Source organism: Pelophylax lessonae, assembly GCF_965119305.1.
Source record: "Pelophylax lessonae genome assembly, chromosome: 9".
In the NCBI taxonomy this organism is placed as follows: domain Eukaryota; kingdom Metazoa; phylum Chordata; class Amphibia; order Anura; family Ranidae; genus Pelophylax; species Pelophylax lessonae.
In genome coordinates, this window is record NC_138776.1 from 192,467,351 (window position 1) to 192,608,862 (window position 141,512).

Genomic DNA, 141,512 nt, shown 5'->3' on the forward strand with positions numbered 1-141,512 from the left:
CTTGTGCAATTTGTCCTGTGACTTAGGACCTCAAAGTCGCATGACAAGTTGTACCCCATGATTTCCAATGAGTTATGTTCACATTTTTGTGACTTCAAGTTGCAGCGACTTCAAAAGTAGTCCCTGTGCTACTGTGGCCCAACTTTGATGCGACTTGATATCCATAGACCTCAAGATTACACAGGCATTGCTGCAAGTTAAGTCAAAGTTGTGTCAAAATCCACTCTCCCCCATACCTCTGTGTTGTTGAAATGGGCCAGAGAGTAGCATCTCTTTTTAACCATTTTTCAATCTGTGCAAAAAGCCATTTCCCGACAAACTGCTTTTCTTTAACAATGTCTTTATTACATTTGTAAGAGGGGTTACAATATAGTTGCATACAGTTGGTTTACAGACAGGTGATTTCATGGAAGCTGACATTTGAGCTATTTACTGTTCATCCATTGCAGGCACATGCAGGGGGGCGGAGGTTGCTTGAGCATGAGCACCTGCCCATTTGCCCCTTGATGCCCAAAGTGCCTTTTTGTCAAGACAGACATTCCAAGTCTCCCGCGAGGTGTGGTACTCTCCCGCATTTGGGCTGCGGCTCCCTGACACCCAAATGTGCCGTGCGATGTCCCGGCTGCCCGTCTGCCCGGCTGTCAGCGTATCCCTGAGTCAGAATGGAGCAGATGCTTCCTGTATAGTTCCGGCTCTGTCCTGTCCTGCTATTAAAGCAGAGTTCCGGCCTCAAATACCTTTTTTAACTAAAAATACCCCAATAATACTAATCCATAGCCCTTTACAGAACCGCTATTCTCATACTTACAAGGTGTACAGTATTGGATTTTAGTCAAAATTTTACTTTTAAAAACGCTGTAACGCGTTAACATCGCGCAAACAACGCATGACGCCCCAAAGAAGCTCTTGTACCTTTTTTGGGCGTCATGCGTTGTTTGCGCGATGTTACCGCGATTCGGCAGGTAGAAATCGCGGCAACATCGCACAGCATTTGGGGTGCTATTGCAAATCACGGGCAACGCACAGGCGTCCCACGATTTGCGATGATTTCCGGATCGCGGGCAGAATCGCAGTGATTCTGCCCGCGATCGCTACGCTCACATGTGAACGTAGCCTTATGGGTGGCAATTTCTGGGCACTGATGAGGTGACTGTTGGGTGACAGGTGCAATTGGGGGGGGGGCTGAGGACTGTGTGGGGACGTTTATTTTTGTGCTTTTACATTGACAGGTATACAGAGCAGTAACTCACTGTTTCTGGCTCTGCTCTCCTCACACTGGAAACTGTGTGAGGGGAGAAGAGCTAGTAACAGTGAGTTACTGCTCTGTATTTACATTTTGTGATTGGCTGTGAATGGATTCACAGCCGATCACATAGTAAACAGCCACTGTCAGTGTCAACCTCTTTTTTATTTTAGAAAAAAAAGACACCAGAGCCTTTGGTATCACTTTAATTAATACATAAATGGATTAAATGGGGGGGGGGGGGGTTAAATCTGCCTATACACCTAAGGGAAATGACACATACTCATTTGCCTCATGCATCTATTGTCAGTTCAGTTCAGACAGCAGTTCACTTTTAACATTTGTTGTCTTTTTAGCACAAACTGCAAAATATAATCAACATTATATATAAAAGTACCAGCAACTATACAAAAAGTATCAGGTTTCTATGCCATGGTTATTTAAAAGCATGCAGAATTGTGTAATTTGTTTAACTTCTTCAACTGATGTTTACTTGACTGAACAAGTGTTTCTAAGAAGTTTTCTGAAATTGATGTTGCAATTTCTCCACTAAGACCAGAACACATTTATGTAATTTAACTTCCACAAATGACATTTTCTTGGCTGAACAAGTGTTTTTAAGAGGTTTTCCTAAATTAATGTTGCAATTGCTTTACTAATCTAAAACAAACTGACTATCATGAAGACGATATGAATACATCAGAATATGCTAAATGTTTCAAAAATCCTAGGAAACTGAGTGTTTGGACATTGCATCCCTTGCTGTAAGATATGATAAGGCTGATAAGATAAGAATGTTTGTTGTACTAGTACAGTATGGTAACCCCTTTCTAATCAAAGGGGAAAAAAACGACTCTGACATTCTTTTTTTCAGAACGCTAGCATTCTTTTATCTTGTTGACTTTTGGGAAAAACTATTCTAATTCAAATTATGTCAAACATCAAAGACCATTTCATAACAGATTTTTAGTATCTTGTAAAAATGAATAACCACTAATAGCTTACCTTTCCAGATGTTGTCAGGACAGATACATGTAGTGCTACTCTCGTAGGAGCAGCAGGAATTACTTGTCCAGGTCTTCCCAACTTCAGTCTCGCTGCCACGCATCCAGACACACAGCAGGCTCATTCACACTTTCCCCAAAGACAAGTCTAAAGCCCCGTACACACGTACCGATGGTCGGCATACAAATGTTCCTCTTTTCTCCCCGGGATGTCGGTGCCTGTTGAAAAGTGCAAAGACAGCACAAGGACAGCACAAGAATTTTGTCTGCAGACTTCAGCTGACTGCAGAAGTGATGTCATGTAATGGTTAACTTTCCCTGTGTTTTTAATTTTCTGAGCATGCCCAGTCTTGCAAATCTGCGGTCTGTCGGCCGAATTGTGTACTGACAGGCGAACAATCGTCCGTTCTGGTGTCGGCATACAAAAATTTTCATGTTTGCAAGAAAGACTTTTGTCCGCGGATTGTGCGCAGACATCTGTCGGAGGCACCATACTAACACGCGTACAATCGGCAGATCCTTCGTCCACCGACGTTTGTATGCCGACGATCGGTACGTGTGTACGGGCCTTAAGGGATGTCGTTTTTGTTGTTTTTATTTTTGGAGAACTGGGATAAAGGTGAGAAAAGTGGTGGGAAACTAAAGATAAGAACTATATACAACCGAGGACTTAATCTTCTATTCTGCATAAGTAGTAGTAGAACCAATAGAGCAAAGTCCTTTTTCTTTAATGGACAAATATTCATGCGAATGGTAATTCTCTGTCCATAGGTTTGGCTAATAGGTTTTCTCCATCTGTGGATTTGGCTAACAGAAATTCTCTGGCTGCACATAAATATATGAGCTGTACAACATTTTCTTGTGGACGATCTATTACCCAACCTCAGATAGGTGAATTTCATTCTAGAGGCCACTGAGTTTTTTTCACACACAATTATTTTGAATTATATGGGGAGTACTACTTACAGATCCAAGGCACAGCTATAGGGGCAAATGATTTCTTCCCCAGTTATGCTAATCTGGCTATGGGCCTCTAGGATCTGGCAGAACAACCCCTATGCAGCTCACATAATTTTCTATGGGCATTACATACAGTAGATAATATTGTAGTCATTTGGAATGGCCCACAACCTCTGGTGGAGTCCTTTGCATCACATTGTAACATCAATGATGTGGGGCTGTCCTTTACTTCTGTATATGATACTGAGAGGTTGGTCTTCCTAGATTTAGAATTATGCCATGACAGTAACACCATATATGCTAACAACTATACCAAGCCTACGGAAAGGAATTCCTACCTACAATTCCAAAGCTGTCACTACCCCAGATGGGTACAGAATATACCGAAAAGTCAATTTTGTAATTTAAGACATAAGTGCTCACGTGTCAGTTAGTATATTTCCCATAGTGGCCTTCTCAAGGACACGTTTCTGGAAAGGGAAATCCTAGCATGCTTGTGGATGAGGCCTTTTCCTTTTATTTGGCTTATGGGGCCATAGGGGATAGGAGAAAATCTTCCACACACACTTAGGTTTAATTAGGTTCAACCCCTTATGTTCACTGCCCAATTTCACACACAGTTTAGAAATATAGGTTTAGGTTTACGTATATTGCTAGAGGACCCACACCTAAAATCCTCCCTCACAAATAAATCCAAGGAGTCCTACAGAGGGGCCCATAATATAGAAAGCAAGATAGCTCATAGCAAGGTCAAACCTGCTCATGCTAAGAAAAGCTTCTTCCTAACAATCTTTTATCCATCAAAGGCATGTACCAGTGCTGCAAGTCCTCATGTCTCACATTCAAGCATGTTCAACATAGACAGAAAGAGTTCACCACCAAGGCTAAAACTCACCTCCTACAAGAATTCTGCAATTGTTCTTTGGAATTTGCAGTTTATTGTGTCTCATGTCCATGTGGCTTGCTATATGTGAGCAGAACCACCAGGAAGAGCTTTGGGGAGCACTGTTGCTTTGAGGAACATGGTGCGGACAAACATAGTGTCCTCAAACACTTCCTTAAAATCCATCAAAAATCCTCTTCAGGCATGCTGGTCTAGGTGGTTGAGTTTATATCCCGGGGTCTCCCGTTTGCAGAGAGAAACGTCTCTGCGAAAGGGAGACTTTATAGATCTACACCCGGAGGCCTAAATGAAGAACTGGATGTCATCACAGTTTTGTAAACATTATATCATCTACATAGCATACTGTGTTGGCCTGTTTCTCTAGCCTTACTCGTCTAGATTGATTTATTATTATTATTTATTATCAATACCTACAACATTGATACTAATGATGAGCCGAACACCCAGCTGTTCGGTTCGCACCAGAACACAGCAAACAGGGGAAAAGTTTGTTCGAACAAACAATATTCATTGAAGTCTATGGGACTCAAACATCAAAAATCAAAAGTGCTCATTTTGAAGGCTTAAATGCAAGTTATTGCCCAACTAAAGTGTATGGGGGTCTGGGTACTGACCTGGGGAACATATAGCAATGCAAAAATTAAAAAAAAGCAGTTAAAGGAGCAGCAATTTACTGATTTTAATGAGGCTTAAAGTGAAACTATAAAAATGAAAAACTCCTTTAAATATTGTGCATGGGGAGTCCCCTTAATGTGTCTGTAAAGTAGCGCATCTGTACGATGTATGTAGGCTGCTGCAGCAATAATGACATTTCTAAAGGAAAAAATGTCATATACAAATATACATCCAAAATTTAAAATCACATGTACTTGTCATACAGGTGCAGATAATTGGGCCTTTGCTGTTGGTGGTGCCTGAACACTGTAACCCCTTGCAGTTACTCTTGCTGGATGCAGAAATGGGCCCTGCGGGTAAAAATTTCCTACAAATTTGAAATCGCATGTACTTGTCATACAGGTGTAGAAAAAATTGAGCCTTGGTTGTTGGTGGTGCCTAAACACCGCAACCCCTCGCAGTTACTCTTGCTGGGTGCAGGAATGGGCCCTGCTGGTAAAAATTTCATGCAAATTTTAAATTGGCTAAGATCAAGTGTTGTAGGTGTTCTTATCAGTGATCTAGTGGGGGCGTTGTGCTGCCATCTGACCTTGCCAAGGTTGGGTGGCGGCTATGCAAACCTGCTGGAGTGATGGGGACCTGGAAGGTTAGTATCGGCAGGAACTGAAATTGGGCCTTTGGTGTTGGTGGTGCCTGAACAGCGTAACCCCTCACAGTTACTCTTGCTGGGCACAGGAACGGGACCTGCTGGTAAGAATTCCATACAAATTTGAAATTGCATGTACTTGTCATACAGGTGCAGAAAATTGGGTCTTTGGTGTTGGTGGTGCCTGAACACCGTAACGCCTCACAGTTACTTTTGCTGGGCGCAGGGCACAGGGACAGGGCCTGCTGTTAAAAATTACATCAGAAATTTAAATTGTATGCACCTGTCATACAAGTGCAGAAAAAGTAGGCCATTGTTGGAAGCAAGCAGAATCAAGGTTGATCCAGGACTGATTCATTTTGATAAAAGTCAGCTGGTCAACAGAGTCTGTGGACAGACGCACTCTTTTGTCTGCCACAAAAGCTCCAGCAGCACTGAATGTCCATTCGGAAAGCACGCTGGAAGCAGGACAGACCAGTAGCTTCATTTCATATTGAGAAAGTTCTGGACAGTGGTCCATCCTCAAGACTCAGTAAGCCAGTGAATGCTCAGTTGGAAAGGTCTCCAAGTCTGCTCTTGCCCCTAGATAATCATGCACCATATGATAAAGACGCTACCGATGGTTGCTTAAACCTAACAGCCCTGGGTGCTGCTGAGGACGAAAGAACTGTTTTAAAGGCCGCCTTCTCCACCGCTCCTCCTTTGGCTGAGCGATGCCCCAGAAACATGTTCCGAGAATGTTAACCTACTGTGTCTGGAAAGGTGTTACACAATTTTTTTTCAAGGCCTCGTCAAGATGTTTTATCCTCTGCTCCCTCTGCGAAGGCAGGATGAGCTCTGCAACTTTACCTTTGCAACGTGGATCAAGAAGGGTTGCCAACCAGTAATTATCCATCTCCTTGATATGAATCCTCGGGTCCTTTTGCAGGCTTTGCAAAATCAGGGAGCCCAAGCAACGTAAGTTGGAGGAGGCATGAGCTTCTGAGTCCTCTAGGTCACTAAGGATGACATTGTCAGGAGCAACCTCTCCCCAACCATGTACAACTCCTGGAGTTTCTGGGGAATGAAAGCCATCCCTTAAAGACTGCTGTATGCTATCCTCTACATCCATGCTGCCACAATCCTCCTTCATCTCTTCCTCTTCCTCCTGTGTGTTTTGTGTCCCTGCAGGCATGATATCTGCATAAAGGGGGCCTTGTGAGCAAAGGAAGTCCTCCTCTTCCTCCCGCTGTTCTGCCTCAAGTGCCCTGTCCATGATTCCATGAAACGTGTGCTCCAGCAGGTAGACTAAAGGGATAGTGTCACTAAAGCATGCATTGTCCCGGCTCACCATCCTTGTGGCCTCCTCAAATGGTGACAGGATGGTGCATGCATCCTTAATCAAAAACCACTGGCGTGGCAAAAAAAAGCCAAGCTCCTCTGAGCCTGTCCTTGTGCCATACTCACACAGGTACTCATTGATGGCCCTCTGCTGTGTGTGCAGGAGCTGCAGCATTGCCAGTGTTGAGTTTCACCTGGTGGGCATGTCACAAATGAGGCGGTTGGTGGGCAGGTTGAATTCCCGTTGAATGTCAGATAGCCATGCACTGGCATTGTATGAACACCGGAAATGCCCACAGACTTTTCTGGCCTGCCTCAGGAGATCTCGGAAGCCTGGGTATCTGTTCAAGAAACACTGCACCAGCAGATTCAGGACATGTGCCAAGTATGGAACATGTGTCAAATGTCCCTGTCGGAGAGAAGGTTGGTGCCATTGTCGCATACAACCATTCCTGGCTCAAGCTGTTGTGGTATCAACCATCTCTGAGCCTGCCCCTGCAGAGCTGACAGAATCTCTGCCCCGGTGTGACTCCTGTCCCCTAGACAGACCAACTGAAGCACTGCATGGCATCTTTTAGCCTGACTGCTTGCATAACCCCTTGAACACTTAGGGAGCACTGCTGCGTCAGAGGACAATTCAGCAGAAGAGGAAATGGAGGAAGAAGAGGAGGTGGTGGAGTAGCCAGATTTGTCAGAACCAGCTCCAGTGGTTGGTGGTGTGGTGGCAAAACAAGCTGCAGCACTGAACCCTGTCCTGCATCCTTCCAAGCTGCCAGCAGAGTTACCCAGTGTGCCTTGAAGGAAATGTAATGTCCCTGTCCATGCCTGCTGGACTAAGAGTCAGCAGTAATGTGAACCTTTCTGCTGACTGCTCTGTCCAACTAGGCCAAAACACTACCTTACACATGACAGTAGAGAGCCGGAATGGCCTTACACGAAAATAAATGTCTTTTTGGAACCTACCACTGTGGTACAGTATATTCCACAAATTCTCAAAAGGAAGCAGAGTCTTCTAGATCAAAAGGCAGCAATTGTAGTACTAGCAATTTTGCCAAGCTAGCATTAAGATGCTGAGCATGTGCATGACTGGGACAGTATTTCTTTCTACGGTTCAGCAACCTGGGTAGTGAAATTTGCCTGCTGCTCAAATCAAGCAGTGGTGTACTGCTAGCAGATTGGGTGCAAGTATCTGTGGCAATCATTGCTATACAATCATCCCTCTCAATGCAGGTTTTTGAGAAGACATGAGGTATAGTAGGGTTAGAGATCCCAGATGAGGAGAAAGGTGAAGTATGCTTGTTTTCATCTTGTGGCTCTTTCAGGTGCTGTTGCCAATGGACTGCATGGCAGGTCGTCATATGTCTTGTCAAGCATGTGGTGCCCAAGCGGCTTGTGTTCTGGCCACACTTGATCCGCTTCAGACAGATGTTGCAAACAGCAAGGCTGCAGTCTACTGCACATGTGTTGAAAAAAGCCCACACTAATGACATTTTGAAAGTCCACGGGGAGTTTGCAGCACCCTGCACCTTTGGAGCTCTGTGGTACAATGCAATAGGTTGGCTACTCCTATGGTGGCCCCTGGAGCACATTCTGCCTCGTTGGAGTTGTGCCTCCTCCCCCCTCACTTTCCTCCTCTACCCTGTCAGGCACCCAAGTACAGTCAGTGACCTCATCATCCCCTCCCTCCTTATCACTGGAGCAAACTTGGCAGTATGCTGCAGCTGTGGGAACATGACTGCTAGTTTCTTGTCCGTTATTGTCACCCCCTCTCTTTAGGCTCACGTTACTCCCTTCATCAACCTGGGAACCAACATCACAGCATTCAAATTGCTGCGCATCCTCCAGCAGCATGTCACTGACACTATGATCGAATAGTTCAGATGACTCCTCCTGTGCATGATGGTGGGGCAACAGAAGGAGTAGCTGTGGAGAAGAAGCCTGTGGATCGGGCTGCTTTGGCAGCTGTGGTGGAAGGCAAACTAGTATGAGCCTGGGTGACAGAGGATGAGGAGGATCAGGACGGCTTTGTTATCCACTCCACCAACTCTTCTGCATCTTGTGGCTGAATAACACAGCCAGCACAGGAAAAAAAGGACAGGCATGCCCAGCCTGCAGAGGATGCACCAATGTCTGTGACCACCATTTTTCACTGTGAACACAGAGGCTGCTTGCCCTTTTTTCGTGGCCTGTGAGCGTCTGTTTCTCCTTGTCGGCCTTTCGGACATGATGTGGATTTTGGGGGGGGGGGGTTTATTACTGGTTGATCAATATATATAATATATATATATATGCTGTATATATAATGCACTGCTGATATATACTGCAATGCTGATATGTACTGAACTGACCGATAGATACTGAATGGCCTGATATATACTCAAGTGGCCTACATATCTATAGATATGTCAATGTATGGTCTATACAGAACCGACCGATAGATACTGAATGGCCTAATATATACTCAATTTCCGTATATCTATATATACATATGAATGCATGGTCTATACTATGGTATATGGTCTATGGTATATACTGCACTGCTGAATATACTTCGCTATCTGATCTCTTAAATTGTGAAGCACAAATCTCTCTCCCTGCCTAACTGACTGCAACTAGCAATGTCTTAATTAGATTACACTGATAACTAAACTGTCTGATAAACTGCAAATCACTTTCCTCCCCCTGCCTCAATCACGTTCCTCTCTCTTCCTAACTCACTGCTAGCAATGTCTTAACAAGACTACTCTGCTGACTACACTGCACTGTCTGACAAACAGCAAATCACTTTCCCCTCCTTGTTTCAATCATGATCCTCTCCCTGCCTCAACCACCATCTTGCCCGTACAGTCACACACTACACGCCGCTGCTGTGTGAGCAGCCTTTATATAGTGTGGGGTGTGTACTTAGCCCCTGAGCCATGATTGGCTAAAGGCAGCCTGCCTTTGTCCAATCATGGCAGTGATGATTTAATTGGCCAAAGCATGGAGGTTAGGGTGCATGCTTTGCCCAATCACATAATGCACTGTAAGCGTGCAGTGGATTTTGGATGCGGGCACTCGAATTGCCCGCGAAGAAGCACATTTGTTTGTCATTCGATGAACGGGCGAACAGCCAATGTTCCAAACTCGAAGCTCTTCCCTTATTGATACCTTAATATCCATGTAAGAGATATCCACCATCTCTACTATGTACCTTCCACCAAAGTATAATATCCACTTCTAATGATAACACACATATAGGATGGTATGTAACATCAATATTGTTAAGACCTATCGGGATGTCCCCATTATCCCAGCTGTACACTTTATCTTTTGGTAAGTGTAGAGTCCTCTATTGAGGTTCCGTATTATGGTTTAATATTTATACGGGACATCTATCTCCACATGTTAGTTTGTCTTCCCCTCTATATTTATATATTTATTTTATTTATTTCTTATTTATATTTATATATCTCTCAATAATAGATATTTTGTCACTGGCAGATTTATCCATAATCCATTATGATGCTAATTATTTTAATGTGCTTTAATAAGACCTTCTAAGTAGCAATCTGTTATGGAAATTCTTATACTTACCTGTGTTATTTTAGGGTACTGATTGTACTATTGGGGTTAGTGACATCAGAACTCATATTTTAAAACAGTATTTCTGTTTTTCTTGTTTTGATATTGTATTTTAACATTTGTACCAATAAAATAAATAATTGTTTTACATTTTTGGTGTAATTGCTTAAAGTGATTGTAAAGTCTATTTTTTTTTTAAAAATAACAAACATGTTATACTAACCTGCTCTGTGCAGTTTTGCATATAGGGGCCTGCATTCTCATTTTCTTGGGTCCCTCTTCTGTGCTCCTGGCCCATTCCTCCTGTTTAGTGTCCCCATAGCAAGCAGCTTGCTATGGGGCACCCGAGCCAAGTCACAGCTCCCTGTGTCTATTCAGACACAGAGCTGCTACCTGGCCCCGCCCCCTCTCTCCGCTGGTTGGCTGACTTACTTTGACAGCAGTGGGAGCCAATCGCACCACAATGCTGTCTTAGCCAATGAGAAGGGGGGGTCCCGGGCAGCTAAGCAACTCCTGCAACATCGTTGGGTAAAGATGGACTCAGGCAAGTATTTGGGGGGCTGAGGGGGGCTTCTTCCTAACAATCTTTTATCCATCAAAGGCATGTACCAGTGCTGCAAGTCCTCATGTCTCACATTCAAGCATGTTCAACATAGACAGAAAGAGTTCACCACCAAGGCTAAAACTCACCTCCTACAAGAATTCTGCAATTGTTCTTTGGAATTTGCAGTTTATTGTGTCTCATGTCCATGTGGCTTGCTATATGTGAGCAGAACCACCAGGAAGAGCTTTGGGGAGCACTGTTGCTTTGAGGAACATGGTGCGGACAAACATAGTGTCCTCAAACACTTCCTTAAAATCCATCAAAAATCCTCTTCAGGCATGCTGGTCTAGGTGGTTGAGTTTATATCCCGGGGTCTCCCGTTTGCAGAGAGAAACGTCTCTGCGAAAGGGAGACTTTATAGATCTACACCCGGAGGCCTAAATGAAGAACTGGATGTCATCACAGTTTTGTAAACATTATATCATCTACATAGCATACTGTGTTGGCCTGTTTCTCTAGCCTTACTCGTCTAGATTGATTTATTATTATTATTTATTATCAATACCTACAACATTGATACTAATGATGAGCCGAACACCCAGCTGTTCGGTTCGCACCAGAACACAGCAAACAGGGGAAAAGTTTGTTCGAACAAACAATATTCATTGAAGTCTATGGGACTCAAACATCAAAAATCAAAAGTGCTCATTTTGAAGGCTTAAATGCAAGTTATTGCCCAACTAAAGTGTATGGGGGTCTGGGTACTGACCTGGGGAACATATAGCAATGCAAAAATTAAAAAAAAGCAGTTAAAGGAGCAGCAATTTACTGATTTTAATGAGGCTTAAAGTGAAACTATAAAAATGAAAAACTCCTTTAAATATTGTGCATGGGGAGTCCCCTTAATGTGTCTGTAAAGTAGCGCATCTGTACGATGTATGTAGGCTGCTGCAGCAATAATGACATTTCTAAAGGAAAAAATGTCATATACAAATATACATCCAAAATTTAAAATCACATGTACTTGTCATACAGGTGCAGATAATTGGGCCTTTGCTGTTGGTGGTGCCTGAACACTGTAACCCCTTGCAGTTACTCTTGCTGGATGCAGAAATGGGCCCTGCGGGTAAAAATTTCCTACAAATTTGAAATCGCATGTACTTGTCATACAGGTGTAGAAAAAATTGAGCCTTGGTTGTTGGTGGTGCCTAAACACCGCAACCCCTCGCAGTTACTCTTGCTGGGTGCAGGAATGGGCCCTGCTGGTAAAAATTTCATGCAAATTTTAAATTGGCTAAGATCAAGTGTTGTAGGTGTTCTTATCAGTGATCTAGTGGGGGCGTTGTGCTGCCATCTGACCTTGCCAAGGTTGGGTGGCGGCTATGCAAACCTGCTGGAGTGATGGGGACCTGGAAGGTTAGTATCGGCAGGAACTGAAATTGGGCCTTTGGTGTTGGTGGTGCCTGAACAGCGTAACCCCTCACAGTTACTCTTGCTGGGCACAGGAACGGGACCTGCTGGTAAGAATTCCATACAAATTTGAAATTGCATGTACTTGTCATACAGGTGCAGAAAATTGGGTCTTTGGTGTTGGTGGTGCCTGAACACCGTAACGCCTCACAGTTACTTTTGCTGGGCGCAGGGCACAGGGACAGGGCCTGCTGTTAAAAATTACATCAGAAATTTAAATTGTATGCACCTGTCATACAAGTGCAGAAAAAGTAGGCCATTGTTGGAAGCAAGCAGAATCAAGGTTGATCCAGGACTGATTCATTTTGATAAAAGTCAGCTGGTCAACAGAGTCTGTGGACAGACGCACTCTTTTGTCTGCCACAAAAGCTCCAGCAGCACTGAATGTCCATTCGGAAAGCACGCTGGAAGCAGGACAGACCAGTAGCTTCATTTCATATTGAGAAAGTTCTGGACAGTGGTCCATCCTCAAGACTCAGTAAGCCAGTGAATGCTCAGTTGGAAAGGTCTCCAAGTCTGCTCTTGCCCCTAGATAATCATGCACCATATGATAAAGACGCTACCGATGGTTGCTTAAACCTAACAGCCCTGGGTGCTGCTGAGGACGAAAGAACTGTTTTAAAGGCCGCCTTCTCCACCGCTCCTCCTTTGGCTGAGCGATGCCCCAGAAACATGTTCCGAGAATGTTAACCTACTGTGTCTGGAAAGGTGTTACACAATTTTTTTTCAAGGCCTCGTCAAGATGTTTTATCCTCTGCTCCCTCTGCGAAGGCAGGATGAGCTCTGCAACTTTACCTTTGCAACGTGGATCAAGAAGGGTTGCCAACCAGTAATTATCCATCTCCTTGATATGAATCCTCGGGTCCTTTTGCAGGCTTTGCAAAATCAGGGAGCCCAAGCAACGTAAGTTGGAGGAGGCATGAGCTTCTGAGTCCTCTGGGTCACTAAGGATGACATTGTCAGGAGCAACCTCTCCCCAACCATGTACAACTCCTGGAGTTTCTGGGGAATGAAAGCCATCCCTTAAAGACTGCTGTATGCTATCCTCTACATCCATGCTGCCACAATCCTCCTCCATCTCTTCCTCTTCCTCCTGTGTGTTTTGTGTCCCTGCAGGCATGATATCTGCATAAAGGGGGCCTTGTGAGCAAAGGAAGTCCTCCTCTTCCTCCCGCTGTTCTGCCTCAAGTGCCCTGTCCATGATTCCATGAAACGTGTGCTCCAGCAGGTAGACTAAAGGGATAGTGTCACTAAAGCATGCATTGTCCCAGCTCACCATCCTTGTGGCCTCCTCAAATGGTGACAGGATGGTGCATGCATCCTTAATCAAAAACCACTGGCGTGGCAAAAAAAAGCCAAGCTCCTCTGAGCCTGTCCTTGTGCCATACTCACACAGGTACTCATTGATGGCCCTCTGCTGTGTGTGCAGGAGCTGCAGCATTGCCAGTGTTGAGTTTCACCTGGTGGGCATGTCACAAATGAGGCGGTTGGTGGGCAGGTTGAATTCCCGTTGAATGTCAGATAGCCATGCACTGGCATTGTATGAACACCGGAAATGCCCACAGACTTTTCTGGCCTGCCTCAGGAGATCTCGGAAGCCTGGGTATCTGTTCAAGAAACACTGCACCAGCAGATTCAGGACATGTGCCAAGTATGGAACATGTGTCAAATGTCCCTGTCGGAGAGAAGGTTGGTGCCATTGTCGCATACAACCATTCCTGGCTCAAGCTGTTGTGGTATCAACCATCTCTGAGCCTGCCCCTGCAGAGCTGACAGAATCTCTGCCCCGGTGTGACTCCTGTCCCCTAGACAGACCAACTGAAGCACTGCATGGCATCTTTTAGCCTGACTGCTTGCATAACCCCTTGAACACTTAGGGAGCACTGCTGCGTCAGAGGACAATTCAGCAGAAGAGGAAATGGAGGAAGAAGAGGAGGTGGTGGAGTAGCCAGATTTGTCAGAACCAGCTCCAGTGGTTGGTGGTGTGGTGGCAAAACAAGCTGCAGCACTGAACCCTGTCCTGCATCCTTCCAAGCTGCCAGCAGAGTTACCCAGTGTGCCTTGAAGGAAATGTAATGTCCCTGTCCATGCCTGCTGGACTAAGAGTCAGCAGTAATGTGAACCTTTCTGCTGACTGCTCTGTCCAACTAGGCCAAAACACTACCTTACACATGACAGTAGAGAGCCGGAATGGCCTTACACGAAAATAAATGTCTTTTTGGAACCTACCACTGTGGTACAGTATATTCCACAAATTCTCAAAAGGAAGCAGAGTCTTCTAGATCAAAAGGCAGCAATTGTAGTACTAGCAATTTTGCCAAGCTAGCATTAAGATGCTGAGCATGTGCATGACTGGGACAGTATTTCTTTCTACGGTTCAGCAACCTGGGTAGTGAAATTTGCCTGCTGCTCAAATCAAGCAGTGGTGTACTGCTAGCAGATTGGGTGCAAGTATCTGTGGCAATCATTGCTATACAATCATCCCTCTCAATGCAGGTTTTTGAGAAGACATGAGGTATAGTAGGGTTAGAGATCCCAGATGAGGAGAAAGGTGAAGTATGCTTGTTTTCATCTTGTGGCTCTTTCAGGTGCTGTTGCCAATGGACTGCATGGCAGGTCGTCATATGTCTTGTCAAGCATGTGGTGCCCAAGCGGCTTGTGTTCTGGCCACACTTGATCCGCTTCAGACAGATGTTGCAAACAGCAAGGCTGCAGTCTACTGCACATGTGTTGAAAAAAGCCCACACTAATGACATTTTGAAAGTCCACGGGGAGTTTGCAGCACCCTGCACCTTTGGAGCTCTGTGGTACAATGCAATAGGTTGGCTACTCCTATGGTGGCCCCTGGAGCACATTCTGCCTCGTTGGAGTTGTGCCTCCTCCCCCCTCACTTTCCTCCTCTACCCTGTCAGGCACCCAAGTACAGTCAGTGACCTCATCATCCCCTCCCTCCTTATCACTGGAGCAAACTTGGCAGTATGCTGCAGCTGTGGGAACATGACTGCTAGTTTCTTGTCCGTTATTGTCACCCCCTCTCTTTAGGCTCACGTTACTCCCTTCATCAACCTGGGAACCAACATCACAGCATTCAAATTGCTGCGCATCCTCCAGCAGCATGTCACTGACACTATGATCGAATAGTTCAGATGACTCCTCCTGTGCATGATGGTGGGGCAACAGAAGGAGTAGCTGTGGAGAAGAAGCCTGTGGATCGGGCTGCTTTGGCAGCTGTGGTGGAAGGCAAACTAGTATGAGCCTGGGTGACAGAGGATGAGGAGGATCAGGACGGCTTTGTTATCCACTCCACCAACTCTTCTGCATCTTGTGGCTGAATAACACAGCCAGCACAGGAAAAAAAGGACAGGCATGCCCAGCCTGCAGAGGATGCACCAATGTCTGTGACCACCATTTTTCACTGTGAACACAGAGGCTGCTTGCCCTTTTTTCGTGGCCTGTGAGCGTCTGTTTCTCCTTGTCGGCCTTTCGGACATGATGTGGATTTTGGGGGGGGGGGGTTTATTACTGGTTGATCAATATATATAATATATATATATATGCTGTATATATAATGCACTGCTGATATATACTGCAATGCTGATATGTACTGAACTGACCGATAGATACTGAATGGCCTGATATATACTCAAGTGGCCTACATATCTATAGATATGTCAATGTATGGTCTATACAGAACCGACCGATAGATACTGAATGGCCTAATATATACTCAATTTCCGTATATCTATATATACATATGAATGCATGGTCTATACTATGGTATATGGTCTATGGTATATACTGCACTGCTGAATATACTTCGCTATCTGATCTCTTAAATTGTGAAGCACAAATCTCTCTCCCTGCCTAACTGACTGCAACTAGCAATGTCTTAATTAGATTACACTGATAACTAAACTGTCTGATAAACTGCAAATCACTTTCCTCCCCCTGCCTCAATCACGTTCCTCTCTCTTCCTAACTCACTGCTAGCAATGTCTTAACAAGACTACTCTGCTGACTACACTGCACTGTCTGACAAACAGCAAATCACTTTCCCCTCCTTGTTTCAATCATGATCCTCTCCCTGCCTCAACCACCATCTTGCCCGTACAGTCACACACTACACGCCGCTGCTGTGTGAGCAGCCTTTATATAGTGTGGGGTGTGTACTTAGCCCCTGAGCCATGATTGGCTAAAGGCAGCCTGCCTTTGTCCAATCATGGCAGTGATGATTTAATTGGCCAAAGCATGGAGGTTAGGGTGCATGCTTTGCCCAATCACATAATGCACTGTAAGCGTGCAGTGGATTTTGGATGCGGGCACTCGAATTGCCCGCGAAGAAGCACATTTGTTTGTCATTCGATGAACGGGCGAACAGCCAATGTTCCAAACTCGAAGCTCTTCCCTTATTGATACCTTAATATCCATGTAAGAGATATCCACCATCTCTACTATGTACCTTCCACCAAAGTATAATATCCACTTCTAATGATAACACACATATAGGATGGTATGTAACATCAATATTGTTAAGACCTATCGGGATGTCCCCATTATCCCAGCTGTACACTTTATCTTTTGGTAAGTGTAGAGTCCTCTATTGAGGTTCCGTATTATGGTTTAATATTTATACGGGACATCTATCTCCACATGTTAGTTTGTCTTCCCCTCTATATTTATATATTTATTTTATTTATTTCTTATTTATATTTATATATCTCTCAATAATAGATATTTTGTCACTGGCAGATTTATCCATAATCCATTATGATGCTAATTATTTTAATGTGCTTTAATAAGACCTTCTAAGTAGCAATCTGTTATGGAAATTCTTATACTTACCTGTGTTATTTTAGGGTACTGATTGTACTATTGGGGTTAGTGACATCAGAACTCATATTTTAAAACAGTATTTCTGTTTTTCTTGTTTTGATATTGTATTTTAACATTTGTACCAATAAAATAAATAATTGTTTTACATTTTTGGTGTAATTGCTTAAAGTGATTGTAAAGTCTATTTTTTTTTTAAAAATAACAAACATGTTATACTAACCTGCTCTGTGCAGTTTTGCATATAGGGGCCTGCATTCTCATTTTCTTGGGTCCCTCTTCTGTGCTCCTGGCCCATTCCTCCTGTTTAGTGTCCCCATAGCAAGCAGCTTGCTATGGGGCACCCGAGCCAAGTCACAGCTCCCTGTGTCTATTCAGACACAGAGCTGCTACCTGGCCCCGCCCCCTCTCTCCGCTGGTTGGCTGACTTACTTTGACAGCAGTGGGAGCCAATCGCACCACAATGCTGTCTTAGCCAATGAGAAGGGGGGGTCCCGGGCAGCTAAGCAACTCCTGCAACATCGTTGGGTAAAGATGGACTCAGGCAAGTATTTGGGGGGCTGAGGGGGGCTTCTTCCTAACAATCTTTTATCCATCAAAGGCATGTACCAGTGCTGCAAGTCCTCATGTCTCACATTCAAGCATGTTCAACATAGACAGAAAGAGTTCACCACCAAGGCTAAAACTCACCTCCTACAAGAATTCTGCAATTGTTCTTTGGAATTTGCAGTTTATTGTGTCTCATGTCCATGTGGCTTGCTATATGTGAGCAGAACCACCAGGAAGAGCTTTGGGGAGCACTGTTGCTTTGAGGAACATGGTGCGGACAAACATAGTGTCCTCAAACACTTCCTTAAAATCCATCAAAAATCCTCTTCAGGCATGCTGGTCTAGGTGGTTGAGTTTATATCCCGGGGTCTCCCGTTTGCAGAGAGAAACGTCTCTGCGAAAGGGAGACTTTATAGATCTACACCCGGAGGCCTAAATGAAGAACTGGATGTCATCACAGTTTTGTAAACATTATATCATCTACATAGCATACTGTGTTGGCCTGTTTCTCTAGCCTTACTCGTCTAGATTGATTTATTATTATTATTTATTATCAATACCTACAACATTGATACTAATGATGAGCCGAACACCCAGCTGTTCGGTTCGCACCAGAACACAGCAAACAGGGGAAAAGTTTGTTCGAACAAACAATATTCATTGAAGTCTATGGGACTCAAACATCAAAAATCAAAAGTGCTCATTTTGAAGGCTTAAATGCAAGTTATTGCCCAACTAAAGTGTATGGGGGTCTGGGTACTGACCTGGGGAACATATAGCAATGCAAAAATTAAAAAAAAGCAGTTAAAGGAGCAGCAATTTACTGATTTTAATGAGGCTTAAAGTGAAACTATAAAAATGAAAAACTCCTTTAAATATTGTGCATGGGGAGTCCCCTTAATGTGTCTGTAAAGTAGCGCATCTGTACGATGTATGTAGGCTGCTGCAGCAATAATGACATTTCTAAAGGAAAAAATGTCATATACAAATATACATCCAAAATTTAAAATCACATGTACTTGTCATACAGGTGCAGATAATTGGGCCTTTGCTGTTGGTGGTGCCTGAACACTGTAACCCCTTGCAGTTACTCTTGCTGGATGCAGAAATGGGCCCTGCGGGTAAAAATTTCCTACAAATTTGAAATCGCATGTACTTGTCATACAGGTGTAGAAAAAATTGAGCCTTGGTTGTTGGTGGTGCCTAAACACCGCAACCCCTCGCAGTTACTCTTGCTGGGTGCAGGAATGGGCCCTGCTGGTAAAAATTTCATGCAAATTTTAAATTGGCTAAGATCAAGTGTTGTAGGTGTTCTTATCAGTGATCTAGTGGGGGCGTTGTGCTGCCATCTGACCTTGCCAAGGTTGGGTGGCGGCTATGCAAACCTGCTGGAGTGATGGGGACCTGGAAGGTTAGTATCGGCAGGAACTGAAATTGGGCCTTTGGTGTTGGTGGTGCCTGAACAGCGTAACCCCTCACAGTTACTCTTGCTGGGCACAGGAACGGGACCTGCTGGTAAGAATTCCATACAAATTTGAAATTGCATGTACTTGTCATACAGGTGCAGAAAATTGGGTCTTTGGTGTTGGTGGTGCCTGAACACCGTAACGCCTCACAGTTACTTTTGCTGGGCGCAGGGCACAGGGACAGGGCCTGCTGTTAAAAATTACATCAGAAATTTAAATTGTATGCACCTGTCATACAAGTGCAGAAAAAGTAGGCCATTGTTGGAAGCAAGCAGAATCAAGGTTGATCCAGGACTGATTCATTTTGATAAAAGTCAGCTGGTCAACAGAGTCTGTGGACAGACGCACTCTTTTGTCTGCCACAAAAGCTCCAGCAGCACTGAATGTCCATTCGGAAAGCACGCTGGAAGCAGGACAGACCAGTAGCTTCATTTCATATTGAGAAAGTTCTGGACAGTGGTCCATCCTCAAGACTCAGTAAGCCAGTGAATGCTCAGTTGGAAAGGTCTCCAAGTCTGCTCTTGCCCCTAGATAATCATGCACCATATGATAAAGACGCTACCGATGGTTGCTTAAACCTAACAGCCCTGGGTGCTGCTGAGGACGAAAGAACTGTTTTAAAGGCCGCCTTCTCCACCGCTCCTCCTTTGGCTGAGCGATGCCCCAGAAACATGTTCCGAGAATGTTAACCTACTGTGTCTGGAAAGGTGTTACACAATTTTTTTTCAAGGCCTCGTCAAGATGTTTTATCCTCTGCTCCCTCTGCGAAGGCAGGATGAGCTCTGCAACTTTACCTTTGCAACGTGGATCAAGAAGGGTTGCCAACCAGTAATTATCCATCTCCTTGATATGAATCCTCGGGTCCTTTTGCAGGCTTTGCAAAATCAGGGAGCCCAAGCAACGTAAGTTGGAGGAGGCATGAGCTTCTGAGTCCTCTGGGTCACTAAGGATGACATTGTCAGGAGCAACCTCTCCCCAACCATGTACAACTCCTGGAGTTTCTGGGGAATGAAAGCCATCCCTTAAAGACTGCTGTATGCTATCCTCTACATCCATGCTGCCACAATCCTCCTCCATCTCTTCCTCTTCCTCCTGTGTGTTTTGTGTCCCTGCAGGCATGATATCTGCATAAAGGGGGCCTTGTGAGCAAAGGAAGTCCTCCTCTTCCTCCCGCTGTTCTGCCTCAAGTGCCCTGTCCATGATTCCATGAAACGTGTGCTCCAGCAGGTAGACTAAAGGGATAGTGTCACTAAAGCATGCATTGTCCCAGCTCACCATCCTTGTGGCCTCCTCAAATGGTGACAGGATGGTGCATGCATCCTTAATCAAAAACCACTGGCGTGGCAAAAAAAAGCCAAGCTCCTCTGAGCCTGTCCTTGTGCCATACTCACACAGGTACTCATTGATGGCCCTCTGCTGTGTGTGCAGGAGCTGCAGCATTGCCAGTGTTGAGTTTCACCTGGTGGGCATGTCACAAATGAGGCGGTTGGTGGGCAGGTTGAATTCCCGTTGAATGTCAGATAGCCATGCACTGGCATTGTATGAACACCGGAAATGCCCACAGACTTTTCTGGCCTGCCTCAGGAGATCTCGGAAGCCTGGGTATCTGTTCAAGAAACACTGCACCAGCAGATTCAGGACATGTGCCAAGTATGGAACATGTGTCAAATGTCCCTGTCGGAGAGAAGGTTGGTGCCATTGTCGCATACAACCATTCCTGGCTCAAGCTGTTGTGGTATCAACCATCTCTGAGCCTGCCCCTGCAGAGCTGACAGAATCTCTGCCCCGGTGTGACTCCTGTCCCCTAGACAGACCAACTGAAGCACTGCATGGCATCTTTTAGCCTGACTGCTTGCATAACCCCTTGAACACTTAGGGAGCACTGCTGCGTCAGAGGACAATTCAGCAGAAGAGGAAATGGAGGAAGAAGAGGAGGTGGTGGAGTAGCCAGATTTGTCAGAACCAGCTCCAGTGGTTGGTGGTGTGGTGGCAAAACAAGCTGCAGCACTGAACCCTGTCCTGCATCCTTCCAAGCTGCCAGCAGAGTTACCCAGTGTGCCTTGAAGGAAATGTAATGTCCCTGTCCATGCCTGCTGGACTAAGAGTCAGCAGTAATGTGAACCTTTCTGCTGACTGCTCTGTCCAACTAGGCCAAAACACTACCTTACACATGACAGTAGAGAGCCGGAATGGCCTTACACGAAAATAAATGTCTTTTTGGAACCTACCACTGTGGTACAGTATATTCCACAAATTCTCAAAAGGAAGCAGAGTCTTCTAGATCAAAAGGCAGCAATTGTAGTACTAGCAATTTTGCCAAGCTAGCATTAAGATGCTGAGCATGTGCATGACTGGGACAGTATTTCTTTCTACGGTTCAGCAACCTGGGTAGTGAAATTTGCCTGCTGCTCAAATCAAGCAGTGGTGTACTGCTAGCAGATTGGGTGCAAGTATCTGTGGCAATCATTGCTATACAATCATCCCTCTCAATGCAGGTTTTTGAGAAGACATGAGGTATAGTAGGGTTAGAGATCCCAGATGAGGAGAAAGGTGAAGTATGCTTGTTTTCATCTTGTGGCTCTTTCAGGTGCTGTTGCCAATGGACTGCATGGCAGGTCGTCATATGTCTTGTCAAGCATGTGGTGCCCAAGCGGCTTGTGTTCTGGCCACACTTGATCCGCTTCAGACAGATGTTGCAAACAGCAAGGCTGCAGTCTACTGCACATGTGTTGAAAAAAGCCCACACTAATGACATTTTGAAAGTCCACGGGGAGTTTGCAGCACCCTGCACCTTTGGAGCTCTGTGGTACAATGCAATAGGTTGGCTACTCCTATGGTGGCCCCTGGAGCACATTCTGCCTCGTTGGAGTTGTGCCTCCTCCCCCCTCACTTTCCTCCTCTACCCTGTCAGGCACCCAAGTACAGTCAGTGACCTCATCATCCCCTCCCTCCTTATCACTGGAGCAAACTTGGCAGTATGCTGCAGCTGTGGGAACATGACTGCTAGTTTCTTGTCCGTTATTGTCACCCCCTCTCTTTAGGCTCACGTTACTCCCTTCATCAACCTGGGAACCAACATCACAGCATTCAAATTGCTGCGCATCCTCCAGCAGCATGTCACTGACACTATGATCGAATAGTTCAGATGACTCCTCCTGTGCATGATGGTGGGGCAACAGAAGGAGTAGCTGTGGAGAAGAAGCCTGTGGATCGGGCTGCTTTGGCAGCTGTGGTGGAAGGCAAACTAGTATGAGCCTGGGTGACAGAGGATGAGGAGGATCAGGACGGCTTTGTTATCCACTCCACCAACTCTTCTGCATCTTGTGGCTGAATAACACAGCCAGCACAGGAAAAAAAGGACAGGCATGCCCAGCCTGCAGAGGATGCACCAATGTCTGTGACCACCATTTTTCACTGTGAACACAGAGGCTGCTTGCCCTTTTTTCGTGGCCTGTGAGCGTCTGTTTCTCCTTGTCGGCCTTTCGGACATGATGTGGATTTTGGGGGGGGGGGGTTTATTACTGGTTGATCAATATATATAATATATATATATATGCTGTATATATAATGCACTGCTGATATATACTGCAATGCTGATATGTACTGAACTGACCGATAGATACTGAATGGCCTGATATATACTCAAGTGGCCTACATATCTATAGATATGTCAATGTATGGTCTATACAGAACCGACCGATAGATACTGAATGGCCTAATATATACTCAATTTCCGTATATCTATATATACATATGAATGCATGGTCTATACTATGGTATATGGTCTATGGTATATACTGCACTGCTGAATATACTTCGCTATCTGATCTCTTAAATTGTGAAGCACAAATCTCTCTCCCTGCCTAACTGACTGCAACTAGCAATGTCTTAATTAGATTACACTGATAACTAAACTGTCTGATAAACTGCAAATCACTTTCCTCCCCCTGCCTCAATCACGTTCCTCTCTCTTCCTAACTCACTGCTAGCAATGTCTTAACAAGACTACTCTGCTGACTACACTGCACTGTCTGACAAACAGCAAATCACTTTCCCCTCCTTGTTTCAATCATGATCCTCTCCCTGCCTCAACCACCATCTTGCCCGTACAGTCACACACTACACGCCGCTGCTGTGTGAGCAGCCTTTATATAGTGTGGGGTGTGTACTTAGCCCCTGAGCCATGATTGGCTAAAGGCAGCCTGCCTTTGTCCAATCATGGCAGTGATGATTTAATTGGCCAAAGCATGGAGGTTAGGGTGCATGCTTTGCCCAATCACATAATGCACTGTAAGCGTGCAGTGGATTTTGGATGCGGGCACTCGAATTGCCCGCGAAGAAGCACATTTGTTTGTCATTCGATGAACGGGCGAACAGCCAATGTTCCAAACTCGAAGCTCTTCCCTTATTGATACCTTAATATCCATGTAAGAGATATCCACCATCTCTACTATGTACCTTCCACCAAAGTATAATATCCACTTCTAATGATAACACACATATAGGATGGTATGTAACATCAATATTGTTAAGACCTATCGGGATGTCCCCATTATCCCAGCTGTACACTTTATCTTTTGGTAAGTGTAGAGTCCTCTATTGAGGTTCCGTATTATGGTTTAATATTTATACGGGACATCTATCTCCACATGTTAGTTTGTCTTCCCCTCTATATTTATATATTTATTTTATTTATTTCTTATTTATATTTATATATCTCTCAATAATAGATATTTTGTCACTGGCAGATTTATCCATAATCCATTATGATGCTAATTATTTTAATGTGCTTTAATAAGACCTTCTAAGTAGCAATCTGTTATGGAAATTCTTATACTTACCTGTGTTATTTTAGGGTACTGATTGTACTATTGGGGTTAGTGACATCAGAACTCATATTTTAAAACAGTATTTCTGTTTTTCTTGTTTTGATATTGTATTTTAACATTTGTACCAATAAAATAAATAATTGTTTTACATTTTTGGTGTAATTGCTTAAAGTGATTGTAAAGTCTATTTTTTTTTTTAAAATAACAAACATGTTATACTAACCTGCTCTGTGCAGTTTTGCATATAGGGGCCTGCATTCTCATTTTCTTGGGTCCCTCTTCTGTGCTCCTGGCCCATTCCTCCTGTTTAGTGTCCCCATAGCAAGCAGCTTGCTATGGGGCACCCGAGCCAAGTCACAGCTCCCTGTGTCTATTCAGACACAGAGCTGCTACCTGGCCCCGCCCCCTCTCTCCGCTGGTTGGCTGACTTACTTTGACAGCAGTGGGAGCCAATCGCACCACAATGCTGTCTTAGCCAATGAGAAGGGGGGGTCCCGGGCAGCTAAGCAACTCCTGCAACATCGTTGGGTAAAGATGGACTCAGGCAAGTATTTGGGGGGCTGAGGGGGGCTGTCATACACAAAAGGTGTTTTTGCCTTAATGCATAGAATGCATTAAGATAGAAAAACCTTCTGCCTTTACAATCCCTTAAATATATCCGCTGCATTAAAGCCCTTGGGAGAAAATGTAGTTCTATTTAATTAAACAGGGCATGCAGCCTTTTTTCCTATTGAGGCTTATGGGCACCATGTAGTTATATACGTATGTATTAAACAAACTGCAAACAATATTGACAATATTTACAACAGCAAGACTCTGAAGACACTAATGACTATGGCTATGCTATCCTGAAAGGTCCATGCTGCCAGGAAACCAGATGAGGGAGCTCTGAATACATGCAAAGATAAAACAAAGAGAAACCAGCGCAAGGGATCTAAGGGTAGTAAAAACAATACGGGTTTATTGAGAATTTAATCAAAAGCAGATGCACTCACAAAAGGACAGTTGCAGAGACTGTGGGTATAATGAGACACTAAGCGAGATTTAATAAAACTGGAGCATTCCAGACAATGAGGGAGATTTACCAAAACTTGAGCACTCAGAATCTGGTGCAGAAGTGCATGGTAGCCAATCAATTTCTAACTTCAGCTTGCTTAATTAAGCTTTGACAATAAAACCTGGAAGCTGATTGGTTTCTATTAGTGATGCACCGAAATGAAAATTTTGGGCCGAAACCGAAAATGCAGGATGCCCTTGGCCGAAAACCAAAACCGAAAATGACTTTTTCCCCAAAAAAAAATTAAAATGGATAGAACAGGGGCATACACCAAAAACAGGTAGAAACGTACACCTGTCGCTGCCACCCTGTCACAGTAGATGTACTGTGATGGGTTGGCAAAAGGGTTAATTTAATTACCATTGGTATTTGTATTATGCAGCATGAGAGGGTATTGTCACTGCTGGTCACTCATCTATTAGTGACCGACCAGTGGCAGTTAATTAACCCCTTTGTGCTGCATTAGTGGAACCAGTGTCAGTGCAACCAGTGTTAATTAACACTAATACTGGTTGCACTAATGCAGCACAAAGGGGTTAATTACCTGCCACTGGTCGGTCACTAATAGATGAGTGACCAGCAGTGACAATACATTAATCCCTCATGCTTCATAATACAAATATCATTGGTAAGCTGCCTCAGCTCCCCCCCCCACTGCCTCAGCGTCCCCCTCGGCAGTACACCCTCCCCCCCCCCCCCCTCTGGCTCAGCGTCCCTCCTCGGGTGTCCTTCATTCAAAAGTCCCGCCTCCCGGTGATGTCACTACTACGATCTGTGTTGAATGAAGTGACATACCGGGCGGGAGGGCGGGGCGAGCGGCCGCTATAGATAGAACTATGTGATCCATCCCTGTCAGCTCAGCGCGACTATGTGTGAATGAGAAGTGACCTGACACCGGGGGGGGGGGGGGAGCGGCCACTAATAACTATAACTATGTGAGCTTCACTTCACTGTCAGCGGAGATACATGCCTGACAGTGAAGTGAAGCTCACATAGTTACAGCTATTAGCGGCCGCTCCCCCCTTCAGGTGTCAGGTCACTTCTCATTCAAACACGCGCTGAGCTGACAGGGAAGGATCACATAGTTCTATTTATAGCGGCCGCTCGCCCCGCCCTCCAGCCTGGTATGTCCACTCATGCACACATCTAGTAGTAGGCACGTCATTGAGAGGCGGGCGGCCGGCCAGAGGCGGGACTTTTAAAACCTGACCTGCGCTGCGCCCTCCTCCTTCCTCACGGCGGCCATAATTTTCGGCAATGTTAACCCATTATCGGCCGAAATGGGATAGGCCCATTTTCGGCCGATAATTTCGGTGGCCGAAATTTCGGTGCATCCCTAGTTTCTATGCATACCTACACCAGATTTTGCACACTCGGGTTTTAGTAAATCCCCCACTGTGATGCTGTACCTCCCAGACTGCTCATGTCATGCAGCTTATGCGATGGTGAACTGCCCGGGTGGGCTGCAGAGTGAGCCGACTGCTCTCCTGCTGGAAGCCACTGATAAAAGCTGAAGATCACTGTATAAGCAATATCATTAGCGGTCATGAATGGATTAACTATTTATGAATGGCTTGCTTTTAATTGTGATCTGTGATTGGCTAAGCTAATCACATAGTACAGGTAGCCAGATACCATGTATTTGCTTTGGGCCAATTCTAGATCACAATAGTAAGTAAGCTGTTCAACAATAGAGCCCTATTCATGATAGGTTGTTTACATTGTGATTGTGTAATCGCTATGACCCGTCAGATGTTTCAGAGAATACCAGGTATGTTACCAAGGATTGGTATTAGCGGACACAAGAAGGACATGCTGGATGCTCCTAAACAGGTGCAGGCTCAATCACATAGACACACACACACACACACATGACTGAGCCTACATATGCCGCCCCGCTGCAGTACATCTACTATGCATGAGCCTGTGTAAATAATACGTGTTCAGTTTTAAAAGGATGAGTTGGCAACTTTAGATATAAGTGGGCAAAATCACTGCTCAAAAGGAGCAGCATGATGGAATTATATAGCAGGAAGAAAGGTCAAAATCAAAAGCTAAAAGCTCCAGGGGCAAAGCTCAAAACATAACAGCAATAAAATGTAAATAAGGCTATACAGGATTTTTGTATAAAAAACATAGTTTAAAAAAAAATAAATTATAGATAGATAGATGATAGATAGATGATAGATAGATAGATAGATAGATAGATAGATAGATAGATAGATAGATAGATAGATAGATAGATAGATAGATAGATAGATAGATAGATAGATAGATAGATAGATAGATAGATAGATAGATAGATAGATAGAAGGATGGGATACATACAGTATCTCACAAAAGTGAGTACACCCCTCACATATTTGTAAATATTTTATTATAACTTTAAATGTGACAACACTCAAGAAATGAGACTTTGCTACAATGTAAAGTAGTGAGTGTACAACTTGTATAACAGTGTACATTTGCTGTCCCCTCAAAATAACTCAACACACAGCCATTCATCTCTAAACCACTGGCAACAAAAGTGAGTACACCCCTAAGTGAAAATGTCCAAATCAGACCTAATTAGCCATTTTCCCTCCCAAGTGTCTTGTGACTCATTTGTTTTACAAGGTCTCAGGTGTGAATAGGGAGCAGGTGTATTTAACTTGGTGTTATCGTTCTCTCTCATACTGGTCACTGGAAGTTCAACATGGCACCTCACGGCAAAGAACTCGCTGAGGATCTAAAAAAAATAATTGTTGCTCTACATAAAGATGGCCTAGGCTATAAGAAGATTGCCAAGAATCTGAAGCTGAGCTGCAGCACGGTGGCCAAGACCATACAGCGGTTTAACAGGACAGGTTCCACTCAGAACAGGCCTCGCCATGGTTTACCAAAGAAGTTGAGTGCACGTACTCAGCATTATATCCAGAGGTTGTCTTTGGGAAATAGATGTATGAGTGCTGCCAGCATTGCTGCAGAGGTTGAAGGGGTGGGGGAATCAGCCAGTCAGTGATCAGGCCATACACCGCACTCTGCATCAAATTGGTCTGCATGGCTGTTGTCCCAGAAGGAGGCCTCTTCTAAACTTGATGCACAATAAAGCCCACAAACAGTTTTCTGAAGACAAGCAGGCTAAGGACATGGATTACTGGAACCATGTCCTGGGGTCTGATGAGACCAAGATAAACTTACAGATAGTGTCAAGCTTGTGTGGCGGCAACCAGGTGAGGAGTAGTGAAGCTGGCCCTCGTTATCAAGATTGATTTTGAGGTTAAAAATGAGTGGTTGAACACTGTAAAATCTTTTCTAATTTGCCTATGAGAATTAATTTTCAGGTTTTCGGCTTTTACGGTTTTGGACCCCTATGTTACACCGAGGACATATTGTGGTGACTTTACAAAGTTACAGCCTATTGGCTTCTCTTTTATGTGCCAAGTCTACACCACAGATCTCACTGATTTATTGCACTAAGGACACCGACGGTCGCCTTTGAATATTACACCATTTTTGGCGCCTGCACTAATTTTTATATTGTTTACTCTTCTTAAATTTCCACTATTACAGAGTTATATTTTTCTAGCCAATTATTTGAGGATTGGAATGTATTGAAGGTTTTTTCTATATAGTCACTAGACCGATAAGGTTACCTCACTGTGTTATGATATCCTTCTTTTTTTTTTGCCATTAAAGAATTTTTTATTAGGTTTAAAAGGAACAGTACATTTTATGACATAGCATAACAAAGAAAGGGTATACAAATTGCAACACGGATATGTACAGCAGTTAGAATTGTCATACAATTATACCATTAAGAGTCTTGGGCAGACCTTTCGGGACGTATTGTGTCACCTAATGCAGTATTCGTCTGCCAGCATGGATGCACATAAAGATTTGGATGAGGGCATCAATAGGTAGAGAGGGGGGAAGGGAGGTGGGGGGGGAAGAAATGGGAGAAGAGAGGAATGAGAGAAATGGGGAGGAAGGAAGAGCGGGGAGAGAAGGCCGGAGATACATAAGAAGGAGGGGGAAGAGAAAGGGGGGAGGAAAGTGAGGGGGGAAAGATGTGGGGGGGTATAGGAAGAGAGGGGAGAGGAATGGGGGGATAGAAGAATTGGAGGAAGGGGGAAGGAGGTAAGGGGAGGAGGGGAGAGGGGGATGGGGGCCGGAAGGGAAGGTTGGAGGGAGTGAAAAAGGAAGGAAGGAAGAGGAGAGGGGGGGAAGGAGGGGAAAGAAGGAGGAGGGGACAGGGGAAGAAGGAGTAATGAAGAAAGGAGGGAGGGGGGGGGAGAAGGGAAAGGGTAGGGGAGGGGAGCGACGAGGGGAGACAAGGAAGGAAGGGATGGGAGGAAACGTAATAAGAGGGGAAGAAAGAGAAAAGAAAGGGAGAAAAAAAAAAAAAGGGGGGGGGGAGGGAGGGGGGAGGAGGAGGGGAATGAAGAGGGGGGAAGGGTTGAGGAGACCACAGGTTCGGAAAACAGGGGAAAAAAGGGGGGAGGGGAGACTAGTTTGTGAGTTGTCTGCAAATCATCATAACATTGTATTCATCAGCCATATCCAGCAAAAAGTAGGGAACTGGTGAAATTAGGGGATAGCCATTAAACATAACAGAAAAAACAAAAACAAGAATAACCGGTCAGCAGAGTAATCCAAAATCAAATTATCAGCAAAGCAAGATTAATAACCCTTAGTCGAGATCCAAGAGGACCACAAGGACCATTCACGGTCAAATCTGGCGCTGCGACCAGCTTTGCGTGCGAGAATGCCCTCATATACAGAATTAGTTTTGACCATGGCAATGACCTCTGAGGGGTTGGGTACAATATCTGATTTCCATCGTCTAGTCATCAGGCCGCGGGCGGCCAGTAGTATGTGGGTAACTATGGAGCTACTTTCTATAGGGAACCTCTCAACCCCTATATTCAATATCGCCAGTGCTGGAGATGGGCGGGTTATCACCCCAGTAATCTCTGAGATTATGGAGAATATCTTGTTCCAGAAACTGGTCAGGTGCTTGCAAGACCAAAACACATGAACAAGGTGGGCTACGTCGCCACACCCCCTCCAGCACTGGGGTGAATAGTTTGGTACGAACTTAGAAAGGCGGTATGGGGTGAGGTACCATCGCAGGGTGATCTTTTGGGACAGTTCCCAGTGGTTTGTGCAAGATGAGGCTTGCCTAACCGAACGGAAGGCTGCTTTCCACTGCTCATCAGTAAATGAGTCCCCCAGATCCCCCTCCCATTTTGTAAGTGGGACAATTTTGCAGTAATCCAACTTGTTGAGAAAAAGGTTGTAGAAAACAATCGAGCGGAGGTTACCCAGCAGGAACGTCCAGCCCCTTAGGGGCAAGTGGATATGAGGGGATGTCAAGGAGCGGAGGAAATGGGCGAGCTGTAGATACCTGTAATGCTCAGAGGAGGGGAGCGCGTATTCCGCCTGTAGGGTTTGAAAGGATTTGATGTTGTCTCCTATCAGAATATGGTCCAAATTCGTAATGCCCCTACTAGTCAAAACTCTGAAGGAGGAGTGAGGGATAACTATTTCCAATACTCCCGTAGGGATAGGGACCCTCGTTTTTTGGGATGACGGTAGTGCACAAGTCGCGAACGCCCGCCAAGCCAACAGCGAGGCCCTGACAGAGATGGGCAACTTCTCTAGCGGCAATGGGCGCCATACATCTGCCAGGAGCACCGTCCGCAGGGGAAGGGGAGAGCAGATGTCCTCCTCCAAAGAACTCCACACCGTTTGGCACCCTGGGGCCACCCAGTGCTTTAATTGAGCCAAGTGCGAGGCGAGGAGATAGTCACCGACATCCGTCATGCCCATTCCGCCTGCGTTCCAGTGTTTAGAGAGAAGGGAGTGGGCACTTCTTGGTCTCTTCCCCTTCCATACCAACCCCTTCAGTGCTGTCTGAAGCGATGCGAGAATTTGACGGGGGACAGGAATTACTAAGGACCTAAATATGTAGAGGATCTGAGGTAGAATAAGCATTTTGAACGAGGCAAGGCGGCCCGACCAGGTGAGTTCAGTTTTCAGGATTCTCTGGCACTCCTGCGTAATTTTAGTTACCAAAGGGGGGAAATTCGTAGCAGCCAATTTATCCACCGTTGGGGTCAGTAAGATCCCCAGATAAGGTATGCAATCTCGTTTCCATGTATAGGGGTACAGAGTTTGTAATTTATGACTCAGTTGTTGAGGTAAGCCCAGGGGAAGGATCAAGGACTTCGCAAAATTAGCCTTATAGTAGGAAACCAGGCTAAACCACTGCAGCAGTGAATGTGTAGCCGCTAGGGATTCTTCTGGGTCCGTCATGAAGATTATAACATCATCTGCGAACAGGTTTATTACATGGGAGCGCAAAGGGGTCACAAGGCCCTTGATGTGAGGAGAGGATCTAACGGCCTCCGCCAGAGGTTCGATAAGGAGGTTAAAAATTGAGGGGGAGAGTGGGCAGCCCTGCCTCGTTCCGTTGGTGATTGGGAAAGCTTTTGTGAGCATATTAGAGGTGTACACCTTCGCGGAAGGGTTGGAATAGAGCGCTAAAATCGCACTCAAGATAGGACCCTGGAAGCCAAACCGCTGCAACACCCTGGTCATATATGTCCAATGGACCCGGTCGAATGCCTTCTCCGCATCCAAAGAGAGCAGCAGAGAAGGCACCCGACCGGACCCTGCCCTGTCTATAAGCCCTATGACCCTTCTTGTGGCATCCGACGTCTGTCGTCCCTGAACAAACCCGGATTGGTCCGGGTTGATGAGATTCGGCAATATAGGGTGAAGTCTAAGGGCCAACACCTTAGCATACAGCTTGATATCCGTGTTCAATAAGGATATCGGTCTAAAATTGGGGGGAGAAGTAGGTTCCTTGCCAGGTTTAGGTAATGTAACAACATATGCTCGGAGTAACTCCCCTGGCATGGAGGCAGAGGCCACAGCAGCCGCAAACATCAAGGCTAAGTGAGGACTAAGCGTCTTTGCATACTTCTTATAGTATAAGTTGGGGAGTCCATCAGGGCCCGGGGATTTACCGGAGGGAAGGGTGCGTATGGCCCGTTCCACCTCAGCTGTCGTGATTGGGGTGTTCAGAGCTTGCAGGGTGGAAGGTTCAAGTGTCGGCAAGTCTATGGACGCCAAAAAATCAGAAATAAGTTGATCGGTTGGTTGAGGGGTGGAAGGGTCATCTTTAAGGTTATATAAGGATCCATAATATTTAGCGAATGCGTCAGCTATTTCCTGCGGGTTCATGATTTTTGAGTTTGTGGCGGGATCCAGGAGGTAGGCAATTCTGTTTTTGACGCGTTTAGCCTTAAGTTTATTCGCCAATACCTTCCCGGCCTTGTTACCTGCCGAGTAGTGGGAGAGTTTTAGGGCTCTAAAATATTTGTCTTGGCTCTCAACCAGTAGGTTTCTCAGATCCGATCTAAGTTTGAGTAATTGTTGGGCAAAGCGAGGATGGGGGGTGTTCTTATTTAGGGGTTCTAAGCGCTTGATCTCTGCCATGAGGTGGTCTAGCTGCCGTGTCCTCTGCCTCTTAAGCCTTGCACACAGTTTAATAAGTATCCCCCGAATAAAGGCCTTGTGGGCACACCAGATCACCGTGGGGTCAGAAACCGAACCCTTATTATGCAAAAAGTATTCCTCAAGATGTCGCTCTATCTGAGAGGCAAATTGAGGAGAGTCTAGCACCTGTGCATTCGCTCTCCAGAGATACGCTGGGCCCGGGGTACGATCTTCCCGCACAGAAATGGATACTGGGGCATGGTCGGACCACGTGATGTTATGAATGCTCGAGGTGTGTGTCAATTGTAACAGACGCTTGTCAACCATTATCATATCAATGCGGGAATAGGTATTATGTCTCAAGGAGTGGAATGAATAATCCCTCTCCCCTGGGTGGTGGCATCTCCACACATCAAACATCTCCACCTCATGAAATATAGATTGTAAAGCCGGAGGCGATCGCTTGGGTGAGGAGGAGTTGTCCAACGCGGGGTCCGCCGTTGAGTTAAAGTCCCCACATACTACCAAGGAACCATACTTGTGCTTGTCCAATAGTCTGAACATCCTTCGCCAGAAGCGTATCTGACGCGTGTTGGGGGCATATGCATTCAAGATCGTATAGGGGATATTGTTCAGTTCGCACTGCAGTATAAGATATCTTCCCAGCGGATCTGGAACAACCCTGTGTAGGTAAAAGGCTACAGAGTCTCTCACTGCTATCAGAACTCCCTTGCGTTTACAACTGTCCGATGCTGTGTAAATATGAGGGAAACTTCTGTGTGACAGCGTTGGGGCTGAGGACTGCATAAAATGAGTCTCTTGTACACATAGGAGATCACTTTTCAACTGTAGAGCCTCACGCCACATAGAAGCTCGCTTGGCAGGATGGTTGAGGCCATGTACATTGAAGGAGGTGATTGTGATAGCCATCATTTAAGTGTGTAGGCGGTGGTGATATTACCTGATCCAGTACGACTTCGTAGGGAGCACAGAAATAACCATCCGTGGAGCCACAGTGAGCAAAGAAGGCAGGGGCCGTCCGCAACATGTGTCCATGTGAGGTGTCCATAGTCCATGGTTTTAATCTGCTGACCAAAAAGGAGTAGAAGAAAAAAGAGAAACAACAAAACATAGGAGCAAAGGTGAAATGCTCGTAATATGCGTAAAAAATTGAGAACAAACTCGTGAGCAGGTTTACTGCACATAGCCATGGGGGGAGGTTTGGGTGGGCACTACGGCCAGGCTCAGGGAGAGGGTCTTTGTGGAAAAGCTTGAGGTGGCGACCCTTTGGGCTGCTTCTTCCCCTTTTTCTTATGGGTGACCGTTTGCCAGTCCTCAGGTAATGGGGAGATGCGCCCGGATGGCCTTGGAGGGGTGTTGTCTTGGTCCGGGAGGAGACCCCAAGACTGAAGCAAGTCCAGGCCAGCTTGCATGGTGGTAATAATGTGGGGCTTGTTGTTGTACATGACCGTAAGCTTCACAGGGAACCCCCACCTATAGATAATGGAATGATTCCTGAGGATTTTTGTCAGTGGGTGTAAAACCCTCCTTTGTTGCAGGGTGTATTGTGACAAGTCAGCAAAAAGCTGGAGTCTGGAGTATGCCTCCGGTATAGGATCCCTCTTTCGGAATGCTGACATGAGGCTGTCCTTTACATGATAAAAATGAATCCTCATAATAACATCTCGGGGGATCTCCTCCGGTAGGTGAGAAGGCTTAGGGAGGCGATGAATCCTGTCAATGACAAGTTCAGACTGTGGTGTGTTCGGGAGGACCGCTAAAATAAGGTCTCGTGCATATTGGTCCAGGGCACCGGGGTGCACTGACTCTGGGACCCCCCTGATCTTTACATTGTTCCTTCTCGACCTATCCTCTATGTCAGCCAATTTTGATTTGAGCTTGTCAATCTCATCCTCATGGGTATAGTGGGCATCGATCAGTTCATTGTGTGAGGCTGCAAACTCCCCCATCTTGGATTCAACCCTGTCCATGCGTCCTCCCAGGGCCTGCGCCTCCACCTTAAATGCAGCGACACATTCCATCATATCCGCGTGCATGGAAGCCCGCAGGGACATCATCATGTCCCTGAGTCTGACCTCAGAGACCGGCTTCTCGCTGGCAGGGAAGGTGTCTATGTTAGGGGACAATTCCCGGGTAGTGTTGGTGGATGAAAGGTCCCCCTGGCTTACCTCCACGGCCGACATGTCTCCCGATAGTCTGGGCTTGCTCTTTACAGGACTCCTGGACATCGGGGTGGAGGCCGCCGGGGACCTAGGTTGTCCCGCCTTCTGTGCCGAGGTGTGTGGAGGGCTAGGCGAGGAGTGAGCCGTCCCGCTGGATGAGGCCGGAGATCCGCCGCCGCCGCCATCTTGGCTGCGTTGCTTGTCCTGGGCCATAAAGAAGTGCTGGAGCTGCCATGGCTGGCAGGTATCCTTCTTCTTCCTAGCCATCGGTATCGAAGGCAGGGCGAGTCCGGCAATCACACAGGCAGGAGCAGGTCGATTTGCGAGGTGTTAGGGCGCCGATGGTAGTAGATTCTCTCCCTGGTCTGGCGGAGCTCTGTGCTCAGACGTCCATGCTGTTACGCGGCGGCCACGCCCCCCGTTATGATATCCTTCTAATCACCTCAATGCGTTTAGCTGTCAACAAACATTCTCCCAATATGGACATTACTGGTTTTCAGCTGATATTATACGTCTCTCTAGTTTATATGTTTACCTATAATTTTCTCCCCAGATTAAGGTGGAAAAGGTGAAAAGCAGGTAAAATGCAATTTGGTGCCTTACAGCCCCCTGCGCCTCCCCCTACTCAAGACCTCAACAAGTCTCAACTATATCTAATCTCTCACGGTTAATCTGTTTCTCTATTGCGGTTGCCCTTTTCTATGCCGACACGATTCCACCCCACTCGGTTCCACCCATGATCTGGTGGGTTCCGGACTCCACAAAACAGGGAACTGTTTCTCTTTTTTTTTCCTTTTTTCCTGTGGCTGTGGATCCGTGTCCCCTCTAGGTCTGTGGTCAGACCGAGATTGAGACAAATTAGTCTCTGGTTTTTGTTTTGTTGTCCAGAGTTTTTCTTTACTCTGGACCCTGTATCGAATTTCATGTGTCTTATCACTCTGATGTCTGCATCTATTACTTTTGATATTCTAATCTATACTGTTCATCTTTGTTATGGTACAATATTTCGGTATAAGTTTTATGTCTCTGAACTAACCCTGACTGGTTATTCCAAAATTGGTATACTCATCCACATACACTTGGGCCCTGTTACAGCCCACACATTTGTATCACCCCACTCTATTCCTTTCAGTTTAGTAATAATATTCCAACAATCGTATATTTACACATTAATATGGCTATAGTCATTGTTTCCCATAATGTACAGGGCTTTAATTCCCCGATCAAACGCAAAAAAAGCTTTTTTCCAATATAGAAATCTTCATGCCAAGGTCGTCCTGTTACAAGAAACACATTTTAAAACAGATAATCACCCTACCTTTTTCCACAAAGCCTACAACCAGACATTCTACACTGCTTCCGATTCCAAAACTAAAGGTGTAGCAATATTTCTACACCGCACTTTCCCAATGGAAGTACAACATGTTTATAAGGACCCTGAAAGTCGCTACATTATTATAAAAGGCCGTTTGGCAGGTAGAGATCTCACAATAGCCAACATTTATGCCCCTAATGATGCACAAGCCTCCTTTTTCACCAGTTTCTTTGAGGTCTTACAAAAATATCATTCCACACATATCATCTTAGGGGGAGATTTCAATTCTGTTGCACAGCCACATTTGGACCGTAGCAAAATTTCCCCTTCTTCAAATGCCTTTTCCAAATCTTTAAACTCCAACCTAAATTCTTTACAACTCATCGACTCTTGGAGAGCATTAAATATTGGTGCCAAAGAGTATACTTTCTACTCTCACCCACATCAATCATACTCTCGATTAGATTATATATTTTGCACTCCTATAATTTTATCTAATTCCACCGCTGCTTCCATATACCCTGTATCATGGTCCGATCATCACATAACCTCCTTCTCCACAAGATTTATCGGTCTGTCTCACACTCCTTACTCATGGCGACTTAACGAAGCCCTGATTACGGATCCCTCATTCCAACAGTAGATCGCCTCCACCATAGAAGAATATTTCACTCTCAATAACACCCCTGAAATGAATGCTGTAACGCTATGGGTAGCACATAAAGCGGTTCTCTGGGGTAAATTGATCAAATTGGCTGCTACTCAAAACAAACTTAGGTTGGAGAAAATACTCACACTCACAAAAGACCTCCACCACATTTACAAATCACACATGAACTCACATGACCCACAAACCTTGGAACTAATCTCAAACAAACGTAAGGAATTGGATGCCCTTCTTTCTTTTAGAGCAGAGAAAGCCCTTAGGTGGTCCAAAGCAAAGTTCTTCCTCTCAGGCAATTCGTATTCCACTATGTTTATAAACGGGGGGTTGTGAGAACCAGCGCTATGGATAAGAACTGACAGGCAGTAAAAAATAAAAGGTTGCAGCCACCAACCGAACCCCTAAGAAACTTAGGGGCAGGAATATAGTGTGGGGGTGAATAGTTGGAAAACGGCGCTACCTAACGCATGTGCAAAGATGCGGGTGAGGAGGAAAAAAGTGCTTAGTGCGTGCAAAGTGACATATAGATAGTTGTGTACATAGGTCGATATATATAAAACTTAGGCCAAGACAATAAATAAATAAATAAATAAAAAAGTAAATGTGAAGTGTGGTAAAAATGTATGTTAAAAGATGTATATTGAATCAATAATATAGTGAATTCCAATAGGTGCTGCTGAATAAATGATGATTAATACAATTATTAAATAGGTGAATAATGTAGAATAAATACTGTTGAATAAATAATGTTGGGTAAAATAACGCTGGGTGTATTGGTTATAAATCGATCTTAAATCAAAGGAGCAGTGAGGATACTAATTGTATACCTTTTGGGATGTAATTCTCCAGTTTAAACACTAGGTGTCACACTTACCCTAAGACCACAGATGTTAAGTATATGAGCCAAAAAGACAGGGTGTAGGTGAGATCCTCAAACCTGTCTACTGACGGTCCCCTCGGACCCAAAAAGATCCCATCCTAAGACCACAGATGTTAAGTATATGAGCCAAAAAGACAGGGTGTAGGTGAGATCCTCAAACCTGTCTACTGACGGTCCCCTCGGACCCAAAAAGATCCCATGCTTGGGTAGATGCAGCAGATCCCTTCAGATATTGGCAGTCTGCGCCAAGGAAGCTCCTGCGTTCCAAGCCTAGGCGAGCTGCGGACCGGAAGTGACGTGGGTTTCCGCCCTACGTACGTTTCGTCATAGGACGTCTACGGGGAGCGGTCCGCTCCCCGTAGACGTCCTATGACGAAACGTACGTAGGGCGGAAACCCACGTCACTTCCGGTCCGCAGCTCGCCTAGGCTTGGAACGCAGGAGCTTCCTTGGCGCAGACTGCCAATATCTGAAGGGATCTGCTGCATCTACCCAAGCATGGGATCTTTTTGGGTCCGAGGGGACCGTCAGTAGACAGGTTTGAGGATCTCACCTACACCCTGTCTTTTTGGCTCATATACTTAACATCTGTGGTCTTAGGATGGGATCTTTTTGGGTCCGAGGGGACCGTCAGTAGACAGGTTTGAGGATCTCACCTACACCCTGTCTTTTTGGCTCATATACTTAACATCTGTGGTCTTAGGGTAAGTGTGACACCTAGTGTTTAAACTGGAGAATTACATCCCAAAAGGTATACAATTAGTATCCTCACTGCTCCTTTGATTTAAGATCGATTTATAACCAATACACCCAGCGTTATTTTACCCAACATTATTTATTCAACAGTATTTATTCTACATTATTCACCTATTTAATAATTGTATTAATCATCATTTATTCAGCAGCACCTATTGGAATTCACTATATTATTGATTCAATATACATCTTTTAACATACATTTTTACCACACTTCACATTTACTTTTTTATTTATTTATTTATTGTCTTGGCCTAAGTTTTATATATATCGACCTATGTACACAACTATCTATATGTCACTTTGCACGCACTAAGCACTTTTTTCCTCCTCACCCGCATCTTTGCACATGCGTTAGGTAGCGCCGTTTTCCAACTATTCACCCCCACACTATATTCCACTATGTTTGCCCGCAAACTGAACGAATCTATCAAACCACCACATATTTATAAACTTAAAAACAGTTCGAACCAAATTGTCACGAATCCTAAGGATATCATTTCAATCTTTCAAGAATTCTATATGAATCTTCTCTCAAAATCTTCATCCGCCGCTGCCCCCACAGACCCCTCGTGGTTAGATAACCTACAGCTTCCCTCCTTATCGCCCTCTCAAACAGACATACTAAATGCCCCTTGCACCCCTGACGAAATCTCACAGATTATTAAATCCCTTAAAAGGGGCTCAGCCCCTGGCCCGGACAGATTCACCTCATTTTACTATAAGCAATTCTCCCATCTACTTTCACCCAAATTATCTGAACTTTATAATGACATCCTCAAAGGAGGCTCCTTTCCCGAAGAAATGTTATTGGCAAATATGTCCCTTATCCCTAAACCAGACAAAGACCACACCCTCCCACAAAACTACAGACCGATTTCCGTTATTAATAATGACCTTAAGATCTTCTCTAGACTTTTAGCGAATAGACTCTCCTCAATTATTGCCCCACTAATATCCCCTTTCCAATCAGGCTTCATCCCAGGCCGTCAGATCACTGATAATATACGCCTCGCCACTAACATCATTCAAGAAGCAAACATTAAATCTGAACCCCTTCTTCTTTTAAGTTTAGACATAAATAAAGCATTTGACAGTGTCTCCTGGGACTACCTGAATAACATCCTCCCCAAATATGGGATACATGGAGAATTTTTACACGCTTTCCAAGCGTTATATAGAAATCCTCAGACTAGAGTTCGTATTCCAGGTTGCAATTCTCAATTTTTTCAACTCGGTAGAGGCACCAGACAAGGTTGTCCCCTTTCCCCATTACTATTCGCCTTAGCCATTGAACCCCTTGCCATAGCCATTCTGTCTCACCCTGATATTAATGGATATAATTCCTCTAATAAACAATATAAACTTAGTATGTATGCTGATGACATGCTTCTTTTTATATCCCATCCTATAACATCTCTACCAAACCTATTTAAGACTTTACAAATATTCTCCTCATTTTCAGGCCTTACCGTCAATGTCTCGAAATCTATCGGTATGCCACTTAATATCCCCACTTCACAACTTAGCGCTCTTCAACAATCCTTTAGTTTTAAGTGGTCCATCTCAGCTATCTCTTACTTAGGGGTCCAACTCACCCCAGACATTAACTCCCTTTTTGCAAAAAATTTCACACCTCTCTTTTTAAAAATCAGAAGGACCCTCAAAATGTGGAAGGCCTTTCACATTTCCTTCTTGGGCAGAGTCACTGTGGTCAAAATGACTGTCCTACCAAAAGTCCTTTACCTATTCAGATCTATTCCCATTAGGATAAACAAATACTTCATTACGAAGTTCCAAAAAGAAATTAATAAGTTCATATGGTCAAATTCTCGTCCCCGATTTTCTAAAACTGTTTTATTTACTTCACAACACAAGGGTGGTTTGGGAGTACCTGACTTTTGGCTATACTATTTATCATCTCGATTTTCTCAGATGGCCCAATGGCATACCCCAAACTCCAGTGTTCCCTGGATACAATTTGAAAAACAGTCTATTCTCCCTTATCATATCTCTGGTATTCTATGGTCTAAAAATATTCCATTACCAAAACTCAAATCCTTGAATTTAATCGTCTCTCAGTCACTATCTCTCTGGAGAACATATGTTTCTAAATTCAATTTGTCCTCTACAACTCCTATTAATGCCACATTCCTTGGTGACCCAAAATTCCCATTAGGTCTCTATAATACGAGTATCCTCTCTCCTTGGATTAGTAAAAACCTAATGACCTTATCTAAATTCATCACAGATTTGAGTTTTGTGGATTTCTCTTCCCTACATTCAAAATACAATCTTCCGAATTCGGAGCATTGCAACTTTCTACAAATTCGACATTTTTTTCATAAATATTATCCACTTTCCAACCTAGATGCCCCTACCTTTTATGAAAATATATGCCTCAAAGACCCTAGAGGCAAAGGCCTTATTTCTTTAATTTATAATAACTTAATTAATACCAATCCTCCAAACAAGCTCACATATATGCTCAAATGGGAGAGTGAATGTTCGCTTACTCTATCCATAGAAGATTGGTATGTGAATATTGACAATCTCAGGAAATGTACAAGATCCCTCACTATTAGAGAAACACCGATCAAATTGCTTACGAGATGGTATTTAACACCTCTTAAACTACACGCCATTTTCCCTTCCGCTCCCTCAAATTGTTTCAGAGGCTGCTCCTCTCCTGGTTCCCTTACCCACATATTTTGGTATTGTGATAAAATTTCTTTCATCTGGCGCCAGTTGGAAATTTTTTCTTCAAAAATCGCTGATACGAACATTACCCTCACTCTATCTAATTGCTTACTTTTTTCACCAATTATTAATTTATCCATACCTCACACTAGATTAATTCACACTATCTCAGTTGCTATACAATGGCTGATTGCTATACATTGGAAATCAAACTCTTTTCCGGTTTCACAACTTAAAACAAGAATAAACTCGATCTATATTATGGAAAAAAATTTTCATACTATTTACAACTCTATTAAATTTCACACTAATAAATGGGACCCATGGATTTCACACTCAGATATTTTTTTTTTCTAATTACTGTACAGGTGACTAACTATTTAAAACCCTTTTATTTGACACCGTGTCTCCGGCCTAACGCTTAGTGTTATGGAAATCTCTTTCTGCTCTGTACCTATATCCAGGAACTATATTCTCGATACCCTTGTTGTTAGTTTGATATCAAATTCCCATTTTGAATAGAGTTAACTTGAAATGGCGTAAGATTGTTATATCTCTGTTTACTCTATGTGATACCAATATTTGTCATATTATTGTACCAATTCTCTTTGTACCACCATCTTCTGTTTCCTTTCAATAAAAGTTTGTATACAAAAAAAAATAACTCAACACACAGCCATTAATGTCTAAACCGCTGGCAACAAAAGTGACTACACCCCTGAGTGAAATATGTCCAAATTGGGCCCAGTTTGTGTGGCCACCATTCTTTTCCAGCAGTGCCTTAACTCTCTTGGGCATGGAGTTCACCAGGGCTTCAAAGGTTGCCACTGGAGTCCTCTTCCACTCATCCATGACGACATGGTGGATGTTAGAGACCTTGCACTCCTCCACCTACCGTTTGAGGATACCCCACAGATGCTCAATAGGATTTAAGTCTGGAGACATGTTTGGCCAGTCCATCACCTTTACCCTCAGCTTCTTTAGCAAAACATTGGTTGCCTTGGAGGTGTGTTTGGGGTCGTTATCATGTTGGAATACTGCCCTGAAGCACAATCTCTGAAGGGAGGGTATCATGCTCTGCTTCAGTATGCCACAGTACATGTTGGCATTCATGGTTCCCTCAATGATATGTAGCTCCCCAGTGCCGGCAGCACTCAAACAGCCCTAGATCAGGACATTCCCACCACCATGCTTGACTGTAAGCAAGACGCACTTGCTTTGTACTTCTCACCTGGTTGCCACCACATATGCTTGACACCATCTGAATTAAATAAGTTTATCTTGGTCTCATCAGACCACAGGACATGGTTCCAGTAATCCATGTCCTTAGTCTGCTTGTCTTCAGCAAACAGTTTGTGGCCTTTCTTGTGCATCATCTTTATAAGAGGCTTCCTTCTGGGATGACAGCCATGCAGACCAATTTGATGAAGCGTGCGGCGTATGGTCTGAGCACTGACAGGCTGACCCCCCCCCCACCCCTTCAACCTCTGCAGCATTGCCCAAGGACAACCTCTGGATATGACGCTGAGCACGTGCACTCAACTTCTTTGGTCAACCATGGTGAGGCCTGTTCTGAGTGGAACCTGTCCTGTTAAACCACTGTATGGTCTTGACCACTGCGCTGCAGCTCAGTTTCAGGGTCTTGGCAAACTTTTTATAGCCTAGGCCATCTTTATGTAGAGCAACAATTATTTTTCTCAGATCCTCAGAAAGTTCTTTGCAACGAGGTGCCATGTTGAACTTCCAGTGACACCTGCTCCCCATTCACACCTGAGACCTTGTAAGACGAATAAGTGACATGACATCAGGGAGGGAAAATGGCTAACTGGGCCCAATTTGGACATTTTTAGTTAGGGGTTTACTCACTTTTGTTGCCAGCGTTTTAGACATTAATGGCTGTGTGTTGAGTTATTTTGAGGGGACAGCAAATTTACACTGTTATACCAGCTGTACACTCACTACTTTACATTGTAGCAAAGTGTCATTTCTTCAGTGTTGTCACATGAAAAGTTATAATAAAATATTTACAAAAATGTGAGGAGGGGGAACTCACTTTTGTGAGATACTGTATATAATAACTTCATATGTCATGCAAATTTATTATAACAAGTCAGAAGGTGACAAAAACACACAGTTTTGAGATTACCAGCATGATATATTAAACCCTGATTCTGATACATTGGATGGTAATAGTTTTAAAAATTGTGCCAATGGATTAAAAAACAATAAATACTAAGAGTGATAAAAATGATGAAGATGTTAAAAAATATAAAAATACAGATAAACATAAGAATGGTATTGATGATAATAATAGTAATAATAATAAGAAGGAATAATAAGGATTCTTATGACAATTCTGACTTTAGTGCAATATTAATATGAACAGATAATGATGTGAAATAATTCACCATTAAGACATAAACCCAGCATTAATTGTATTCTGTGCTCAGATCAAGGATAGAAGACTAAATATGATGAAAATAAAATTTAAAAAAATAATGGTGAAAGAACTTTGACAGACCTCATAACAAATGCCAAAGGAGGGAGTGTATGATTTGTAATGGTATTGTCTAAGCAGTAGCAATCTCCCAAGGCCCAGACAAAACTATGTATAGGCTAGCCAATCCAGAAGTGAGGTATCTGACAAGGCTCCCGATAGGCCAATATACAAATAGAAACAAGTGGTGCCAAGTGAAGAAAGATACCCAAGATGGTCTCTAACTCCAAAACAGTATTGCTAGTAATACATTGTGCCCAAAAAGAACCTCATAAATATGGGAGGCCTATGTGAACCTATACGAGCCTAGAATGCTCTGCCATCCCCTCCAGATTTCTGGTCATCTAGGACCCCATATGTATGCGGTTCATCTTGGACACAATGTATATCTAACAATATTTTTTGGGAGTTTATGTTTCCTTCATGGACACCTTAAGATTCTCAGTTAGGCTGAGGAAAGAGGAATCCCCCCCAGAAACGTGTTCTGTTACGGGCACATGCCATCAGAGAGCGCGTTTGACAAATGTTAGCACCAGAACTGGCTTCTGTCAGTTGTTTCCATTAGAAGAGCAGTGTAGCTCACTCCACATCCCAGCAGTTCAGATAAGCTGAATGACACGAGCAGTGTGGGAGGTACAGTGGTATACCTGCAGCCTCTGCAACTGTCATTTTGTGTGTGCATCTCCTTTTTTCAATTTTCAGTAAACATCTATTGTTTTTACTACACTTAGATCCCTTGCGCTGGTTTCTCTTTGTTTTTTCCCTGGAGAGAAAATAGCCTAATAACATTTGTTCTTGCCCTCATTTAAAAAATAAAGAATGTATGTGCAGTTTCAAAGGACAAAAACCTCTGCAAATGTTATTAAAAATCTACCCTTATATGTTTTTTTTTCAACTAATTACGTCCAGGAGGTTACAATATATGATTAAAATTATGACATTTTTAACCACATGACTCTAATAAACTACTTTTTAAGAACATTTACTTACATTTTAGGATTGAATTTCTCTCTCTGCAAATACACTAAAATAATATCAGCTCATTAAAACCCCTTCTTAAAGTGCATAGATTAAGTCACAGAGTCACATGCTGCTCCATTCGAACATGGATTGCACTACTTTGTTCATTTTTAGCTATTGCAGACACTTGAAATATACAGCTTGGTACTGTCAAATGGCTCTTAATTTAATGGTTGCGTCCTTCTGCAAATCCATTAGTTAATTTATATAGTTTTTCAGTGCTCTTATCGAAAACATTAAGTGTGTAAATAAGGGGGATTTCTTACATAACGTAGCATCATGTTGCTCTTTAAGGTACAATTAAGTGTTTCCTAGCAATATAAAAAGGGAGAGAACACTACTAGTGGCCATTATCTTCTGATTGTTCAGAGGTATGTAGCTAATTCTTTGTATTTATTGTTCAGAGTTTTGACTTTGTATACTTTCATGTTTGTGAGCTGTATTTGCTAAATAACATGCTCTCCTAATCTTGTTTTACACTACTTACACTAGTTTTAAATTTAATTTAGTGTTGTGTGTATTCTTTCATTAATTCTTAACACATAGTGGGGTGATTTTTTCTGGAGACAAGTGATTACAGTCCTCTTTTTCAGATGATTATATAGTTTGCATTTCCAGCTGTTTTTTTATAGAAATATGTTGAGGTAGCAGTTTTAGGGAAAACAAAAAAAAAAAGGAGACATTAGACTTAATTTGTTAGGCTAAAAACTGCTATTTTCACCAGTAGTCCAATGGGATTAAAAAAATAATAGTCAATTGCATGAAAACTGCAACTGTTATTAAAAATATCATGTTTAGCAGCTTATAGAATGAAGCTTGATAAATATCATGTGATAAATTTGGGTGTCTGATTTGCAAAGTATGTCATATTGTTCTTCATAATTGCCTGATAGAGAGACTGAAGATGCAAGGACTAGACTAGCCTTTCTCAAACAGGCTTCCTCCAAAAGTTGTTAGGGGTTCTTTGAGCTAGGAGCTCAGATATCTCAGATAGGTAACCGCTGATATCAATGATCTTTTCAGCTATTTGTAAGGAAGATTGTTTTTACCGAGCACAAATGTTAGGAGCATTCTTCCCATTGACCATCACTCCAATGCACTGAAAGCTGTAGATATAGTATTAGAACTCCTTCAAAACTCCATGGTCTTTTTTTACAATGTGGAATCGAAGTGTACTCTATTTTGTAGATGTGACATTACACATAAATAATAGGGTGGAAATAACATGCTGGACATTTTTTGTGATTTTTATCTCCCTTTTTACACATCCAAAGAATGCCACTTGGCACTTAGTGGTACGAAGTTTACTGCTATCCTGTTTTCTATTATCCAGTGGGTCCAATGCCAGTCCAGGTGGAATACTTCTGATAACTAGCCTAGTTTCAATATAAATGGTTTAAGACTACCATTTCTTCTGATTTTTATCCAGTTTTTAACCACGTTTATTATACTCTAGTCCAGGCTCTTTGAAACTTTTAAACAAGGGGGAACCCTTGAAATAAACTTCCCATTTCAGGGAACTCCTGCAAACAAAGGTGGGCAACAAAATACATTTAGTATAAATGTACAATGAAAAGTTCTACTTTATCAAAGAGAAAACTTGAATATGTTTGGAAAAGAGATGTAATTGAAGCAAAGTATTTCATATTCAAATATATTCAAGGTAAAAGGAAAGGTATGACAAGTAAACATTACATCCCAAGGACTAGGGAATGAACAATACATTTCAAGGACTAGGGAACATTAATTTGATTTCAAAGAAAGAATGTTTTATCATCAGTTTAGAAATTGGTTCTTTCACGAAAAGAGTTGTTAAAATGTAAAATCAAATGAGATAATAATGGCAAAGATCACTAAATATACTGTATATGTTAAAAGCCTATTAAAAGCCAAAACCTTTGTTATTTTAGTTTTGAACAGTGTATGTGTGTGTGTGTGTGTGTGTGTGTGTATGGGGGGGTTGAACCTTTTTCATTAGTATGTATACACAAGTGGTAAAGTTTCCATTCCTTTATTGACAAATGCTTACTAACCTAAAAAAAAAACAATCAGAAAGAAAGTCAAAAAGTGAAGGGTACCCTTTTTTTTTTAAATATACAGTACACTGCATTTGCAAAACTAATTATTATTAATAATTATTAATTCATTCATATTGCAAGACCCTTCATATAAGACAAACATTTGTTTTTAAGAACTCCATAAATCTTATCCTCTGAAGGACACCAAATATATCTAGATAAGATCTATGGATCTATACATGTACTTTGAACTGTTTAGGCTTATGTGAATGCCCATGCAATTTTATGTATTTTTTTTTATTATTTTAAATCTATTTGGCTACTTAATCATTTTGAATCATAAATATTATTTTCCTCATGTGTGGAAAAATTGGCAACAGTTGCCATGGGATTTTCCTTTGTCTGTCTCTAAACAGAGAAATTAAAAGGGATTTAGAAATGTCTAAAATAACTGTACTTTAGAAGTTCTTCCTAAACTGTAGTTCCCACCTCAACCAGCAAGTCTTCCAAGTCTACCACTTACTTGGTGTCTAAAGAACACAAATACATTTGCCATGGGGCACAGCCTTTTCATGGAAACTCTCATTCCTTTGAGAAGATTATCAATCTTTGAGGCACACAATCAATGGCTTTTCTCTAGAAATAAATAGGGAATCCATTGCACATATTTGGCCGGGCTCAGAGATTTAATGAAGAGTGTGGCACCAAGAGATTCTACAGCAAAGATCTCCATAAATCATGGACAGAATGTGGCAGATTTGGCGGAACTTTCTGGGAACAGGTACATTCTTTTTAAGGATAGTTGAACTAAAAGCACAGTTATCCTCTAAATGTCAGAGAACTCTTTCACACATAGAAATTAATGCAATATTGCATTTTCTTTCAGCAGTCTTCCATGATGGAATTCCTTCACAAATCTCTAGTGCTCATAGCACTGGTGTGTCTGGTGGCATGTCTTCCACAAGCACCAGCCAACTGTCTTTTAAATGTTCGAAGCAAAGATAAACTAGATGGGATTCCTAAAGTAAATACTGATGAAGTGAAGACAGACTTGGGAGTACCAGAGATAAAAGGTTATGGTTTGAAAAAAATATCAACTTGTATAATAAGAACATGATTTTTGAAATAATGAAAAAATACGGTGAAACATAATGGTAAAATGCTGTTGTATCACACCTTATCAGATGTTCCAGGTAAAGAAAATCTAAACGTGATTCCTAAAGTAAATACTGAAGAAGTGAACACAGACCTGGGAGTACCTGAAATAAAAGGTTATTATTTGGAAAAAAAAAAAAAAAAAACAACAAAAAGTATAATCAGAACATGTTTGTGGAAAAAAATTTGTAAAAATGATGACATTTAATGGTAAAGTGCTGTTGTATCACACCCTGTCAGATGTTCCAAGCAAAGAAAACCTAAATGGGGTTCCAAAAGTAAATACTGAAGAACTGAAGCCAGACCTGGGAATTCCTGGGATAAAAGGTTTTTATTATTTGAAAAAAATATTAACACGTATAATCAGAACATGTTTGTAGAATTAAATTAGTACATTTGATGACACATAATGGTGAAATGATGTTGTATCACGCCCTGTCAAATGTTCCAGGCAAAGAAAATCTAAAGGGGATTCCTAAAGTAAATACTGAAGAAGTGAAGAGAGACTTGAGAAATCCTTTGATAAAAGGTTATTATTTTAAAAAATATATATAACAACATGTATAATCAGAACATAGTTGTGGAATTAAATTAGCAAATGTGATGAAACATAATAGTGAAATGCTGTTGTATCACACCCTATCAACAATGTACCATATGGTAGCAAGAGAAAGTCTTATCCTCAAATTGAATTGGCTTCTACACAACTTCTCCTGCCTTTGCTGGTACTAGTGATTGGATAGTTGTTTCCTTTAATGCATTAAAAAAGACCTGGATTCTTTCCTAAATGTACATAATACAACTAGATACTAACATTTATAGGTAAGTTGATCCAGGGAATATCCGATTGCCTCTCGGGGGATCAGGAAGGAATTTTTATCCCCTGCTCAAGCAAATTGCCTCATGCTTTTCTGGGGGGGGGGGGGGTTGGCTCCCTCTGGATCGCCTGTGGATAAAGGATTGTGTATATGGGATTGTATGATTTTGTTTTTTCTTTCCCTCTTTTTGGTTCAACTAGATTGACTTTTTTCAACCAGGCTGAGTATGTAACTATGTAGAACACAAGGCAATTATATAAAAACTTTAGTCCAGCTACCAATTAAAAATTGTAATAATTTTTTATTTTTTTTTAAATTAAGTATAAATGCTTGAAGGATTTAAATTAGAGATGATTTCCAGTTAAACACAAAAACACACACAGTTGAAATACATTTTGTGAGCTGTTTCATCTGCCATTTCCATCCTTGTAGACCTCAGATATACACAGCCATGTCAGAGAGCTCAGCCAGGTTGGTGACCTGACCTTTTCAACTACAGTTAAGTGATATAGCTATGTCACCTCCCTGCCCCAGCCTTCAACTGGACAGGAAAGCAGCAGCAGCAGACATTAGAGTCTCACTGTCTCTTAGCATTGCCCTCTCTCTACCAGTATAATGTCCAAAAATTGAAGGTTATTATTAACACAGATTTAAGTAAGCACACTAATTACATTTTTAAAAACATTTTTAATGTAATACATTACTGTATTAAGTGTCATTTTTGTATCTGCCTGGAGCTCAGTTTTAAAGGAGTTGTAAAGTCAGAGGGTTTATCTTAATGCATTCTATGCAATAAGATGAAAAGCCTTCTGTGTGAAGCAGCCTCCTCAGCCCCCCTAATACTTACCTGTGTCCCATCTCTGTCCAGCGATGTCCATGAGTCCCTCGGCCATCCGGGACTCTCCCTCCTGATTGGCTGAGACACAGCCGCGGTGCCATTGGCTCCCACGGCTGTCAAAGTCAGCTGGCCAATCAGGAAAGAGAGGGGGCAGAGCCGAACCGCAGCTCCGTGTCTTAATGGACACATGGAGCTGCAGCTCAGCTCAGGTGCCCCCATAGCAAGCTGATTGCTGTAGGGGCACTCGATAGGAGGGAGGGGCTAGGAGCAGAAAAAAGGGACACTGAGAAAAGGAGGATCCAGGCTGCTCCGAGAAGAGGAGGATCTGGGCAGGTAAGTATAACATGTTTGTTATTATTATTTTTTTTTTTTAACGAGACCTTACAACCAATTTAAATACTACAATTCATTGCAGAAAAGAAACCCCACCTAGACTTATGTTGGCCATACCCAGGCTGATTTTTTATTTACAAGACTGAACAATGATTCTAATATTTGTTGTATCAAAACAATCAGCAGTATGCAATTATATGATACAGCTCATACAGTTCCAGAGTGATTGTTTTTTTTTTCCAATCACTTGCATGTTGAACAGTAGCAGATATTTGTTGCAATTTTTCATCTGAATAATTGTGCTCTGTATGGTCAGCCAAAGAGTGTGAAATGTTGTACAATGGTGCAATCAGTATGATTTAAGACACTGGAAGCAAGAGAGGAATTGCTTAACAAGCTCACAGGAGGAGCAGCGTACATGGAGGAAATCAGCTATTTGATAATACTCTCTTATAGCCCAATAAAGAAGATGACATAGGGAATAATCCAGAGTTACAGCAGTGGTAGAGTCACTGTTCAAGATGTACAGTGTGCCAGAAATATATGAAGGAGAGTTACATATACTGTATTTTGATGTAAAATACAATACTTCTATATCTCCAATGCTATTTCACAGCAAAGTCTCATGTTCTCTTAAAGGACCACCGCTACCCACTGATATTGACCTTTGCACATATCTATGTCTTTCCTTTGCCTCTTTGGAGCTCTTGGAAAAAAAAGCAGTTAAGGAGCATGTTACCTTCTCATTTTCCGTCGAGGATGCAGTGCCATGAATTTCCAGATTCAGACATGGTCATGGGAGGGAAGCAGCTCCCAGTTTAAGCTCCAAAACATTGCTTGCACAGGCCTTAGACTCAAGGCTCCAATGAGGAAACAGAGCAGTGGGGGGGGGGGGGAACTAGTGTAGTAACTAACATTGCGCATGCATGGGGGAGAGGAGGGAGGGGGTGAAAGGACGAACCCTTAAGAGAACCTGTCACTTTGCCCTGATTAGCAGAAATTGACTGCAGTTAAAGTAACTTTATATTGCAAGTAGAGCTTTATTGACATCATGGTTTAGAAGATGGATAACCAGAAAAGATGCAGTAAAGAAAAAGTAAATAGACTGGTTAAAGTTTTTGCTGCTTTTGGAAATAAAATGAAAATCAATGTCCTTTTTGCTTGTTATCAAGAGAGCACCACAATCTAGATAATACTGAAAATAGCATTTAATCTAATATTATTTTTATGGACTAATCTGTTATCATTAGGTATAACCTTTTATCTTGCTTTCACACAGGTATACTGAAAACTATTGGTATTGGTGCACCATCGCTACCTAAGGCAGGCCTAGATGTCCAAGGATTAGCTGGAAAGAAGTCACTTTTGCCTAGCTTGAAGAAAATAGGTACACAATATCCAAGAAATATACTTTTTGCTGTTCTTTTTCAATATGTGTATTTTGTTAAGTGTAAATAAATCAATACAACAGTTTCAGATATACAGGGGTTGATTTACTAAATACAAATAGACTGTTTAATTTTCAAATAAAGTTGCATTCTGTAAGGAAATTTTCCCCAGAGCTGAGCAAACGTGGTAAAATTAAACTTCGCAAAGAATCTCCAAACATATGCAAGGAAAATAAGAAAAAAAAAAATCATTAAATGTGGTAAAATATCACTTTGTACAGAATACCCATACATGTGCAAGGATTTGCAAGAAAAAAGAAATCATTAAATGTGGTAACATTTCACTTTGCTCAAAGACCCTAACACCAGAGGTGTAACCTCTGATGATGAAAGTCGGTAGAACTTAATTTCACTGACTAAGCTCTGGGGAAAATTCTCTTGCAAAGTGCAAAGTGAACAGTCTATTAGTCTTTAGCAAATCAATCCCAATAACTCTCTTCCCTCCTTTAGGTGCCCCTGCCATACCTTGTACTTCATCGTTGGTAGAGCTATGTAAACGGGTCACCAAAATGGAATCAGGCAAGTATTGAAACAGATCCAGTTAATTTTCTTTTTACTTGTAGCATGTACTGTATGTATTACAAAAACTAGTCCAGTACAAAGAAATATGTTCATAGATGTTTATCAGGATGCAGGAAGCAGAGAAAGAGGCGAATATTCACAGCATTGGCTTCAGGAAGTTCATGCCCACTACCTTCCTTCTGACTCCGTCTGCATGTTCTAGGAAGGCAGTATGTTATAGAAAATTTAAAAAAATATATAAATAAATTGAACAAACTTTTTTTACTTTTAGCCTAGCTGCAGCATTTTTTTCCCAGTAGCTCACTAATTCCTATAGGTTATTGAGCTTAAAAAACCCGCCAGTTCCATTGGCAGAAAAAAAAACGCTCATATAGAGCGTTTTTGTACACATGTTTAGGTGCGTTTAGGAGTGTTTAGCATTTTTTTCTGACAGAAAGCGCCAATCAAACTAGAACGTTTTTTTTCCTGGCTCTAAACACTAGCCTTAAAACTTGCCTCTAAACGTTCTAATGTGCATGGACACATAGAATAACATTGAGCTGCTCCTACAGGGAAAACACAAATCCCCCGTAGAAGCAGCATTTTTTAAGCCAGTGTGCATGGAGCCCTAAAGTAAATCTGCGCTTTGCCTAGGCAGGTTGCATGTTTTCCTTTCATTTAACCCTCCCCAGCAGTAGTGTTGTGTGAATAGTTTGGCCCGAGCATAAGTTCAGGCTGTCATAATAAATAAAAACAGTAGAAAGGTTTTTACAAGTCCTTAATTAAAATTAAAAAAGTAGTGTCCCCAGTGTAGATCCAACGTCAATCATGGCGCCGCTACCCTGCCGGACCAAAAAGAAAAATAAATCACTTTACCCACTTTACCCACAGTGAAGGCAAACCGCCGAATGGCTGGCTTGCCATTTGACAGTTCTTATATAGGTAAGGATGGGTCACCTGGCGACGTCACCTGGTGGCACCGCCCCTTGTAACATCACCAACCGATGCATGCTGGGTCTGTGATGTCACAAGGGGACGGTGCAATCTTATGATGTTGCTGTGGGCCCCGCCCTTACCTGAACTGTCAAAGAGGCAATCCAATAATTTGACAGTTTGCCTTCACTTCGGGTGCATTTTTTTTTCTTTTTTCGGGTCATTGGTGTGGCGCGCATCATGATTGACAATTGATCTACATCAGGGGACATTGTTTTTATTATTAATAAAGGACTTGTCAAAAACCTGTGTACTGTTTTATTTATTTTTACACTTTTTTGGTAAATAGGGGTATTCTGTACCCCATACTCATTCACATGGGGGTGGGATCTTGGGAAAGGGGGCTTCCAGATTACGATAAGCCCCCCGCCAGCAGACCCCCACAAACACAGCTCAGGGTTGTGGAGAAGTGACCCTTGTCCCCATCAACGTGGGGACAATGTGTTTGAGGCAGGGGCCAAAAGCCCAAAACTGCCCAAAAGCACCCCCCCATTGAGGACATGTGGCTTGGTATGGTTCAAAAGGGGGGGGCGCTCACTCGACCCCCCATTTCCTGACCTGCCAGGCTGCATGCAGCGATAGGAATCTGGTATAGATTTTGGGGAAAACCATTTTCTTTTTATTTAATAGCCAGGTGCCGGCAATTGCAACCAGGAGTCAATTTGAATGTCATTTGACTGTTTTTTTTTTTTAAGAAATGTTATTTTTGCTGCAGCATGTTCTATACATGCTACAGATGAGCTATTTTGCAGGCAGACTAAGGGAACTCCCCAGGCACTATTTAAAGGGATTTTACATTTTTACGGATTCACTTTAAGCATCATTAAAATACAGCCCTTATCATCCTGAAAAAAAAAAATTGTTTTTAAAAAAACATTTTTGCATCTATTAACGAACAGGCCCATCTCTACCCAGCAGTATATAATTTCCTATATTTTGCTCCCCATCACTTTTTTATGTTGCTATGTGGGACTATTATCCCCCTTCGTGTAACAGCGCTTATTGGTCCAGTACTGTCACATGAATTGTGTCACATGCTTTTCTATACTCAGTAGTGCTGGGAATTTCCTCTGGCTCTCAGCTCTGAATAGAACAGCGGGGGAGTGAGGGAATGGTTTATATACTGTATGTTACTAGGAAGGGGGAGATCACTAGAAACTTGTTGTTTTCTCCTGAGTGAGAAAAGCTCATTTGCTTTAAGATACACAGCAAAACCATTCAATTCCTACTACCAATTTCAGACAGACTTTCACAATAATGTATTGTCTTTTATATTTAGCACTCAAGCTCCTAGAATTAATCCAAGTGGTAGGAGATAAAATGATAGTCAGCAGCGGAAAGATTGAGGAAAGAGAAAAATCCGATGCCACATGCCGAGCAATCGGTGGCCGTATGGCCATTCCCAGGAATGAAGCAGAGAACAATGGCCTCTCATTCTTTACAAAGAAGCATAACCAATATGCATACCTGGGTTTGAAAGAAGGACCAAAATCTGGTGTCTTCCATGATCCCAATGGAATTCCTGCACTTTACACCTCCTGGAGCAAGAAAGAACCCAGCGGTCAAGGGCAGGAAAATTGTGTGGAAATGTACACTGATGGAAAATGGAATGATAAGGGCTGTAACCAAAAACGCCTCACTGTTTGTGAATTATAAATCATATGAAGATAATTGTGGTCTTTCTTTGTATTTTTAAAGTGACTTCTAATTAAGAATCACCTTCAAATATTGCATATGAAATATAATGCATGGGTTACTTAATATAAAGAAGTATTTACATATGAGTATATGTTTATATAACTTGTTATATCACAAGATTAATGATTATTATATACCTCGCAATAATCATATTCACAAACTGTAACTGAGCTTGTTCTGTGATTATGAAATAAAACCAAAAGCATATGTTCCCTGGCATTTCTTTATATGTACATTTCAGTGTCTCTGTTTGTCCTCTGTCACACTTTTTGTGACCTGTCTTACAAAATGGAGTTGTTTGCTATACACTTTTGCTGCTTTATACACTATAATGTGCTTTTGACAGATTATATCCATCCCTGTGGATGAATAGAATGTATAAATTAATACTGCTTCTCATTTTTAGCATCCATGCTGCTATTTTAGTGAAAAAAAATGTTTAGCTCCACTTTCTAAAACCTGGCATCATGATATATATAGAGGCAAAAGCTCCCTTTAGCTCTCCTTGGTGTCTGTGTATTTTTAATTTGTACCAATTACAAGGCTACAAGTGTTTCTTTAACTCTTTTGAAAGTGAAATTACATTCTAGGAGCGCAATGCTCTTCATATCAATAGTTTTATCCTTACTGGAATTTTTGTCGTCTGCAAATGATAATATTTTAAACATAAAAAAAATATTTTTAGAGTCATTAAAGCTAAACTCCAGGCAAACAGTTAAATGCACAGATGCACAAAATATATCTATAAGGTAATGTGAGAAAGTAAGCACACCCTATGGAAATTGAAACATTAGATCTTCATTCAAATAGTGCCTACAGATAAAGGTGATATACCTGAACACATGACACATAAAACTGATATGGTGTAATCCTAGATACATGGGTTGCACAGTGAGGTGCAATCGGTATCTCTCAGTCCCGTAATCAATTAAAAACAAAAGAACAGAAGGAAATTGGCCCAAGGGACTTTAAAGAGAGAAGCCGCAGACCACATGATATATATAAAAATACAAAATAATTGTATTAATCCAATACAGTCTTATAAACATACATTAAAAGCACAAGCATCATTATGAAAAATTCAAGCAGGTGCAATAATAAAATAAAGTAATGGAGCAACCGAAAGGACTCAGTGGCTATCAGGTAGTACATATGTATGCTGAATTCCTCTACGCGTTTCACGAGAAATATTCACTTTATAAATAACAAATTAATAGAAAAAGTAAAGAGAAAAATAAATAAATAAATAAAATCTGGGCTTACATCAGGAAGGAAAATATCTCTGTGTATTGTCCTAGGTATGAGTTAAACTTTAAACAGATCCCGACTTCAAGTCATATTGAGTGTAAATGGCTGAAATGCCGGGCAAGGAGAGCCATAGGTCACTTAATTTCCCTCCCAGGAGTTGAGGAGGGGAGAGGGAACCATCAGACTCCACTAAGCAATAAGAAAATAGTCCTCACTACAGAGCAGTGGAAATTGGTATCACTCCTGGAAGTCTTTTCAGTTGCTCCATTATTTTATTTTATTATTGCACCTGTTGAAGTTTTCATAATGATGCTTGTGCTTGTAATGTATGTTAATATGACTGTATTGGATTAATAAAATTCTTTTGTATTTTTATATATACCCTGTGGTCTGCGATTTCGTGCTTTAAAGTCCCTTGGGCTAATTTCCTTTTGTTCTTTTGTTTTCCATTTATATGGTGTATTCATTCTCAAAATTTAAATGAATGAAAAATCAGTACACCCCTACATTTACCACCATTTCAAATACATGAAAATTAGAATTAAGTGTTCCAGATTAGGTACCAATGCTTAGAATCTGCATTTGGGAGTATGCAAGTGGAACCTGTCTTATTTAAACCTTAGATATCTGGTGTCGGGGTCTGGTGTTCTTGTTGCTATTGGCATGTGTGGTGTCAGCATGCCAAGATCAAAAGGGCCCTCTATACCCCTTAGAAAAGGCTGTGGCTGCCTATGAGTCTAGAAAGGGTTTCATCAAAAGTGACCATTCCTCTGTAAGGAAAATAATTTACAAGTGGTTTGAATTTCAAATGACTGGACTGGTTGAACCACTAAATTTAGCCTAAGAACTAGGGCCTCATGTACACTGCTTCTGATAAACAGATGTTTATCAGTTGGGCATTTTTTTCAGCAGCCCATAAACTATCCTCTATGTTATGTTATCTCTCCAATGCGTTCAGACGGAAGTTTATTGGCATTTAAAACTCCAAATGACTTTAACGGAGTGCAAACATGTCTAAACGCAGTATCTCGCACTTATAAGCATTTCGTTTACAGGTAATTTCAATAGGGATACATTTCTGACCAATGTAAAAACATTTCTAAACACAAACATGACTAAACGTGCCTAAACACGGCATTTAAATGTGGCAAAACTGATGTTTTTTTTACCGTTGGTTACTACCTGTCAAAGAATGTGTTTGGTCTCCAGCATGTGTTTGGTATGGTTTGATCGATTTTGTGCAGGATAGTAGAGCAGTGATACCACCTAGACACAATTTGGTAATTCCATTCTTGGGCATGAGAGAAGATAGACAATTTAAAGGAAAGCGCCAGTGTGTTGCCTCATTGCATAACATCAGGGGATACATTCATTTCCCGTTCCCATTTCGAGAGGAATGATGGTGGATCTGGGTATGATACCTGTACTCTGATACCTGTAAGATCTGATATATCTGAGATAGCGAGGGCTCCGGTCTGCTAGAGTGGGACAGTAACGACTCAAATGTTGTTTTTGGCCTAGTCAATTCGTCAACGCAAGAAGTGTGCCAATTGAGTATGTTCAAGCCATGCTCTGGAAGGATTACAACAGGCAAAGAGCATTTGGGATAAAGGAATTTGTTTCTCATTAGGGAGCGTATGGCTCAAGAAAGAAGCATCAGACTTTTGCCAGGAAAGGAATTTAAGGTTAGTAAAAGTCTAGGATGAAGGATGCGATTCCAAACAGCAGGGTCAAGGGGCTAAGTCTTGAGAAAAGGAGACCTTTGGCAAGGAAACTGTCCTGTATCCGTAGCATAGCGGAAGTCGCTAGGGGCAGTAGGTCATTAGGGGGTCTGTATGTCGGGTCTGTCCATGGTAGAGACATGAGTTCTGAAGATATCAGGTAATTTTCTAATAATGTTCACAATGATGCAACTTTTGATGTGAGAGTGTAAAGTTGGATCAAAGTCGCATTAAAGTTGTACTCTAGATCACAATAGTGGTAACATAGACTATAGCTCGGTTTCCACTAGTGTGACTTGTCATGTGACTTTGGACACACAAAGTCACATGACAAGTCACAGCCCATTGATTTCAATGGCACCTATTCCCCTATATCCGACTTTGAAAATCAGCGACCTTGAAAAGGTACCTGCACTACTTAGATAGATGTGACTTTGATCCAGAGAGTGTAAAGTTGGATCCAAAGTTTGTGTCCAAAGTCGCATGACAAGTCGCACTAGTGGAAATAAAGCCTAAAACGTATTACTCACATGTAATGAGCAATATCAATGGGTCTGCATCCTTCTAAACTTTCAAAAATGTTCCTTTGTACCTTATTTCTTTCATATATTGTGCCAGCCACGTGATCTCTCTCTCTCTTTCCCTCTCCCTCCCTCCCCCTCTCCTCTCTCACCTTCCCTCTCCTCTCTCCCCCTCTCCCTTTTCTTCTCTCTCCCTCTCTCCCCCTCCCCCTGTCCTTCTCACTCCCTCCCCCTCTCCTCTCTCCCTTTCCCTCTCTCTCCTTCTCTCTCCCTCTCCCTCCCCCTTCTCCCTCTCCTTCTCTCTCCTTCTCTCCCCCTCTCCTTCTCTCTCCCTCTCCTCTCCCCCCTCTCCCTCTCCTTCTCCCTCTCTCTCCCTCCCCTTCTCTCCCTCTCCCTCCCTCTCTCCTTCTCTCTCCCTTTCCCTCTCTCTCCCCCCCTCTCTCTCTCCCTCCCCCCTCTTCCCCCCTCTCTCTGTCTCTCTCCTCTTCCCTCTCTCCCCCCCCTCTATCTCTCCCCCCTCTCTTTCTCTCCTTCTCCCCCTTCCTCTTTCTCCTTCTCTTGGGAAAGGAATTACTTCTGTAATTACTTCTACCAATGTTATATTTGCAGATGTAATTATGATTGGTGAGCGACAATACTAGATATAGTCAACCCAATGTGTACTATATAGTCTTCGCCATTAGAAAATCAGCTAAAGTAAAGTGGTAGAGGTTTTTGGAAATGATGATTAGTATTGGAAGAATAAGCACCTGTGTCAGGTTGCCATTGGCTATCCGGTCTTAGGGTGTCTCCACTCTGAATTGAGGAGCAAATGAAACTCCTTTGGACAACAACATGGTCAATATGAGGAGAAGAGGAGGAGGAGTGTTAGATGTACTAGCGGATGCACAGGACATCTTGGTCGATTGAAGGATGTTGAAGAATAACCGACTTGCTGGCTAGATCACCAGAAAATACAGCAAAAAGCCTAACAAAAAAAAAACAAATGCAGCCACATCATTTATAAGCACAAAATAGAATACATTTTTTGTTTGTAACTTTTCTTCCTTTCCCAAAAACCGAACAGGAAAGTGAAAACTTTCCAAATTTCAGGGGTGTTAAACTCAAAACCAAAAAAGGTAATACACTGTCGTTTACCCATCATTAGATGTGATGGCTGCATTCGTTTTCTTTTCTTAAGCTTTTTTCCTCTCTTTTCATCTGGTCAGTAACAAATCTCATGTATGAGAGTGCCTACACTCTGGATGAAGGAGCAACAGAGACACCTTTGGACAGCAGCATTGGTAGCCTGGGGGGGGGGTGAGTGTTGGATGGATTGGCAAATTTAGATACAATAAATTAAATAAAGCCAGACGATCAGCTATGGCAAAAGTTTGGTTACACACACACACACACCACACACACACACACACACACACACACACACACACACACACATACACACTATTGTCAAAAGTATTGGGACAACTGCCTTTACACGCACATGAAATTTAAATTGATTGTAAATTCTTGTTTTTTTTTTAAATATCAAACCTGTTACACTTACCTCCTCTGTGCTGTTGGTTTTGCACAGGACAGCCCCGATCCTCCTCTTCTTGGGTCCCTCTTCTGCGCTCCTGGCCCCTCCCTCCTATTGAGTGCCCCCACAGCAAGCAGCTTGTTATGGGGCAGCTGAGACGAATCACAGCTCTCTGTGTCCATTCAGTAACAGAGCCCCCTCTACCTCCTGATTGGCTGACTGACTTTGATTGGCAGTAGCAGGAGCCAATCGCGCTAGGCTGCTGTCTCAACCAATGAGGAGGGGAGTCTCGGGCAGCTGACATACTCCTGCAACATTGCTGGTTGAAGAAAAGCTCAGGTAAGTATTGAGGGGCTGCTGCAAACAGAAGGGGAGCATAGAAAGCATTAAGATAAATAAACCTCCTGTCTTTACAATCCATTTAATGGCATCCCAATCTTAGTCCGTAGGGTTCAGTATTGTGTTGGCCCACCCTTTGCAGCTATACCAGCTTCAACTCTTCTGGGAAGGCTGTCCACAAGGTTTAGTAGTGTGTCTATGGGAATGTTTGACCATTCTTCCAGAAGCGCATTTGTGAGGTCAGGCACTGATGTTGGACGAGAAGGCCTGAGTCACAGTCTGCACTCAAATTCATCCCAAAGGTGTTCTATCGGGTTGAGGTCAGGACTCTTGGGGGTGGCCCCTTCCTTTTCCAACATGACTGTGCACCAGTGCACAAAGCAAGGTCCATAAAGAAATGGATGAGTGAGTTTGGGGGTGGAGGAACTTGACTGGCCTGCACAGATTCCTGGCGTCAACCCAACAGAACACCTATGGGATATATTAGAGCAGAGACTGTGAGCCAGGTCTTCTCGTTCAACATCAGTGCCTGACCTCACAAATTTGCTTCTGGAAGAATGGTCAAACATTCCCATAGACACACTCCTAAACCTTGTGGACAGCCTTCTCAGAAGAGTTGAAGCTGTTATAGCTACAAAGGGTGGGCCAACTCAATATCGAACCCTATGGACTAAGACTGGGATGCCATTAACCACTTCAGCTTCGAAAGGTTTACTTCCCTTCATGACCATGCCATTTCTTGCGATACGGCACTGCGTTATTTTAACTGACAATTGCGCGGTCGTGCAACGCTGTACCCGAATAAAATTGATGTTTTTTTTCCCCCCATAAATAGAGCTTTGTTTTGGTGGTATTTGATCACCTGTGTGATTTTTATTAAAAAAGCGACAATTTTGAAAAAAAAAAAAAAATATTTTGTACTTTCTGCTATAAAACATATCCAATAAAAAAATGTAAAAAATCGAATTTCTTCATCAATTTAGGCCAATATGTACTCTGCTAAATGTTTTTAGTTAAAAAAAAAAATCCCAATACGTGTATATTGATTGATTTGTGTAAAAATTATAGTGGCTACAAACTATGGGATATTTTTATTTATTTTTTTGTTTTTTACTAGTAATGGCGGCAATCAGCGACCTATAGTGGGACATTGTGGCAGACAAATTGGACACTAACTGACACTTTTTGGGGACCAGTGATACCAATACAGTGATCAGTGCTAAAAATATGCACTCTCACTGTACTAATGACACTGGCTGGGAAGGGGGTTAGCATCAGGGGCGATCAAAGGGTTAACCATACTACCTCCCCACTTTTTGAGATGGGAACGAGGGACACCTATTTGCAAACATATGTAGGCATAGGACACACCCCCTGAGTAGGGTTGCCACCTCATCCCTTTAAACCAGGACACATTAATTACACAGGTTCTGTGGCTGATTAAGGTGGCAATTAAACTCACTTAGTGTCTTATCTGCATTATATCCACTTTAGAACCTGTGTAATCATTACGTGTCCTGCTTTAAAGGGATGATGTGGCAACCCCCCCCCCCCCCCCCAAAGGAGAATTATACAACGAAAAATGAAATAGTTAACCCCACAAGTGTTTTTTTTTTTTTTTTTAACCACTATTATTCCTTTATATTGGCTTTTGAAATTTCCAAATGCAGCAGTTTAGAAACCGTATGAATAATATAGCACTGGGAAACACTTTTTGAAAGATAAAAAGTGCATTTTATACACAACTACATACAGTATCTCACAAAAGTGAGTACGCCCCTCACATTTTTGTATATATTTTATTCTATCTTTTCATGTGACAACACTGAAGAAATGACACTTTGCTACAATGTAAAGTATTGAGTGTACAGCTTGTATAACAGTGTAAATTTGCTGTCCCCTCAAAATAACTCAACACAGCCATTAATGTCTAAACCGCTGGCAACAAAAGTGAGTACACCCCTAAATGGAAATGTTCAAATTGGGCCCAAAGTGTGAATATTTTGTGTGGCCACCATGATTTTTCAGCACTGCCTTAACCCACTCCTCCATGATGACATCACAGAGCTGGTGGATGTTAGACACCTTGCGCTCCTCCACCTTCCATTTGAAGCTCCATAGGGTTTAGGTCTGGAGACATGCTTGGCCAGTCCATCACCTTTACCCTCAGCTTATTTAGCAAGGCAGTGGTCGTCTTGGAGGTGTGTTTTGGGTCGTTATGTTGAAATACCGCCCTCCAAAGGGAGGGGATCATGCTCTGCTTCAGTATATCACAGTACATGTTGGCATTCATGGTTCCCTCAATGAGCTGTAGCTCCCCAGTGTCGGCAGCACTTATGCAGCCCCAGACCATGACACTCCCACCACCATGCTTGACTGTAGGCAAGACACACTTGTCTTTGTAGTTCTCACCTGGTTGCCGCCACACACAGTGTAATTTCTTCAGTGTTGTCACATGACAGATATAATAAAATATTTACAAAAATGTGAGGGGTGTACTCTTTTTTGTGAGATACTGTAGATCAGACCAAAATGAGGGACAAATGAGAAGGAAAGAGGGGCAGAGGGACTTTGTTCCAAATCAGCGACAGTCCTTCGAAATCAGGAACAGTTGGGAGTTATGGGTTACCTGTGCTCCCTGGGAGTGATTACTAACTGTGGGGGAGGTGCTTTGACTGGGGGAATGTAAAGATACATGTGTCCAATCACAGTAGGAGCGGGTCGCCCCGGAAGTGTCAGATCACGTACTAGGTAAGTTACCTGGCACAGAGCAGCTGCCCTGCTGCAGTATATCTGTGTGGGCCAGTGATCTGGTTTAATTGTTGACAATTTTATTTGCATGTCTGCAGTTGCGTCAAGTCAATTTCCCTCCTTCACCCCCTGTCTCCATCCCTCCTTCACCCCCTGTCTCCATCCCTCCTTCACCACCTGTCTCCATCCCACCATCACCCCCTGTCTCCATCCCTCCTTCACCCCCTGTCTCCATCCCTCCTTCATCCCCTGTCTCCATCCCTCCTTCATCCCCTGTCTCCATCCCTCCTTCACCCCCTGTCTCCATCCCTCCTTCACCCCCTGTCTCCATCCCTCTTTCACCCCGTCTCCATCCCTCCTTCACCCCCTGTCTCCATCCCTCCTTCACCCCCTGTCTCCATCCCACCATCACCCCCTGTCTCCATGCCTCCTTCACCCCCTGTCTCCATCCCTCCTTCACCCCCTGTCTCCATCCCTCCTTCATCCCCTGTCTCCATCCCTCCTTCATCCCCTGTCTCCATCCCTTCTTCACCCCCTGTCTCCATCCCTTCTTCACCCCCTGTCTCCATCCCTTCTTCACCCCCCCCCCCGTCTCCATCCCTCCTTCACCCCATGTCTCCATCCCTTCTTCACCCCCCTGTCTCCATCCCACTATCACCCCCTGTCTCCATCCCTTCTTCACCCCCCCCGTCTCCATCCCTCCTTCACCCCATGTCTCCATCCCTTCTTCACCCCCCTGTCTCCATCCCACTATCAGCCCCTGTCTCCATCCCTCCTTCACCCCATGTCTCCATCCCTTCTTCACCCCCTGTCTCCATCCCTTCTTCACCCCATGTCTCCATCCCACTATCACCCCCTGTCTCCATCCCTCTGTTGTAGGTCCCTCCAACCACTTCACCCTCCATCATTTTCATCTTTCCATAACTCCATCGTTTTATCTCTTGCTCCATCCATCCATCCCTCACTTCATTTCTCTGCCCCTTGCTCCATCTCTCCATCATATATCAAATCATAGTTGCCACATCCTACCTTCATGTCTGTTCTCCTCAGGAGGAGTGAATTCTTCTCTGCTGTGGCGGGGAGGCACCATCGAGAACGAGTGCCTCTGATTTAAAAATGGCGCCAGGCGGCGCCATTACGTAACTGCGCATGCGCCCGCCCGGCCTAGCTTGTACGAGCTTTCCTGAGCAGGCATTGGAATGGAGCATGCCCTGTTACGATGTCGGCCCCACAACCATCTTTTTTACAGGCACCGTTGCCCGTAACGGACATTTACGGGCAGCCCGAAAATGGGCTGAAATTTACGGCTGCCCGTAAATTAACGGGCGATGGAAACACTGCACAGAACCCCAATGTTGTTCTCGCGGAACCCTGGGGTTTCGCGGAACAATAATTGGGAAGTGCTGATTTAAGGCATTGTTGTGAAGAAAAGTTATTATTGTGAATGAAATGGTTAAAGAAAAAAAAAACAATAAACCAGGCCGTAGCCCATTTTAATCCAATATTGATGTTGGTTGTTTTTATTAAGTCAGTTCGGAAATTAAATGCATGTTTGTTTATTTAATATGCCTCCTACGATCCTATTGGCAAGCTGAAATATAATAAATGATTGCTTTTGGGTTTAATATCACTTTACCACTTGCAAACTGCCAGCAGTACATACAGTGGGGATCGAAAGTTTTGGGCACCCCAGGTAAAAATTTGTATTAATGTGCATAAAGAAGCCAAGGAAAGATGGAAAAATCTCCAAAAGGCATCAAATTACAGATTAGACATTCTTATAATATGTCAACAAAAGTTAGATTTTATTTCCATCATTTACACTTTCAAAATAACAGAAAACAAAAAAATGGCATCTGCAAAAGTTTGGGCACCCTGCAGAGGTAATATCTTGTACTGCCCCCTTTGGCAAGTATCACAGCTTGTAAACGGTTTTTGTAGCCAGCCAAGAGTCTTTCAATTCTTGCTTTAGGTATCTTTGCCCATTCTTCCTTACAAAAATCTTCCAGTTCTTTGAGATTTCTGGGCTGTCTGTCACGCACTGCTCTTTTAAGGTCTATCCATAGATTTTCAATTAAACCTTCAGTTTACGCCTCTTGATGTAATCCCCTGTGGATTTCGAGGTGTGTTTAGGATCATTATCCATTTGTAGAAGCCATCCTCTCTTTAACTTCAGCTTTTTCACAGATGGCATCAAGTTAACATCCAAAATTTGCTGAAATTTTATTGAATCCATTTTTCCTTCTACTCGTGAGATGTTCCCTGTGCCACTGGCAGCATTACAACTCCAAAGCATGATTGATCCACCCCCATGCTTAACAGTTGGACAGAGGTTCTTTTCATTAAAATTCTCTGCCCCTTCTTCTACAAACGTACCTTTGCTCATTCCGGCCAAAAAGTAAAGTTTTAACCTCATCGGTCCACAGAACTTGTTTCCAAAATGCATCAAGCTTGTCTATATATTTATTTGCAAAGTTCAAATGCTGATTTTTGTGGTGAGGACGTAGAAGAGGTTTTCTTCTGATGACTCTTCCATGAAGACCATATTTGTACAAGTATCTCTTTATAGTGGAACAGTGTACAACAACTCCAGTGTCTGCCAGATCTTTCTGGAGGGATCGTGCAGTCAAATGTGGGTTTTGAATTGTTTTTCTCACAATCCTGCGAGCTGTTCTGTCTGATATTTTTCTTGGTCTTCCAGATCTTGCTTTAACTTCCACTGTTCCTGATGACTGCCATTTCTTAATTACATTCCGAACAGAGGATATTGACATCTGAAAACGCTTTGATATCTTCTTATAGCCTTCTCCAGCTTTGTGAGCGTCAACTATTTTCAGTTTCAGTTTTCTAGACAACTGCTTAGAAGATCCCATGGTGCTAATTGTTGGGGCAAGGTCAGATAAGTCTGGGCATTTAAAACCTTTGAGATTGACATCCCCTGCTCTTCCCATGACGATGATTGAGAACAATCCATGACACTGGCAGGTCTCAGCCTTGCAAAGTGGGCAGTGCATGCTATAAATTCTGCAGGGTGCCCAAACTTTTGCAGACACCATTTTTTTGTTTTCTGTAATTTTGAAAGTGTCAATGATGGAAATAAAATCTAACTTTTGTTGACATATAAGAATGTCTAATCTGTAATTTGATGCCTTTTGGAGATTTTTCCATCTTTCCTTGGCTTCTTTATGCACATTAATACAAATGTTTACCTGGGGTGCCCAAACTTTCGATCCCCACTGTATGCTGCGTAAGGTCGACTCTGTACTGGGAAATTACGTAACTGTGCGGGACCACGAGTGGCGGTGCGTGCGCGCCGACAGAGGCTCACGCGCGCCCATTCGCCACGGGGAAAGCTGATCTGCAGGCCCACCACCAGGCACCCGCGATCGCTCCCCATGGAGACAGAACGGGGGTCTGCCATTGTAAAACACGGCAGACCGCTATTATGTCAGCAATCAACACAGGGCTCCTGCGTTCTTCCTATTTAGGAACAAAGGTGCCTGTGTTCATTCCATAAGCCCCTCACAGTTAGAAAGCACCCTCTAGGGACACATTTAACCCTTTGATCACCCTTGGTGTTAACCCCCTCCCTGCCAGTGTCATTATTACAGTAGCAGTACATATTTTTAGCACTAATTACTGTAGTGATATTACTGCCCCCCCCCCCCCCCCCAAAGTGTCAAAATGTCAGGGGTCTGATCTGTCTGCCGCATTGTTGCAGTCCCTCGAAAAATTGCTGACCGCCGCCATTACTGGTAAAAAAATAAAAATAAAAATGACATAAATCTTTCCCCTAGTTTGTAGACGCGAAAAGTTTTGTGCAAACCAATCAATATACGCTTTTTGGGATTTTTTTATGATGATGATGTGGTCCGTTATGGTCCATCTAAAGCCCCCCTGGCCCATGGAGGACCAGCCGCCACTGGTGTTCCCATTGGAAGATGTCCCCATTAGTAACAAATACAGCAATATAAGCATGACAGAGGTTTTAACCCATCCCTATTTTATTTAAAGCTGCAAAATTGTACGGCTTTATCTGTACTTTTTATTTCTTTATTTTTTTATAATTACTAAAAGGTTTTCTTGGAAAATGATCAGTTGATAGTTATGTTGCATTGGACAATGGATGTTTTATTATGATGTCTTATTCCATGATGTACAGCCAACTTTGTACCTGCGTGACAGTGCCTAATATCCCCTGTGTGCAGGCATTGTGCTGCTGCCAGGCTGAAGTAACAGCATTCAAATCGCTAATCGTTCTGACATTATTTTCACCCAATTTGTAAGGGATCCTCTCTCGTCTACAATGACGTTGCCTTCAGGGAAATCTGAAGGGTTAATTAATCCTTTCAGGCTACACCCAGACTGTACAGAGTACCTGTGTACAAGCTCTCATTGCAAAGCCATTCCACTGGAGGTGACAAGCGTGCGATTTGTTCCTGGACCATCAATAGCAATCAGTGGAAGGTTTGGAGAAAACACCCGGTAGGTGTACTATCATTTCTTTACATATTTATTTAAACTACTTACGGATTATTACATTGTCTGCTTTTAACCTTTATTTTTTAAGGTTGCATTTCTTTTAAGAAACACATGCAGGATCGTCTTCCTTTGTAGTGACATTGAACTGAATATAAAAAAAATTTACAATATCAGCGACATTATTAGAGCCTCTTAGATGATGCCATCCTAGAAAATATTGTTTTCCCTGTCTGTTATTTTTTTTTTTTATTTAAATAGAAGGCTAAAAAAGAATACAAGATTTGCTTTTACAGGCATCTCTTAACCCAAAAGTAAACCTTTATTATATTGAAGCTTAACAATTTTTAGATGTGATGGCTGCGTTTGTTTTCTTTTTTAGGCTTTTTATTTCTTCTATTTTCAGTGCGTTTTTCTTTCTGCATCAAAAATGCATGGAAAGTAGGTTCTATGGTTTTCAATGGTATAGTTTACACCAGTGTTTGCAGTTCCAGGGCTTTCCAGTTCCTGAAAAAAAAAGTAGAACATGCTGCTTTTTTCCTGCACTGGATTGTACTAGAATGCTGTAAAATGCATCAAGAACACACTGGAACGCACCAAAAAATGCACTTGCGCCCACTTGTCCTTACTTAAGTTTAAGAAAAAAAGAGGGGGGAAAATGCTCTGAAATGCATCAAAAACGCACCAAAAACGCATCAAAAACACACTAGAGTGTATCAAAAATGCGTAAAAAAAAAGTGCATGCGGAAAAGCATCTGGCCTAAGCGCCAGTTCACACAACATGCAGTCAAGTGCATTTTTTTTCTGCATCAGAAAATGCAGGGAAAGTAGGTTATATGGTTTCCAATGGTATAGTTCACACCAGGGCTTGCTGTTCCAGTGCATTCCAGTTACAAAACAAAAGTAGAACATGCTGCATGTTCTACTTTGTAAAACGCACTTGAACGCACCGGAACACACCTAAACACACTAGAATACACACATGTCCTTATTTAAGGTTAAGAAAAACAGGGGAGGAAATGCACTGGGCTACAGCAAAAATGAATCAAAATTGCACCAAAAACACATAAAAAAAGTGTCAAAAACGCACATGCCGGAAAAGCATCTAGAACGCATCCAGACTGCGTTTCCCTGGTGTGAACTGGCCCTTATCCCAAAAAAATGCTGTAACTGATTATAAAGTGTGAGCTGGAGTTTGACTTCAATGTGTTATTATTATATTCAAATCTGCAAATACATTTAACTCTCCTCCACCTCCGGACTGACAATGCTGCTGTCTGCTGTGCCTCCTATGCTTATTCCTCCAGAGGTATGTCTAAATAATTCAAGTGTTGTGTTACTGGCCAGGTCACCAGGTGAAAACACAGGGGAAAAAGACAAAGAAAAGAAAACTGATGCAGCCACCGCATCTAATGATTGGTAAGCTGCAAAATATTTCATTTTTGGTTTTGGGGTTTAATACCTCTTTAAATTTAAGTTTCCATTGTATTATTTTATGAGAGTAAGTTCATTTACTAAACGTCCTTTCACATATCTCCATTCCTGTGTGTTATGTTCACATGCATGCATTAACGTATGTTGTATCAGGCATTAGTGTGTGTTGCAAGAACACGCATGCAGCATTTTTTCTGATGCAGCAAATCACAACTCAAGCTAAAGATGTGCACTTTGAGCTGCATTGCCTTAGTGCATTGGGGTACCTTTATAAATGAAGGCCACCACAGTGCGCCAATGCATGTATGCATGTTATGGCAGTGCGCCCAATCGCAAAGATGTGTTTCAGCCCTAAGGGTTCTTTCAGACAAGAAGCTGGGAGGGGGGGGGGGTAAAAACAGGTGGCTTATCAACAGTTTTACCACCTCCCCGAAATGCTAACAATACAGCTAGACAGAGCTGTTCACATGCCACTGTCCCAGAACATTTAACTTGCGATGAAGAGTTTTTCAGGCAGCACTGCCTGGCCAAATTCAATTATTGAGTTCAATAGGGCCGCACTGCAGCTGTACGCTTGGCTCCCAGTTGCTGCATGGTCTTGCAATGTAGGATTGCCATACCATTCAGCAAATTAAAGAGATTGTAAATGATCGTTTTATTTAAAAAAAAAAAAAAAAAACGTGCATACCTCCCAACCTTTTGAGATGGTAATGAGGGACACTTACTAGCAAAAGTATGTAGGCATAGGACACACCCCCTACCATGCCCCCTTACCCACTTGAGGGCCTGCATGAACCGACGTACCGGTACATCGGCTCATGCACTGGGTCTGGGTCGACCCGCTCGTGCTGGGATTGGACACAGCGGGAGCCAATCAGCGGGTCCGACAGACGCGATGTCCTCCAGGACCCGCCGATTGTTTGGAGGACAGACAGAACGGCAGGCTGCCTATGTAAACAAGGCAGACCGCCGTTCTGTCAGAGAGGAAGATGGAGATCTTGTGTTTCTGCTAAGCAGAAACATATTTTTGGTTAAAAAAAAAATACCCAATAAACGTGTTTCTGCTGAGCAGAAACACGGATCCTTGTCTTCCTCCAGCTAGGCCACTCCCTATACAGTTAGAAATCACTCCCTAAGAGCACACTTAACCCTTTGATCGCCCTTGATGTTAACCCCTTCCCTGCCTGTGTCATTAGTACAGTGACCGAGCATTTTTTTTTAGCACTGAGCACTGTATTGGTGTCACTGGTCCCCAAAAAGTATCACTTAGTGTCAGATTTGTCCGCCGCAATGTCGCAGTCCTGTTAAAAAAAAAAAAAAACGCTGATCGCCACCATTACTAGTAAAAAAAAAAATCTAAAAAAATAACAAATTTCATAAATCTATCCCCTAGTTTATAGGCGCTAGAACTTTTGCGCAAACCAATCAATGTACACTTATTGGGATTTTCTTTACCAAAAATATGTAGCAGAATACATATTGACCTAAATGAATGAATACATTACATTTTTTACATTTTTTCATGTAAAAAATTTTTGTAGCAGAAAGTTAAAAATATTGTTTTTTTTTTTTTTGTTTTTTCAAAATTGTCGGTCTTACAGCCCAACAAATAAAAAATGCAGAGGTGATCAAATACCACCAAAAGAAAGCTATATTTGTGGGAGAAAAAAAATGAAATACATTTTATTTGGGTACAGCGTCGCACATCTATGCAATTGTCAGTTGAAGTAACGCAGTGCCGTATCAAAAAAAAATTATCTGGTCATTAAGGAGTAAAACGTTCCTGGGGTGAAGTGGTTAAGTGCCGGTTCACACTTATGCGATGCGGGAAGGCTGCGAATTCCCAGCCTGTTCCCGCATCGCAAACGCACTCTTGGCAGTTCACACTGCCATATGCGATATGCTGGGGGTGTCAATGAAATGTTAACGACACCCCCAGTTTGATCGCATATCGCAGTGCGATCTTTACAGTTCGCACAGGACGGATCGCACAAGTGTGAACCACTGTGCGATCCGATCCTGATGCGGCTAAAAAAAAGGGTCCTGTGCGACTTTGCTGCGGGTGCAGTGCGAATTTAGCCATACAAAGTGTACGGCTGAATTCGCACCACACAGCCGATCGCATGTAATGAAGGAGCAGTGCGCTCCAATATTACATGCGATCGCCGCAGCCGCACTAGTGTGAACCGGCACTTAAGGAGAATCATACATAAAAAAAGATTAGTTGAACCCACTACCACTACTATTTCTTTATATTGGAAACTTTATTTATTTTATATTTTGAAATTTACAAATGCAGCAATTTAGAAATTGGACGAAAGATTTAGCACTGGTAAAGATAGATAGTGCATTTTATATACAACTGTATAGATCAGACCAAAATGAGGGACAAATGGGGAGGAATGAAGGACAGAGGGACTCTGTTCCAAATCAGGGACAGTCCCTCGAAATCAGGGACAGTTGGGAGCTATGATCGTGTCATACTTACCTGCTTTGTACAATGGTTTTGCACAGAGTGGGCCGATCCTCCTCTTCTGGGGTCCCCCCGCCAGCACTCCCGGCTCCTCCCCCCATCCGAATACCCCCATACCAAGCTGCTTGCTATAGGAACCCTTGTGGGGACTCAATCACGAGCCGCACAGTGAACGTCTATTGACACGCACAGTGCAGCTCGGCCCCGCTGACAATGGCTCCCGCTGCTCTCACCGAGTCCAGTGAGGAGGGAAGTGAGACAGAGTAGCGCCACTGCTCTAGGGCACATCGCTGGTTCGAGATTGGGCTCAGGTAAGTAGGGGGGAGTTGCACATAAAAAATTTTTTTTTACCGTAATGCAGAGACTGCAGGAATCCACTGCAAATCACTGTTCAGAGGGTGGTAAGCTTACTGCAGGTCTGAAAGAGGCCTTAAGGATATGATTAGAAACATAAGTGACAAAACTTTTTTTCATGGCATTCATCTGAATAGGCTAGCTACACAGGATATTTTTTATTACATCAATCCTGCCACTAAAGGGAGCATGTGCCCCCTTACCTCCTGAACCATACAGGCTACATGTCCTCAACATGGGGAAGTGCCTTGCCTTGCTGAGGGGACACTAATATTAAGGGGCTCCTAGGTACCGCCTCCCTCACATGAATGAGTATGGGGGATATAGTACCCCTACTCACTCACAAAACAAAAAGAATTAGAACCTAGAAATAAAGACACCTAAATATTTGACAGGTCCCTTGCTAAATGAAGGCCCCTTGAACCTCCTTTAGGGAAAGGGAGCCTTGACTGCTGGAAGGATGTTATCACTGTGGGTGTGAACCTAAAAGGGAAGTTAAGTTTAGGATTGGCTACAAAGAACTAAGGCTACACTGGGACACATCCAATTGCTCTGAGGAGATTAAGTGGTCACAAGAGTTGCCCACCCTCCCATTGTGATGTTTTTTCGCAGCTTTATTGGCGGTTTTGACCTTGCCAGCAATTGATGTTGCTTTATGGGCCATGCCCTCAAGTTAAATTCTGGGGCCAGTCTCAAGTCTGTCTGGCACTGATGGTAAGGACAGGCATCTTAGACTATGTGAGCTTATGTTTTATGGATGCTCACAGTATAACCATGACTGGCATTGTTGTTTGGTACATTTGGAAAGTTGTTACTTTTGCAAAGTTCAATAAAGCTGTGGCCTTGCCCTATTTCCAACTTAATCAACTTCCTTGTCTTTTTTGGGGGGGGCAAGGTATTTGTTTATTAGTTGGTCATAAATGAGCCTATGCTTCTCAGAAGTCAAGATGTCCCTTGTTGTAAATCATTCACAATGCCTGCCAACTTGTCAGAGAAAAAAAAAAAACAGCACTCACAACCGAACCCAAAGGTATTATTAGCCAAACTACAGCATCCGGAACTGTCATCAGCTATAATAAGTATAAGGGAAGGAGGCAGGGATGGTGGGGACATTATTGGCCAAATATGACCATAATTTGTTGTGGTGATGTGTCCAGTTTTACTAACATATCAAAGTTGCAAAACCGGCATCATGAAGGATTTAAAAAAAGTCTTATTCATGTATTATGTACACTTTGGATGCAAAATAATATAATATATACATACATACACACATATATCACAGATGCGGTGAGCAGCACTACAGCATTGTTTCCATTAGTTCATGTGCAAAGCAATCAAGCCATCCCACCGGCTACATATATATAGAATAAAGTCCACAGGGATTTCTGCACTTAAGAATTTTCCTTTATTGGAAAAACATCCAAAAAGTATGTACCAGTACAATTGCAGTGTATTTCATCATAATGCCCTTCCTCAGACAGAAACACATCTAATGTCTCGTTCACACGTACCGATTGTCGGCCGAACGATCGGCCGTCTTTTGTCCAGTGCTGTCGTGTTGGTTGAAAAGTGCTCAAGACTGCACACGAATTTTGTCGGCCAACAACAACCGACTGCAGAAGTGATGATGTCATGTGATGGTTGACTTTCCTTGTGTTTTTTCTTCTCTGAGCATGCCCAGTCTTGCTCATCTGGCTTTTGTCGGCCGAAATCTGTACTGACTGAGGAACAATCGGCCGTTCTGGTGACGGCCAACAAAAATTTTATAGCATGCACACCAGATTTTGTTCGGCCGAAAAGTCGCAGTCGGTTGTCGGAAGCATCATACTAACAAGCCGACAATCAGCCGATCGGACGTTGGCCGAACATTTACGGCCGACAATCGGTACGTGTGTACGGGCCTTAAAGCATCTAACACATATAAAGACTTATATGTTCGTAACATCAATCAGGAACCCACCAAGTCGTCAATCATTAATTATTTAAAATAGGTGTCTCCAATCAGTCATTAAGAAGACTGAGATAAGGTTACAAGTGTTGAATCCTTCCCCCAATACAATTAGTAATATCCAGTTTATTTTATCTTATTGATAAAAAAGAAGACATTTATCACGATAGTAGCCACAATATACACACATAAGTTATCAAAGCCCAAATGTTAATCATATATTCATTACTGTTATCACTGTTGCAAATACAAGGAACATTGACTTACATACTTTAGATCACAAAAGAGTATTCATAAGAATAGGTATAAATGAAGCTCAGAATTTAACCCTTTTGGTTTCAAAGTTTCTAAAAAATGAATCCATTGGACCTCCTGCTTTCTCAGCTGTAATTCTCGGTTCCCCCCCTCTCCTATTTCTTTGTATACTATCTATAACCATAAACCTCAATTGGGACACCTCGTTTCCAAAAAATGTCTTGCTAATGGCAGTTGTACTAATTTGTCCCTAATCGAGTATTTATGGTGAGCAATACGATCTTTAACCTTCTGGGTTGTTTTCGTAACATAATACAAGCCACATGGGCACTTGATAATATACACAACATATGATGATTGGCATGTATAATGATTATTAATTTTTATATTGTATCCTCTACGTGGATGTGAAAAATTATTTCCTTTGATCATTGAGTTGCATTGAATGCAACATAAACATGGGTATGAACCTGTATTTCTTGTTCCTAAAAATGTCACAATAGGGCTGGGTTCAACATACTGGTCAGTCCTAACTAACCTATAATGTAGGGTTCTACCTTTTCTGTATGATGATAGTGGGGGTGCATGGAATTCAGGAATGTTGGAATAATTTTCTCTCAATATAGGCCAGTGTTTCTTAACTATTTTTTGTATATTAGCCGAAAATGGGTGAAACTGTGACACAAATTGGATCCTTTTCCTGGGTAATACAATTGCACAAAAAAATTATTTATATACATATATACGTATATATATATATATATATATATATATATATATATATATATATATATATATATATATATACACTTTTTTTGTACAATTGTAGAACCTAATCTGTAATTATGAAATAAAAATGTGACACAAATTGGATCCTTTTCCTGGGTAATACAATTGCACAAACAAGTAATTTATTTATATATATATATATATATATATATATATATATATATATATATATATATATATATATTCTTTTTTTTTTTGTGCAATTGTAGAACCTAATCTGTAATTATGAAATGAATAAATTGCATCAACTAGATATCAGGAAGTTTACTTTTTTCCCATAGTAATACATAAACAATATGCGTTAACCTTAAGTATTCTCTTGTACGTCTTTGTTGTGTAAGGAGGAAATACTGGTCGGCACTGAAATACCTATCTGGGTTAGCTCTGAAAAGTAAACAGGGGAAGAACAATGTGTGCACATTCAATAAAATTATGCCATAAACTCGGTATTGTTCTAACCTTTTTCTTCACCTGGAAATATGACGGAAATATTTGCTTTATAAACAAACTGCAAAATGACGGATCACGGAAAAATGAAAAGCTCCGATGTGGGTGGATTATCTGATAAATTAAAGTGGTATTAAACCTCAAACATTTATTTTATTGCAGTTTACCAATTCTGGGCGTATTCGTTTTCTTTTTTAGGCTTTCTTTCTTCTTTTTTTTTACCTGGTATTACGGCCAGTAAGTCTGTTGTTTTTCAACAGAACAAGCTGTCCTGCAGATGTAGTAGTTAGAGGGTTGAGGCAAACCATTTACCATGGATAATGGTGGTTATAACATCAGCTTTTGGGAACAAAATCAATAAAGCGCTCAAAACTTTACTCAATAAATTAATCCCTGATAATCAACTCCAATAAATGTATCATAGACATAAATGTCTATATACTCAAAGTGACATATAGGCTATATAAAGTGAATATGAAATTTTGCCCCTTCCCCCAACTGGTTTTTGCCCTGCTCCACAGTGCTTTTCCCCATTCAAATGCTCACAAACCAGTTTTAGTAAATCTTTCCCAGTGTGACCTCTTATGTAGATAAGAAGGTCAATATGCGCTTTTGGAATTATTACCCACGGTGCTCCATTTTACTCAGCCTGCAGCCACACACACCTCAGGAAAAAAGAGGAACCTTTTGGGTTTATCCACTTTCTGGAATATAAACAGACTTTAGGGTAAGGTGACCAGATTTTTAAAATGAACTCCAGGGACATATTTTTTTTTTGGCAAATAGTAAACTATTTTATAAGCATATTTTCCTCAAATTATATATGCAGTGTATGTAGTATATGTTTATGGAATGATTGTATGATATACACGGTATTTCTCACATTTCATCCATGAGATAATAAAAAAAAAGACACTTCTTGGAATTTTTTGAGATATGACTACCAAATGTTATGAAGATAAGAAAAAAGAGAGTGCAGAGTTCAGGAGTGCGTTGCATAAAGAAAGCAGGGCTAAGGAGCGTGCTACATAAAGAATGCAGGGCTCAGGAGCACACTACATAAAGAATGAAGGGCTAAGTAGCACTTAGGAGTGTGTTACATAAAGAATGCAGGGCTCAGGAGTGTGCTACATAAAGAATGCAGGGCTCAGGAGCATGCTACTTAAAGAATGCAGGGCTAAGGAGCACATTACATAAAGAATGCAGGGCTAAGTAGCACTCTGGGGCGTGCTACATAAAGAATGCAGGGCTAATGAGCGCATTACATAAAGAATGCAGGGCTAAGTAGCACTCAAAAGCATGCTACATAAAGAATGCAGGGCTCAGGAGTGCTACATAAAGAATGCAGGGCTCAGGAGTGCGCTACATAAAGAATGAAAGGCTCAGCCCTGCCCATCTATGAAGCCTTACCAGTGCCCATCCAATACAGCCTTATGAGTGCCCATCCAATGCAGCCTTACGAGTGCCCATCCAATGCAGCCTTACCAGTGCCCATCCAATGCAGCTTGACCAGTGCCCAGCAATGCAGCCTGACCAGTGCCCATTTGTTGCAGCTTCACCAATGCCCATCCAATGCAGCCTCACCAGTGCCCATCCAATGCAGCCTCACCAGTGCCCAGCAATGCAGTCTCACCAGTGACCAGCAATGCATCCTCATCAGTGCCCAGCAATGCAGCCTCATCAGTGCCCAGTAATGCAGCCTCACCAGTGCCCAGCAATGCATCCTGACCAGTGCCCAGCAATGCATGCTGACCAGTGCCCAGCAATGCAGCTTGACGAGTGCCCATTCAATGCAGCCTGAGCAGTTACCACCAATGCAGCCTCACCGGTGCCAAGCAATACTGCCTCACCAGTGCCCATCATCCAATGCAGCCTGACCACTGCCCAGCAATGCAGCCTGACCAGTGCCCAGCAAGGCAGTTTGGCTAGTTGCCAACAATGCAGTCTCACCAGTGCCCAGCAATGCAGCCTCACTGGTACCAAACAATGCAGCATCACCAGAGGCCTGCAATGTAGCCTCACCAGTGGCCAGCAATGTAGCCTAACCAGTGGCCAGCAATACAGCCTCACCAGTGGCCAGCAATTAAGCCTCACCAGTGGCCAGCAATGCAGCCTAACCAGTGCCCAGCAATGCAGCCTAACCAGTGCCCAGCAATGCAGCCTAACCAGTGCCCAGCAATGCAGTTTTATCAGTGCCCAGCAATGCAGCCACACCAGTGCCCAGCAATGCAGCCTCACCCGTGCCCATCCAATGCAGCCTGACCAGTGGCCATTAATGCAGCCTGACCAGTACCTAGCAATGACGTCTCACCAGTGCCCAACAATGCAGCCTCACCAGTGCCCAGCAATGCAGTCTCACCAGTGCCCAGCAATGCAGCCTGAGAAGTGCCCAGAATGCAGCCTGACCAGTGCCCAGCGATGCAGCCTGACCAGTGCCCAGTGACGCAAACTGACCACTGCCCAGTGATGCAGCCTGACTCGTGCCCAGCGATGCAGCCTGACCAGTGCCGAGCGATGCAGCCTCACCAGTGCAGGGGATCAGCAAGAAGAGGAGAGCCGGCCAGATCATTACACAGGCTGTGTGGGCTTTAATTTGAATCGCCGGGTGCCCGCCATCACACAAGCCCCACCTCCTGGATTGGCTCCTACCTATGATAGACAGCACACGTCCCAGCATTGGACATGTATAAGGTTTACAACCACTTTAACTACTTGCCGACCAGCCGCCATAGTTATACTGCGGCAGGTCGGCTCTGTTACATGAAATGTACGTTGCTTCGTGTAGCAGTTAGTGTGAGCGCGCACACAGATTGGCTAGAGGGAGAGCCGAACAGCGGGTCCGGTGGCCGCGATATCCACCGGGCACCCGCGATCGCTTCCCGTGGAGACAGAACAGCGGTCTGCGGATGTAAACACGGCAGACCGCTGTTCTGTCAGTGATGAACACAGGGATCCTGTGTTCCTCCTGTTTAGGAACACAGGTCTCTGTGTTCATCCAGGGAGCCCATCCCCCACAGAGTTAGAAAGCATCCCCTAGGCACATATTTAACCCTTTGATCGCCCCTGGTGTTAACCCCATTCCCTGCCTGTACAGTAACAGTGCATATTTTTAGCACTGATTACTGTAGTAATGTGACTGGTCCCCACAAAAAGTGTCACAAATGTCGGTTAAGGGTCTGATCTGTCTGCCACAATGTCACAGTTCTGCTAAAAATCGCTGATCGCCCCCATTACTAACTAACTTAATAACTAACTTAATTAACAAAAAATGTTTATTATATATTTTTTTTTTTTAATGAAAAGCAACTGCAGATGATCGGGTATTGAAATGTGTAATTTACTTTTCCATCAAACATACTGTAGTAGTCCAATATTCTAGCAATTCTGTCTGTCCTTTGCTAATATGGTATTACCTTAGTTATGCTCATTAGTGTAAATATATAACAACCACTGTGCAAATGCATCCAGGATTAGTAAGTTATTTTCTGTTATTAGGCCACTGGTGACTTCATTATAGGCAGATTATTTTCTTGTGCAGTGTGTCCTCTGTGGGTATTTAACCCCTTGACCTCCAGAAGATTTATCCTCCTTTATGACCAGGTCATTTTTCACAATACAGCACAGCGTTACTTTAACTGACAATTGCGCAGTCGTGGAACACTGTACCCACATGCAATGTATGACCATTTTTTCCCACAAACAGAGCTTTCTTTTGGAGGTATTTGATCACCTCTGCATATTTTACTTTTTGCGCTATAAACAAAAAAAAAGACCGACCATTTTTGAAAAAAAAAACAAAAAAAAAAAACATTTTTTACTTTTTGCTTTAACCACTTCGGACCGGAAGATTTTCCCCCTTAATGACTAGGCCATTTTTTGCAATTTGGCAGTGCAATAATTTAACTGACAATTGCACGGTCATGCGACGCTGTACCCAAAAAAAATTGATGTCCTTTTTTTCCTACAAATAGAGCTTTCTTTTGGTGGTATTTGATCACCACTGCGATTTTTATTTGTTGCGCTTTAAACAAAAAAAGAGCGACAATTCTGAAAAAAAAAAAAACATATTTTTCACTTTCTGCTATAAAACATAAAAAAACATATAAAACATTCCCAATAAAAATCTAATTTTTTTCATAATTTTAGGCCAATTTGTATTCTGCTACATATTTTTGTTAAAAAACAAATCACAATAAGTGTATATTGATTGGTTTGCGCAAAAGATATCACATCTACAAACTAGGGGAAAGATTTATGTCATTTTTATTTATTTATTTTTTTTACTAGTAATGGGGCGATCAGCGAATTTTAGCGGGACTGCGACATTGCGGCGGACAGATCGGACACCTAACTGACATTTTTGACACTTTTGGGGAGACCAGTGACATTATTACAGTAATCAGTGCTAAAAATATGCACTGTTACTGTACTAAGGACACTGGCAGGGAAGGGGTTAACACCAGGAGCGGTCAAGTTACGTCGTTTCGCGGGACAGAGCCGACCTGCCGCAGTATATGTACTGCTGGCGGTCAGCAAGTGGTTAAAGTGGAGCTCCACCCAAAAGGGGAAGTTCCACTTTAAGCACTCCTCCGCCCCAAATATGCCACATTTGGCATGTCATTTTTTGAGGGGGGGAGCGGGTACCTAGTTTTGACAGGTACCTGCTACCATTTCCGTTTGGGCCACCTAGGCGGCTCAAATGGAAGTCCCCCCCCCTCCCTGCTTGCAGTCTTCTGGGATGCGTCACATTTCCCAGAAGATTGCCCGACCAAAGGGGAGGCGCTGAACGTCTCACGCATGCACAGTGCGCTCCCGGCTGTGAAGCCGCAAGCTGTCACAGCCGGGTGCCCACACTTGCAATGTCGGGGCCGTGGAGAGCCGAGGGAGAGAAGCGAGGCTTCGGGCGGCCGCATTGCTGGACCGTGGGACAGGTGAGTGTGTGTTTTATAAAAGTCAGCAGCTACACTTTTTGCAGCTGCTGACTTTTATTCAACACAAAAATGAGTGGAACTCCGCTTTAAAACATATCCAATAAAAAAAAATGTAAAAAAATCGAATTTCTTTATCATCTTAGGCCAATATGTATTCTGCTACATATTTTTGGTAAAAAAAAAAAAAAATCCCAATAAGCGTATATTGATTGTTTTGCGCAAAAGTTATAGAGTCTACAAACGAGGGGATATTTTCATGTATTTTTATTTATTTATTTTTACTAGTAATGGCAGCGATCGGGGACTTAAATCGGGGCTGCGATATTGCAGCGGACATTCTGACTCTTTTTGGGAACCTACCGATGAAGTCAGTGTTTGATTGCTTAGGTAGAACGCATATGGGGCGGAGCCTGTCTGTCATACGTCACATCCTCTCCTGTGAGATACTCGGATACTGCGAGACAGCTTGCACTGTTAAAGTGCTTTACTTGTAAGGTTTTTCTATGAATAAATCTCCCATTATATTCTATCAGAGAGCATCAGATTCTTCCTTTATTTTTTCTATGCCTGGGGGTTCTGGTATAAGTTAAACGCAGCCTGGTCCTGGAAATCACTGGTCACTTCCCTATCTGAGGTCCATCCAGCCATCCGTTAACCCTTGAGGGGGATTACTGTACCAGAGAGGCCAGGAGTAAAGGAGAGAAGAGACATGGACGGAGGGCCGGCATGACCGGGGTTAAAGGGGTTTGGGACAAGGAGGGGTTTTTAGCGCAGTACTATAGAAAATATAAGTGGTGGGACTTTTAATTGGTGTTTTGGCCAGGAAGGGGTGGAGCTACAGGGAGAGGTCAAGCTAGGGGCCTCAGGAAGTCTTCAGTCTGGGGAAAGCTGCATTGGAGAATATTTAGACCATTACAGTAGCAAAAAAGCCTTAGTCGTACAAAGCCAAGGATTATTCAGGATGTCAAAACCAAAGGGAATCCTCCACTGAATCACCGCAAATGTATCCAACTGGGAATAAAGTAAAGTAGCTGAGCCAGAGCCCAAAAGTAAAATCATGGTGCAGTACATTTATTGAAACAAATCATAAAATAATACACAGCAAATCGCATCACCCTTGAAAAAGTCCGGAGGAGGCGGGTGACGTCACTTCCGGTCTACGGCCGAGACCGGAAGTTTTACCGCGATTGGCGGTTGTGTGTACCTGCCTATTCTTACTATATTGTAGGTCTGCACTATTTTATTTAATAAAGTCGTTTTACATACTACACAATGAGGCTGTCCTGTTTTTATATCCTTATCATGAGGGGGAATACAAAGGAAGTTTCTCTATGAGCCTCTGGAAGTAGTGTGATACCAGCCATTTAACCGGTCCATATTTATGAGCGGGGGGATTAATGAGCATACCCGTTCCTGCAGAAAGGATCACCCAGAGCAAAGCCTGCTTTACAAATAACGCTCATTTGAGTGTTAGTGGAGGTGAGCGGCCATTACACTCATTTTAGGATTGCGGTCATTGGGATTCACTAATATGGTGACACACCTTGTGACAATCGAAGACTCACATGGTTTTTACATTGGAAGCACTTTTTTTGATTCATCAATATTTTGCACTGTGCACATGGACACTTTGCTGCGATTAAGTTTTTTCAGTTCAGATTATATTAGTGCAATATATTTATTGTATTTTGCACCTGCACATGGACACTTTTATATGATTGTTACCTTCTTAGTGCAATATAGTTCATTTTATGTATATTTTATTGTGGATCGCAATTTATTAGTGGATTGTGAAACTCATTGCTTTATTCAGTTTGCACTGTCACTGTTATACACCCGATAAAGAGGTGATTTGCACATATTTTGCACACAGTTACTTTATCTGTGATATATATATATATTTTTGTTCAGTTACTATGATTATGTGACTTTTTATACACATTGAAAATATTTATTATATTATTTGAACACACTAGGAATTTTATCACAGTGGGCTTTTTGCCCATTGAGAAAGTAGTGCAGATTCTTATATTATCCTTATTACATTAAATATGTGGTGACACTACACAATTGGCTGCTCTTTCTGCACATCATTTATTTGTTCACACATTTCGATTTATATTTTACATATTCACTTCCCCCCATACGTCGCATACCCCATTGGTAGCGCATTGGCTCTCCTTCTACTTCTTCTTCTTCTACTTCTTCTTCTTCTACTTCTATAACTCACATACGATGCTGCTGGCGACCCGGAATTGCACAGCAGTAGGATGTCAATGCCAAAAAGTCAGTTTGACGCGTTTCACCCTAATGGACGTGGCCACAAGGTCCTTGGCTATGTCGCCTTTGATTGTCATCTTGGACACCCAGTTAAATGTACTCTTTCAAAACAACTTATCTGGGTAAGAAATTGTTTACACTTGAGGCAGCCCATAGTCCTCCCCTGAAAAGGGCTCCATGGTGTCTCAGAGGGTGTTTGACAGGCTTCTGTGAGGTGATATTTTACCTTTTCGCTGCCTGTTTTAACCGCTTAAAGTCCACAGCAATGTGCCACAATTGCATTGCATGTGGTTGCAGTGCAGCCCCAGTCATTATGGGTTGCGTTTGGTGACAGGACCACCCACCAAACACCACAAGAGATACAACTCTTGCTGCATAGCATCACATCCACGACATGTGTAAAACCCTGGCCGGCTTCTCTTTTGGAACAAAGAGGGTGATCAGGGGCTGTTAAAATTGCAGCTCAACTGCCTATGTGTAATCCCCCCCCCCCAAGTCACAAATGTGAATTAGCCCTTAGGATATGTTGCCTTCTCACCACCTGATTGACCCTAAGAAGCCTGCACCACCACGCTGCAACCACATGCACTGCAGACGGTTGCGGTCTCAATCATTTGAATTCATTTGAATTCGTTACTTTTGCCGCAGCACTGCCAGATATGACGGAGGTTTCATTTTTGCTGTGAAGCAAAACATCGTTGCTTTAGCATATGTACAACTTCCTCCAGCTGCACTGCACACGGTTACGGTCTCAATCACTTGAATTCGTTACTTTTGCCGCAGCACTGCCAGATATGATGGAGGTATCATTTTTGCTGTGAAGCAAAACATCATGGCTGTAGCATGTGTACAACTTCCTCCAGTTACTAGTGTAGCACCCTCCTAGATAAGTGCTAGGTAAACAATAGTTTGCTCCATCTGCTTATCAGGGGAGCCTGATCAGTAGTTAGGCCTGTTGCATGTGTCCATGTGTGATTCACTTGGTTTGAGGGAGTGTCCCCACTGTGTCAAATAGGGGAGCCTGTTGGACAGTGGAGGAAACCCAGCTAGTGACACACAGGCTTTTGTGGCTTTCCCAGTAGGTTGGCACAAGCAGTGGTGCATCTTGGGATACGTCATAAAAGCCAAGGGCACATGTGACAGGGTGTCTTTGGGTGGGAAGCCAGGTCCCAGGAGGAGGGTGACGGCCATCTCTCCTCCTGTCTTATGTGGAAGGTGGTCACAGGCGGTTGGCCTAGTGGACCAAAGTGTGATGCTGAGCCCGGAGGTCCAGCATACTGACAAGTGGAGCTGAAGGCAGAGCAACCCAGGGAAAAACAGTGTCCATGAGTACCGGGAAGCTTACCGGGGGTCTGCCCCGGAAGGGGACCACTCCAGTTGAGAGTCAGTGGACGGGGGCTAGCATGCATGGGAAGTGAGAAAGGGGGTGCCAAGTTAGGACCCTGAAGAGGAATCAATTCAGGAACATATCTTCTACTTCACTTCAGTGGCAAGGTGAAGCAGTGGCCTTGCCGCACACACTACAGTCAGTTGTCCTCGGATTTGTGCATAGTTCATAGTTGGAGTATCCCACTCATCTCTTCTCCCATCCCAGTTCAAAATAAAACACAAAAAACAAATCTCCTGGACTGTTCATTGTCTGAGCCAAGTGTTAAATTGATAAGTTTCTACAGATTATTGCTATAGGTAACCCAGGGGAATTCAATCTCAGCAGCTCCCTAGCGGGCAGTGCTACACTAGGTTAGATTAACCACTTAAACTCTGGAAGGTTTTACCCCCTTCATGACCAGAGCATTTTTTTGCTATCCAGTACTGAGCTATTTTAACAGGAAATTGCATGGTCATGCAACACTGTACGCAAATGAACATTTGTATCCTTATTTCCACACAAATAGGGCTTTCTTTAGGTGGAATTTTATCATCACTGGTTTTTTTATTTTGTTGCTAAAGAAATAAAAAAATATTTTTACTTTCTGTTATAAAACATATCAAATACAAAAATAAACAAATCGAGATTCTTCCTAAAATGTATTCCGCTACATGAATTTGGTAAAAAAAAAAAAATCCCAATAAGTGTATATTGATTTGTGCGAAAGTTATAGCGTCTACAAACTATGATGTATAAATTATATTGGGATTTACGAAGTTAGACTGATAATGGCGGGGATCAGCAACTTATAGTGGGACTGTGATAGTGTGGCGGACAATCTGGCGCTAGCTGAAGCTGGCTTGATGGTACACTAACTGACATTGTACACTGTCACTGTACTAATGACACTGGCTGAAAAGGGGTTAACATCTAGGGGGCAATCAAAGGGTTAACTGTGTGCCTAACAGGTGTAATGTAAGTAGTATGCGCTGCTTTAACTAACAGATCTGGCTGTTTTTTCACCCTGCTTATACTTTGCTGTCTGTCCGTTTTCTCTGCAAAACAGGGAGAGGAAACAGCCAGATAGCTGTTCACAATACATAGAGTTCTGTGTTTTTGTAAACACAGAACTCTGTGTGTGATTGGCCACAGACAGAGAGGCTGACTTCAGCCAAAATCATAGATTGAAATCAGCTGCCAAACGTGTGCTGTTTTCAATCACATCGCATGTGCTCACCCCGAACCCCAAAGAAAGGCCATAATTTACAGGTACTTCGCCTGGCCTGGAGCTGCCCCCCTCTAACAGTACAACTACTGTCAAACCCGAAGGCGAAAGTAATTTATGGACTTCCCTTCTCACTCCTGATTGGCTGGGCGTGAGCGACGTCTCCACCCACATTTCCTTTCTGGTGGTGGCTCCTCCTGCTAGGCTGAACTTTTCAGCGCCCGCTTTCCCGTGCGGTGCAGTAACCCCTTCAATGCCACTCTCTCTCAACTCAGCCAGCATGGAAGTTACTGCAAAGCGGGCCATGCCCCTCACCAGACATGCATCCACTCTTCTTGCTTGTAGCAGGGCCCCAGCTACGCCTCTATCACCTTGAGCCAGCTGTCCCTCTTTGCCAGTCCAGAGAATTGTCCCGCTGTCACACGCACGGGCAACAGTCCTCTTCCCAGCACATGTACAAGCAAGGCCTGTCACCATACTGTCTCAGAAGAATGTCCCACCGCCATTAACTGCATGGCCGACAGATTTCGACAGTATTTGGGTACAGTGTATTTGGGTACACAATTGTCAGTTAAAGCAACACAATGCCTTATCGCAAAAAATGGCCTGGTCAGGAAGGGGGTAAAACCTTCCAGGGCTGAAGTATTTAATTGAAAGCTTTTGGAGTAAAACTCTATCTAAAGATAAAAGATAGTAGACTCCGCGCTTATGGTAATATACTGGAATAAAAAAAATTATAATGAGTAGTAGGCTGGTGCCTCCCTAAAATATAGCCAAAGACTATATAAAAATAGAAGAAAAATGGGGGAAATGGCGCTGCCTTCTGGCGGTGATATAAATAAGGGTAAAAATGTATATAATATTATGATGTGTATAATGATAAAGAAATGAGGAATAAAATATGAAGCAAAGCTAATGTACAGTATACAAAATATATAAAAGATTAATAAATAAATATTGTATCAAATAGTCAATATAATGGCATGTGCATGAGTGCCTGTAGGTAACGTGTGCACATAAAGGTAAGTATATAAAAATGACAAAGTGCTGATAAATATATAAATACTGTAAACAAGGATGAAAATAAATATGAAGCAAAACTAATGTACAGTATACAGAATATATAAAAATTAATAAATAAATATTGTATCAAATGATCAATATAGTGGCATGTGCATAAGTGCCTGTAAGTGACATGTGCACATAAATGATAAATATATGAAAGTGACCAAGTGCTAATAAATATATAAATAATTATTAATACTGTAAACAAGGATAAAGTGATATGGATAAGTGACGATGTAATAATCAACAGTAGTGACTTCAGTAAATATAAAATATAAATGGTGAATAAAGTGACGGGATGATGGAAGTGTTTGGGATGAAGGAAGCATACACAAGGTAAGAGAGAGGGGGGAGAAAGAAAAAGAAGACGCAAATTTTAGGACAAGGTATTTTTAATCTGACAGATATTGTTTTTACGCGAGAGGAACTTTATGTTTTAGATCTTGGTCCTAAATATGCCCCCAACAAAGAAGTAGACCCCTTTGAAGTTTTTATTGATTTACACAAATTCATGAGGAAACTCAACATTAAAAAGTTTTTTAGTCTCAAAGGCCCTACACACACTGCATCGGATCCATCTTTTATTCACTCAGGCCTCAGGAATCACTCCATATTCAACCCCCAAGTACCAGGTGGAGAATGTATGGGAGCCTTCAAGAAGATGGTTGAAGAAGACCTATGCAACATTAACACTCATCCCAAAAAACACAATCAAATTCAACATGCAATTAAACAATTGGAGAAAAAGAAGGATATGGTCATCCGCCCCGCAGATAAGGGCGGGGGATTGGTTATTCTCAACAAAAAAGATTACGAGCAAGAAATGGCCAACTTACTACAAGTGGAAGGCACCTATGAAAAATTAAGAGGCAACCCTACAAAATTGTACAAGAAGAAACTCAGAGAAAAAGGGAAAAGATATAGGTATACTAGATAAAAAAGAAGCACAATATTTAATGCCTGAATCCAGTAAAACACCTGTGATATACTACTTACCAAAAATCCACAAGGATTCAGAGAGACCTCCCGGCAGGCCAATCGTGAGTGGAGTAGACTCATTGTTTTCAAGATTAGGCAAGTACTTGGATAACTATCTCCAACCTGCAGTCAAGATGGGTAAATCATACCTTAAAGACAGTACGGATTTAATTAAGACACTCAAAACAATACAGATTCCTGAACAATGTATTTTAGCTACTATCGATGCCAATTCACTTTATACAAGTATTAGGCAATCAGATGGTCTTAAGGCAGTGAACAAGGCCCTACATGAGAGAACTAAATTAAAACATACACAAATTCAATACATCATGGAAGGTCTGAAATTAACAATGGGAAATAATTTCTTCTGGTACAACCAAGACTACTACCTACAGACAAAAGGGGTAGCCATGGGAGCACACTATTGTAACGCTCTGCTATCTATAATTAGGGGGTTGGATCTTCAGCTGCAGAAAACCACTCAGTAGTATTGCAGAGAATATGTTAAGTCACCCGAGACCTAACTCTCTTTACTCATCACAGTGGTTGGAAACAGTTTCTGGACACACAAAGCACAAATGCTAGCAGAAGCACAGCATATCGATAATAAGCAGCAGTGTAATTAGCAGGTAGTAATGGTTGATAATATGCAGCAATGTGCATAGCAGGTAGTAATGGTAGCTAATATGCAGCACTGTGATTAGTAGGCAGTAATGGTTGGTAATACAACCTAGTAGTTATGCACAGAAATTTGCAAGCAGACATTACAGGGGAATGTATCCTTCTTAGAGTGCAAAGTGCATATGAGCAGGGTAGAGGTATAATGATGGTAGAAGCAATGGTATTGATATGGGGTCCCCTGTGGGGTACTTATCAGTAGTAGCAACTTTGCAGAGGCAGCGGCAAGCAGGGTTTCAGGAGAGGAGACTGGCAGCAGCTGGTAAGAGATGCTCCGGTCCGATGAGTAAGTTAGCGGTGCGGGGTCAGACGTCCGGTAAGGTGACTGCTATGAGCGGTTGCATGAACAATTTGTTTGTGCAAACCACTAGTTGAAATAGGCGCTGTGAGCGGCGCCCAAGAATGACGTCACGCGCGACGTCAACGTCACCACACCCACATGCGTTCCACCTGACCAAGAGGTGGAACGCAACCAGGAAGAGGAAGTCCGGAATTAAGAAGAAGTCCAGGATTCTTACAACTATGCACCCAGTGTCGCCAATTTACTTATGGATATGCTCGAGGAAGAATCTATTTATACACAGGACATTCCGCAACTTACCTTTTATAGGCGATACATAGACGATATTATTATTTTATGGGAAGGCACTGAAGAAACTTTACAAGAATTCTTTTTAAAACTTAATGATAATTCATACGGTATTAAACTCACAAGGAGATTGGAGTCATGAGCATATTAATTGTCTGGACTTACACATTTTTAAAGACAACCACTGTCTAAAAAGCAAAACTTTTTTTAAACCCACGGACAGAAACCGTTACATACCTACCACCAGTTGTCACCATACTACCTGGAAGGAGAACATCCCGAAAGGCCAGTTAATCCGAATCAGAAGAAATTGCGACAATCTAGAAGACTTCTTAACGCAAACAGATGTGCTACTCACCAGATTTGTAGAGAAAGGATACAATAAAGAAAAACTACTCAACACTAGGGAAACAGTACTGAATATGAACAGAGAAGATCTACTACATAATAAGGATCACTCACAACCTAGAAGATACGGCTTTTATCACTGGTTTTCATAGGAACCTTAGACAGACTGAGCGTATCATTAGGAAATAATGGCAGATATTGAAGTCAGATAAAACACTGTCTAAGCTATTACCAGCAAAACTTAAATTAATTTACAGAAAAGCCCCTTCATTGCGTAACCAACTGGTACATAACATGGTAGACCCTTCGAAACCCATAAAAATGTTTACAGATTTGAAAGGATTTATTAGATATAATAGATGTCTACCTTGTAACACTTTAAGACATCAACCTAAAAAAAAAACTTTAAAGTTTAAGTCCAGATGGAATGGAAAATAGTTCAATATTAATAAATTAATTACTTGCCAAACTACTCATGTTACGTACCTTATAGAATGTCCTTGCCGGCTACAATATGTCAGAAGGACCACCAGGCCTCTATATATCAGGATAAGAGAACATATCAACAACATAAGAAAAGGCTTTCCAAAACACAGCTTGTCCAGAGATTTCGCTGAGGTACACAACAAAGATCCCAGTGGACTTACCTTTTGCGGAATTGACTCTATATCTGGACATTGGAGAGGAGAGAATAAGAAGATTAAAATTTCCAGAAATGAAACTGCCTGGATATACAGACTTATTACACTCCAGCCAAGAGGCTTAAACCTTGATATCGATCTTAATTGTTTCATTTCGAATTTTTAGACTCCAATTTCTATATATTTATACCATTTTTATACATTTTTAGCATATCTATTTTTAGATTTCTAATTTAATTTTTTAATATCTTTTGCCAATAAATTCCCCATACATAAAATTGTGCCTTACTTCATTTTCCACTTATATTTTAGTCTTCTAACCAACATATATATTTATTCATTTTTATATATTATATATTCTTTCACTAATTTTAGGCCATTATCTACAATATACTATTACATATTTATATATTCCTTGTTCACTCTATATGATATATTATTATACCAAGATTCCACATTTTAACCATTTTATCTATTTATTTATACTACATTATATTTTTTATATACCTTGTCACTCTTTTATATCCATTCTCACATATCAGCCTCCTCCCTATGTGTATATATTTATTATACACATAGTCTCCATACAATAGTTTCCTCATTGTTTTATTGTTTTTAATACCATTTTAACTTTTTCCCAACTCAATTTCCATTTTAACCACTAGATGTCTCCCTCACCTTTTAATGCACACGTTTACCAATTTTGTTCTAAATAATAAATATCTCCCCTGTTTTTATCCACACATACTTATTATTTGCATTTTATATATTAACTTTTTATGCACCCCTCCTGGCTGTATTACATGCGGTTTCTATTTCTCTAAGCACTGAATCAGGCATATATACAGTGCCTTGCGAAAGTATTCGGCCCCCTTGAACTTTGCAACCTTTTGCCACATTTCAGGCTTCAAACATAAAGATATAAAACTGTAATTTTTTGTAAAGAATCAACAACAAGTGGGACACAATCATGAAGTGGAACGAAATTTATTGGATATTTCAAACTTTGTTAACAAATAAAAAATTGGGTGTGCAAAATTATTCAGCCCCTTTACTTTCAGTGCAGCAAACTCTCTCCAGAGGTTCAGAGTATCAGACCACTGCAAATCTACGAAGACCTGGCCGTCCCTCTAAATTTTCAGCTCATACAAGGAGAAGACTGATCAGAGATGCAGCCAAGAGGCCCATGATCACTCTGGATGAACTGCAGAGATCTACAGCTGAGGTGGGAGACTCTGTCCATAGGACAACAATCAGTCGTATACTGCACAAATCTGGCCTTTATGGAAGAGTGGCAAGAAGAAAGCCATTTCTTAAAGATATCCATAAAAAGTGTAGTTTAAAGTTTGCCACAAGCCACCTGGGAGACACACCAAACATGTGGAAGAAGGTGCTCTGGTCAGATGAAACCAAAATCAAACTTTTTGGCAACAATGCAAAACGTTATGTTTGTCGTAAAAGCAACACAGCTCATCACCCTGAACACACCATCCCCACTGTCAAACATGGTGGTGGCAGCATCATGGTTTGGGCCTGCTTTTCTTCAGCAGGGACAGGGAAGATGGTTAAAATTGATGGGAAGACCCATTCTGGAAGAAAACCTGATGGAGTCTGCAAAAGACCTGAGACTGGGACGGAGATTTGTCTTCCAACAAGACAATGATCCAAAACATAAAGCAAAATCTACAATGGAATGGTTCACAAATAAACATATCCAGGAGTTACAATGGCCAAGTCAAAGTCCAGACCTGAATCCAATTGAGAATGTTGAAAGAACTGAAAACTGCTGTTCACAAACACTCTCCATCCAACCTCACTGAGCTCGAGCTGTTTTGCAAGGAGGAATGGGCAAAAATTTCAGTCTCTCGATGTGCAAAACTGATAGATACATACCCCAAGTGACTTACAGCTGTAATCGCAGCAAAAGGTGACGCTACAAAGTATTCATTTAAGGGGGCTGAATAATTTTGCACGCCCAATTTTTCAGTTTTTTATTTGTTAACAAAGTTTGAAATATCCAATAAATTTTGTTCCACTTCATGATTGTGTCCCACTTGTTGTTGATTCTTCACAAAAAATTACAGTTTTATATCTTTATGTTTGAAGCCTGAAATGTGGCAAAAGGTCAAAAAGTTCAAGGGGGCCGAATACTTTCGCAATGCACTGTATATGTTTTCACCTAATTATTGACATATATTTATTAATTTATTTTTAGATGATTATAAGGGGCGTTATATCCTGGATCAGCCTATATCATATCATTTCTTTTTTCTGGACTAATTATTCTTTTTTGAACTTACATTTTATTTACATTATTTCCAAGTTCGCCATCTTTTTGTAGTCCATTGATTCCTTCCCGTCCGCTGATCGGATGCTCGACTTGTTTACTCCATCCGTTGCTTAGTAACCGCATATATTTAAGGGAGTCATTTGGAAGTGACCCGACGCTGCTGAAGACGTATGCTTATGAAATGCGTACAGCGCCGTCGCATCACTTCCTGTTCCGGCATTGGCGTGGAACGCACTGCGTTCCAGACCTATCGTACACCGCTTGTTTGTATCGTGAGTACCCTTTACCTGTGATTTTCAATAAAGCACTTGCCATACAGTATTACACTATGTGCCTTTTCCTTATCCTGTATGGCCTATGTGTACATGATCTGTCCCGCTGAGACTGGTTGACCTTATTCTGGAGCATTGGAGCCATTACCCCATACAGACAAGACCCCACCAGACCCTGGCCATCCTCTTTTAGGAATCCCGATATACCCTGGTACCCTACAGGGACCCTCCAGCACGTCTACTCAAGGACCTACAGAGGGAACAAGGATCCATCTGAGGGACCAACATCCTATTTACATACCCGCTCTATACCCCTGTGTGGGGTGGGTATTTCTGGTGAGTGGGCTCCCATAGGGGTCACGGAGCACCTCACTTCACCACCCACCACAGGGTCACCCTCATTGTGTATTATTTACATGAAGAATTTTGTCACTTTATTTAATATGTGCAAAAGAAGAGCCGCGCTAAATTGACAAAATTATAGTAAATCAAACTGTAAATAGTGATAACAGTAAACTGTGCTGGAAGTTATACCATAATAACCAATTGGATATATAACAAAAAAACAATCTGTTATTAAATAATGTCCATAAAGGAACAGTGAAAGTCCAAAATTGGGTGCCAAGTGCAAGAAAAGAATCCTCCACCAAATATTGTGACTTCTTCCACAATCAGTGCTGCATGCTATGGGCACGCTAAACGCTTACCAGAAGAAAGTTAAAGATAGGCATCCGACAAAAACTGGGAACTCCAACAGAATCCTGTATGTGGCGTGGTGCCTCTCTCTAGACGGTCTAAACAAGTCCAGCAGGGAGCCGTGATTGTAAACCAGCCAACGCACTAAATGGTCCGGGCCCGGCACGAGTAAAGCTGCCTGCTCCGGGTCCCCCCTGTATTACCATAGCATGCAGCACTGATTGTGGAAGAAGGTTCCACAATTGGGTATTATGGTATAACTTCCAGCACAGTTTACTGTTATCACTATTTACAGTTTGATTTACTATCATTTTCATTTCAATTTAGCGCGGCTCTTCTTTGCATTTATTCTTTGGTGTTTCCCACTACAGCTGCAGCTTTTCACACTTAATTTGTCATTACATTGGTTTATTCACTTTTTCACGTTTGTGCTTAGCGCGGTTATTTTTTATACAATACTTTATTTAATATATTCTTTGGACATTTATAGCCACTAAGTCCCCTTATTCATCATTCTTTGGATATTTATAGTCACCGAGTCACCTTTATATCAACTTACCGTCACTTTATTCACCATTGATATTTTATATTTACTTAAGTCACTACTGTTGATTATTACATCATCATCACTTATCCATATCACTTTATCCTTGTTTACAGTATTAATAATTATTTATATATTTATTAGCACTTGGTCACTTTCATATATTTATCATTTATGTGCACATGTCACTTACAGGCACTTATGCACATGCCACTATATTGATCATTTGATACAATATTTATTTATTAATTTTTATATATTCTGTATACTGTACATTAGTTTTGCTTCATATTTATTTTCATCCTTGTTTACAGTATTTATATATTTATCAGCACTTTGTCATTTTTATATATTTACCTTTATGTGCACACGTCACCTATAGGCACTCATGCACATGCCATTATATTGACTAGTTGATACAATATTTATTTATTAATCTTTTATATATTTTGTATACTGTACATTAGCTTTGCTTCATATTTTATTCCTCATTTCTTTATCATTATACACATCATAATATTATATACATTTTACCCTTATTTATATCACCGCCAGAAGGCAGAGCCATTTCCCCCATTTTTCTTCTATCTAATGATAATTTTCTATTAAGGATACATTAAAAATTTAGTTTATTCAGCATGAAATCGAGCTTAGTTATGTAGCATGAGGCTGTATATTCTGCAATGTTTACATTTTTGGTAAACTCATTCTATGAATCCAAGCTCTGCAAGCTGAGATACCATGCACTGCATTGATGCCTTCACACAATTCAACACTAACTACCAGCAAGAATGAGTCCTTACATTTAAAGAGGACCTGTCATGTCAGACAGGTACTCTAAATCAAATCCACCCTATCGCTGAATGCTGCCGACATTGGTGATGTACAACAAGCCCTGCCTGCCACAGTTACTTAGCCTGCCATTAGCCTGTACTGCAATGGTGAGTGTGGGGGGGGGGGGGGGTTAAGGCTCCAGTCACATCATGCAGATGTGACAGAGCACGGATGTTCCCATGTGTCGTGTGTAGGACAGCCCCTCCCACTGTTACCAAAATGTGCCTCCACCCAGAGTTCGCCGTGGCACGCGATGCATGCCACAGTACTGCCCCACTAAAACTATCCAAAGGCACCTCCTCTCTTTCAGCCCCCCTCCTCTCTCTCACCCTTCCTCTCCCTCTCTCTCTCTCACCCTTCCTCTCTCTCTCTCTCACCCTTCCTTTCTCTCTGTTTCCCACCCGCCCCCCCTCTCTCTCACCCTTCCTCTCTCCCTCTGACCCCCCCTTTCTATCTATTTAATTTAATTTGTTAATATTTTTTATTTGTTTTAATGAATAATTTTTGCATTTCATTTTATTATTTTCCATAAAAAAAGGCCCACCAAAATCCTCAGTACCAGGCCCATGATGCTCCTAATCCGGCCCTGCATCCCATTGATGTCTATTGGGATGCAGCAGCTGCACAGACACAACTGCTGTATCCCAATATGACATCCATGTGGGTGCAGGTGCTTGCAGGTGCCCACAGTGTGAGTTCCTGAACAGGCACCCATACCCATACAGATGTCATATTACAACACAGCGTCTGTGCCCGTACAGCCATTGCATCCCAATAGACATCTGTGCATCCCAAAGCTGGTAAACTCCCCATGTGAATGAAGCCCTAAAATAGGAAGTTAAAGAGGAAGTAAACCCTCATTAAAAAACAAGAAAAAAAAACCTGTAAAGACAATGGCATAATGAGCTAGCATAAATCACATACTAGCTCATTATAAAATACTTACCTTAAAACGAAGCCCCCGCAGTGTCGCCCGCTCAGCAACAGGCTGTTCAGCCGCCCTGCTTTCTTGTTCGCGTCCTCCGGCCATCCGATTGGCCGGAGGCGCAATTACATCACTCCCGCGCTGGAGCCGCCGTTCACTGCATAGGGCTCTGAAGGAACGGCACGGGTGGCCGTTCCTTCAGAGCTAATGCGCCGATAACGTCATTGGCTGCATGCACTGTAAATATCTCCTAAACGGTGGAAGTTTAGGAGATATTTATAGCACCTATAGGTAAGCCTTAATATAGGCTTACCTATAGCCGGTAAAAGTCTTTAAAGTGGGTTTACAACCACTTTAAGGCAAGCAGCTAAATTAAGAGCTGAAATACAGAATGTACTGTAAATATGGATGTTCTTACATGCCAAAAATATTTTGTTCAGGCATTTTTCTAATCTAGTGATCCTGACAGAGAGTATAACCATGTTCTGACCACACTTTTCTCACCTGCAGGTAAAACGAGACAGTTTGGTCAAGGACCACCCAATCCTGTGATTGAAGAGCGAGGAAGCAATAAATCACTGATGTAATCAACACTGTTTTCCCCACTCCTATTAATCAGCTTCCAGTGTAATGTGCAATGAAGAAAGGATTGGTTGTGTACAAAACTAAAAGAAAGTGACATTAAGGACAGACCGAGGTATGATTGATGTTTACACTTAAAATTGTTTCAAATGAATACATAACTGGGTTAAACTTTACATATGATTACATTTTGCTTTCAACATTATAGCTATACTGTTGTAGAAGATTTTCACTAGGGATGGATTCTGTGTTTCGACTCGAACATCAGCTGTTTGTGTGTTCGCAGGGGCGTTTGGCGGGAAGTTCGCCCGCCGATGAGCGCCCCATAATGCACTGCGCTGTTGCAGTGCATTGATTGCTGATGATTGGCCAAAGCATGCACCTGACCTGTATGCTTTGGCCAATCACAGCACAATGTCCTGTCAGAGCCATGATTGGCCAAAGGTAGGGTGCCTTTAGCCAATTATGGCTGAGGGCCTAAGTCCACGTCCCACACTACATAAGGCTGCTGCTTACAAGGCAGCTGTGTATAGTGTGTGATAATGGAGATTAGGCAGGTAGTTAGTGGATAGTGAGTTGAGTTAGTTTAGTGCAGTCAGTGTAGTGTACAGGCATACTCCACTTTAGTCCTGAGTCCCCTCTAGGTGCTCCCCAAGTTTTGTGTCACTGACACTTATGGTTTGGGAGCAGTGCCATGCCAAGCTGACCAATATTTCCCATAGACGCCAATGTTAAAGACGAAGAGCAGTGCCACGTTATGCTGAACAAGATTTCCCATAGTTGAAAGTGCAAAAGAAGTTGCCCCGGCGCTACCTCTAAGTGACACCTTGTCACTTTAAAATACATGTGCCATAGTGTGAATGATTGGAAAAACAGTGAATAAAAATAAATATAAATAAATAGTGCACGTATAAAATTAAATAATCCTTTTGTGAACAAGGCTATTTCTTTGTGACCACTGTGAGAAAGTACTCGTGTGCAAGTTTCAAATAAATAAATAAATAAGCTGAAAAGATAGTGATGAAATTTTTTTTCCAATCAATAAATGAATTCAGTGCAATAAATAAATAAATTAAATGAATTTAGTGCAATAAAAGACAAATAAATAGTGCCACTGGATAGTGTGCCAGTGTGAAATTATAATATTGCTTGTAGAAGGTGCCAGTGAGACAAGTGAAAGGAAGAAAATCCCACTGTGAGAAAAAAAACAATGAATGAAGGTTGCATACACTAGCGTGGCCACTAGATGTCGCAACTACAATACGACCTGTTTGGTAGTATTTGCTGGATTAGGTGAGCACAGTCATGAGGGTTCCTTCTCCACGGCGAACAGGTATTGCCAGTTGATGTCATGTAACATAAGAAAAAGGGAACCCCATTTGTGCAGTAAAATAAGCGGCAGTAGAAAAAAGCATAGACATACTCACGGTGTAGGCTGATAGCGATCAGTTGCGGTCTCCCGGGAAGCTTCCGCGTTCCACGGTCAGATACTGTTAAAACGGAAGTGAAGTATGATGCAATGGACCCGCCCTATGCGTTTCGTCAGAGGTCGTCTGCTGGAGCGGCGTCACCATAGCGCACTCCCAGTTCTTAAATAGCCCGCCCATTTCATAGCGACCAATCGGCTGGGGCCGCTGCCATATTGGTGCTCGCTATATGATGCCTAACGGAGGCCATCTTATTCCTCCCTGCATTGTCGGCTAATAACATTTAAGGGCGGCTACTATTTCATCATTTCACATCAGCCTTACCGATAGCAAAGAACAAAAACAAAAAACACCAAAAACTTTATTTAATTGTCCATAAAATAGCTTAAAAAGAGTTAAAAAAATATTTGTGAAGAAAAAAAGGGAAAAAAAATCCTTGTTTTGGAAGGTGGGGAAAGGCTTCCATTGTAAATATATATATAGGCATTCTTCCACTGTGAACAGAATTTTTATTATTTGCGGTTAATTACAAAAAATGAAAAAATGCAAAAAAATGCAAAAAAACATTAAAAAAATACACCGCACTGTCGTGTGGATGCACCGAAGATTTAAAGGCATTTCCATTGCATTAAATAGAGGAAAGGAAGATAAAACCATAAGCAATAAATATAAAACATAGAAAAATACATAAAAAGATTTTTTTCTCTCTGATGTTGGATGAGAAGGCTTCTGTGAAAAAATATGATTTTTGGAAAAAGATTTTTTCTTTTGAAATTTGAGAGGAAATGTCAAAAAAATCGGATTTTTGTAAGATCTTACCGTAAAATCCTTTTCTCTTAGCTCATTGACAGACGTAGTCTTCTTGATTCACAAGAACTGGGTTATGTTGTCTCCGCAGGAGTAGGACTAGGCAGAAAAGAAAAAATGTTCTGGCTCCACCCTAGGGGCAGTCCCAGAGGGTATATCCTCCCTCTCTCTGCTACAAGGCATCAGTTCTGTCACAAAGCAGCAACAGAGAATTTAACCCAACCCAACTCAATGATAGAGGGGCGGGTACTACGTCTGTCAATGAGCTAAGAGAAAAGGATTTTACGGTAAGATCTTACAAAAATCCGATTTTCTCTGTCGCTCATTGACAGACGTAGTCTTCTTGATTCACAAGAACTGGGACATCCAGAAGCAGTGCCACAAATGAGGGGTGGGATTGACAGAAATCAAAATCCAATCTAGAAGGCCCAACCGGTGCCAAACTAGAAGTTTTAAAGGCTCATTATAAACAAAGAATGAGACTCAAATAAAAATTCCAACGGAAAAAAACCCTCGAGGTAGACCACTGGTCTCCTCAAATGGCGGCCTGCAAAACCTTGCGGCCAAACGAGGCATCAGACGATGCCATTACATCAACTTTATAATGTTTTGTAAAAGTATGCACCGACGACCAGGTAGCCGCCTTGCACACCTGGACCACTGACGCCTGATGGCGAAAGGCCCATGACGCCCTAAGTGCCCGAGTGGAGTGCGCCTTAACAGGGAACGGGGGCTCCCGACCCTTAATAGAATAAGCCTGTACCAACGTCTGTCTGATCCATTTGGAAATAGTCACGGCAGATGCAGGCAACCCCTTTTTGGGTCCATCCGGGATCACAAAAAGTGAATCCGTCTTGCGAAACGAGTCTGTGGTTTTCAAGTATACCCTGATAGCCCGGACCACATCCAAGGAGTGTAAAGCAAACTCCAGAGGATGACTGGGCTTAGGACACAGGGAAGGTAATACAATTTCTTCATTCAGATGAAATTCTGAAACCACTTTTGGTAGGAAGGATGGATTCGGACGAAGAACCACCTTATCTCTATGAACCACCAGATATGGGGAACGACAAGATAATGCGGCCAGTTCTGACACCCTGCGTGCAGAAGTGATAGCCACCAAGAAGGCCACCTTCTGGGACAACGTAGGTAGAGGAATCTCCCTAATATCTTCAAAGGGAGGTTTCTGAAGAACCGACAATACTAAATTAAGATCCCAGGGTGGTAACGGCGCGTGCACTGGCGGAGCCAGATGTCGCACCCCCTGGATGAAATTCCGCACCAAGGAATGAGTAGCCAAAGGCTTCTGAAAGAAGATAGCTAATGCTGAGACCTGACCCTTGATAGTACTCAAGGCCAGTTTCTGCTCAACCCCTTGTTGCAGAAAAGCTAATATTCGACTAACCGAATAAGACCGTGGACGGAACCCCAGAGGTTCACACCATGCAATGTAGGACTTCCATGTGCGATGATAAATCTTTCTGGAAGTCGCTTTCCTTGCTTTAACTAGAGTAGGAATAACTGAAGCTGACAATCCCTTGTCCTTCAGCATCAGGCCGTTAAAGCCAGCGATCGTAAAGCAGGATGGAAGATCGGTCCCTGAGACAGTAGGTCCTCCCTGAGAGGAAGTCTCCACGGGACGTCCGCCACCAGTCTGACCAAGTCGGCGTACCACGCTCGGCGAGGCCAGTCCGGAGCTACCAGGATTACTGGAATTCCTTCCTCCTCTATCCTGCGAAGAAGTCTTGGCAGTAACCCGAGAGGAGGGAAGGCATACATTAGCTGGTATTGCCCCCACGGGGAGATCAGTGCGTCTGCGGTCTCTGCTAGAGGATCGCGGGAGCGAGCCACGAATCTCTGTACTTTCCTGTTGAATCGTGATGCCAACAGATCCACATCCGGGGTGCCCCAACGTAGGCACAACTGGTGGAAGACTTCTGGATGGAGGGACCATTCCCCCTGATCCAGAGTCTGACGGCTGAGATAATCTGCCTGCCAATTTTCCACCCCCGGAATGAACACCGCAGAGATCGCTGGAACAAATCGTTCCGCCCAGCGAAGAATGCAAGCCACTTCCTTGGCCGCTCGGACACTCTTGGTGCCCCCCTGGTGATTGACATAAGCCACGGCCGTGGCGTTGTCCGACTGGATCCGAACCGGGCTGCCCTGGAGCTGCTCGGTCCAGTGAATCAGACAAAGTCTGATCGCTCTCAGTTCCAATACATTTATCGGCAACCTGGATTCTTCCGGGGACCAAAGTCCCTGGACAGATAACTGACCGAGAATTCCTCCCCATCCGGATAGACTGGCATCCGTGGTCACTATCGTCCAATATATTGGCAGAAATGACTTTCCCTGGCTGTGTATCGGAGACCGAAGCCACCAGACCAGAGACTCTCTGGTCTGTTTGCTCAATCGGATCCGATTGTCCAGGGATTCCGGATTCCGATTCCATCTGAGAAGAATCTCTTGCTGAAGAATTCGGGTATGGGACTGGGCAAATGGGACTGCTTTGAAGGAAGCTACCATCAACCCCAGAACCCTCATGCAAGTTCGAAGAGAAGACCAGCTGTTGGATAGTAACAACTGGACTGCTGATTGAATCTTCCGGAGTTTCCCTACCGGAAGGAAAACTCTTGTCCTGACTGTGTCTAGAATTAGACCCAGATATTCGAGCCTCTGGGTGGGAACCAGAAATTACTTTTGCTGGTTCACCAGCCACCCGAATTCCTGTAAAGAAATTATAGTAATTTCTAGGTTTTGTAGCAGGGTCTGAGGAGACTCTGCATGAAGCAGGAGATCGTCTAGGTAACCTAGAATCGATATGCCTCTTTGGCGCAGTAGTGCCAGCATTGGGGCCAATACCTTCGTGAAGACCCGAGGAGCCGTGGCGAGACCGAAAGGTAATGCCACAAACTGATATTGGTTCTCTTCTACGGAAAAGCGTAGAAACCGCTGATGTCCTGCGAAAATGGGAATGTCAAGATAGGCGTCCTTGATGTCTATGGACGCTAGGACATCCCCTGGATGCAGGAAGGCTGCTACTGTGCGAATGGATTCCATCTTGAATTTTCTTATGTTGAGAAAGGAATTGAGTGCCCTTAAGTCCATTATTGGACGCACTTTGCCCTCTTTCCTGGGTATTGTAAATAGGTTTGAATAAAACCCTTGAAAATGTTCTGTCCAAGGAACGTGGACTACCACTCCTTGTTGTAGTAAATCTGTGACTGCTCTCCGCAGATCTTCTAGACGATCCGGGGATAGTTGGATATTGGAAGGGAAGAATCGCGCCGGTGGGAGAGATCGAAACTCGATCTTGTACCCTGACCTTATGACTTCGCAAACCCACTTGTCCTGGATTCTGGAAAGCCATGGATCCGGGAACCGGCGAATACGTCCCCCCACCCCAGTTATGGGTGTGGGCGCACCTTCAGGCTTTGGACGATTTATCTTCAGGTCTGGAGGGGGCGGGCTTTTGCTTGCCCGACCAACGTCCCCTGAAGCCTCCTGAAGGAGCTTTGGAGGACTTAATTTTTTCACCCGCGGGACGAAAAAACTTTTTGTGAGCAGAGAAAGAAGGCCCTCGTCTTCGACGAGGTCCTTTACCTTTAACATTTTGCGGTAAAAAGGTGCTCTTTCCACCCGTGAGATCCTTAATGATCTCATCTAAGTTGGCTCCAAATAGACGCTCTCCTAAAAAGGGGATATTAGCCAATGCTTTTTTGGAACCTTGGTCGGCTAACCAACCTTTTAGCCACAGTGTACGCCTGAGAACCACTGCTGAAACTGATGCTCGCGCCAATAATGGAGTGGCGTCTAACGCCGCATCACACACAAACTGTAACCCCTGTATCATTTGTTCCAACAAATCTGATACCGCCTGAGGGACTTCTAAGTCCCGGCGCAACCACTTGGTCCATTCAGTTACAGTCTGCGAAACCAGTCCAATAGCAATTATTGGTCTGAAAGCTGATCCAATCAAGGAAAACATGGTGCGAGACATAGCTTCTATCTTGCGATCCACTGGATCTTTAAAAGACGGAGCGTCTTCTAAAGGAATAACCGTGGCTTTATTCAATCTAGCAATTGGAGAATCCACCACAGGTGGTTCTGTCCATTTCTTAATGAGGGTTTCCTCAAACGGATAACGCCTGTTAATGAGTTTAGAAATAGCAGAAGTGCGTTTTGGCAGACTCCATTCTTTGATTGGATTGCCAAAACATTTGGGCAATGGAAAAACCTTCACTACTTTGATGCGTTTTTTAGTCCCAAAGGGGATTTCAGTTTCAGCTATTTCCGACGGAATACCCTGTAATCTTAAGGTTTCTTGAATAGATACAATGAGTGCGTTTACCAACGCTTCCTCTCGGGCTATGGCTGATGCCGAAACATCCTCCTCACTGTCTGAAGAGACAGTACCCGAGACACCAATCCCAGATGAAGTACCTGCAACTGCAGAAATAGGCTCAGATTCTGAATCCGAAGTTTCAGATAATAAGGGGTTAGGCGGGGGTCGCTTTCTTGCGCCCTGTCCCTGACAAGCCACTTCCACCCGGGACACAAAAGTTTCCATAATAGCTGACAATGATTCAACCGTCAGTGGGGTGCTGGAGGATCCTGCAGACACCTCGAGGGGATTCGGTGGAGATACATGAGTGGCAGGGTCCATGTTAATTCAGGACACCTCTGCCAGAAAAAACAAAAACTTTTTTTTTTTTTTTTAATTAAAAAATACCTCTTTTTTTTTTTTATGTGTATCCCCCTAGCGCAATAGCGCCCCTCAGAGTACCTGCTTCTCGATCCCCACAGAGAGAGAGAGGGACCCTCAAGGCTCACCACCCGATGCAGAGAAGTTTCCAACCAACTGCAGTCAGCGTCTGTCTTTTACAGACTGGAAAGAGCTGTGTTAGTTTTCCCGGGTAGAAGGACGTGGCTCCGCCCCCTGTGTACGCCTTCCGGCGTTCCCAGCTCTCCACGAGGTAGCTGGGCTCATCAAACATGGCCGCCCCCATACAGGAGACAATAGACTCCAAAAACATGGCGGCCGGCGTGACCTGAGGACATTCATGCACCCGGTCTACGGCAAAATGGCGGCGGACTGCCGAAATCGTTTTTTCCAGCACATCCACCTGCATCTCTGCTAAATGGCGGTTTATCGATCTGCAGGAGGTACACTACAATTAAGGTAGGATTATACCTCCTATGTCTGCTGTAATACTACAGTCTGCTGGGTAGAGTGTTAGCTCTCAAACCAAGTCCACTTCCCACCAAACACATGCTGTATTTACAAGGGGGACTTTTAGTGTCAGACAGATACTGACCATGTATGGAGGGGCCCATAATTCATACTGCCTCATAACGAGGAAAAAAAGGGAACGTTTACTCACCATACCGAACCGACAAGCACCCTCTCTTCACAATACCCTCTCCACCGGGGTGGGGGGTTGTGGACCACTCCGGACGCCTCGACTCTCTGGTTCCTGGCGTCCAAGCGAGACTTTTAACTCGCAAGGTCAGTCCCTCCAATGGGACTCCGTCGCGGCCGACCCAGCGTGGAGCTCTGGTCTGCACGCGCTCGTAGGCAGAAACCGGGGTGACCACTGGATCTCAACATCCAGCCCGTCGCCCGGCCCCGCATACTTACTTGAATATGTCGCGGCCGACCAAGCGCAATGCAATGGTCTGCGCGCGCTCGTAGGCCGGCTGGGGTGACCACTAGTGTCGCCCAGTCCGGCGTATTTGCTTGAAGATCTCACAGGAAAAAACACTGGAGAAAAACTACCTAAAAAATATTTTTTCTAAAAAAAAAAAATCTTGCCAGGACCAGAGATCCCAGCAAGGAACTTAGGTCCTTACTCCTGACTAGACAGAAAAAAACTGATGCCTTGTAGCAGAGAGAGGGAGGATATTCCCTCTGGGACTGCCCCTAGGGTGGAGCCAGAACGTTTTTTCTTTTCTGCCTAGTCCTACTCCTGCGGAGACAACATAACCCAGTTCTTGTGAATCAAGAAGACTACGTCTGTCAATGAGCGACAGAGAAAAGGGGTTTTAATCCATAATAGATGTCATATCTGATGTTGGATGAGAAGGTTCAAAGGTTTATTTTTCTATTTTAAACAGGAGATATTAATAAAATGATAAAAAATATAAAAAAATTAAAAAATATACGTAAAAGAGGAGGTTTTCTTGGGACACCATAATATATAAATTAATAATAACTTATATATAGAACATTAATCATGTAAAATTGTGCGATAAAAAATTATGTAAAAATTAATTTTTTAAGTATAAAACGGAGGAGATTTTTGGGAACTGTGATTATCGTGCCATGAATAAATTATATATGAAAGGAGGATACATAAACCATAAAAAAGCCACATAAAAAACCTTATAAGAGCTTATAAAAGGTATGTTGGAGGGATGGACAGGGACCAGTTATAAGTGTTAAAAGATTATTTAACACCGTTTAAACGTTTGGGAAACGCCTAAAAACGTTTACAAAGTACACTGGAAAAGATACACTAAAAAAATTCACTAAAAAAATATAATAAATAAAATGCACCAAAAAGAAGGAGAAGAGAGGGGGGTACCGTGGGTTAAACGTCTGTAATAAAACAGTTCAGATCTATGTCAGCGTTTAAGCCATCGGGTCGCAGTGATTTCATCAGAAATATCCACTTTGTTTCGTTTTTTGAAATCATTCTCTTTTTGTTTCCTCCTCTCCAATCCCCTTTAATTTTGTCTTTTTTTCTACTGCTGCTTATTTTACTGCACAAATGGGGTTCCCTTTTTCTTATGTTACATGACATCAACTGGCAATACCTGTTCGCCGTGGAGAAGGAACCCTCATGACTGTGCTCAACTAATCCAGCAAATACTACCAAACAGGTCGTATTGTAGTTGCGACATCTAGTGGCCACGCTAGTGTATGCAACCTTCATTCAATGTTTTTTTTCTCACAGTGGGATTTTCTTCCTTTCACTTGTCTCACTGGCACCTTCTACAAGCAATATTATAATTTCACACTGGCACACTATCCAGTGGCACTATTTATTTGTCTTTTATTGCACTAAATTCATTTAATTTATTTATTTATTGCACTGAATTCATTTAATCTATTTATTGATTGGAATAAAAATTTCATCACTATCTTTTCAGCTTATTTATTTATTTATTTGAAACTTGCACACGAGCACCTTCTCACAGTGGTCACAAAGAAATAGCCTTGTTCACAAAAGGATTATTTAATTTTAAACGTGCACTATTTATTTATATTTAATTTTATTCACTGTTTTTTCCAATCATTCACACTATGGCACATATATTTTAAAGTGACAAGGTGTCACTTAGAGGTAGCGCCGGGGCAACTTCTTTTGCACTTTCAATTATCTTAACCCCTCTGGGTTTTGTTGCTGGCAGCTTACACCTGTCTATTATATATTATCTACACACTTCCATAGCGCTGGTCACCCTTGTCTTTCTATTACCAAGATTTCCTATAAACGCCAATGAGCACTGAAAGCTGAAAATTGGTCAGGGAAGGAGGAGGGTGAAAGTGCCCTGTATTTAAGTAGTTAAGGGGAATCTAAAAAAAAAAAAAACGATACCCCCCCCCCCCCAAATCTATACCAGGCCCTTTTGGTCTGGTATAGATTTTAAGAGGAACTCTACATCAAAATGGTTTTAAAAAAGGGCGTAGGGCGTACTGATTTTAAGGGAAACTCCATACCAAAATAAAAGCAAAAACAAAAAAAAAAACGGCATGGGGTCTCCCCCAAAATCTATACCAGACTTTTATCTGAGCATGCAGCCTGACAGGCCAGGAAAGGGGCGCCGAGCGAGTGACCCCCCCCTGAACCATACCAAGCCGTTCGCCCTCAACATAGGAAGGGTTCTTTGGGGTGCCCCCTAAAGCACCTTGTCCCCATATTGATGGGGACAAGGGCCTCTTCCCAAGAACCCTGGGCTGTGGTTGTGGGGGTCTGCAAGTGGGGGGCTTATCGGAATCTGAAAGCCCCCTTTAACATAGGTGGCCCCAGTTCCCGCCCTCTCCCCCCCCCCCCATTTACCAAAAAAGTGTAAAAAAGTAAAAACCACAGAACACAGTTTTTGACAAGTCCTTTCTTAAAAAGAAAAAGAAATTCAAAAATGCTTCGTCTCTTCAGAGGCTACCAGCCGTCTGCCCGGACTTCAGCCTTGACAGTTCTTTTATAGGCAAGGGGCAGGGCAACCTGGGTACGTCACCTGGTGACACCGGCCCCTTCTGACGTCACGTGACATCATGCCTCTTACCTATAAAAGAACTGTCAAAGCTGAAGATCAGGCAGACGGCGGGTAGCCTCTGAAGAGGCAAAGCGGTTTTGGATTTTTTCCTATTTTTCAGGTCCAGCGGGCGTCATGATGGATGAGGGATTTAAATCGAGAGGGGGCACTATTTTTTTTTATTTTTAATAAAGGACTTGTCAAAAACTGTGTTTTGTGGTTTTTAGTGTTTTACACTTTTTTGGTGAATGGGTAGGGGTACGATGTACCCGATACCCATTAACATAGGGGGGATCAGGATCTTGGGGTCCCCTAGTTAAAGGGGGCTTCCAGATTCCGATAAGCCCCCCACCCACAGACCCCGACAATCACAGCCCAGGGTTGCTGGGAAGAGGCACTTGTCCCCATCAACATGGGGACAAGGTGCTTTGGGGTGCCCCAAAGCACCCACCCCCCCATGTTGAGGGCATGTGGCCTGCTATGGTTCATGAAGGGGGGGGGGAGCACTCGCTTCCCTCCCCTTTCCTGACCTGCCAGGCTGCATGCTCACATAAGGGTCTGGTATGTATTTTGGGGGGGGACCCCACACCGTTTTTGTTTGTTTTTTTCATTTTGGCCTACGCCGTTTATTTCATTTTTTTATATCTGCATTGCCGGGAGCCGACAATACATTACAGCCGTGAGCAAGTTAAAATTAAATTTTTTCCTTTAGAAATGTCAGTATTGCTGCAGCAGGCTCCATACATCGTACAGATGCGTCACTTTACAGGCACATTAAGGCTGCATTCACATGTCAGCTTATAATCGCGGGCAGAATCGCGGCAACATCGCGCAAACAAAATCGCGGGACGCAATACGCTCCAAAGAAGCTCTTGTACTTTTTTGGAGCGTAGTGCGTCCCGCGATTTTGTTTGCGCGATGTTGCCGCGATTCGGCGGGCGTAAATCGCGGCAACATCGCTCGGCGTTTGGGGGGCTATTGCAAATCAACGGGCAACGCTAGGCGTCCCGCGATTTGCAATAAATCTCTGAATCGCGGGCTAAACCGCGGTGGTTCTGCCCGCGATTATAAGCTGACATGTGAATGCAGCCTAAGGGGACCCCCTAGGCACGATATTTAAAATAATATTTCAATTGTATTGTTTCACTTCAAGCATCATTAAAATCACTGCTCCTGTAAAAATAATCATTTACATTTTTTATTTTTTCTTGCATTGATACATGTCCCCCAGGGCAGTACCCAAGTCCCCATACACTTTTTATGGCAATAATTTGCATATAAGCCTTTAAAATGAGGACTTTTGTTTTTTCATATTCGTTTCCCATAGATTTTATTAGAGTTCGCTAGAACTTTTTCCCTATTCAAGATGTTCTGGTGCAAACCGAAGGGGGGGGGGGGGTGTTCGGCCCATCACTAATTTCCACTAAACATATTTTATGTACAAATGAAACAGAGTAGGAAAGATTTTCCACTTTCTAATAAATAGTGACAAACCTTTGAGTACCTCCCCTGCTGACCACTGGAAAGTCTCTCTGCTCATATCTTCTCCAATCAGCTTGAATCTCATCAATGGGCTCTTTCAAGTCTACAACCACTCAGGCTCGGTTCACACTACTGTGATGAAATTTTGACTCGATTTGCAGTGTCATTGTGTAGAGTAACTTTGATGCAACTTTGGTTGCATTTCAGATGTAGTCTACATATTTGATATTTGGGCCAGATTGCACTGTAAATCACACCAAAGAAGCACAGGACCCTTTTACAATGTTACTTTACAGCTGAGCTGCATTGATGTGAATAGGCACCATTGGAAGAAAAGTTATGGGAATGGTATGAAAGATGTGGTGTTCTATATCAATTAATAAATAACATACTTTACTAAATACTAATTAAAAAATAGACTAGACACATGTTTGTTTGGAATTAAAAGGCCGCGGCTGTTTTAATGAATGGCTTGACATACATTAAAATAATTCTCATACTTTGTTTTTATTACATCTTCAGATAATATAAACAGCAACCTAGCCCCTACGGCTCAGGTTGACAAACTTCACTCCAACATTTAAAGCCATTATCCAACCAAGGATATATAACAAAAACTTACTATCGTCCACCAAAGCCACTTGCTAAGGCGACCGCATTAGCCAAAAATTATAAACAGGCCGCGACAACCAAAGGGGCGGGAGGGTGGAGGAACGAGGAATATCAGTCCTGAGGAGATGAGTGACCCGGAGTCCCGCGGCCACAGTTTAAATAGTGCTCCCAGAACCGGCCTGAGCTGGATTCTTTACCAAAAGGCGGGCTGTTTGAGCGGGAGACCTGGCTCCACGCTCAAAACTGCCCAGATACAGCTGACCTAAAAGGCGGGAATAGCTTAAACTTGGAAAAACTGCCCAGATACTAAATTAAATTGAGCGGGAGAACCCCACACAAATGAACCGGGTCAATAGTTCATATTAAAAAACTATTACACGGCTAACAGTCTAGTAGCCAGTACATTAACTCATTATTTAAGTTTAAACATAGTGATTATTTAATTTTAACCCTTTCTCCTATCCCATAAAGAATTGGGGGCTACAGGAACCCCATTCTTTTTAATGGGAATGGTATGAAAGATGTGGTGTTCTATATCAATTAATAAATAACATACTTTACTAAATACTAATTAAAAAATAGACTAGACACATGTTTGTTTGGAATTAAAAGGCCGCGGCTGTTTTAATGAATGGCTTGACATACATGAAAATAATTCTCATACTTTGTTTTTATTACATCTTCAGATAATATAAACAGCAACCTAGCCCCTACGGCTCAGGTTGACAAACTTCACTCCAACATTTAAAGCCATTATCCACCAGACAGGCGGAATTTTTCCGCCTGTCCCCACCCACCCAGCACGCGGCCTGTTCTATGCAAGAACCCAAGTTATTATTGAAAATGTCCAGGCCTATATCTGATAGATGTATCCCATCCTTCCAATATAGACCTGTTAATCCTCCCTCCAATTCTAAATGCCTATAAGACAATATACCCAAAACTGGGAATAATTTGGCAAGCCCTCTATTCAATCTCTTACGCATTTTTTCTATAGGCCATAAATTGCGGTACCTAAAAGAAATTAAACGAGGAATAACCTCCGAAAAAATTAATTTGGCCGAAGGGAATTTGGATTGGATCAAAGATAGGTCATCCCTGATCTTGTAAAGGAGATCTAGTGTTTTTATTTGACCTATGTCATTGCCGCCTAGGTGGACTAATAAAATATGGGGTTGTGGGTAAAAACTAGCTTAATTAGAGATAAATGAAACCAGCTCAGCCCAGCGCATCCCCCGTTTAGCGAACCAAAAAACCTTAAATGTATTGCCATCCAGTCCAAGGTTTTCCGAATAAACTCTTTTCTTCGCCCTCTGGTGAGCCCAATGGATGTAAGAATGGCCTACAATCCAAATAACGATGTGACCTGCAATTTAAACGAAAGTATTAGGGCGAATATATGTTTTATAACAATCAGAAGACCATCTCCCAATTCGTTTCACTGTACTAACATCCAATCCCAACCTATTCGCTTCGGTGGCTGCCCCAATGCGAAAGGAGTGCGAAGTTATCTTGACACCACTTAGGTTTAAGCATTTCAGACACATTCGCAGCACTGCACCAAATTGGAATTTAGACATATACTTCCCCGATGCATGAATAAACAAAACATCATTCACTTGAGGTCTTTTACTCAAAAATTCTTTAAGAAGAGAAACAGGGCAGATGGCTGAAACACTCGACTGATGTAAAAGAATTCTCTTGCCTACACCTAATTGATCGGTTTTTGAATGTGACAGGAATATGCTGACACTATTAGAAAATAATGTAACATCCTGCACTCTCAAACCTAAACTTCCTGACCTTTTATCAGGTATCAATTCTGAAATCCTGAGCGCTGCGAAAAACATTAGAGCAAATGCAGCTCTGAATAATGATGCTTCATAATCAGAGAAACACACCGACCCCAATGCCGTGCACAGCCTGCCCAGCAAATCAATTGATATAGCTTGTCTATCATCTAATTTAAAGTGACGCTTCCTATAACCTTTTAATGCCTGTCTTACCGTAAAGTAAGACAGACAAGCTGGCAGACCCTGAAGCTTATTAAAAAATGAAATTCCAGCAAGTGTTTTATTAATATGTGACCAGGATAATTGTCTTTTAAATAAAGTGTCTAAAAAGGAAAGCAGCAAAGCCTCTGAAAAGAAATCTGACTGCAAGTTGAAACTCTGAACGTATTGCTTCCACTGCCACCAAGCCGATTGGTATCCGGCTAGCGTCCCTGGTGCCAAGGACCATTCAATATGTTCAACAATACCAGTCATATCAAATCCCACAGGTGTGCTGGGCAGGGGTGTCCATCTTTGTCTGCCTCCGGTAGCAGATGAAAGAATCGTTCCATCTGGAAACGAGACAGACAATCTGCAAGTGTGTTCAACTTACCGGGCACAAAGGACGCTTTTAACCAGACATTATATTCAAAGCATTTGGCCACCAAATACCTGAGCATAATGGTAACGGGCGGAGATTTAGATGATAAACAATTGAGTGCGAAAAGCACTCCTTTGTTGTCCGTCCGTACCATTATCCTCCTATTCTGAAAAAACTGTCCCCATATTTCAAAAGCGACCACTATGGGGAACAGTTCCAGCAAAACTATGTTCTTGGTGAGGCCTGAGCGCTTCCACTTTTCACACCAAGGTGCCGCGCACCAATGGTTGCGCCAAATGGAAGCGAAACCCCTAGAACCCGCTGAATCAGTGAACAGCAGAAATTTCTCGTCCACAACGAATTGCTCCTGCCATACAGAAGCACCGTTGAAACGGAGGAGAAAGTGGGCCCAGACTAATAAATCCTCTCTCATGTCAGCTGTAATTCGCACATGTGAAGACGGGGATTTTAAACCCGAAGTGGCAGCATAGAGTCTTCTAGAGAATACTTTAACCACTGGAATGACTCTTGACGCAAAGGCTAGCAGTCCTAGAAGAGATTGTAGATCTTTCAGGCAAACCTTTTTCCGACGAATAGTAACGAGAAGAATTCTGCGCAGATTGTCCAATTTGTCTTCAGGAAGTCTAAACTCCATCTTGTCAGCATCTATTGTTATCCCTAGAAAAACTAGGGATGAGGAGGGAAAAACAGTTTTTTCCAGGGCCAGCGGGACCCCAAAAAGGTTACAAACTTGAATAAAAACTTCCAGTAAAAATGAACATAAAGAAGAGGATTGAGGGCCAATAAAAAGAAAATCATCAAGGTAGTGTACAATCAGATGAGAACCTGTAATATCCGAAACTACCCATTCCAGGAAAGTTGAAAAACTCTCGAACAGAAAACAGGAAAGAGAGCACCCCATAGGAAGACATTTGTCAAAATAAAATTGATTATTAAAATGAATTCCTAAGGAATTGAATGAACTAGGATGTATTGGAAGTAGCCTGAAGGCGGACTTGATGTCCGCTTTGGCTAGAAGAGCTCCCCTGCCTGCAAACCTCAACCTTTCCAGAGCATCCTCAAATGTAGCGTATTTCACAGAAGACAAGGCAGTGTCAATATCATCATTAAGGGACTCATGTAACGGATATGAAAGGTGGTGAATTAATCTATAGGAATTGGGCTCCTTTTTTTGAACTATTCCAAGAGGGGACACCCTGAAATTCAAAAATGGGGGTTCAGAAAAAGGACCGGCAAACCTGCCTTCTTTTAATTCCAACTCAATTTTTTCCGCCACAATTTCGTGTAAACCATCTACTGACTTTAAATTAGCGTGTATGATACAACCCTTACCTTTAAAAGAGGGCAGAGAAAACCCAAAAGCGAACCCATCAATGAGCAATTGCGCTTTCTCCTTGTTTGGGTACTTGCGTAGCCACGGCAACATTTCTGTTAGCTTCACTGGAGTGTGGGCCTTTTTGAAAGTTTCCTGATTGCTGCGAGATGGACATCCTTTTAAAACACTTGAATAAAGGATGGGGTCCGGAACAGAATGCACACTCGTGCTTAAACTTGCAGGTTCCTGGCCATTTGCAGACTGTTTCGTTAAAGTTAAAGCAAATGCCTTTCCGAAAGGACTGCAAATTTGCTTGTTGAGGGTTGGTGATAGGCTTTGGCGGAAAAGACTTCTGAGGTAGAAACAAATCTAGCCACAGGCTAACATCCTTTACTCCCCATCTAAGAGTAGGTTGCACTGCTAATTTTTGCCTAAAGGCTACATCGTATGCATACCAAGCACTTCCCCCAAAGTTTTTATAGGCCTCCAGCACAATGTCAATGTGCTGGAATAAGCCAATACTCTTCTGGGGGTGCTTTTCACAAAAAACACAGGAGTATATCAAGAATGCCTGAAGCCAATTATTAAACGACTTAGTAATTGGCCTCTTTCTTTCATCCTCTTCCTTTTTGTCAGGCTTAGATACAAATTCCTTAGCTGACGGTAATAATGAAAGGACATCAATGAAAGCTCCTTGCCAGATTTTTTCCTTGATGCCCTCTGACAGGTGGAAACCGAGAGGGGAGATCTCACAGACTATTGCTTCCCTCAAGCAGGTTTCAGGGAGATTCTGGCTCTGTGCCAACTCAAAAGCAGCAGATTGAATGGGACTAGCTTGACTGACAGACACATTCCCTGAAACTGGGGGCACCCAAACATTAGAAGTGCAGGGAGCTGACTGACTTCTAAACTGACTGGAAAAGGACCTGAATTCCTCTAACATATTGGTCATTAAGAGGAACATCCTATCCGGGGCAGAGAACTCACCCTGGACTGCTGAGGCTGATGCTTCAGCCTGGTGTGAGGAGGATGAATCCATCCTGGTTGTTCTGGCGTGTCCCATCCGAGCGGAATCTTTGGACCTGACCGATGTGGCCCTGTGACCCCTGGACGGAGATCTCCTCGCTGACGGCTCCGGGCGATTCTGCGCTGTCTTCCGACCTCTTCGTTGCGGAGATTGGATGTTCGTGTCTTCCTGACGGCTCCGACGGGGCTCCGGTGAATACTTCTTCCGGGGCAACCTCCGACGTTTCACCGGTCCCGCCTCCGGACCGGACGTGACCGATGCTATGACACTGCGCATGTGCGATGAACCCGGCAGACTTCTTGCGACATCCGCCAAAATGGAAGCATCTTCATGGGGATCCTCCGTGAACGCTTCTATGCTCGTTCCGTCCGTGGATTCTTGAACCGCCGCCTCAGGTAACGCCATGGAAGTAGTATCTTGTAGTAGTGGTAGCTCCAGGCAGCGGCGTAACCACTCGTCACCTCCCTTGCTGCCAGCCTTTTCAATTATTTGCCGCAATAGACTCATTTGGCTTCCCGAGGTAGACCGGCCAGAGGAACGAGGAATATCAGTCCTGAGGAGATGAGTGACCCGGAGTCCCGCGGCCACAGTTTAAATAGTGCTCCCAGAACCGGCCTGAGCTGGATTCTTTACCAAAAGGCGGGCTGTTTGAGCGGGAGACCTGGCTCCACGCTCAAAACTGCCCAGATACAGCTGACCTAAAAGGCGGGAATAGCTTAAACTTGGAAAAACTGCCCAGATACTAAATTAAATTGAGCGGGAGAACCCCACACAAATGAACCGGGTCAATAGTTCATATTAAAAAACTATTACACGGCTAACAGTCTAGTAGCCAGTACATTAACTCATTATTTAAGTTTAAACATAGTGATTATTTAATTTTAACCCTTTCTCCCATCCCATAAAGAATTGGGGGCTACAGGAACCCCATTCTTTTTATTTCCATTGTCATGTGATTTATTGTGACCCAAGTCGCATCTTAAATTGCATCAGTGTGAATCAGGCCTCAAAGTTTATTCAGATCTCTCCAGTGTGGAGCAAATTAGTCTCACAATACTATTAAACAGCAGATCTAAGTGCTAAACATGAAGACCCCCCTTCTGTTAGCAGCAGGAGAAATATCCCCAGGTTTTCGTCATTCTGCTTGTAAATGGAAAACATGTTCAGAAATTGAATTGATAGACGCAACATGACTTATGCTGAGTTATTTGATATTCTATGGTTATGCTATTCTTTTATTTACACAGGATCCTATCCAAAGATAATATGGTGTCAACCATCTTGGAGCCATGGATTATTTTATTTCTCATCCTGCTCACGGTGCTAGTTATGTGTTTTCTGGTGATGCTGCCAGCAGTGATAATCATCCTATGGAGAAGAAGTCACATGCCTGTACTTTCCCTGGATGGGACTGTGTAATCAATATAATGAAACAATTGATCAGCTGCACAAAGTGTGAAGGGTGTTGGTGTCATTTCCTGAACACACCCATATACAACACATAGCTGTGGAAATAAAGACATTGCTTTATGAAATCATGTAGTGAGAAAATATTAGGGTGCCATTGCTGACCTCTGAAAATCTAGCTTTCTGGCTGCCATGCTGATCCAGCAGATCAGCTGTTCTGACTTCACTCTGACATTCTAATCTGCATGCTTGTTTCAAGTCAGTGACTGAAAAAGTATGTATACCAGAGACATCCAGACAACTAATATTCTTAAGAGGGGGTCACCGATGGCAGACCATTTACTAGAAAAATGAAGTTACGATGTGCCAAGTATTATAATTTGGTGGGACCGTTTTCTTCAAGGTACCTCTCATGGGCGCAAAGCACATTACCAAAGCTCTCCGGGTAGAAGTCTCAAGATTTAAGAAAAAAAAAAAACATGCCAGGCTATTAACAACAGTTAAAAAAATTTGTTATAATAATTGTTGAAAAAAGAAATCAACATGTTTTGAGGTTTCTTTAAGTTCCCCCTTCATCTGGCTGCTATTCCAGCATCTGCAGCAAAGTTTAAACATGCTAATGAAGTCCAAACCTAGCATATGCAATTTTTGGTAAATTTGTGGAACAGAAAGCATTGGGACTTTATATATGCCAAATGAGAACATACACATAAGTAAAACATGTAAAGTTTATTGTTATACAAATATATAAAAAGATCTACTATATTTCCCTTTACAAAGTTTTTATACAAAAGGACCTTCCAGTAATTCCAAGCTACATTGGTATTATGTATACATGCATTTGTACGTGGTCTACGCATTTCGTGGGATCCCTGACCATACATGTTTCTTGAATGCTTTATACATAAGGCTCTTACTGTGATTAAGGCCCCGTTCACATAGGGACGATACGACTTCCCCAGACGACCTCCGATGTCACGGTGTGAGCAGCGCGCCGCGACCTCGGAGCGGCCGCCACGGACTTCATAACATTGAAGTCTATGGCGGTCGCCTCCGGGTCGCCCCAAAGAAGCTCCGGACCCTTTTTCTAAGTCGGAGCGACTTGTGTCGCTCCTATTAGAACGGGTCCGCAGCTTCCCTATGGAAGGCGACCTACGGCGACCTGTGAGGCGACCAGGTCGCCTCACAGGTCGCCTTAGTGTGAACGGGGACTAAGAAGAGAACAGGAAAAAAAAGAATTACAAAACAGTCAATATGAACAAAAACAAATGCATATAATCCATATTTACAGCATAATTACAAACTCAAATTACCTTGTAATTGCAGAGAGGGCGGGAAAAAAAAACAACCAAACCCCATATAACCCCAAATAATCTCTATATTTCAACAACATATTAGAATTGTAACAGATTATATGTATACCCAATTCTATAGCAAACAATTACCTATAATCCAAGGAGGTTTGTTGTGAGAGATTTGCGTCACTAAAACAGAGGAAAGATATCGGGGAACTTTCTCCTGAATTTTTGCAAATCATATGCAATTCTTCATTTAGATTCCCCCAGCACAATATTTCTAAACCCTGATGAAGAGTAACTTCAATCCCCCGAAATGTGTTGGATGTTTTTTTAATGATTACTACAATGAATAAACTTTATCTAAGAGGTCAATAATAGGCCAGTTGCTCTCTTTTCTCTACCAATCTTGAGCCCCCACAGGATTACTTAAAAAAAACTGCAGAATGCATTGAGAACATATGATTTACCAACAGCTGGGGTGTCATAGTAGGTTTATTATAATGGTTAGGACAATGTATTGCAAAACTGGGCAAACCACATGCTCAGGAATGGATCACACAACCATTGCTACAAGAACTATCAGTGGTGTTACCAGAAGACTATTTTGCTGGCATGTTTTAGTTTTTTTTTTCCAAAATATTTTGCTGGCATGTTAAACAATGAAGGACATTGATTACAATGGTTTATCTGCTGAAAGTTCGTTAAACAGATGTTTGAACGGAAATGTAAGGAAAGGACATTATCATCTGCAGGAAAAGAGAATAGAAGATATAAATAGACAAAATCATTTCTGAGAAGCTTCGTAGCTGTTTCTGTGGCCTTTGTCTTATGAACACATATGTATATTTATTATTCATTTGTTTTAGTGTTTACCTTTTTATGTTTTGTACTCATGTCGTATTATAAAAAGGAAAAAAACAGATAACCTATTGTGCCCCTGTGTGAGATCGTGACCGGTCACATTTTGTTTTCCCAACATTAACGAGCCAGACTGTTTAGTAAAAAACACTGCAATGTTAGGTAGAACAGTACAAATTCCAACTATTGAAGAGTACAACAGAAACAAAAACCACCCGTGCTAGAAAATAAACATATAACCTGTGGCAGCTGCTGCCGAAACTAATATAGTGCCCTGAACTTCCGTATTATAAAGCCCCAAAAGAACCGAAAAGGGCTATAGCACTATACACCAAAACAAATAAAGAAACTCATTGAAATAAAGTCCAGAAACATAATGGGGTTTATTTACTAAAACTGAAGAATGCTAAATCTGGTGCAGCTGTGCATGGTAGCCAATTAGCTTCTAATTCCAGCTTGTTCAATTATGTTTTGATAAAAAAAAAAAAGAAGAGCTACACAAGATTTTGCACTCTCCAATATTAGAAAAACAACCCCAAAGAGACAGTCCAATGTTATGTGCATAGAATGATAATACATTAAAGCCTCGTACACACGTACCGATTGTCGGCCGTAAATATTCGGCCGGCGACCGATCGGCCGATTGTAGGCTTGTTAGTATGATGCTTCCGACAGCCGACAGCGCATTTTCGGCCGAACAGAATCTGTCGTGCAGGCATTAAAATTTTTGTTGGCCAACACCAGAACGGCCGATTGTTCGCCAGTCAGTACAGATTTCGGCCGACAGACAGCAGATTAGCAAGACTGGGCATGCTCAGAAAAGAAAAAAGACAAGGAAAGTTAACCATTACATGACATCACTTCTGCAGTCGGCTGTTGTTGGCGAACAAAATTCGTGTGCAGTCTTTTGCAGTTTTCAAAAGACACGACAGCCCTGGACAAAAGACGGCCGATCGTTCGGCCGACGATCGGTACGTGTGTACGAGGCTTAAATCTTGTAGCTGTGCTCTGTGATTTCGTCCAATAACAATGGTGAAACTTCAGATTATATATCAGTGTGCCATGTTCCAACTCAGTGGCTCCACACCATCCCAGTAGGTGGTCCTCCAATATGAATAAATAAATTACCATGGTGGAACCAACTATTTCAATAATTAGAAAGAAATAATTAGAAATGTAGCAATTTGCAGAATATATTTATTTATTTAAATGGTTTTGGAACCCTCTTTTTGACATTTTTTTAATACTATTTTTAACAATGTATTTTTATATGGTTTTATCAATATTTGCATATTTTATATTTGTTGTATTTAATGTGATTTACATATTATTATACCTGTATTCCTTTGCAATATTTTTTTTATACTTTAAAGTGTAACTCCACTTTTGTTGAGAAAAAAACATTCCCCTCTGGGTGATCTGTGTACATTGCAAGGATTTTAACAAACTTTGTTGCAGATTCCTACCTTTTGTTATTCTGAAGAAATCATTGTTTGTTCCTCTGTGTCCCTGGGCTGAGTGGGTCTCATGGGAGTGGTTTCATAGTATTTATCAGCTGTGGCAGCTGCAGGGCTCTAATGAGGAAATCTGCTTGGCCTGTATTCCTTTAGATGTGTTCCTATTGGGAGTATCTCACCAAAAATGACATTTTTGTGGCAGGGGATACCAGAAATTTGACTTGTATCTTAGTGCAGACTTCTGGGAAAAATGGTGAACCAATCACACAAGCAGGAAATTATATTTCTGGGGTGTGTTCAGTACACATTCTGTGTACAGAACAGCTCCAGGTAGATAATATTGCATTGCATTTTCAGAAAATTACAGCAGCTGAAGATTGAAAAGGAAAAGTAATTTTTACTAACATTCAATTACAACATGATTTGTGTTGCAATTGTACATACTATATTGTTTTTTCTTTATTTGTTGATTTTTTTCCCAGCGAAAGTGGAGTTACCCTTTAAATGGGGAAGTCAATGGAGGTTTTTGCTGTGTTTGCCCTACATCCACACAAGATGGCGCTGTATATGGGGCATAAGGCATAGGCATATTGGTATTGTTAAATAGATGTAAGAATGTATAATAACATACTGAGACATTAAGGCTCCGTTCACATCTAGGCGTTTTGGGGCGTTTTTGGGGCGTTTTTCTGCTCTAGGATCAGCTCTCAAAACGCCCAACAAGACAAATCCTATTCATTTCAATGGCCCCTGTTCACATATGAGCGTTTTGACGCTGTATACAAAACGCCCAACGCTCAAAAAAGTACATGAGCTTCTTTTTGGGCAGATTACAGGCGTTTTCCATTGATCTCTATTCAATCTAAAAACGCCTGCACAAAAATCGCGGTAAAAATCGCGGTAAAAAATCGCGGTAAAAAACGCGCGAAAAACGCTACGCTCAGGTGTGAATGTAGCCTAAGATCATATGCTGTTGTGCTATCTTGTGAGAACATAAGGGAATTATATATGAAATAGCTATGTTTGGTAAGAAGGCAGCAACTCTTAGTAGGGTCATAGTAGGTGGGGGTTTATATATATATAGTGAAGAACAGAGTGAAGCCGGTTTTTGTCTGCTCCTGAGGAGGTTGCATAGTAATAATGAAACGCATAGGCAAAGACTTCTTGTGTCTTTTTTCAACCTGACTAACTATGTAACATCCACTCGGTGGAGCGCACGCTGGTTGCACACAGCAGTTCTTCCTATTTTGTGTACACACTCCTATTAATACATGCATTGGATTATTTTTTTTCCTAATAAAAAAAGGTGTTTCACCATAAATGGCTTTTTCTCTCTTATCTTCATTTGTTTATTAACCAAACTTGGCAAGTGACCGCTAGTGATGCATAAGGGCTCTTTCACACGGGCGTTCCGTATGTCCGTTTTTCATCCCATCCGTTTGCGGATGAAAAACGGACATAATGTATCTCTATGTAAATACGGATGTCATCGGATGATCATCCTCTGACATCCGTTTTTTGTCAGTTCAGTTCAGTTTTTTTGAACGGAGGAGAACCCTATTTTTTCTTCCTTTCAAAAAACGGAACTGAAACAAAAACGGATGTCAGTGGTGTCATCCACAGACATCTGTATTTACATAGACATGCATTATGTCAGTTTTTCATCCGCAAATGGATGGGATGAAAAACGGACATACGGACCAGATGACACAAGTGTCATCCGTGTCCGTTACAAAAAAAAAAAAAGGACCTGATCGGGCAAAAAAAAGGAACGCCCGTGTGAAAGAGTCCTAAGGGTCCGGATATCCTGGAAGATTGGGTGCATACCTTCCAGTGGACACCTTGTGCACTTTTTTGACTCCCTTGCTAACACATGGGGTCAGATTTCTCTGGTGAGTGTGGTGTGTATTGGGGAACCACCTCCAGGTATGGTGTGGAGGCACTGGAACATGACATGCTGATATATCATTAGAAGTTGCACTATTGTAATCCACAGAGCACGACTATAAGTTTGAATTTATAATCATTATATGCACATAATATTGAACTGACATTTTATGTTTCTGGACTTTATTTCACAGAGTGTGCTTATTTGTTTGGGTGTATAGTGATGTGTGCGATTTTAGTAATTTTGGGGCTTTATAATACTGAATTTCAGGGCACTATATTGGTATCCTGTGGCAGCAGCTGGCATAGGTTATATATTCATTTTCCAGCATGACTGGTTTTTGTTTGGTTTTCAACTATTGAAGAATGGCTGGAAAAATAGCAAAACAGGTGCTGCCTGAAAGATATTCACGTTAGCCCTAACATGGACTTGGTTCTAGGTCGAAAGGTGAACTCACAACACACATGTGTTGGCGTAACACACAATAAAACATGCATTTTCCAATGTATTTCCAAATAGCAAGGTAAAACAGGGTATATGTGCTCTGCTGTGCCAATCTTATAGTATATGTTGGTCTTGTAAAGATCGCAGTGATTAGACTGAATTGGTGCATGCCTTTTCAAGAAGTTGTGCCAGTCCAGAACTGCATTTTTAAGGGCATGGCAGCCCATTTTTTTTTTTAATGGAACAGGAAAATTCACAAAAGACTGCAATTTGCGACACAGGTGTTCCACGATTGCTGTAACTTGTTACATCACTTCAGCCTCCTGGTTTGCTAACCTGCCACATGGCTGCTTCGGGCCTCATGCCTAGGCCTTAGGCCTGCTCCTCAGACCAACACAAAGGGTTCCCTCCAGTCAAGCACTCTCATAGCTTACTCACAATCAGCTTGTTGCTGCTCTGTGGCAGACTACATCTGCCTCCTGCAGACATGCATGCTTTGGCTGCTCCCTGCAATCCCTCTGACTCCTAGAGAGGATGGGAGTTCTCCTGACTCCCATGCACTGACCTCCTGTCTGTTGGGTGGAGCCCCCAGCTTTAACCCCAGATCTAATATGAACTCAGCCCACACATGTGCAATCAGTACACCTGCCTCTCCAAAACTCTGGCCTAAACTGCTAAAATGAACAGTGATACGGGCTGGCATCTCCACAGTCTACCGTTCATCAATGGAAAAAATGTGAGGGCTTTTTCTACTATGGATTGCTTCAATTGACACTGTACCATTTTAAACTAAGACCCACCTTAGAACAGACGCCATACAATATCTTCTTTTAACTCTACTAATTTATTTTTCCTTTTTCTCTGGGGCCTGATGTTTACTAATTTCTATGCTAAGCTCCACCAGCATCCCCCCCCCCTTTGTCAAAGGAAACTGTCTCAGTGGCCAATAAGAGCACTAATAGGGCGTGTGTCAAATGGCTTTTGTTTGCTTTAGGTAAACGTTGCATTCTCATACAAATCTATAGGAATGCAACAGTTGCTTGAAGCAGGTCAAATGCATGTTAGAAGGAGGTCTAATGCAGGTCAATTGCACCTGTTAACCTCCCTGGCGGTATGATTCTTTCGGATTTTAGGTGCTGAAAGCGGTACAATTATTTTGCATGTAATTCTTGAGAATGAGCAGCCCAAACCAACTATTTACATATTTTTTTTTTTTTTTTACTGTGCGTTCTTTTTTTTAACATCTCGGGTATTAGAAAGTTTGAAACACAAAATCATAAATTATAATATAATAAAAAACTATAAATAAGTTAAAGTATGTATACATATAAATATATACTGTGTATATATATATATATATATATATATATATATATATATATATATATATATATATACGTGTATATATATATATATATACATAAAAAGTACAGTAAAACTGCAGGAAAGGGCACTGGGGGGCAATGTAATGTGAATTTATTTTATTTTGAATGGTATCAGTGTGTTTGGTGTGTTTTACATTTGAATTTGCCGCCAGTTCCACCCCCCTGCGAATGTCACGTCGCAGGAGACGGAAGCCAGGGCTCGGAGAGGATCGGGAGGAAGATCCGCCGCCGCACACCGCCCGCATACTTCGCTGGATCCCAGTGACAAGGTAAGTAACCTCTTTTACAGGATCCAGCGATGCTTCTGGCAGTACCCCGAGTGTGGCTCGGGGTTACCGCTTTTGGCTCTGAGATTTAACCCTGAGCCACACTCAGGAATACCACTAAGAAGGTTATTGAACCCTGAATTACCTCAGAAGCCCCTCAAACTAACGGCATCAACACAAGCCCAAAGTCCATTGACACAGGCCCTTAAAGTGATAGTAAAGGTGTTTTTGTTGATTTATACTGTACCTACATGTAAGCCTACAGTATATAAGGCTCATCTGTAGATACAGTAAATACCTCCTAAACATGTATTGTTTAGGAGATATTTACTTAAGCAGGCCAGTGCTGTCACCGGCGCATGCACAATGCGCTCTTCATGGATGGCCAAAGAGCTCAGCCAGGTGATTGCCAGACCATTATTCTTGATCTTTAAGGATAGTTTACATACGGGTATGGTGCCAGCTGATTGGAAAAAAGCCAACGTGGTACCAATATTTAAAAAGGGGCCGAGATATATCCCGGGTAACTATAGGACGGTCAGCCTAACATCTGTAGTCTGCAAGATTTTGGAGGGGATGTTAAGGGACCACATATGGCGCTTTTCCACTGCATAGAACCGTACCGGCTCGGCACGCTTTTGTGCTTTTCCACTGCGGTACCGCATGGTATAGGGTTGGAACGGTTCGGTACGGTACGGTACAGGTTTGCTTTTCCACTGCATGGAACCGAACGGTACGGTACGGCTCTGAAAAAACAGTACCTACTCGATTGTGGTTCCAACAGGTACCAAACTGGTACCATATCCCACAATCCTGTGCATGCAGTCACTACTAGCCACTGATTGGTCAGAGAATCACACCCACCCCGTTGTTATCCCACCCACTTAACTTTAGTACTACTTTAGTGGAAAAGCAAACCTATACCGTACCGAACCGAACCGTTCTGACCCTATACCATGCGGTACCGCAGTGGAAAAGCAAACCGGGCCAAGCAGGGCCGAGTAGAGGCGAGCCGGTACTAGCCGGTACTTGCAGTGGAAAAGTGCCAATACAAGACTTTAGTAATGAAAATGGTACTATTAGTAGTAATCAGCATGGATTCATGAAAAATCGTTCTTGCCAAACCAATCTATTAACCTTCTACGTTGAAGTGAGCTGCCACCTAGATAAAGGTAAGCCTGTGGATGTGGTGTATCTGGACTTTGCAAAGGCCTTTGACACCGTTCCTCACAAACGCTTACTGTACAAACTAAGGAAGGTAGGTATGGACCATAGGGTGAGTACCTGGATAGAGAACTGGCTCCAGGGGAGAGTCCAGAGGGTGGTGATTAATGGGGAGTACTCGGATTGGGCGGGTGTGGAAAACGGAATTTTTGTAAAATCTTACCTGTAAAATTCCTTTCTCTGAGTCCTCCGACAGTCGCCGCCTCTTCATATTCGTCACATATAGGGTATTAGACTTTGCTCCGAAGGAGTAGCTAGGCAACAGAATATGTTAACAATAAAGCTTTAACATATCCCACCCTCAAGGGGTGGTCCCCTCAGTCAATACCCTCCTACTTCCTGCAACCATATCTCAGTTTTAGTGGAATAGCAGTAGAGTATACATTCAAACCCCAAAAGAGGGGCGGGGGCGGCGACTGTCGGAGGACTCAGAGAAAGGAATTTTACAGGTAAGATTTTACAAAAATTCCGTTTTCTCTTACGTCCTCCGACAGTCGCCGCCTCTTCATATTCGTCACATATGGGGACGTCCCAAAGCAGTGCAAACATGAGGGGTGGGAAACGCATCCGCGCCGAAAGGCAACGCAGTCTCCACATCAAAGAAAGGAACCTCACCAAAGGAAGGAAACCAGCTGGGCAACAGCAAAAATAAGTGCTCAACAGGAGCAACAACCCAGGAAAAGACAAAAAACCAGGGGATACAAAACTTATCCCAACAGCCAGGAGTCCCCAACAAGGGACCCTAGGGAACAGCCGCACTAAGAACCTTGCGGCCAAAGGAAGCATCCGCCGATGCCTGAACATCTACTTTGTAGAATTTTGTGAAAGTGTGTACGGTCGACCAAGTCGCCGCCTTACACACCTGGGCTACAGAAGCCCCATGACGACAGGCCCAAGACGTACTCAGAGATCTAGTAGAGTGCGCCTTCACAGGCACAGGGGGAACCTTCCCCTGCAAGGCATAGGCCTGTTCAATGGTCTGCCTGATCCATTTGGCAATGGTAGAGGCGGAAGCCGCCATGCCCTTCCGAGGACCCTCTGGAAGAACAAACAAGGAGTCCGTCTTTCGAAAAGACTCAGTCGATTTAAGGTAAACCCTAATCGCCCGAACAACATCCAGAGAATGCAATCTCACCTCCTTTGGATGTTTAGGCTTCGTGCACAACGAAGGCAAGACAATATCCTCGTTAAGATGGAATTCCGAAACTCGTTTCGGCAGAAAAGAAGGATTAGGTCGCAAGACCACCTTATCCAAATGAACAACCAGGTACGGAGACTTGCAGGACAAAGCCGCCAGTTCCGACACTCTGCGAGCCGAGGTGATCGCCACCAAAAAGGCGACCTTTTTGGACAACATAGACAACGAGATCTCCCTGATCTGTTCAAAAGGAGCACGTTGTAACACAGATAGGACTAGATTCAAGTCCCAAGGGGGCAAAGGATCCCTCCTAGGAGGAACCAGATGCCGCACACCCTGAATAAAAGTGCCAACCAAGGAGTTGGAAGCCACGGGACGTTGAAACAGAACGGCCAGCGCAGACACCTGACCCTTTATCGTAGCCAGCGCCAAACGCTGATCGACACCCGTCTGAAGGAAAGACAGCACACGGGAAACCGAGTACGTGCGGGGTGAAAACCCCCTGGACTCACACCAGGCAAAATAGGCCTTCCAAGTACGGTAATAAACCTTTCCCGAGGAAGACTTCCTCGCGTTGATCAAGGTATGAACAACCTCTGGAGAGAGACCCTTCTCCTTCAGGACCTCGGTCTCAACAGCCAGGCCGTCAAAGCCAGCGACTGTAAAGCAGGATGGTAAATCGGTCCTTGAGACAGTAGATCGTCCCGAAGAGGCAGACGCCAGGGGGCGTCGACCGCCAGATTCACGAGGTCTGCGTACCAGGACCGGCGAGGCCAGTCCGGTGCCACAAGAATCAAAGTGCTGCGTTCCGAGTGTAACCTGCGAAGGAACCGGGACAGCAACTGAATCGGTGGAAACGCGTACATCAGCCTGTACTGATGCCACGGGGCCACTAACGCGTCCGACGCGTCTGCCCGAGGGTCGCGCGTCCTTGCCACGAACCTCTTCACCTTGTAGTTGAGGCGAGACGCGAACAGGTCCACATCTGGAAGACCCCACTTCGCGCACAACATCTGGAAGACAGCCGGATGGAGAGACCATTCCCCCTGATCCAGGGTCTGGCGACTCAGATAGTCCGCCTGCCAGTTCTCCACTCCCGGAATGTGAACCGCCGTTATCGCCGGGACATGAGTCTCGGCCCAAGACAGAATGTCGGCCACTTCTCGAGCCGCTCGGGCACTCCTGGTGCCCCCTTGGTGGTTGATGTAGGCCACCGCCGTGGCATTGTCCGTCTACACCCGAACCGGGCAGCCCTGCAGCCGGTCCGTCCAGCGATGAAGACAGAGCCTTATCGCACGCAATTCCAGAATGTTGATCGGGAGGGAAGACTCCCCCTCCGACCAGGTCCCCTGGGCGGACAGAACGCCCAGAACACCACCCCAGCCCGACAGGCTGGCATCCGTGGTGATTATCGTCCACGAGATCGGACGAAACGACTTGCCCCCGGACACCAACGGGGACTGGAGCCACCACAGAAGGTTTTCCCTGGTGCGATGACTCAACGAGATCTGAAGATCCAGAGATTGAGGTCGCCCGTCCCACTTGGACAAGATCTCCGCCTGGAGACCCCGCGTGTGAAACTGCGCGAAAGGAATCGCCTCGAAAGCCGAGACCATCAATCCCAGACATCTCATACACGTCCGCAGAGACGAGTTCGGAACGTCCCTGAGGGACCTGACTTCCTCCTGAAGAGTCCTGAGTTTGTCTTCCGGCAGGAAGACCTTCGCCTGCACCGAGTCCAGAATCATTCCCAGATAGGGAAGACGAACCGACGGACTCAGTGTCGACTTTGGAACATTTATCGTCCAACCGAACTCCTGCAGAGTTTGCATCGTGACAGACAGGTCCTTCTCCAGACCCTGACTGGTCGCAGACCGAATCAGAATGTCGTCCAGATACCCCAGGACAGAAATGCCCTGGGCCCTCAATAATGCCAGAACCGGTGCAAGCACCTTGGTGAAGACCCGCGGAGCCGAGGCGAGCCCAAAGGGCAACGCCACGAACTGGTAGTGATCCTCCGCAATGGCAAATCGAAGGTATCTCTGATGACCCTCGAATATGGGGATGTGAAGATACGCATCCTTCAAATCGATGGAGGCCATGAATTCCCCCGGAACCAGGGCAGCCACCACCGAGCGCAGGGATTCCATGCGGAACTTGCGAACCCGCACAGAGCGGTTCAGAGCTTTCAAGTCCAGAATTGGACGAACCTTGCCCTCCTTTCTGGGCACGGTGAACAGATTGGAATAAAACCCCCGAAATCTGTCCCGATGAGGCACCGGAACCACCACTCCCTGAGCCCTCAGGTCCCGCACCGCCAGGTGCAGATCCCGCAGGCGCTCTGGAGACAGTTGTAGATTTGAGGGAAAAAATCTGCTCTGTGGCCGAGAGAGAAACTCGATCTTGTAACCAGATCGAACGATTTCCAGAACCCATCTGTCCCGCACACGGGCCAACCAGGGCTGAAGAAAACCGAGCAAGCGTCCCCCCACCCCAAAACTGGGTGAGGGCGCCCCTTCAGGCCGAACTGTTATGGGCCGCAGGTCCGGATTGGCCGGACTTCTGTTTCCCAGACCAGGGTTTCTTCTGACAGCCCTGGCCTTTGAACGGTTTGCCCTTGTAGTGCGGCCGAAAGGCACGAAAGGACCCCTGAGGGGGCCGAAAAGTCGCATGCTTCTTCCCAGAAGCCCCCTTAGCCTTGGGGAAATGGGGCAAGAGAGTGCTCTTACCCCCGGTGATCCCCTTAATCAACACATCCAGGGACTCCCCAAAAAGGCGAGACCCATCATAAGGCAGATTGGCTAAGGTTTTACGTGAAGATTGGTCCACCGACCAACATTTCAACCAAACCAGGCGGCGAGACAACACCGCCACGCTATGCACACGTGCAGCCAACGGAATCAGGTCCAGGTCCGCATCACACAGATACATGACACCCTGGTGGATCTGATCCACCATGTCCAGGGTCGCCGCCGAGGCCGAATCGGCCACTAGGACGCGCCTAAGCATCTGCGTCCAACTTGCGATCGCCTGGGCCGCCATGAGAGAAGCAAATAGAGCCTTAAGCATAGAACCCGTAACAGAATAAGTATGACGGGCAAGAGACTCCAGTCTCCTATCCGTGGCATCACGGAAAACAGGGGATCCCTCTGCAGGAATCGCAGTGGCTTTGTTCAAAACCGCAATTGCATGATCCACTGGTGGAGGCACACACCACCGTTCATCAGTGGCAGGGGAGAAAGGATAACGCAGCTTGAATTTACTTGGTACCGCAAAAGGTTTGCGCAGATCGCGCCATTGATCCTTTACAGCGCGCTGAAAATCAGCATTGCAGGGAAAAACCTGCGGCGTCCTGCGTTTTCTCTGCGTCCCATAAGCCGCCAAGGCAGCGGGGGGACACACTTCGTCCTGCAAACGTAGCGTCTGCTTAATGGAAGCAATCAACTCATCCATGATTGCAAGCTCTTCAGGCGAGCCAGGGGGAGAATTATCAACCCCCTCAACCTCAGCCTCTACCTCAGACCCCACTAGATCAAGAGAGGAGCGGGACCCCGATAGGGGGGTCCCTGCCAGAACAGCCCCATCACCTTCACCCTCAGAATCGGAGGACAGAGTAACTCTGGGCCGTTTAGTAGATTGAGCAGCCACCAGCATTTGCACCTGGGCAGCAAGGCCAGCCACAATAGTGGCTAAATCCCCCCCTGGGGGGGAAACAGCGGTCCCCTGGCTTTCCACCAATACTGTGGGAAACTTGCCCTCCTGAGAATCCATTGCCCCTGTACGCCAGACAACCAAGGGTTAACTGCCCCCTGTCAGCAAGCGCGGTAAGCGCAGCCCACCGCACACACTCAGGCACAATGAGACCCCCACAGGGAATATACCGACTGAATACAGGCAATGGACAACAGGAATAGAAGGATAAAACCTGAGGAGACCCCGCTGCTGCTGCTGCCTCGACCGGTGTTCCAGGAAAAAGGAAGTGATGCTGCCAGGGCGCTCTATGTAAGCCTATGGAGGCTACAAGAAAATGGCCGCCGTGCATGTAAACCATGCGGCCGGAGCGGGCGCCGGTAAAATGGCGTCATTTGGCACCGAAACCGCCGCTCCACAGTGCATAAAAACACACACAAATTCATCCCATTATATGGATACATGTTAGATCGCCGCAGCGATCGCTGTATATGCCCCAACATGCCATTAAAAACATGCCCCACAGCACACAGCTTCCCACACTGCCCAGCCTGACACACACAGTGTCATACAGCTCCCCCCCCCCCCTTGCAGCCCACAGCATGCAGCCGAGAGATAGGGAGACAAGCAGTGTGATTTAAAGGCAGGTTACACAGTCCCAGACTGAGACCCCCCCCAGACAGACAGGTCCCCACATAGACACACTTACCTCATATGGCGTGGGGAACCCGCACAGGCGAACAAGCCGCTGCACATGAGGCAGGGAGAGTCGCAATTCAAGACGCACACAATGGCGGTTAAGAAACCGCACAGCATCCGGTGAGGTAGCCACCTCACCAAACATCCCTGCACCGAACAGGGATGGGTCGTTCACCGTGCCAGGAGCGTTACCTGGCTGAACGCTCGATGGCAGACTGGGAAGCCACTGACCCACGACCTGCGATCAGGGGGATCAGCCCGAGACCCAGTCCGCATGATCCTCTTCGTCCGAAGAACTAACTAATGCTGACAAAAACAACAGCTAAGTAAAGGTAGAGAAAAAACTCAAATAAAATATTAAAAAGAAGAAAGAGTCTGGGACAAAAAGTCCCAGCACAGAGAGAGCCAGCCACTCCTGACAAGCTAGACATTAAAACTGAGATATGGTTGCAGGAAGTAGGAGGGTATTGACTGAGGGGACCACCCCTTGAGGGTGGGATATGTTAAAGCTTTATTGTTAACATATTCTGTTGCCTAGCTACTCCTTCGGAGCAAAGTCTAATACCCTATATGTGACGAATATGAAGAGGCGGCGACTGTCGGAGGACGTAAGAGAAAGTGGGGTTCCCCAGGGTTCTGTCCTGGGACCAATCCTGTTTAATTTATTCATAAATGATCTAGAGGAGGGGCCATCTAGTACAATCTCAGTATTTGCAGATGATACTAAACTAGGCATGCCAATATCTTCTATGCAGGATGTGGAAACCTTACAAGCGGACCTGAACAAAATAATGGGGTGGGCAACTACATGGCAGATGAGGTTTAATGTTGAAAAATGTAAAGTAATGCACTTGGGGGCCATAAACCAGAAAGCAAGCTACTCACTAGGGGGGGAACCTCTGGGTGAGTCTAGGATGGAAAAAGGACCTGGGGGTACTGGTAGACAACAGGCTTGGCAGTGGCATGCAATGCCAAGCCGCTGCAAGCAAAGCCAACAGAATACTGGGATGCATAAAAAAGGGGATTCACTCCAGAAATAAAGAGATTATTCTCCCACTCTACAAGACTCTGGTCCGGCCACATCTGGAGTATGCTGTCCAGTTCTGGGCACCGGTCCTCAGGAAGGATGTGCTGGAACTGGAAAGAGTCCAGAGAAGGGCAACAAAAATAATTAGGGGAATGGAGGACATCAGCTATGAGGAAAAACTACAAGCACTGAATTTATTCTCTCTGGAGAAGATACGATTGAGGGGGGATATGATATCAATGTACAAATACTGTACTGGCGACCCTAGCATAAGGAACAAACTATTCAGAGAAAGGAGATACAATAAGACACGTGGCCACTCACTAAAACTAGAGGAAAAGCGGTTTAACCTTAAAGTGCGTAAGGGGTTCTTCACTGTAAGAGCGGTAAGGATGTGGAATTCTCTTCCACAAGCAGTCGTATCAGCAGGGAGCATTGATAGTTTCAAAAAACTATTAGATCGGCACCTTAAAGACCACAACATACAGGGGTATACAATGTACGGTTAACAGCAAACACACACACACACACACATCATAGGTTGAACTGGATGGACGGATGTCTTTTTTCAACCTCACTTACTATGTAACTATGATGGTGTGCCATCCATTGAGAGAGCTGTGGCGCAGCCGTGACTCCCACATGCATGCGCGGGAGTGACAACATTACAGCTTGGCCAATCAGATGGCCACAGCCTGTGAACCTGGAAGGAAAACCGGATGAAGATAGAAGCCCTGTCAGCAGTGACAATGTGCCGCTGGAGGCCTTCATTTTCAGGTAAGTCGTTCATAATGTGCTAGGAGAAGGGAGAAGATTTTTCAGGGAGAAGATTTTTCATTTTTTTGCCGTTTACTACCACATTAATAGACAAAAATTTGGCATGACAATGACTTTATCATAAAGCAAAGTGTCAAGCCCCGGTACCAAAATTAAAAATATAATAATTAATACTATGAATTTTTGTTATATTGTAGGGCCACACAAGGGGGCTATGCGCTGTTTACCTTTAGTCCATAGGTTTGCCTAATGTCGTATTACCATTGCATTGTGTATATTAGTTGAAGTGTGTGTATAGCCAAATCATTTTTTCCCGTTGTGGATAGAGTGGTGAGCTAGTAAAAACATCTGCCAGGTTGTGATTGCTGTCTGTGAGAGATTTGCTCTCTCTTTTTATCCTGGTGACCACAATAATCAAAACAGAAAATGATGGAAATCGAAAATGTTACAGTTGTCACTAAAACAGGAGTAAGGGGTAAATCTTCCAATGGGAGTAACTCTATTGGTGGCAACTGTGTAAAATGGGAATTTCTGCACTTTGAATAGATCACCTCTCACTTCCTGTTGCATTTCCAAAAACAATTTAAACAGCAAAAATAAACTGAGCAGTTTTAACCTTTCCATACTTCCAAAGAGGGCTTTTTATCAGAGCCGCTATTATACTGTTCTCATGTGTCAGCCTACGGTTAAGTGTATGTAAACCCAAATACTAATGTTGTGTAAATAGCTCTATTTTTGACTTGTAAATGTAGTGCAGGTTTTTTTTTATATTATTGTAAGTACAGTAAATGCTTAATAAATACTTGTTGTTCATGCTCTTCATTTAGTCCTTTCCATAATACAATGCTATCCCACCAGCTCCCAGTGCTGCAGAAGTATTTGTCACCCTCCTGTGTAAGCTACAAACAGCCGTGCTTTCATCTAGTGCTGCGGGAAACACTCCTTGCTGGTTTACTGACAGCTGCTCTGACCATTTAGCAACCAAGACTTGGAATTTATGCCTTAAGGCCCGTACACACGTACCGATCGTCGGCATACAAACGTCGGTGGACGAAGGATCTGCCGATTGTACGCGTGTTAGTATGGTGCCTCCGACAGATGTCTGCGCACAATCCGCGGACAAAAGTCTTTCGTGCAAACATGAAAATATTTGCATGCCGACACCAGAACGGACGATTGTTCGCCTGTCAGTACACAATTCGGCCGACAGACCGCAGATTTGCAAGACTGGGCATGCTCAGAAAATAGAAAACACAGGGAAAGTTAACCATTACATGACATCACTTCTGCAGTCGGCGGACAAAATTCTTGTGCTGTCCTTGTGCTGTCTTTGCACTTTTCAGCAGACACCGACATCCCGGGGAGAAAAGAGGAACATTTGTAAGCCGACCATCGGTACGTGTGTACGGGGCTTTAGTGATGCTACTAACAACCTTAAAAGGGACCCCCTCCCATTTAAAACCACCAATGCTATTTAAAGGTAACCAGGGAAACAAGTGACTTACATCTATCATCAATGCCCCTTTTTAAAATTTTCCCACATTGCCACTGGATGTCTTTTGTTTGCATCCTGCTCCCGCACTGCCAGCTTTAAAAACACCATAATTAGTGGCCAGATTCTTCCTATGTATTATCTGTGTTGGCCCACTGATAAAGGCAGGTCCAAAGCAAAAAAAAAAAAAGTAGGCACAGGGCCTAATGATGGGGTTTACAGAATACAGGACATCAAGGGTTAATTGGCTGGGGATCAGCAAGAGGTTAATAATTGGAATTGGTCCAGTAGTGATAGGTGGAGTTTTGGATAGGGGGCATGCTAAGGACAGAGAGTTTGTTTTACAGACCCTGCTGGTGAAGTTGGAAGAACAGGAGTCAAGAACAGGAATCCCCGCCCTCCTGCCCTGTTTTGGGTTGTTTGTGTTCGCGATGGTTGTTTTATTTGTAAAAAAAAGGAAGGGGTTTGGTTGTTGGGGGTCTTTGAAGGCATTAATATTCTTGGAAAAGTTCATAGGGTGACCCATCTAAGGTAAGGAGCCCTCTAGGGGAACCCAGGTAATGGTGGATTAATGGGAAAGTGGTAATAATAAGGAAGCATCGGTGGTGAAGTGTGTTTGTCCACGAGCCGGTGTTGCGTGGCTGGGGACCGTTAAGTATTAACCCTGATACACAATGCTAATTTGATTTTTGGTGCCTCCCAAGATCGGCAAACTTTATGTTACAGGTACTGGATTTGGTATGGTTTCTGTTTTAAGAAATGTTTATTTTGTTAATTTGTTAATAAAATGGCCTATCGGACCAAATTTTTCTCCATATTGGTGTTATGCGTTACTTGTTCATAGCTAGTGATATGGGTATCAGTTGGGCAGAAATAAGATGAACCCATAATTTATCTGTAATACATGAATAATATCTTTGACAGATCTTGCGCATGTGCAATGTGAGATCGGGCACAGAAATAAAAATGCCTTTGCCAGAAGTTTTCGCAAGATTTTTAGCCGTCCCCGTCACCGTTAGCTCGCGCACGAAAAAAAACGGAATTTTTGTAAAATCTTACCTGTAAAATTCCTTTCTCTGAGTCCTCCGACAGTCGCCGCCTCTTCATATTCGTCACATATGGGGTATTAGACTTTGCTCCGAAGGAGTAGCTAGGCAACAGAATATGTTAACAATAAAGCTTTTAACATATCCCACCCTCAAGGGGTGGTCCCCTCAGTCAATACCCTCCTACTTCCTGCAACCATATCTCAGTTTTAGTGGAATAGCAGTAGAGTATACAACCAAACCCCAAAAGAGGGGCGGGGGCGGCGACTGTCGGAGGACTCAGAGAAAGGAATTTTAGAGGTAAGATTTTACAAAAATTCCATTTTCTCTTACGTCCTCCGACAGTCGCCGCCTCTTCATATTCGTCACATATGGGAACGTCCCAAAGCAGTGCAAACATGAGGGGTGGGAAACGCATCCGCGCCGAAAGGCAACGCAGTCTCCGCATCAAAGAAAGGAACCTTACCAAAGGAAGGAAACCAGCTGGGCTACAGGAAAAACAAGTGCTCAACAGGAGCAACAACCCAGGAAAAGACAAATAACCAGGGGATAAAAAACTTATCCCAACAGCCAGAGGTCCCCAACAAGGGACCCTAGGGAATTGCCGCACTAAGAACCTTGCGGCCAAAGGAAGCATCCGCCGATGCCTGAACATCTACTTTGTAGAATTTCGTGAAAGTATGCACGGTCGACCAGCTCGCCGCCTTACACACCTGGGCTACAGAAGCCCCATGACGACAGGCCCAAGGCGTACTCAAAGATCTAGTAGAGTGCGCCTTCACAGGCACAGGGGGAACCTTCCCCTGCAAGGCATAGGCCTGTTCAATGGTCTGCCTGATCCATTTGGCGATGGTAGAGGCCGACACCGCCATGCCCTTCCGAGGACCCTCTGGAAGAACAAACAAGGAGTCCGTCTTTCGAAAAGACTCAGTCGATTTAAGGTAAACCCTTATCGCCCGAACAACATCCAAAGAATGTAATCTCACCTCCTTTGGATGTTTAGGCTTCGCGCACATCGAAGGCAAGACAATATCCTCATTAAGATGGAATTCCAAAACTCGCTTCGGAAGAAAAGAAGGATTAGGTCGCAAGACCACCTTATCCAAATGAACAACCAGATACGGAGACTTGCAGGACAAAGCCGCCAGCTCCGACACTCTGCGAGCCGAAGTGATCGCAACCAAAAAGGCGACCTTTTTGGACAACATAGACAACGAGATCTCCCTGATCTGTTCAAAAGGAGCACGTTGTAACACAGATAGAACGAGATTCAAGTCCCAAGGGGGCAGAGGATCCCTCCTAGGAGGAACCAGATGCCGCACTCCCTGAACAAAAGTGCCAACCAAGGAGTTGGAAGCCACGGGACGTTGAAACAGAACGGCCAGCGCAGACACCTGACCCTTTATCGTAGCCAGCGCCAAACGCTGATCGACACCTGTTTGAAGGAAGGACAGCCCTCGGGAAACCGAGTACGTGCGGGGTGAAAACCCCCTGGACTCACACCAGGCAAAATAGGCCTTCCAAGTACGGTAGTAAACCTTCCCCGAGGAAGACTTCCTCGCGTTGATCAAGGTATGAACGACCTCTGGGGAGAGACCCTTCTCCTTCAGGACCTCAGTCTCAACAGCCAGGCCGTCAAAGCCAGCGACTGTAAAGCAGGATGGTATATCGGCCCTTGAGACAGGAGATCGTCTCGAAGAGGCAGACGCCACGGGGCGTCGACCGCCAGATTCACGAGGTCTGCGTACCAGGACCGGCGAGGCCAGTCCGGTGCCACAAGAATCACCGTGCTGCGTTCCGAGTGTAACCTGCGAAGGAACCTGGACAGCAACTGAATCGGTGGAAACGCGTACATCAGCCTGTACTGATGCCACGGGGCCACTAACGTGTCCGACGCGTCTGCCCGAGGGTCGCGCGTCCTTGCCACGAACCTCTTCACCTTGTTGTTGAGACGTGACGCGAACAGGTCCACATCTGGAAGACCCCACTTCGCGCACAACATCTGGAAGACAGCCGGGTGGAGAGACCATTCCCCCTGATCCAGGGTCTGGCGACTCAGATAGTCCGCCTGCCAGTTCTCCACCCCCGGAATGTGAACCGCCGTTATCGCCGGGACATGAGTCCCGGCCCAAGACAGAATGTCGGCCACTTCTCGAGCCGCTCGGGCACTCCTGGTGCCCCCTTGGTGGTTGATGTAGGCCACCGCCGTGGCATTGTCCGTCTGCGCCCGAACCGGGCAGCCCTGCAGCCGGTCCGTCCAGCGATGAAGACAGAGACTTATCGCACGCAATTCCAGAATGTTGATCGGAAGGGAAGACTCCCCCTCCGACCAAGTCCCCTGGGCAGACAGAACGCCCAGAACTCCACCCCAGCCCGACAGGCTGGCATCCGTGGCGATTACCGTCCACGAGATCGGACGAAACGACTTGCCCCCGGACACCAACGGGGACTGGAGCCACCACAGAAGGTTTCCTCTGGTGCGATGACTCAACGAGATTTGAAGATCCAGAGATTGAGGTCGCCCGTCCCACCTGGACAGGATCTCCGCTTGGAGACCCCGCGTGTGAAACTGGGCGAATGGAATCGCCTCGAAGGCCGAGACCATCAATCCCAGACATCTCATACACGTCCGCAGAGACGAGTGCGGAACGTCCCTGAGGGACCTGACTTCCTCCTGGAGAGTCCTGAGTTTGTCTTCCGGCAGGAAGACCTTCGCCTGCACCGAGTCCAGAATCATTCCCAGATAGGGAAGACGAACCGACGGACTCAGTGTCGACTTTGGAAAATTTATCGTCCAACCAAACTCCTGCAGAGTTTGCATCGTGACAGACAGGTCCTTCTCCAGACCCTGGCTGGTCGCAGACCGAACCAGAATGTCGTCCAGATACCCCAGGACAGAAACGCCCTGGGCCCTCAATAATGCCAGAACCGGTGCAAGCACCTTGGTGAAGACCCGCGGAGCCGAGGCGAGACCAAAAGGCAACGCCACGAACTGGTAGTGATCCTCCGCAATGGCAAATCGAAGGTATCTCTGGTGACCCTCGAAAATGGGGATGTGAAGATACGCATCCTTCAAATCGATGGAGGCCATGAATTCCCCCGGAACCAGGGCAGCCACCACCGACCGCAGGGATTCCATGCGGAACTTGCGAACCCGCACAGAGCGGTTCAGAGCCTTCAAGTCCAGAATTGGACGAACCTTGCCCTCCTTTCTGGGCACGGTGAACAGATTGGAATAAAACCCCCGAAACCTGTCCCGATGAGGCACCGGAACCACCACTCCCTGAGCCCTCAGGTCCCGCACCGCCAGGTGCAGGTCCCGCAAGCGCTCTGGAGACAGTTGAAGATTTGAGGGAAAAAATCTGCTCTCCGGCCGAGAGAGAAACTCGATCTTGTAACCAGAGCGAACGATTTCCTGAACCCATCTGTCCCGCACACGGGCCAACCAGGGCCGAAGAAAACCGAGCAAGCGTCCCCCCACCCCAAAACTGGGTGAGGGCGCCCCTTCAGGCCGAACTGTCATGGGCTGCAGATCCGGATTGGCCGGACTTCTGTTTACCAGACCAGGGCTTCTTCTGAGAGCCTTGACCTTTGAACGGTTTGCCCTTGTAGTGCGGCCGAAAGGCACGAAAGGACCCCTGAGGGGGCCGAAAATTAGCATGCTTCTTCCCAGAAGCCCCCTTAGCCTTGGGGAAATGGGGCAAGAGAGTGCTCTTACCCCCGGTGATCCCCTTAATCAACACATCCAGGGACTCCCCAAAAAGGCGAGACCCATCATAAGGTAGATTGGCTAAGGTCTTACGTGAAGATTGGTCCACCGACCAACATTTTAACCAAACCAGGCGGCGAGACAACACCGCCACGCTGTGCACACGTGCAGCCAACGGAACCAGGTCCAGGTCCGCATCACACAGATACATGACGCCCTGGTGGATTTGATCCACCATATCCAGGGTCGCCGGCGAGGCCGGGTCGGCCACTAGGACGCGCCTAAGCATCTGCGTCCAACTTGCGATCGCCTGGGCCGCCATGAGAGAAGCAAACAGAGCCTTAAGCATAGAACCCGTAACAGAATAAGTATGACGGGCAAGAGACTCCAGTCTCCTATCCGTGGCATCACGGAACACAGGGGAATCCTCTGCAGGAATCGCAGTGGCTTTGTTCAAAACCGCAATTGCGTGATCCACTGGGGGAGGCACACACCACCTTTCATCAGTGGAAGGTGAAAAAGGATAACGCAGCTTGAATCTACTTGGTACCGCAAAAGGTTTGCGCAGATTGCGCCATTGATCCTTAACAGCGCGCTGAAAATCATCATTGCAGGGAAAAACCTTCGGCGTCCTGCGTTTTCTCTGCGTCCCATAAGCCGCCAAGGCAGCGGGGGGACACACTTCGTCCTGCAAACGCAGCGTTTGCTTTATGGAAGCAATCAACTCATCCATGATTGCAAGCTCTTCAGGCGAGCCAGGGGGAGAATTATCAACCCCCTCAACTTCAGCCTCCACCTCAGACCCCACTAGATCAAGAGAGGAGCGGGACCCCGATAAGGAGGCCCCCGCCATAACAGCCCCATCACCTTCACCCTCAGAATCAGAGGAAAGAGCAACTCTGGGCCTTTTAGTAGATTGAGCAGCCACCAGCATCTGCACCTGAGCAGCAAGACCAGCCACAATAGTGGCTAAATCCCCCCCTGGGGGGGAAACAGCGGTCCCCTGGCTTTCCACCAATGCTGTAGGAAATTTGCCCTCCTGAGAATCCATTGCCCCTGTAATGCCAGACAACAAAGGGTTAACTGCCCCTTTTAAGCAAGCGCGGCAAGCGCAGCCCACCGCACCACACTCAAGCACAATAAGACCCCCACAGGGAATATGCAAACTGAACACAGGCAATGGATAGCAAGAACAGAAGGATAAAACCTGAGGAGACCCTCGCAGCTGCTGCTGCCTCGATCGGTGTTCTTGTAAAGAGGAAGTGATGCTGCCAGGGCGCTCTATGTAAGCCTATGGAGGCTACAAGAAAATGGCCGCCATGCATGTAAAACATGCGGCCAGGGCGAGTGTAGGCAAAATGGCGTCGTTTGGCGCCGAAACCGCCGCTCCACAGTGCATTAAAACACACATTACATTCCAAAATCAGAATACATGTCAGATCGCCGCAGCGATCGCTGTATATGCCCAAACATGCCAAAAAAACATGCCCCACAGCACACAGCTTCTCACACTGACCAGTCTGACACACACAGTGTCATACAGCTCCCCCCCCCCCCCTGCAGCCCACAGCATGCAGCCGAGAGATAGGGAGACAAGCAGTGTGAATAGAGGCAGGTTACACAGTCCCAGACTGACACCCCCCCAGACAGACAGGTCCCCACATAAATACACTTACCTCACATGGCGTGGGGGACCCGCACAGGCGAACAAGCCGCTGCACATGAGGCAGGGAGAGTCGCATTCAAGACGCACACAATGGGGGTTAAGAAACCGCACAGCGTCCAGTGAGGTAGCCACCTCACCAATCATCCCTGCACCGAACAGGGATGGGTCGTTCACTGTGCCAGGAGCGTTACCTGGCTGAACGCTCGATGGCAGACTGGGAAGCCACTGACCCACGACCTGCGACCAGGGGGATCAGCCCGAGACCCAGTCCGCATGATCCTCTTCATCAGAAGAACTAACTAACGCTGACAAAATAACAGCTAAGTAAAGGTAGAGAGAAAACTCAAACAAAAATTTTAAAAAGAAGAAAGAGTCTGGGACAGAAAGTCCCAGCACAGAGAGAGCCAGCCACTCCTGACAAGCTAGACATTAAAACTGAGATATGGTTGCAGGAAGTAGGAGGGTATTGACTGAGGGGACCACCCCTTGAGGGTGGGATATGTTAAAAGCTTTATTGTTAACATATTCTGTTGCCTAGCTACTCCTTCGGAGCAAAGTCTAATACCCCATATGTGACGAATATGAAGAGGCGGCGACTGTCGGAGGACGTAAGAGAAAAGTTTACGGAAGTCGAGCCGCGAATGAAATCACTGTTCAAACCACACATGTGAGGTATCTGCAAAGGCAGCTGGATGGGGATGTAGACAATGCTGCGGCCACAATGCTTTGCTTTGGCATGCAACATAAATTATCCTCTTCACATCTGGCAGGCAGTACCACTACCGAACGCAATATATTATAATGAATAGGTGAATAGGGTCACCCTGCAAAGGCTAGCCAAATGCAAACCTTGCAAAAACAGGCATTCAGAAAGAGGTGGGAAACTGAAATTGGCTCTTACTTTACAGATTCCCAATGGTTATCGGCCTTAGGAGCAAAGTTTAAAGTTACGTGTTAAAAAAACTTATGGGAGTTATCCCACAAAATTTTCTCAGGTGGTATATCACCCCTTATAGATTGCATAAAAAGAATCCCTCCATTTCTCCCTATTGCTGAAGGAACTGCTGCAACATGGGAACTATCTATCATATTTTATGGCTGTGCAATAAAGTGACACATTTCTGGACAGATATTTTCCAATTAGCCTCAGATATTAACAATATTCAAATAACTCCCTAGCCAAAATCGGCTCTATTGAATATTAGTATTGAGAACATCCCTCCCCTTTTAAGCACCTCTTACCTACATTCTGTTAGTGGCTAGACCTACTATAGTGCACCTTTGGAAAACTCTGATATACCTTGTGACAGTATTCACCGTCACTGGAATTTAAAGACGGATAAGTCATGGGGCTAATGGAGTCTTGCCTCTATCCTAGAAGCTAAACCTTTATTCCTGTAAACTGTAAGGCACAGGAAGTCCACTCCTAATATGGGCATCCAGGAACTGGTAGAGACAGCATGGCTGCTAATCATTGAAGTGCTTTTGTCTAAAATAGGGTCTGAGACACCTTTTCCATTCACCTATTGTTAACTGTGCTAATGAGCCCACCTGTCTGTCTGCTTTAAGAGAAACTTATAGGAATGTTGATTAGATGCTAAGGGGGAGGGGGGATTGTCCCACTTTGTATATTTTGTAGACTGTATGAGAGTGTAAAACTCTGTTCCTATTGGATGGTGAATATTATGTTCAGTCTTCAACAAGGTCCATCTGGGTGGTAACTTTGTGGGTGAAAACTGTATATAAGTCGTGTTCAATAAAGTTGTGCTGAGTTCATTCAACCTCAATCTAGAGTTCTGTCTCTTATTGGGGGATATGCTGCAAGGGATTGCTATGGTCCTCCATACTCCCTTAGAGGATCACTGAGCTCTTGTAAGAGCTTGTGTAGAGCTTGTTCTGCTGAACTCTCTGGGGAAAGAGGTTCACCCACAGGAACCTGGAGCCTTGTCGTAGGTCCAGGGTGGGTAGGAGATTGCAAGACCCTAACCAAGCTGCAGCGGTTCGTGGGATCTGAAGTGGTTACGGTGTCTGGTGGAGTGCTTGGAGCCCTCGGAAAGCACTAGGAGCATCTGTCAACGGAGGTACCTGCTCAGGGGTGCCCTGTTCCGTTACATACCTCTTTACTCGGAGGTGATCACCACAGTGCACACTCATTGAACAAATGATGGCATCTAGTGCAGTTTCTCAATGTTGGCCAATTGGCTCCACTGGCTTAGTTGGTATGGAAATAGATATGGTTCAATACACTGGTTGACACAATGCGTCCGGAAAGTATTTACAGCCTTATTCCAAAATGGATTAAATTCATTATTTTCCTCAAAATTCTACAAACAATACCCCATAATGACAACGTGAAAGAAGTTTGTTTGAAATCTTTGCAAATTTATTAAAAATAAAAAAATCACATGTACATAAGTAGTCACAGCCTTTGCCAAACAAAAAAGAGAGAGGCGTCTCTAAGTGCGGACTATAAAAACACATTTATTAGATAAAAATATGCACTCACATCTGTGCGTGTGTAAAAGGCATCTATTAAGAACCCTCCAGGGAAATTCCAAGATTGATCGGTTGGAGAGAGGTCATCCAGTCCGTGCTGCCAACTCTAAGGGACCGGTCTCCTCTTCACCGCAGCCGGCAGTGATGGCGAAGCTGGAGCGGAAGCGTCCTTGGATTGAAAGCGAGGCTTGGTCAGCAGGAGCATGTGGATGACGTCACAGGGACCGCCACCAGTGGTACAAACTGCTTACCAGAAATCAATGAATGTAAGCCAAAAAAAGGAGGGTTATCACTCAGGATCTCAGGGCATCAATGGCAATCCAGGAATGAAAACTCCACTACACCTCCAAGGTTTAGACCATGATCATAGATATTAGGAACATCCACCATCAAACCGCATACATGTAAATAAAGATAAATGGTCCCATAGCGTAAAACTGTTATATTTAATAAAAGCAATAGGAGGTAATGCACTTACAAACAGAAGAAAGGGAGTGGGCGTATATTAAAACACACGAGCCGCCGGCCGGTCTGCTCTTCCGCCTGCCCTTCGTATTCGTCTTGCTCCGGTGACGTCAGCACGCCGCAACCAACCTACGTTTCGTACCTCGATAACGTCTTTTCAGACGAAACATACGTCAGTTGCGGCGTGCTGACGTCACCTGAGCGAGACGAATACGAAGAGCAGGCGGAAGAGCAGACCGGCCGGTGGCTCGTGTGTTTTAATATACGCCCACTCCCTTTCTTCTGTTTGTAAGTGCATTACCTCTTATTGCTTTTAATAAATATAACAGTTTATGCTATGGGACCATTTATCTTTATTTATATGTATGCGGTTTGATGGTGGATGTTCCTAATATCTATGATCATGGTCTAAACCTTGGAGGTGTAGTGGAGTTTTCATTCCTGGATTGCCATTGATGCCCTGAGATCCTGAGTGATAACCCTCCTTTTTTTGGCTTACATTCATTGATTTCTGGTAAGCAGTTTGTACCACTGGTGGCGGTCACTGCACAATTGGTGAAATTTGGGTGAACATCCGAATCTGCACTCACTATTCTTTGGGATCCTCTTGTATAAGAGACTTTATGAACTTTATCATACTTGACTCAATTATTTTTTCACTATTTTTTGCACATATATTATTTATTATTGGGTATTGTCATCTTATATAGTTTGATATACTTATTATATGATCACTTATTTTGGTCTTAAATCATTTGCAAAGTTTGTATAATTTTGCAATTTTATTTAGTGCTATCACTCATGATTGGGTGATACCATTTCACACAATTAGCACAGCTTATTTATTTGTGTACAGCCAAGATAACAAAGGATTGTCTACGGGACAACTCTGTGAATGTCCTTGAGTGGGCCAGCCAA

The 141,512-nt window shown here is 43.5% G+C and overlaps 1 long non-coding RNA gene and 1 pseudogene across 2 annotated transcripts; both read left to right on the forward strand.

The window, feature by feature from the left end:
* Positions 1–47,416: 47,416 nt before the first annotated feature.
* Positions 47,417–54,263, forward strand: LOC309563642 (annotated as a pseudogene). The gene is made up of 5 exons: positions 47,417–47,864; positions 47,917–48,205; positions 50,945–51,052; positions 51,564–51,632; positions 53,887–54,263. The product of its transcript is annotated as an uncharacterized misc_RNA (transcript).
* Positions 54,264–66,837: 12,574 nt separating this feature from the next.
* On the forward strand, positions 66,838–113,589 carry LOC309563752. The gene is made up of 3 exons (XR_014225739.1): positions 66,838–66,889; positions 94,765–94,951; positions 113,410–113,589. It is a non-coding gene; the product is annotated as an uncharacterized lncRNA (long non-coding RNA).
* Positions 113,590–141,512: the final 27,923 nt, after the last annotated feature.